At 35.7% G+C, this 144,179-nt stretch overlaps 3 protein-coding genes and 3 long non-coding RNA genes across 8 annotated transcripts; 3 read left to right on the top strand and 3 right to left on the bottom strand.

Annotated features, from left to right (window-relative positions):
* Positions 1-32,394: 32,394 nt before the first annotated feature.
* LOC113040303 (uncharacterized) lies at positions 32,395-34,997 on the top strand. Its single transcript, XM_026198646.1, has 5 exons — positions 32,395-32,477; positions 33,598-34,002; positions 34,392-34,463; positions 34,752-34,856; positions 34,948-34,997. The coding sequence occupies exons 1-5, from the start codon at positions 32,432-32,434 to the stop codon at positions 34,995-34,997; spliced, it is 678 nt and encodes a 225-aa protein (XP_026054431.1). The 5' UTR covers positions 32,395-32,431.
* Positions 34,998-62,695: 27,698 nt separating this feature from the next.
* LOC113040299 (uncharacterized) lies at positions 62,696-106,009 on the top strand. 3 transcript variants are annotated; one of them, XM_026198642.1, is made up of 9 exons: positions 62,696-62,796; positions 64,260-64,649; positions 65,121-65,229; positions 66,713-66,893; positions 85,693-85,819; positions 104,135-104,530; positions 105,233-105,346; positions 105,438-105,483; positions 105,690-106,009. In XM_026198642.1, exons 4-8 carry the CDS (start codon positions 66,714-66,716, stop codon positions 105,467-105,469), a joined length of 849 nt encoding a protein of 282 aa, XP_026054427.1. In that variant the 5' UTR covers positions 62,696-62,796; positions 64,260-64,649; positions 65,121-65,229; position 66,713; the 3' UTR covers positions 105,470-105,483; positions 105,690-106,009. The 3 variants fall into 3 exon arrangements, with proteins under 3 accessions (XP_026054427.1, XP_026054428.1, XP_026054426.1); XM_026198643.1 differs by lacking the exon at positions 66,713-66,893 and having other exon boundaries at positions 62,697-62,796; XM_026198641.1 differs by lacking the exons at positions 62,696-62,796; positions 64,260-64,649; positions 65,121-65,229 and having other exon boundaries at positions 66,406-66,893.
* LOC113040300 (uncharacterized) lies at positions 89,112-91,896 on the bottom strand. The gene is made up of 2 exons (XM_026198644.1): positions 90,839-91,896; positions 89,112-90,742 (listed from the first exon to the last, which is right to left on the bottom strand). Exons 1-2 carry the CDS (start codon positions 91,582-91,584, stop codon positions 90,715-90,717), a joined length of 774 nt encoding a protein of 257 aa, XP_026054429.1. The 5' UTR covers positions 91,585-91,896; the 3' UTR covers positions 89,112-90,714.
* LOC113040302 (uncharacterized) lies at positions 95,284-100,675 on the bottom strand. Its single transcript, XR_003275178.1, has 3 exons — positions 98,719-100,675; positions 97,853-97,885; positions 95,284-96,332 (listed from the first exon to the last, which is right to left on the bottom strand). It is a non-coding gene; the product is annotated as an uncharacterized LOC113040302 (long non-coding RNA).
* Positions 106,010-120,844: 14,835 nt separating the features above from the next.
* Positions 120,845-123,645, bottom strand: LOC113040714 (uncharacterized). The gene is made up of 2 exons (XR_003275294.1): positions 123,421-123,645; positions 120,845-121,357 (listed from the first exon to the last, which is right to left on the bottom strand). It is a non-coding gene; the product is annotated as an uncharacterized LOC113040714 (long non-coding RNA).
* A 9,221-nt stretch (positions 123,646-132,866) lies between these two features.
* LOC113040298 (uncharacterized) lies at positions 132,867-133,660 on the top strand. The gene is made up of 3 exons (XR_003275177.1): positions 132,867-133,077; positions 133,227-133,273; positions 133,482-133,660. It is a non-coding gene; the product is annotated as an uncharacterized LOC113040298 (long non-coding RNA).
* The last annotated feature ends 10,519 nt before the right edge of the window (positions 133,661-144,179 follow it).

Below are 144,179 nucleotides of genomic sequence, written 5' to 3'. Positions count from 1 at the left end.
AGGCTATAGCTAGTGTTGCGTGTGATTCATCCACCAATAATATCTGAGCACCACCCACTCATTACACATGAACATGCTTATCTTGTATTCATTGGTTATAGATAATCAGTTCGATATTATTTTTGCAACAATGAATTCCAAATATTTAATTGTTTATTTAATATTTTGCTCTTGAAAGTGTAAAATGGTTTTAGGAGGTTAAAATGTTTTATGATGCCATCAGCAGAACACACTCACACAAACCACAAGTTTGAATAGCTTTTTTTTTTCTTCTTCTTTTCACCCATCAGATCAAACCACAGCTCTGTATGCTGCCGGTTTCACTTTGACTCGCATATAAGAGAAGTAGGCTAGTTATTATTAGATAGGCCTATGTCACTAATGGAGATTCTTGATTTGTGTATCTTGTTTGGTATAGCCAGGAATCCTCAGGAGATACTTTATGAAATATCAATTATCCACCCAAGGAAAAAATAAATGAGGGCAATGAGATTGTATTTGTAGCTCTCGATCTTCATGAAAACTTTAAAACGGGCACTCAATTCATCCATTTTGGATTATTGTAAGAGGTAGGTTTGGGGTTGGTGTAGACGTCAATAAAACACAATCTAATAGATAGAAGATTACATAGAGCCTTGTGATGCATCCGTTCATCATCACTCTATCGGCGCGACAAAGTTGTTCGTCATTTCCGTTAAAGTGCCATGACTAGTGGGACAATGGGTGAAATATAGCCAGTATTGGCTAAATCTGGCACATCCTAAATTTTTATGTATTATTATTGTGCATTGTCCCTGAGTAAAGTAAAGTAAAATAAAATAAATAAAGTGACGCATTCTCATGCCTTTTGATTTGAAAAACAACAAATTAATTTACATCTTTAAATTGTACCTCAAATGGATAAGGCCTACAAAAAAACATGGATTTAATTACAAAATAATTGATTATGAAACAAATACACATGACATCTACATAACATTACTGGGTGTTATATTAGACAGCAACTTGTCTTAAGAAAATCATATTTCCCATATTACAAAAACAGCATTCTTCCATCTTAGAAACATTGCCAAGCTACGAAACATGTTACCTGTTTCTGATGCAGAAAAGCTAGTTCATGCATTCATGACCTCTAGACTGGACAGATGAGCTAAACACATGAGACAAACATGACTAGATCAGGAAACATAGTTCCCACACCTTGATTAACTTCAAATTCAATGAACTTTCAAGGACTTTCCAAGTCCAATACCCTCAAATTCAAGGACTTGATGTGGGGACACATTTCAAGTGAGAGTGAGGTTACATCGTGTTATCTTGTAAGATACATTGTTACAGTTTTCATGTCTCAAACTGTGATGGCCGAACCTGTGGCCACACATTGATAAGGGTAACATCAACGCATTCATTCATGATACATACATTCATTCACATACTGATAGTTCTTTTCCCGCATTCATTCACGATACATATACAGTATTGTTCAAAATAATAGCAGTACAATGTGACTAACCAGAATAATCAAGGTTTTTAGTATATTTTTTATTGCTACGTGGCAAACAAGTTACCAGTAGGTTCAGTAGATTGTCAGAAAACAAACAAGACCCAGCATTCATGATATGCACGCTCTTAAGGCTGTGCAATGGGCAATTAGTTGAAAGGGGTGTGTTCAAAAAAATAGCAAACTCAAAACTATTTTGTACAAACATTTTTTTTTTCTGGGATTTAGCAATCCTGTGAATCACTAAACTAATATTTAGTTGTATGACCACAGTTTTTTAAAACTGCTTGACATCTGTGTGGCATGGAGTCAACCAACTTGTGGCACCTCTCAGCTGTTATTCCACTCCATGATTCTTTAACAACATTCCACAATTCATTCACATTTCTTGGTTTTGCTTCAGAAACAGCATTTTTGATATCACCCCACAAGTTCTCAATTGGATTAAGGTCTGGAGATTGGGCTGGCCACTCCATAACATTAATTTTGTTGGTTTGGAACCAAGACTTTGCCCGTTTACTAGTGTGTTTTGGGTCATTGTCTTGTTGAAACAACCATTTCAAGGGCATGTCCTCTTCAGCATAGGGCAACATGACCTCTTCAAGTATTTTAACATATGCAAACTGATCCATGATCCCTGGTATGCGATAAATAGGCCCAACACCATAGTAGGAGAAACATGCCCATATCATGATGCTTGCACCTCCATGCTTCACTGTCTTCACTGTGTACTGTGGCTTGAATTCAGAGTTTGGGGGTCGTCTCACAAACTGCCTGTGGCCCTTGGACCCAAAAAGAACAATTTTACTCTCATCAGTCCACAAAATGTTCCTCCATTTCTCTTTAGGCCAGTTGATGTGTTCTTTGGAAAATTGTAACCTCTTCTGCACATGCCTTTTTTTTAACAGAGGGACTTTGCGGGGGATTCTTGAAAATAGATTAGCTTCACACAGACGTCTTCTAACTGTCACAGTACTTACAGGTAACTCCAGACTGTCTTTGATCATCCTGGAGGTGATCATTGGCTGAGCCTTTGCCATTCTGGTTATTCTTCCATTTTGATGGTTGTCTTCCGTTTTCTTCCATGTCTCTCTGGTTTTGCTCTCCATTTTAAGGCATTGGAGATCATTTTAGCTGAACAGCCTATCATTTTTTGCACCTCTTTATAGGTTTTCCCCTCTCTAATCAACTTTTTAATCAAAGTACGCTGTTCTTCTGAACAATGTCTTGAACGACCCATTTTCCTCAGCTTTCAAATGCATGTTCAACAAGTGTTGGCTTCATCCTTAAATAGGGGCCACCTGATTCACACCTGTTTCTTCACAAAATTGATGACCTCAGTGATTGAATGCCACACTGCTATTTTTTGAACACACCCCTTTCAACTAATTCAACTAATTGCCCAATTGCACAGCCTTAAGAGCGTGCATATCATGAATGCTGGGTCTCATTTGTTTTCTGAGAATCTACTGAACCTACTGGTAACTTGTTTGCCACGTAGCAATAAAAAAATATACGAAAAACCTTGATTATTCTGGTTAGTCACATTGTACTGCTATTATTTTGAACAATACTGTATTCATTTACATACTGATAGTTATTTTCTTCCTTTTTATTATTCATTTATATTTGAATTTATAGTATAGGATTTAAGGTTTATGTATAAGAAAATCACTACACAGACTTTGTTTGACAAATTGCAAAGCTTTATTTATACATGTTAGTACTTCGTTCGTTGGTTTGGAGTGCACACTTACTGGCTTGCGTTGTACTATTTCTGTTTCCTTATCTTTGTTTCTATTTGAGTTTAAGTTACCGTGGCATGGAGGTTGGATGAATGGCGTTGACTCAGGTGTGCGTCTTTCCGTCATCGCGGTCTTGACTGACAAAAGGCTGAGGCGCGTGCGGCAGTCAATATTTATGGTCTGAGCATTCCACTGGACGATACCAACTAGATGCTATGTCATGGGGGGGTGAAGAAATGAAGTTATATTTCTGATTGGTTCCAATTTATTTTTATTATTAATATTTGTTGTTTTGTATTATTAGATTGTTTTGTTTGTTACTCTATTTACTTTGATTAGATAACTTGTAACTAATTTGTTGATTTATAAAGGGTTGATTGTATGTTTTTCCCCTGTCTTGTTTAAGTGAGCTCACCGTCTGTGATAAATACCTGTTTGTTGTCTCATTTAGGGGGTTAGTTTTGTTTTGTTCAGTTCTTCTTAAGTTTCGTTATATTGAATTAAAACTTGTTTTGTTTACTCTATTAAAGTCTAGCTAGATTATTTGTTAGAACAAGTTGATTTATTTTGTAACTGAGACCTTTTTCTTATTTTTGGGTAAAATAAAACCCTTCTTTGTTGGCAATCCTGTGTCCTCGTGCCTTACTACTTGGCGATATCCGACACAAACACAACTATGTAAAAAAAGCTTTTTTTTTTTTTTTTTGCATTTATTTTTGGCCATGACATAGAACTGATATTCTATTTGTTGTATTTCTGTTTTGCATAAAAATGAAGAATATTCGGTACATCCTATACTGTATTCTAAAATGATCTGATATTAACTTTTGCATGGATTTTATTGTAAAGAGCTTAGGCTCATGCAACCAGAAGTCTTAAGATATATGAACATGCTTTTAAGTTATTCTTACCTCATGGGTTTACATTATCTTAACAAGCAAAGCAATTCAACATTAACCTTTTCAGTGGTGACTTTAAAATATTCTAGCGGTCCCCCGAGAGTGAGTTTTTTTCAGGCGACCGTTATTTTAGAACGTTTCCCTTGCTGTTTCCATGGCGACGCGTCAGGCTTGTCACGTGACACACCGCAGCCACGAAAACACTGCATGACAGAGGGATCACTTTTATTTCGTTTTTCCTTTTTTAAAATATTCACAAATTTGCATACCAGGTCATGGACAATCTGATATTCCGATTCACAAATATGTGTAAATGAGTGTGTTTGGTCCTTTAAAAACCTTTCTAAATGATCTTGATCGTGATCTGTAATCATAGACAGTAAAAGAAATGGACACAGCGACCCCATTGGATTCAACGGAGACAAGTGAAGTCAATTAGAAGCACGCACTTCCTGGGGGTTGAGCGTACTGCACAGACTCAAACTGAGCTTGATGACGTAGATGTGACGTGAGCAACCTGTCTGACAATTGTAAGTCTTCCAATCGCTGTGCCAAGAGAAATCTGAATCACCCACCGAATCTTGCAGAGACAGCGAGCGTCAACAAGAGCAAATTTTGGTAAGTATTCTGATTAATTATTTTGTCATTTTGCATAGTATTTATTTATTTTAAAATTTAACGCCAGTACGCCATATTAAGTTAATGCATAATATTAAGAAGTTATGATATTCAAGAACTTGTGATAAGTATTCTGATTAATTATTTTTGTCATTTTGCATAGTATTTATTTATTTAAAAATGTAATGCCAGTATGCCATATTAAAGGAACACTCCGACTTTTTGGGATTTTAGCTTATTCACAGTATCCCCCAGAGTTAGATAAGTCCATACATACCTTTTTCATTTCTGTGCGTTCTCTAAGTGTTATTTGACGCACCCACCGCTAGCCTAGCTTAGCACAAAGACTGGATGTAAATGGATAATGGTAGCATAGTAATCCCAATAAGTGACAAAATAATGCAAACATTTTCCTATTTACATGTTGTGATCTGTATAGTCACAGCGTGTACAAATAACAAGGCTATATGAGACAGAGACCATTTTTAATCGTATAAATACTGGGAACTATATTCTCACTAGGCGTAGGAGCACAGCTAACGTTACTTGGGCGGAGTGGCTACTTGGGCGGAGTGATTAGCGCAGCACACGAGACGCCCTGTTGATATTTCCGTGAACAAAACAAATGTGACTAACTAGCTAGACGTGACTCGTGATCATGGCTGACTTTGAGGAATTGTCAGACTCAGAGTAATTTTACTGTGTATCAAACCAAGATCCAGAACCATATAGTTTTGAGCCAGAATACACAGACGAGGAGTTACAAAGTGCCGTAGAACACTCATCTCATCCTGATTAATAATTATCACAGAAAATGTATAAAAAATTATTACAGGAATTGATATATTTGAAATGCAATTTATTACAGCTGACCAAATACATTCAACAGCATATAATACAGTAATGTTAGATAATTGCATTACAATAGCCAAGAATATGGGGAAAGTAATAGCACAAGGCAAATAGTTTATGAACCCACAGACAGTAACGTTAGCCTACTATTTCACAAACATTTTCTCAAAAAAGAAAACTGCCCATCCCCCTCCAATTCATTAGCAAGTTGAATGTATTAGTCCTGAGAGTTACATTTAGCGCCGCTCATTTGTTATTGAGCGATACAGTGTGTTCATGACAACACAATAATAACAATAAAGGGGATACACTATTCATGTAATAGTGTCACTACTAAGGTTATATTACATTAGCATGGCACTGTTACAGTATGGCTTATGTTAGTCATCTCAAAACATAACGGAACACTTACCGCAGCAACAGGTGATCCAATTTGTCCTGTCTTTATTGGGATGGCTGTATCCTTTATCACACGTTTCATGGTCCATGTGGCAACTTGCATTTTTTCAAAATAGTCGTCTACAGTAAAATGTTCAGAGCAAACGAAATACTTCGTGATGGTGTTTACAGGTGTGTTTGGAACTATACCCAGAACAAGTAGCCATCGATTCATCAGGTCAGCGTTTTTGGTTGGAATTCTATGAAACATCATAGTATTACCTGGTATCCCCTGTTTATTGTCGCAGCTCTTTACAATACAGCGAACACCCATGATTGTACACTATAAATTTACTATCTAGTATCACTCCGCCCAAGTAGCCACTCCGCCCAAGTAACTTTAACTGTGCTCCTACGCCTAGTGAGAATATAGTTCCCAGTATTTATACGATTAAAAATGGTCTCTGTCTCATATAGCCTTGTTATTTGTACACGCTGTGACTATACAGATCACAACATGTAAATAGGAAAATGTTTGCATTATTTTGTCACTTATTGGGATTACTATGCTACCATTATCCATTTACATCCAGTCTTTGTGCTAAGCTAGGCTAGCGGTGGGTGCGTCAAATAACACTTAGAGAACGCACAGAAATGAAAAAGGTATGTATGGACTTATCTAACTCTGGGGGATACTGTGAATAAGCTAAAGTGCCAAAAAGTCGGAGTGTTCCTTTAAGTTAATGCATAATATTAAAAAGTTATGTAAAATGATATTCAACTTGTTATATGAATTCATAAGTTACCCAATAGGTACATGTGAAAAGTGAGTGAGTGAAAAGTGATGGGACATTCAGCCAAGTATGGTGACCCATACTCAGAATTCGTGCTCTACATTTAACCCATCCGAAGAGCACACACACAGAGCAGTGAACACACACAGACACACTGTGAGCACACACCCGGAGCAGTGAACACACACACACACACACAGAGCAGTGAACACACTGTGAACACACACCCGGAGCAGTGGGCAGCCATTTATGCTGCGGCGCCCGGGGAGCAGTTGGGGGTTCGATGCCTTGCTTAAGCACACCTAAGTCATGGTATTGAAGGTGGAGAGAGAACTGTACATGCACTCCCCCCACCCACAATTCCTGCCGGCCCGAGACTCGAACTCACAACCCTTTGATTAGGAGTCCGACTCTCTAACCATTAGGCCACGACTTCCCAAGGAGATATGTAAGTTATGGAGCCTAAGATATGTAAGGAGATAAACAGATAACTAGGCACAGGCTAAGTAGAATTTACGTTAAATGAGTCATATTTATTTAACCGGCCAGGGAGCGCATATTTTAAATATTATTTAAGCACGATTAAATTAGGCATTGGTAAAGATGAGGTGAAAAATGGCGTTAACTGTTATATACATCGCAAGAGAAATGGACGAATCAGTCATATAAAAAACTTATATAGTAAATCGCTTGGACAAAAACGTCTGCTTTGGCCTGTTAAATAACATATAGATAATAGATTGACAATAACGAAAGTCACCAATAACATCTATAACTAATGGTTGCCCTTTTCATTTTTCTTTCCTCAACTTCAAAAACTTGTTTTAGAACTTTAACTGCACTACTTTTCATGGACAGTATAAGCTGTTACACCATGGATAACAGCACAATCTTCCAAAATTATTAAAAGGCACAGATGCACACATATGCATAAACACAAATTTACATTTTTTTTTCCATCTATCTTCTTAGTTTCCTACTATCTAAATCAAACCGAATAATAACCCATTCAAAACAGACTTAGGCAGTGTTGTGTGTAACGCGTTACTAAGTAACGCTTACAGTAACGTAACTACTTTTTCGGGTAAAAAGTAGTGTAACACGCTACTGCTGAAAATTTGGTAACGAAACGTAGTTAATTTTTCAATTCGGCGCAACGTTACTTTTCCCATGGTTAGATTTGACAGCGACACTGCCATCTGCGCGCTTGCGCAATAGTTACAAGGTCCACACTTTACGTGACCGAGGCTGGTAGCAGAGTGCAAAGCAATCATGGCAAGTGAGAAGCAGCCAACGCTAACTTTTGAGGGATGGAGGTATTCCCACTACTTCAAACTCGTTGAAACTAAGGGGAGGAATGTGAGTGTAAGGTCCTGGCGAGAAATTTTTGTCCACTGCCGTTAACTCAACTGCCAACTTCACCAAGCATTTGAAAGGAAAACATGCTAACATGAAGCTTGTCGCTCAAGATCTTGGCGGGGGAAATGATGATATGTCGAGTCCAACGCCAAATAAGCAGCTAAAACTTCATTTTCACCACCAGGAGGTAACTAAACAAGAGTTGGACAAACTTGTTGCCTCGTTCATCGTCGATGAAATGTTATCCATCAATACTGTCGAATCTCCCACTTTCAGCAAGATACTTAGTAAAATACCTACAACAGGAGACAGGCGCCCATGGTCAGATCGTAAAACTTTCACGGGCTATCTGGACGAATGTTATCTAAAAATGGAGACTGAATTAAAGAAAACGTTTGAGAGTTTGCAGTATGTTTCAACCACTGCGGATATATGGAGTAGCCATAACCGAAGCTTTCTGGGAATCACTGTGCATTGGATCAATCCGCGCAACTTGAATCGCGAGAAAGCTGCCATCGCATGCAAAAGAATAAAGGGCAGGCATACATATGATGTCATAGGCTTTGAAATGGAACAGATTCACTCAGCGTTTGGCCTTTCACATAGGATCACCGCCACCGTTACAGACAACGGGTCGAATTTTGTTAAAGCTTTTAAGATGTATGCTCCCCCTTAGCCTGACGAGGAGGAGGATGAAGAGCAAGATGAGCAAAGTGTAGTTTTCACAGATGTGGAAGAGTTGCTTGGAACCACAGAAGGACAGTTTTCTCTTCCCCCGCATTTTAGGTGTGCTTCGCATACGCTCAATTTGATCTCGTGCAATGACATCGACAAATGGCTGTCATCCAACAAAACTGACTCAAAATCTGTGTACAGAAGTGCAACGGCGAAGTGTGCTGCTCTTTGGACAAAGGCAAGCCGTTCTACCGTGGCCTCTGAGATTGTCGATGAAATCTGTGGGAAAAAAATTATCGTGCCTACATCCACAAGGTGGAATTCCTTCCACGATGCCTTGTCACGTATCAGTGACATCCCGGCCCAAGATTTGAATACGCTTTGTACTAGATTGGACATCAGAGGCCCGACAGAGCGCGAACATCTATTCCTTAAGGAATACTGCAGTGTTTTGAAACCGATGACAGTAGCACTGAATATCTTGCAAGGCGAAGAGAACTGCTACTATGGTAGTCTTCTACCAACCCTGGAGACCCTGATGTCAAGGACGCTCGCACTCCAAAATGGACTTTCAAGGATGACAGCTGACCTACCGGGTGTAATTGTACAGGTAAGCCAATTCTTAATAGCCTATCTGAAAGTTAGCTACAGGCCTACGTGTTGTATCCTAGTCATTTAAGATTTAGTTTCGTATTTATGTGTAAATAAAATAAATAAAAAATGTATTTCATGTATGTTGATTATATGAAAAGTGTAAAGCATGAGTAAGATCATAATTTTGCGCAATATATTGGGAGACAAATGGAGTGGGCAGACATGATTTTGACCACTTTATTAAGTTTGTTTTTGTAGAAAGCCTTTCTTTAAAATGAATTTAGTTTTGTATTAATTGTATCTTAATTTTAATCGATGTTTTCGTTCGATCAACCAATTACCTGAATTTAATAAATAAGAAAGTAAATATAGCATGCAATATAATCATCATGGTGTGAACTGAAGTCTCCGATAAACTCAGATAAGCTACTTGCCTCACAGACCTGAGAAATATATAGAAAGCTTGAAATGTGTACTTTTAAACAAAATATATAATTTTTTCTCAATCTCTTTTTTTTCTCCTACTCCTTTTTTTTTTTTTTTTTTTTTTTTTTTTTTTTTACCTTGATAGAGTGAGTCGTATGTCTGAAAACTATGCTTATGTCTTCTATATCATTTTGTCCTAGGCTATCAAGACGCGATTCGCACTGGTGTTGGAGAGCAGGGAAGCTTTATTGGCTGCCTTGACGTTGCCGAAATTTAAAGTTCGGTGGATAAGTGGAGCGGAGCGGGGATAAGTGGAGCGGAGCGGAGAGAAGCGGCGCGTGCGCTGCTCATAGCGGAGTGTCGCACTCTACCCCATGATGCAGAGCCGGCTGAGAATAAAAACAGAGAAGTTGCTGCACACAGCAGCGCCAATGAAAAGGAATTTTTTTCTTTTGGTGAGGAGGAGGAAGACGCAATGGCCTTTAGTGCGGAATCAGAGGTACTTGAGTACATGAGATCAGGCTCAGAGTTAGAAGTTCTCAACCGTTTCCCCCGAGTGAAAGCTGTGTTTATGAAATACAACACTGCCACACCTTCCAGTGCACCGGTGGAAAGGCTGTTCAGTCTGGGAGGCCTTGTGCTTACCCCAGAAGAAACAGACTTTCAGATAAACGTTTTGAAAGACTGCTCCTGATGAGGTATAATCACCCATTTTGTGCTGATGTGGAATAGGTTGCCTGCCACCCATGCTATAGACAACTCAAGCCTATGCCTAATATCCTCTTTTCTATCTGCCCATCATACTGTGAAGTAGGGCCAGCATATTCAGTTAACATAGCCTTTTTAATTCTGAGGCTAGTCATGCTATAAGTTGTGCTTGATTTTATTTTGGCTAAAATGTCTCCAAAGTCAAGCAACATAAAAGTAACGTAAAAGTAACGAGTAACATAAAAAGTTACTTTCCAAAGGGGGTAACTAAGTAAAGTAACGGATTACTTTTTTAAAAAGTAACGAGTAACAAGCAAACACTACTTTTTAAAAGTAACTTCCCCAACACTGGACTTAGGATATAAGTCAAGGAATGGTCAGTATACAATATACTATCCCCTCGAGTCATTTTCGTATCCATTCAATATATTCATTTTAAATAGTCTTAAAATTGCTCATTGTTCTACATGATTTCATCTCTTCACGTAAAACATTTGACCATATAATATTCCAATGTATAAAGAATTGTGAGCTAGGTGTTAAATCATGTATCATGGTCAAAAACAAAAACACTTGAACAGAAACGGTTTTCTTTATTTCACATAAGGTTATGTAGGATAGGACATGTTGTAGATGGCTTCCGACCAGGAAGAAAGGGATCACATTCATCTTCAAGCGTATCCTATATTTGTAAATAAATAAAGGAATAACGTTAACCGTGATTGACATTTAGATGTTTTTTTTTTTTTCTTCTATTGCATGTATAATTTCATGATAATTTCACCATCCCCCGTTAATATAGATACCCTGTTACCCTTACTTCATTATTTAATGAAGTAGATAAATTATTTAAAGGTCGGTATATAAATGTTACTTCATATGTAGTGAATACTTCATACTTGCCACATACCGAATTATTTCCAATTCCTCAAAACGTTGTTGAACAATTTTGTCCCTTTGCTTTTGTGGACTCTCTATGGGCTTCTCCCTTGACTTCATGCCTCCACGTCCCCCCGATAGACTCATAGACAGTAAAAGATTGCCTGCGAGCTTCTCCTCTTGTCCATACGGTAATTTCTCTACTGTGCGACAGAGAGTCGCAGGTCCGCTAATCAATGGCGGCACCCGGGGAAGCGTCAATAAAATATGACCCTGCCCCCCTGTCTGTAATGTGAGATGGGCGCCGCAGTCCAGAGAGTCCTGTCAGTCAGATTTAAAGCACGTGAATTCATCAGTTTCTCTCCATATACAAGTAATAAGTGGCCGGTGAACTGGGTGGAGAATAGAGTGAGTTTTATAGTTACTTACACGATGTGTATCTGATATGAATAAAACACAACTGCAAATTAAATTTGAATGGATTGTTATTGTTGCTTCCATAAACATATGTGTGTATTTTTCAAACTCTAAATGTATTGTTTTACTAGTATTTATGTGTATTTAAATGTCTGAAACCTAAAATATGCATTATGTGGTTAAGAACACTGCATAGTTGTGATAATATGACAACAGCAGTGTACGTCTGTCTCTGGCTCAGAGCCAGCCAACGCGCGAAAACGCAGTTTGAATTTGGCAGTTATGCGACGTCACCGAATGTTCTAAATCCCATCTGTGCGACCATACTCCCAGGGGCACGGAAATAAGAATACCATATGTGGGACCGTACCGCTCAAAAGGTCAATTTCACAGTGTGTCTATGAATTGTGAGGTACCATCATAGTAATTTTGTGCATGCATGAACATCATGTAGGGTGACCATATTTTAGTTTTCCAAAAAGAGGTCAGTGGGTGCCGACGGGGCGGGGGGCTGGGGTGTTGTTGGTTGGTTGTTGGTTAAGGTAGTGCCCATAGTAGTGCAATGACCATATCCCAAATATCAAAACTGAAAATGTCATTTCCATCCTTAAAATACATATTTTACAGTTACTGTTATGCATATTGATCATAAACACAGCTAAAAAGCTTCCTACCAGTGGCCCTCCTTCACAAAACTTAACATCTAGCACAGTTTTATCATAGGCAGAAAGCAAAATGTTTCAATACAAGCATTTGAGTCAAATGTAATTTAAGAAACATTTGAAACCTTTAACCCACGGGAAAAACCAACTCATTAATAGTTTAAAAGTAGCCATGGGGGAAAAAATGCAGACTTGGCAACCCTGCATTCAACACGAGCTGCAGGAGTCAGATTTGACTGATCATGGGTTGAGGAGAGAAAGATGGCTGAGACCACGCCGAAGGATTTGCTGTTGAAACAGATCCTGAGCTTATTGACAAATATCTGATCTTATTTTACACAGAGTGTGCATGATCACGTAAACAGAAGTGAAAGTGAACAGCGAGCGCTCATTCAAAAGACATTTAAATAGCCTACTCTGCGTATTGATAGATGCGCCCTGATGCTCGGAAATTCTGCAATATTAGAATGTTTGTGCGAGCCGGTTGGACTGGACACAAGGGAGAGGGCAATAATGGTCAGGAATTCAGTGGGAGCAGGATTAAGAAAACAGTGCCTTCCAGCACTCTAATAAAAAAAACAAAAACGCACACAATCATTGTTGACTGCAGAAAGTAAAAGCTGAATCCCTAACATTTTGGTTGATTCAGAAATCATCTGGCCAGAAGGCATTTTTTTTTAATCCAAAAAGAGGACATGTCCAGAAAAAAAAAAAAAAAAAAAAAAGGAAACGCCATAGCAACTGTTACAAACTTTCAAAGTTCCAGGGGTTGGAACGCAACATTTAGTTATATTGCGGTGATGGTGCAGATTGTAGAAAGAACCAGACACAAATATGTGTTTGGCCCCAATTAAATGTTTTAATTTCCAAAAGCCGAAGCCACCAAACAGTGTGTGAATTATGTACAATGCATATATTAGAAAACAAGGAAAATTAAGATACATTAAGTAAAGGGGAAACGGGGAACGAGAGCGGCGCCCAAATCAAAAAAATTAAAAAAAACAAAAATAGGTACTAAACTAAGTTCTTAAAACCCTCTAACCTAACTAACCAAAACAAAAGGTAGAACACAAACCCAAAATCTTCAGAGTATGTGACACCTCAACTAAACTACACTAACTACCAAACCAAAACACAAAGAGGGCGCTCACCACTTACCTAACACCTGTTAGCTGAGGACAATATGAATCCTAGATCACAAGATACGCCCCTACATACAAAGACCATGCCCTTAATGATGATTGACAGCCACTTCCTCCATTCAGCAGATACCCGAGAGCAAAGCTGACAGACTAGAGAACCGAATGGTAAAGACGGAAGAGAGAGGAAAAAAAAAAAAAACACAAAAACACGCAGCACATAACAGCAACGTACAACACAAAGTACCTCACGTGGAAAACACTTAACTTAACGCGTAAATGCGCAAAACTAATATAAATCAAGCAAGCTATATGCATAGGCCACAAAGTGTTGCCAAAATAACACATTAGCAGACCAGAGGGAATATTATGGAACTTTTTTTTTTTTCAGAAAACTTCTTGCACAAAATAAATTCAAACACTTTTATGGAGCTGTGTCAATGTATGTTTATTTTCAAAAACTTTCCAGGGCCTTGAAAAAAGTTTTTCAGATTCACAAACTTTCAAGCTTTTTAAGGACCCGTGGGAACCCTGAAAAAGTGTTTATTGCAGCATCAGTCAGTCAATGAGTTTCTTATATGACAGCAATCTCACTTCTCTCTCCGCATTTATAAAAGATTATTATACATGGACAAGTAACAAAGAAGAAACTGATGCTTAATTGAAATTTAGTTATTTTATCACTCAATTATCTAAATAAACGTAAAATAATTACCTTTAATTTACAGGTAAATAAAAAGGTGAAACCAGTATTTAACTCACCATAGACAGTGAGACTGAATCTCTTTCTCACACTGTTGCTCTGTAGTTGATAGAGTCCAGTGTGTTCAGTTCTGATGTCTGTGATGATCAGAGATCCAGTTTGATAATCCAGCTTCAGTCTGTCTCGGAATCTCTCATCAAGAACATCATCATATACAGTGATTCTGTCGGTCATTACATTGATTTTAACTATTGAAATGTTTTCAGCTCCAAACCTCCACAGAATCAGATCATCATCCATCATGTCAGTAAAACCAGAGTCTAGAGTGCCTGAATCTCCCTCCGTCACTGACACTGACTCCACTGTAACCGTATCAGCAAACACACCTGAAGAACAGAGACACAGATTTGATGTTTTACTTAAATACTCCACACAGAACAAAACTGCAGCTCAGTTCAATCTTTAAAGCCCTTGATTTCTAAACATACACCCTGCTTATTCATGTGAAACATGCCAAGATATACTCAAAAAATTACAGAAGCGCGTGCAGCATCCGTCATCAGTCCATCAATCAGTCAGATCAATCAGTAATCATTTCAATGTCATTGTTTATAAGGTGACAAAGTCATGAATTATTTTTCTTATTGTACCAGCCCTATGTTTCACAATAATTTGTCTTGGAATTATTGTAAAATTTTGTTTAGGAAATTCTCTGGCTGATGAAAAATGACTCAATACAGCATATTCCAGGGGCCAGTTTGTGGCGGGGCCCCTCTCTGACCACTATAGTGGACAAAGTTTTGCTACATTTTGATTGGATCTTGTTGGACTAACATAAGCAAACTGTCCAACACCATCAGATAAAAATGAAAGAACAACAGCCAGACACCTCTTAAGAAGACATTGGGTACAAAGCCCGATAAGGACAGGAATTCCTATTGGTCATAATGTTGGTGGTTTTGCCCTTCACCCACCAACAGACTGATTCCTCAGGTTTTGTCCTGTGACTGTCATAAAAATTCCTTAGGACCTCTGGATGCAGCAGCAATGGGTGAAATAAAGAGGGATCATCGAAGTTCCATCCAAATCCATTCATAACTATGTTCTCAAACCTTTCATGCAAAATAGGGTTCTTCACCTTATTTCTTTCAGAGTAGCAACAGTTTATCTATCCAGATAACATTGCTCTGACATTGCAACACCCAACATAATCACTTGCATTTTATGCATCTAATGCACTTTATTCCCATTTCATTTAAGGTATTCATTAGTAGTTATTGATTACTCTTGTCCATCTTTTGTAAATAAAATCTATTTATTAACTTGCTTGTGTTGATGATACAGAAAAAGTTTCTACAAGTTAGAGATCCCACCAATCTTTCTTATGTGATGTACTCTTAACCAACCACACCTTAAGTGACACATGATCCAAATATCATACGTCATTGGTGACGCGAGTACCCATTACTACACTATTTCGGCTCCCTAGGTTGGCGAAAGCAAAAATCACTACACTGCCCTATAGTGTCGTGTGTGATTCATCCACCAATCATATTTGAACACCTCTCACTCACTACACATGCACACACTTCTGCTTGCATTGTTTATATATATATATATATATATATATATATATTATTTTCTATATTATTTTGCAACAATAAATTTCAAATATGTTATTGTTTAATAAATATTTTGCTCTTGAAAGTGTAAAATGGTTTTAGGAGGTTTACTAAGGTGTGTTTTCTCTTGGTGACATCAGCAGATCACACACACACACACACTCAAACCACATGTCTGAATATAAGCTGCCCCAGAAACAAAACCAAAACAATCAGCAGTCAATTCTCAGCCCCACACACAAACTGGACCTCAAACCAACCACACCCACCGCTGAAACTCCCATCTTCTCCTTCTGTCCCTTCACTGAGGCAGAAATATCAAAACTTCTCCTCTTCAGCCAACCTACAAAATGCCCTCTAGACCCAATCTCCTCACACCTCCTCCAAGCAATTTCTCCTACACTTTTACCAGCACTCACACACACATTATCAACACATCTCTCCACACAGGCACATTCCCCACTGCATTCAAGCAGGCTCAGGTAACCCCACTGCTCAAAAAACCTACATGAAACACTTCAGTTACAGATAGCTACAGACCTGTCTCTCTCCTTCCATTCATAACGAAAACCCTCAAAAGAGTTGTTTTCAACCAGATATCATTGTTTCTTTCATAGAACAACAAACTGGACGCTAACCAGTCAGGTTTCAGGAGTGGCCATTCAACTGAGACTGCGCTACTGTCAGTCACGGAAGCCCTGCGGATTGCAAAAGCTGATGCCAAATCATCAGTTCTTATTCTGCTGGATCTTTCTGCTGCTTTTGACACTGTCAATCATCAGATACTCCTGTCTGCCCTCTCATCATTGGGCATCACAGGGATTCCACTTCGCTGGTTTGAATCCTATTTCACAGGTAGGTCTTTCAGGGTTGCTTGGGGAGGGGAGTTATCCAAAGCACATCAACTTGTCACTGGGGTTCCTCAGGGATCAGTTCTTGGACCCCTCCTCTTCTCCATATACACAACATCACTGGGTACCATCATACAGGCACATGGCTTCTCCTACCATTGCTATGCTGAAGACACACAGCTCTATCTTTCATTTCAAGAAGATGATCCAACGGTAGCTGCACGGATCTCAGACTGCTTGGTGGACATCTTGGCATGGATGAAAGAATATCACCTACAGCCCAACCAGGCAAAGACTGAGCTTCTTGTCTTCCCTGCCACTCCAAATCTACAGCATGATTTCACCATCCAGTTAGGTTCTTATACAATTACCCCATCAACTTCGGTCAGAAATTTTGGTGTAACCTTTGATGACCAGCTGACCTTCAAAGACCACATTGCAAAGAATCCTCAATCTTGCAAGTTTGCATTGCCAAACATCAGAAAGATCAGGCCCTTTCTAACAGAGCATGCTGCACAACTTCCTGTCCAGGCCCTTGTCAATTCTAGGCTGCAATACTACTGCAATGCTCTTCTTGGCTGGAATTCCATCAAGCACAATCAAATCCCCTAGAAATGATTCAGAATGCAGCTGCACAACTGGTCTTCAATGAGCCCAAAAGAGCACATGTTACACCTCTCTTTATCTCCTTGCACTGGCTACCGGTTGCAGCTCGCATCAAGTTCAAGACATTGATGCTTGCATATAAAACAGCCACAGGCTCAACACCCGCCTACTTCCACTCACTATTACAAATCTACATCCCCTCCAGATGTCAGAAGTACAGCCCCACCAGTGAGCGATGCCTCGTGGTACAATCAAAGAGAGGCACAAAATCACTTTCCAGAACATTCTTGTTCACCATTCCCATCCATTGCACACGTACAAGCTCTTCTTGCATGTATTGGTTGTAGTTCTTCCATCTAATTCACACACTGTTCGTAGTAGCAGATCCGATGTTCCATATCACTATGACATTTTTTTTTGAAGAAGGCAGAAGCTGTTTGTCCAGCAAACAGATCAAACCACAACTCCGTAAAGATGTTAGTAGGAGTTTCACTTTGACTCACAAGCTGAGCTGTACAAGCGTCACATGCATTCAGGTGAATAACATTCATGTACGGTCTGTGGTTCTTCTGTGCTTTGTTATATTATACATCTTTGTATAACTAAAGATTCATTCAAATGGTCTGAATTTCCTTTAAAATGTGCGGCTCATGAATTTATCAAAAAAGTATGACCTGCAAATGCAGCATGCAGCTTCAGTGAGAAAGACAAAGTATGTTCACAACAGATGTGAAAACAAGCCTGAATGTATCAAACTAGATCTCAACCAACACACCCAAACCTGTTCAATACCCACTGCCGCTAAACCACATTCTGTTTAAACAGAACCATTGAAAACCACAGCTCATGGTTTTGTTTTTCTAGCGCAGAGAATGAACATGATTCAGTGAATGCAATAGCTGTGTTGAAGTGAAACTTCTGTGGTTAAACCTGAAGAGTAGAAAACCTGTGTATTATTGGATGCCAGAAGCACGTGTCAGTTGTTTGTTGGTAAAGAGTGTCTTTTATGTCCTCTCCTGTTGATACAAACCTCACAATCTGACTTCATTTTCATGAAAACAGCTTTTCAGACTTGACATGACACTAATACTTCCTGTTCTGGTGTGTGTATGAAGAGTTCAGATGCAAAAGCCTCTAAATGCCATTTGATATTTTCATCTAAAATTAGGAATTTTTTCAGGCTCCTATATTTATGTTCAGTTATTTCACTTTAATAGCCTGGAAAAGGACCTGCACATTGCCATTAAAGTAAAATGACTCAACCTAAGCATAGGAGCTTGATAAAAATCCTAATTTTAGATGAAAATTTCAGATGGCATTTAGAGGTTTTTGCATCTGAACTCTTCGTATATATACACATAAAGGGACGCTGCCTCAAAACAAAGACTTCCTCAGAAATAATAAAAGAAAAGACGCCAATCATTTTCATTTCGCCTGTGTTATGTAATATTGTCTGTCACTTCATAGCGAGTCTTAATAAGTGCTATATATTGTGATGACAGCTAGTGTGCTCACTGATGGAGATGATCCACATGCACGCTGGATTAATAACACACTTCAGAGATTTTCATTATAATATTATAATGTTGCAGTCCTCAGTGACAACGGTTTATGCTGCACTTCTGGTCAGCTTGTGTTTGTGGCCACTAAGTAAGTTACAAATGTTTTTATACAGTTTTAGTTCATGCTTTGTTTTTATACTGAGTAATGTGCTGGATTTGCATCTGTTATTACCAGATAAAAGATGTGGACTCCAGGGGCCTGTACCATGAAGCTAGATTAGCTGGCTAGCCAGGTAAATTTCAGGTTAGTTTGCACCTATCCTGGGTTTTAGGTACCACGTAAATGGCTTGGCTTTTAGCGGCATCCATTGCCATAGTAACTTACACTCCACGGCTAACCTGCTCCGGGGCAGGTTATGTTCTGAGTTAGAGATCTCAAACTGAAGTTGGACCAATCAGATGTGAGAGAAGTGACACATGTCTGACACAAAGTCACTCCCCTAGATTCTCTTGCTCCAAATTAAAGGTCACTAATGCTATAAAAATAAAAATAAAAAAGTCTGGCTTTAATGATAATTACGGAGTCATTTTATGATTTATATGATTATTGTGATTCATATTATTATTATTATTATTATTATTATTATTATTATTTATCTTTTACACACAAGCAATTTTAGTTTAACAGTTATTATAAATCTTTTATTTTAAATAAATATGAATGTATACATATCATGTAATATAAATAAGCTGTAGTATCAAAAGATTGCACTGTTTAAAAAAATAAAAAATCTGACCTTACATGTTCGAGCCTCTATCACTATATACAGGTCCTTCTCAAAAAAATAGCATATTGTGAAAAAGTTCATTATTTTCCATAATGTAATGATAAAATTTAACTTTCATATATTTTAGATTCATTGCACACCAACTGAAATATTTCAGGTCTTTTATTGTTTTAATACTGATGATTTTGGCATACAGCTCATGAAAACCCAAAATTCCTATCTCAAAAAATTAGCATATTTCATCCGACCAATAAAAGAAAAGTGTTTTTAATACAAAAAAAGTCAACCTTCAAATAATTATGTTCAGTTATGCACTCAATACTTGGTCGGGAATCCTTTTGCAGAAATGACTTCTTCAATGCGGCGTGGCATGGAGGCAATCAGCCTGTGGCACTGCTGAGGTGTTATGGAGGGCCCAGGATGCTTTGATAGCGGCCTTAAGCTCATCCAGAGTGTTGGGTCTTGAGTCTCTCAACTTTCTCTTCACAATATCCCACAGATTCTCTATGGGGTTCAGGTCAGGAGAGTTGGCAGGCCAATTGAGCACAGTAATACCATGGTCAGTAAACCATTTACCAGTGGTTTTGGCACTGTGAGCAGGTGCCAGGTCGTGCTGAAAAACGTAATCTTCATCTCCATAAAGCTTTTCAGCAGATGGAAGCATGAAGTGCTCCAAAATCTCCTGATAGCTAGCTGCATTGACCCTGCCCTTGATAAAACACAGTGGACCAACACCAGCAGCTGACATGGCACCCCAGACCATCACTGACTGTGGGTACTTGACACTGGACTTCAGGCATTTTGGCATTTCCTTCTCCCCAGTCTTCCTCCAGACTCTGGCACCTTGATTTCAGAATGAGATGCAAAATTTGCTTTCATCCGAAAAAAGTACTTTGGACCAATGAGCAACAGTCCAGTGCTGCTTCTCTGTAGCCCAGGTCAGGCGCTTCTGCCGCTGTTTCTGGTTCAAAAGCACACGCCTGTGCACGGTGGCTCTGGATGTTTCTACTCCAGACTCAATCTACTGCTTCTGCAGGTCCCCCAAGGTCTGGAATCGGTCCTTCTCCACAATCTTCCTCAGGGTCCGGTCACCTCTTCTCGTTGTGAAGCGTTTTTTGCCACACTTTTTCCTTCCCACAGACTTCCCAGTGAGGTGCCTTGATACAGCACTCTGGGAACAGCCTACTCGTTCAGAAATTTCTCTCTGTGTCTTACCCTCTCGCTTGAGGGTGTCAATGATGGCCTTCTGGACAGCAGTCAGGTCGGCAGTCTTACCCATGATTGCGGTTTTGAGTAATGAACCAGGCTGGGAGTTTTTAAAAGCCTCAGGAATCTTTTGCAGGTGTTTAGAGTTATTAGTTGATTCAGATGATTAGGTTAATAGCTCGTTTAGAGAACCTTTTCATGATATGCTAATTTTTTGAGATAGGAATTTTGGGTTTTCATGAGCTGTATGCCAAAATCATCAGTATTAAAACAATAAAAGACCTGAAATATTTCAGTTGGTGTGCAATGAATCTAAAATATATGAAAGTCTAATTTGTATCATTACATTATGGAAAATAATAAACTTTTTCACAATATGCTAATTTTTTGAGAAGGACCTGTATTTTCAAATGTATAAACTAACTTAAAAGGTTTCACTTGTGACTGCACTGATAGAGCAAGACAATTTATTTTATTTGTCCTCCTTCATGTTTCATATGGCGTTTAAATTTGTCATATTCTTTAATCTCTTAACCTTTAGCAAAACATTTAACCTTTAGTTTTGAATCTCGCTGGGTCTCTCGCGAGAAGTAAATCAAACTTGATTATCGCAAGCCGTTTTAGCATTTAAAACTTGGTTTGACTATCCATAAATATAATTTCGGATAGTCACAATTATAATTTGGATAGTCATAATTATAATTCAACTAGTCACAATGACAATTAGAGATATCTGCAATTATAATTGCACTAGTAAGAAATCGGATTAGAGACATCTTTAAATATGATTTGACAAGTCAAAACTCCTTTACTTTTTATGTACTTCTCAGAAATATACTTAAAATGACATTTAAGTATACTTGATTTATACTTACAAAAAGTCAAAATATATTTGAACTATACTTGTGCTCCTAGAATCCGTGTTTTCATTGTTATATGGTAGAGGGCGCTAGGTCATCTGACAAGAAACAGAATCAAAACTGTAACCTTATGGAATAAAATGTCGACCGATGAAGAGGTAATAATTACAGTCAAGCAAGTATACTTAAAAATATACTTGAACTTTACTTAAGTATACTTAATAAAATAAACTTGAAGTATACTACTTTTTGTTAAGGGTATCTGTAATTACTTTATAGATATCGTCATAGACACGTCATACATCCGCAAATGTAATTAGAGATATCTCTAATTCAGTTTCAGCTAGTCACTATTATAGTTTAAGATATCTGAATTGTAATTGCTCCTAGTCGAAATGCTCCTGTGTGACGTCAGAATAAATTTACTCAGCTCCTCCCCAGCTACTCTGCTAACTGCTAACAACATAATAAAAGTCTGCTTTAGTTGTCACGGAGAGAAAAGCTACTGGATGAAGTGCTTCGTCGTTTATTAAATAAATCTGGATGCAGCCTTGTGTGGTAAAAGGTCTCCAGCGTGCATGTATGTATAGCGCTGCGTTTTAATTGAATCATGTTTCAAAACAGACCAAATGCAGTGTAATGTTCAATAAAGTCAGAAAATCACAAACTGCTCGTCTAAATTTATTTATTATATATTTAGACAATAAAAAAAATGTTTATTTATTTATTTAATTATTCATGTATTTATTTAAAGAAAGATAGGCCTACCTTAAAAAAAATGAAGGTAGGCCTAATTTGCAGATTTTATCTTACCATTCATCCTGGCTTTTTTTTTCTCAGAATTGTGATAGCTATATAGACAATGCGAGATTATATATATATATATATATATATATAGCTATATAGACAATGCGAGATTTATATATATATATATATATATATATATATATAACTGAGATAAAAAGTAGCTATATCTTTATTAATTTATTAATTTCTTTATTTAGTGGCTGAAACGAGCTTCCATAAATAGCCCACAAGATGGGAGTATTGTATTTTATTATAGCAAGAGATCCATGATGATGATATTCTGCTGTGTTCAGTGATGAGCGCCAATGCATTATTTTAGGCAGCGGCTATTTGCACTAGTGTAAATAGCATATTTTCTTAGCGATAGATGCTATTAACACTAAGTGCAAATAGCAGTATTTTTTTTAACGATGTGCCATTTACACTAAGTGCAAATAGCTATAGATTATATTTACACTATGTTAAAATAGCAAGATTTTCTGCTATTTATACTACTTATTTCAAATAGTGGCAATTATCCGCACGTCAGTATTGTAGTACATTGTAAAACAGTATGCAATAATAACTTGGTGAGTGTAAATGATCATTTTAATTAAAATTTTTAAATGGATGCCACCTTACTGGGACAAAGCCCTCCCTACACCTACCCTAACCCTACCAAATATTTATTTTCAACTTCTTATTTATTTCCTTAATTTTTATTGAAAATAAATGCCTTTCCGATACGATATGAGATTTGAAAAAGGAGGAAAAATGTTTTTCCAAAAATTCTTGCCGGGACGTGTCCCGTATGAACAGCGCATATGGCCACCCTAGTTAGAAAGGTCCACTGAACAACATCTCATGGAGCACGTTTAGTCCAACGCAGCAATAACGTTGTAATATGGTTGATAATTCCTTTGTTTACGTTTCAGTTCTTTAGGGACAGTATTGTTTGTGTCCTTTAAGGAATAACTCACACTCAGAAACTGCGTCTTGGTAGTAAAAAAATGGCATGGTTTTGTAGTGTACAGTGTCACAAACAGAATGAGACGATCCACCAAAAAAAAAGTGAAAGATAGGCGAAAGATTGTTTATTTGAATTCTGGCCCTCTCTCGTGACGCGCTCTGACTCAACTGTCATCTGATGGAGGCGGAACTTAGCGATCGCCTTTTTCTTAATTTTTTTATTTTTCAACATTTTTAATATATGTGTGAGTGTGTTTTATGTTGAATGTGCCTGTATCTGCATGATTACCGTCTGTTTGAGCGCAGATCGGCTCGCTATTGTGCACTGTAAAACCCGACAAGTAAACTTAACTCAAACCGTTTGAGTAAACAGATTGCCTTGATTTAAACCCTGTAAGTTTTAAAACTTTGCATTCAAGTAATTAAGTGATTAACTAAGTGCTGATTGAGAATTAGTGATGAACAGCTGCTGTTAACAAACAGAATCACTGAAGAAAAGAGAAACACAAGAACTACTACAACTGACTTCAGACACAGCCTTAGATGAAATCAACTGAAATAAAATACATGAAATCTCTCAAGATCTGATTAAACAACCCACAAACAGCATCACCAGCTCCACTTATTAATAACCAGACTGACTTTATTTCTGTCAGACGTCTACAGAAGATCTTATTGAGAATGAACTAAGGTTTAGATGTTGATTTATTGTTTCATTTGAAGTAACCATGTTAGAGATCAGTGTTTGCTAACTTTGCTTTAATTGGGCTCTTGATTTCCATTTAGTCTTTTCTCTGGCTGTTATAACTGTGTGTTTCTGAAACATATTTGTTATAACTCAAAAGCCCAGAAGAAATGCCATCAGGTGATAACCTGTACCTAGGTGTAGGTTGTTATACTTTATATTGGTGATGATAATCATCAATTATTGAACTGGACAGAGTCTAATCTCTGATGAAATAAGTGTTGTGTAATTTGATTGATTATAGTAAAAGTGATTCGAAAGCCAGTGGTTCTGTAGTAAGCAGTTAATACAAAGACTTTCCAAACAGTGTGGTCTTCTATGGTGTCTGTTAGTCACACACAGACATCAATAATCAGAATATGAATCTCAACAATGGTGACCATAAAAAAAATAAAAAAAAAATGCTGCAGAGCATGCTGGGTGCCATGAATGAGTTTTGTGCTACAATAGTACCCAGCATGCATTGCAGCATGTTTTTTTGTCACCATTGTTGATGTTCATATTCTGATTATTGATGTCTGTGTGTGACGAGCTACTGGCATAGAAGAAAAATGTATGTGTACAAAATGTTTATGAAGTCATTTTTATATTAACTGATTATCACAGAATCACTGGCTCTTAGTGTCATTTTTATTAGGTCCACTTCTACTAATTACACAACATCTACTTCATCAGAGATTAGACTCCGTACAGATCAATAATTGTGAATAATAATAAATAATTATCATCACCTATATAAAGTATAACAGCCTACACCTAGGTACAGGTTAACACCTGATGGCTTTTCTTCTGGGCTTTTGGATTACAACAAATGTGTTTTAGAAACACACGGTTATAACAGCCAGAGAAAAGTCTAAAACAGGAATCAAGGGTCAAGAGCCCAACTAAAGCAAACACTGATCTCTAACATGGTTACTTCAAATGAAACAATAAATCAACATCTAAACCTTAGTTCATTCTCAATAAGATCTTCTGTAGACTTCTGACAGAAATAAAGTCAGTCTGGTTATTAACAAGTGGAGCTGCTGATGCTGTTTGTGGGGTTGTTTAATCAGATCTTGAGAGATTTCATGTATTTTATTTCAGTTGATTTCATCTAAGTCTGTGTCTGAAGTCAGTTGTAGTAGTTCTTGTGTTTCTCTTTTCTTCAGTGATTCTGTTTGTTAACAGCAGCTGTTCATCACTAATCCTTCTTTCAATGAACTCAACTGAATTAAGTTCAGAGTACTCATAACTGTTAGTTTTTTCAACTTAAATGGTTTAAGGCAATCGGTTTCCTCAAATGGTTTGAGTTAACATAACTTAAGGATATCTGTTTACTCAAACCGTTTGAGTTAAGTTTACTTGTCAGGTTTTACAGTCAAGGCAATCTGTTTACTCAAACGATTTGAGTTAAGTTAACTTGTCGGGTTTTACAGTGTGTAATCACAGCTATCAATGTGAACGCCATCTATATGAATAGAGTGCGATTTATTGACTTTATGGCGCATTTATATGATTACCATCTCTATAACTGGCCATCAGCACGTCAACACGTGATAATTGACTATATGACCAGAAATCATTGTAAATGCTGCATTTCTAGCAATCTCAGGATGTTCTGTAATTGGCTTACAAAGTTAAATATTTTTCATATTTCTTATTTATTTTTCTTACTCAAATTTTTCTTATTGTATCTTTCTAGTGCTCAAATAAATCACTTATATGATGTCTAAGTTTCTGTCTATTGTTTTATAATTGAAAAAAAAACTATGCAGTGGTATGTTTAATGACTAAAATAGTTTGTAGAATACGTCAATACAGTTGGTAAATATATTTTATATTTGGGGGGGGGGGGGGTTGCAGGAATCTCATTTTTCATGGTATGGTTTTCATGGTATGTTCTTCAGATTTGAAATAGAAACTCATGAGACATTTGACTTTCAACCCATTACTTTTCTAGATTGCAGGACTGATTTAATGTATTTTTATAGCTATCAAATAAATAAAAAAATCAGTGTGGAAAAAAAAAAATTCAAGGCACTTCAGTGTCTATAACTTTTAATATTTTTGAGCATTATCAACTCTGGTTGATAAAAAGTAAAGCCCAAAGGGTCTTTTTCCAAAGACACCAAAATTATGTTTGTAACACACTGAAGTAAGGAACTGTTACAATTTTAAGTTAGGTAGAGCACTTTCAACTGTGAGTCCCATAATGGGGGGTGCTGGCTAAGAGGTTAAGATATTATAAAAATTAACATCATAATTTTCTGTAAATCTGCTTTGAAACAATTGCTATTGTTAAAAGTGCTATAGAAATCACTTTACTTGAATTGACAGATATTTTATCACATACTGTTTTATCTGAGATAGTCGTGTATCTGTTAGATTCAGGATTTCATAGTAAAGTGGTCAGTTAATGCTAAAGTTAGACGGAGTTTCATATGAAATGGAAAAAGTCCTTCAACCACACGCTAATGACGCCTTAGCACTGTCTGTGTTAAAAGTCAACCGCAAACATTCAGCAATGTTCAAACACAACTGTTTCCAGCAAATCTACACAGACGTAAATCAGATGCAAAAATGTTTCTTGTTTCGGGGATTTGTTAAAAAGAATTTAAAAAACACATTCTTTAAGAGGCTATAAGAGTCAAACACGAAAATGTTTCAGTGTTTCACAAGATTAAAATCATTTGTTAAAAGTATTTTATATTCTTTAAGAGAGAATTTCATTAATCCACCACTGAATTACACTTACAATCCTAAAACTCAATGTACAAGTTTTCAAGCGCTGAGATGAAACGACAGACTCTGAGGTAGTCACAAGAGCACAAAATTATCTGTATCTGAATCTAAACAGTATCTGAAACTGAAGATTTTAACTATGATGACATCAGCTGACAGGAAATACTTCATCAGAGGCTCATTTTGAGCACTGGAAGCATGAACTAATGGACGGGGGCGGCAGTGGCTCAGTGGTTCATGTAGGTTGTCTACAAACCGGAAGGTTGGTGGTTCGATCCCCGGCTCCACCTGACCAAGTGTCGAGGTGTCCTTGAGCAAGACACCTAACCCCAGCTGCTCCCGATGAGCTGGATGGCGCCTTGTATGGCAGACACCGCCGTCGGTGTGTGAATGAGTGAGTGGATGGGTGAATGTGAGGCAAATTGTAAAGCGCTTTGGATGGCCATGTGGTCTGTTGAAAGCGCTATATAAATGCAGTCCATTTACCATTTACCATTTACCATATGATAAGAACAAATCCATGTTTGATATTAATATAGCATAACAAGAAATGTATAAGCAGTTTTTTGAGGGGTGGTCATTTCTTCAGACTGGGAACAAGATTCAAGATTCAAGATTTTTATTCGTCACATTCACAATTATATAGAGCATATATAACCAGCAGTGCACTGTGAGTCAGGTCCGCTCCATGGACAGTGTAATTATTAAAGAATACAACACAGATGAAAATATACATAAATATAGCTATGAAAGAATGGAATAAAAGTAAACAATAAAATATAAGAATAATATATATATATATATATATATATATATATATATATATGTATATGTATACTGTACGTAGAATTAAATATAGAATGGAAAATAATGTGGAACACCAGAAGTGTAAAAAGTCTGGGGAAAATATCTGCAAAAAGTCCAAAAATTGTCAAATTCTTTTAAAAGGAAGTTGTTATTTACTGTGTGAGCAAAGTCAGTAAGTTTTAGTCTAATGTGATAACATGAATTAGCATTTTAAAGAAAAACTAAATATTCTCGGTTCAATATGACCGCACCACAATACAAGGGCTAATTATTATTTATTATAACATTTATTACTTTTACAAATGTAATAGCCATTAATACATTTAACACGTACCTTCTTTGTCTGTTTTTCTACATTTCCTGCAAATACAAACTATCACGACTGGTGCAACAATCAGCAGAGATCAGTACTTTAGATGTTGAGTCTGGAACTATACAGATAGACACTTATTGTGATCTATTGATAAGTGAACACAGTTAGTAATATTTTTCTCCTTTGTTTGAATTAATTAAAAAAGTTTTTAGTTCATTCCAATCTCTACTGTGGCTTACAGTAAAAATCAAATTGGACTTCATTTTCTTCATTTCAGGCTTAAACGCAGCGGAGTGACATTCTGTAGTATGCATATAGATATGTAAAGTACATCAAATTCATCCAAATGACAGAGATTTTTATGTAGAGTAAAAAAAAGAAGGAGAAACATAGCTCAACAATTGTCAAAAATGACATTTATAAGCATAAAAATGCTGAACATGTCTTAAAGATGTACTGAAACAGTGGCCACATTTAAATCTAGACTCAAAACACATCTGTTTAGCTGTGCATTTACTGAGTACTGTGCTACGTCTGAATGATTGCAATGTATTTTTATGTATCCTCGTTTTATTATTATTATTATTATTATTATTATGAACTTTTAATTGATTTTAAATCATTTTTTTATCATTTCAAAATTGTATTCCTTGCTTTTGTTGCTTTTTATAATTATTTCATTTTAATTTATGTAAAACACTTTGAATTACCATTGTGTATGAACTGTGCTATATAAATAAATTTGCCTTGCCTTTTATCATTGTAACCAGCTACAGTCATTTAAATCAACTAAACACATTTTAATCAAATCAATATACACATCAGTGCAGCTGTACCAGAACATGGCTGACAGAGTTTGCTGATGTTCAGATGTGTGGTCTGGTTTGTGATGGGATTGTTGATCACACAGCTGTAGCTGTTTTTCTCCTGATATTCCACCTCCAGAGGTAGAGAGAGACTGATGCTGAGATCAGACACACTGATGCTGGACAATAAACTGTTTCCTTTGTACCAGGAGAGAGTCACATGACCCACATTCACCACTGAACACAACAATGAACAATTCTGCTGTGATGATGATGATGATGATGAAGATGATGATGATGAACAGTCTCTGGTAATATTAGGAACAGACAGACGAGCTGAGAAAGATTAGAAACAAACATAATCACTATGTGTTAAGTGAGAGTTCGTGATGTCATTCAGTGAAAACAAAATATTTAGGATGCATTTACTTTTAAAACTATTGCAAATAAAAGACAAATATTTATCTCACCATAGACAGTCAGATTAAAACTTTTGCTAACATTTCTGATAATCTGTAGTTGATATTCTCCAGTGTGTTCAGTTCTGGTGTTTGTGATGATCAGAGATCCAGTTTGATGATCCAGCTTCAATCTGTCTCTGAATCTTTCATCAAGAACATCATCATATACAGTGACGCTGCCGGCCATTACACTGATTTCAGCTACTGAAGTGTTTTCAGATCCAAACCTCCACAGAATCACATCATCATCCATCATTTCAGTAAAACCAGAGTCTAGAGTGACTGAATCTCCCTCCAGCACTGACACTGACTCCAATGCATTAACACCAAATGTACCTGAAGAGTTTGATCAAAGATGAAAAGGTAAACAATTTTATCATCTTATTAAAAGTTTTTAAATTATTATTCAAAAGTGAAAAATCTATAAATAAATAAATAGATTTCATGGGATATTCACATGAAACTATTTTTATGGATTTGGTGAGCTCATGTGAACAGACTGACTGAATTTGTCCTTAATTTGATCTCCTGCGATCCAATAGTTTGTACAATAGTTTTCCTGTTCATTTTCAGAATGTCTTTTACTCCGATATAATGAATGCAAATCAATCTTATTACTCTATATAAAAACCAAAGCATGACCTAAATCAGCTGAAACATTAAATAATAATAAAAAAAAACATACATTTGTAACTTACCATCCAATTGCCACAAACACAAGCAGAACAAAATGACAACATGAACCATTTTCTCTGAGCACTCTTAATATTATCATGAAACTCTATGAAGACAGCTCAGACTTGACAGAAGTGTGATGTAAGTGTGTGTGTGTGTGTGTGGATCCTCCCCCAACAGGATTCGACCACCCTTCACTGACCACACACTGGGTTTCACTTAAATTACAACTAATATATGGCATTTATTCAGATTTACTATACAGTGGCAGAAAACAATCTCTACAGGCAGATGTTAAATGATTATTGCAGTTTGTTATTTCAATCTTTTATATGTTTTTTTTTTTTTGTGGCAATGTCTCTGTGTGTAAATTATATATTATATAGTAAGAATAACTGGTTCCTGTAACTCTCAATAGACTGTTTCTCATGCATCAGTAAAGGTGTTTTTTTTTTTTTTTTGTAAAAAGGAAGTCAAATCGTAAAGTTCATATTAAAAAAGGAAATGAAAACACTCTTTACCCACCTAACCTACTACTGACCCACACGCATAAACTCGCATCCAGTAAAACACAGCGGGTTTCCATCCATCAGCTCACATTACATTTCTTTGAAGATAAACGTGACCACAGAATGTTTCACTTTGACACATCAACTACGCGCATTAGGTGGATCGCGTTCATTCTCTTCGCTAGAAGAAGGAAGAAAGAAAGAAAGAAAGAAAGAAAGAAAGAAAGAAAGAAAGTAATAAATATAATGTGGTTTAAAAAAAAAATCCTCCTCTGTATTGTACAACCATAGCCGGGGCTGAAAATGTTCTTCACCTTCAAGGCTATTTTTGTTTTCAGTTTAAAACGAAACGAAAGTAAACTTGTCCATAGATTACATGATCTTCTGAGAAATGAGCCTCGAAACGAAAATGAAATTGCGCTACATTATCTATGGATTTAGCCTCTGCTTCATAAGTAACATCACTAATAATTGATCTACAGGTTTAGGCTGGCGCTGGTCTCACTGAAAAACCAGCTGATGAGTGCTCAAACGTTAAAAGCTGCAAACAATTGCACAAGCTAAAACCTAAAGCAGGTGTAAGACAGTTTTCAGCAGGGATAACAAAATTGCATTGTAGCTAGATATTTTACTTGCTTATTGTTATGAGTTGCCTAATAGAAAACAAATGTAATCAATACACGATACTAGAGGTGGGCAGATCGATACTAATATCGATAATATCGATACCAACGTTGGTATCGGTATTGATCGATACCAACGGGAAAATATCGATACTTAAGTTTTAGTTTCTCTCGTTTTGCGACCTGGCCGTGTTTATCAAAATGCTGCTGCTGTCACAGAGCAGAGCAAGCTCTTAAGAGTGCTGCTCGTGCTCGACACTGCTCTCCGCCCCCTCTCTTGTGTTGTACCGTCACGTGACTCACCACTAGCGCTACCACCAGCAGTCAGGCGCGCGCACCGCTCAGCCGCGCATTTCTAACAGCAGTCAGTCAGAGGCGGAGAGAAAGAGGAGCGTTGTATGGCTGTATTTTCAGGCCGATCTACCCTTTTTGTGTTAGCTGTGAAAGTGATACTAATTTCTATATTTAAACTTCGCCTAGATGTGCACCAGACTTAATTATTTTTATTATTTTATCAATAGCTGATTCTCCAAGAGCAGTGGATATTACAAGGCGCCTATCAGAAATGATTGTGAAGGAACTGCAGCGTCTTTCCATTGTGGAAGATGTCGGCTTCAGAAATTTTGTATAAGGAGAATTTGTTTTATATTGTGTAGTAAAACGTTGTGACTTTAAGAAAAAAATCCTGAAAAGAAGTGCACTAAAGAGGAGACATTTTTTTATTAACATGCTACTTGAAAAGAGAATTTGTTTTTACATTTTTTATATTTGTGAAGTAATCATTTTGTTACTTTGTTTATTTAAATAAATCAGAAGTAACCAAAAGTTGTTTCTGAACAAAAGCTTTTGTAGTACTGATTAATAACCCAAAATTCAAATCACAAAAACAAATTAAAAGTCATGAAAATTCATTTAGATTTAGGTTGAAGACGCATCCACCTTAATTATTAAAAAGTATCGGTATTGGTATCGGTATCGGCGATACTGGCCCTGTATTTACTTGGTATCGGATCGATACCAAATCTAGCGGTATCGCACACCTCTACACGATACACACCCTCCCCTCTCCTCTCACATATCTACAATAATAGCACAGCTAAGTTACTATCGCTTTCTTTATAGCCTACTGCAACGGCGGAACCAGCATGTGATAGCGTCCCATGTATTTATTTCTCTTTTCGTGTTATTACCGATTTAACTGATTAATCAGGGGAACAGAAGCTACAAACATGGGAGGCTACCTTGTGCTCACTTTGTTTGTTTTTCTTGTTGATGGTAAGTCATTTGACTTTATAGTTTGAACATTTGCACTGACAATGCATATGCAATACAACTGTTGCATTCATGTAAAAACTCTGCATGAATCGAAAATTGCATTGTGATATTTGCTTTGGATAAATGTCTCTGGCAATCTCTCTCTCCCTCTCTACACTGTATATAGGCTAGTAGAAAATCTAAATTTAAATAAACTTAAGCGAGGGTAGCGTATCCGAGCGGTCTAAAGGAGAAGAACCCGACTGCAAGTACATTAACTTGACTCACTGTCTGATTAATTGAATCACGAGATGTTAGTTGCTGCAAGTTTAATCTTCTAGACCAGTCGAATTCACAAATAAATCATTGGGACATTCTAAAGCGCTTAATGTGAAAGTACGTGGCTTTATGCATTAAAACGGTGTTTTAAAAAGACCAAACTCAGTAAACAAATTATTATTAAAGCATTCTACTCAGAGACAAGAAGATATGATGACAGAATACGAACGCAACACGTTTAATTACGCGTTAAGCATTTTCCTCCCATAACCTGCTTGTCTGTAAATAGAATGCTTTATTAAAAATGTTTTGTGTTTGGAGACACCCAGACAGCAAGCAGTTTTTGGCCCAGATCCGGCCCACATCTGGCCAACATGGATTTCACACAGGCCAGATGTGGGCTGGATCTGGGCCGAAACTGCTTGCTGTCTGGGGAGCGGAATGTTGCTGCTCGGATCGTATTCGAATTCTGAGTATGGGTCACCATACTTGGCTGTATTCACTGTCAGTTTCACTGTCACTTTCAACTTAACTCACCAATTGAGTGTACACTCTAAACATAAGAGTCAAACAGAAAACGAAAGTTTTGCTCTGATATTCAAAGAAATGATTCCAGCTTCAGTTTCACTTCACTAATATGACCTTCAATGGTTGACTAAACAGATGATAAAGTGTTCAAGTAGTTAATGTATTAAATGTTTATCTGCGATTATCCTACCTCACATTTTCTTTTCCCCATGAAAAATGTAGAACAGTGAATCCCATCTTCTGTGATTGTATTCACCGAATTCATCTTTTGCCATTTAAACGACAAACAATTAAAGTTAAGAAAGTCAAAAATATTGTTTGTCACTGTCTCCAGGTCTGGTTGCTGACACATCTGGATTGAACTTGCTGTCAGTGATGGAGGGACACAATGTGACTCTAAGCACAGGAGTTACCAAACAACAACGTGACAAGATGCTGTGGTATTTCAACAATACTCTGATAGCTCTGATCAATGGAGATCCCAGTAAGAGTTGTCTGTATTATGGTGAAGGAGGGATATTCAGAGACAGACTGAAGGTGGACTATGAGACTGGATCTCTGATCATCACAGATATCACATCTCAACACGCTGGACGTTATGAAGCAAATTTCATCCAAAGCAAGAGCACGGGAACCAGCCAAAGCTTGAATCGAAACAGCAAGTGTGACGGCACAAAAATCACCAGAAAAATGAGCAACATCGGCGAAGCCATCAAAACTTTAAGTGTTTCTGTCACTGGTGAGTATAATTCGGTGGTTATTCAGTTATTCAGGGATCCATTCAATCACATGCTGCATTTTATAACAATTACTGTTAAACTCAGCAATTCTTTGAATGTGGATGTTTAGATGGTATTAGAAATATTATAATTTGGTCCTCTAAGACTCTTTATCAGAAATAAAATTAGAATTGATCACGTTGACTAATGATGTTCCTTATTCCACAATAACAGCTGATATTAGAAACAGGACACTGTAGGTGGTTTGTTCCTTGTTTGGAAAGGTTTTCCTGCAGCTACAAATAAATATAAATGGTTTTATAAAAAATAACGGATTAAAAAGTGATACTAAATAAAAATAATTGTGTTTTTTATTGTTTATTCATTATCATTCCCTTGTGTTTTTCAGCCTCTCTCTCTGGTACTGACAAACCCAACAAAGTATCATACAATGAGGACAAGGAACAAGAGCATGAGAGCAGTATGTTTTCTCCTCCCTTCCTTCTTTATTTATTTACAGTGTTCATTTATTTTTAACTGACTGTAAACTAAAAATATGTTATTTTAAATGTATAAATCAAAAGATTTAGCAATATATATATATATAAAGGTATTTCATAAGCAATAATTTCAAAAATTTTAACAGAGGAATTAGTCTTTCAGATCTCTATAGGATCTTTGAGAGGCTCCATAAAAAGAATATATCCAGTGAATACTGTACAACAGACTGTCAGATTCACTCACACTAATGTCTCTTTTCTAAATTCAGGTGTGTCTTTAGGTCTTATAGCTGGAATATGTGTTGGTGTGTTGCTGCTAGCTACAGCTGCTGTTCTTGGTGTGATTTACTATCATTGCAGGAGATCTAGCAAGGGCAAGTATCACCTACAGATAAGATTTTGACAGGAAAACCATCTTTATTAAGTAAAATTAGTGTTTAATTGTCTGTGCATTTTTTTTAACAGAAAACATTGAGAAAAACAAGTTTGAGCAGCTGCTGAAAGTCCCATTGTGAGGTAAGATACTGCGTTATTGTACATTGAAAAAAAAATTGCAAACAATTTATTTTAGCTATATTTAAATGAACAAATTTAGTTCATTAACTTTTAACATTAGTTTTATTTAAATGTAGCTAAAGGTATTTGGATTAATAAAGGCCTTTCCGAAGTGAAGCGATGCATTTTTTGTAAGAAAAATATCCATATTTACAACTTTTATAAACGTTAATCTCTAACTTCTGCTAACTGTCGTACACGCGTTCACTAGAGAGTAGAGGTCTTCACAGTGCACCCGAGACCCGTCGACCCCGGACCCGACCCGAGACCCGTACGGGTTCGGGTCTATATTTTAAATCATCAGCCGGGTCCGGGTCGGGTCCGAATCTATTACCTCGGGTCCCGGGTCTGTTTAACATTGTGTGTAATACCCGTGCGATCGCCGATCGGAGTCATCGGACTCGGAGAACATCCGGCCGTGATCAAAGACTGCTTGTGTTTTTTGTAACTTGCAACTTGTAAAATTAGGAAAAGAAAAGAGTGAGCCAAAAAAAGTGATCTCTCTCTCTCTCTCTCTCTCTCGCTCGCAGACTCAAGAGTTAATACAAGTGCACGCACGGTAATGCTTGCAGACTTGACACACTCATGTTTAATATATTTCAAATCAGCAACACAATCTGAGGTGAACTGTCACATGAATGTTTTCTATTACGCTCAAATTGCGTTAAGGCATTTTAGGTTGATAAAGCTAGCACGCATGTGCAGTCATGTTTCTATGGCAAGCAGTGAGGGACACCTCGACCGCAAAACCGCGTTTTACATTTTCTCCCATTTTTATATTATTATAAATGAACCGTTTAATCTTAAAGTTTTAGTGGTTCAGATTCAGACTCGATGCTGAGCAGAGAGCACAGACAGAGATCAGATGATAATAAATAAATAACGTCAGTGGCCATGGCATTGCACGAGCGATCGTTATTATAGTTCAAAAGGCAAACAGTCTAAGTTATTATGCGAATTTAACTCGAGTCAGAATGTACATGTGCACAGTAGCATTTGTCATCCGTCACCGTGACATCAAGCGGACTTTTGAAGCTGAAATAATGAGTGGATTCAGCTTGGACTTGGAATAACGAGAGGAATAACATGAATAACTTTCTTGAAGGAGGATTGTAATGCATCACAGGCAGTCAGGTACAAGGAAGAGAGAACACGGCTCTTTAAATTAGGTGAGACAAAAAGCTGTATTCTTCGCAACAGGTTTATTGACTTGTAATAGCAATTTAAGGTGGAATATGTCAACGTCGGGTCCAGGCGGGTCTGTGTCTTCCCGGCGGGTTCGGGTCCAGATTTCAAGTAATATACGGTCCGGGTCGGGTCCGGGTAGGCATTTCTCGGATCTACACGGGTCCGGGTCCAGCTTTTGAAATAATAGACGGGTCCGGGTCGGTTCGGTGTAGTACATTACGGGTCTCTGTCGGGTTCGGGCAAGAATTTTTGGACCCGTGAAGACCTCTACTAGAGAGTAGCATCATCAGATGATGTAGGCCAGGGGTCGGCAACCTACAGCACCTGTGCCAACAGTGGCACACAGAGGGATCATCGCTGGCATGCGAGCAATAGGGAAAACTGCATACTGATGTACATTTTGGGGTAATAACTTCTCTTAGTCACACAGCCTGATAGGATCTAATAATACTATTATAGTATGAGAATTAACTTGCGCTAAACTACAGATGTGCGTGAAAACGCTGCACATACTAGACGCTTCAGATCAAAGCCTCAGCAGTCTAACATCTCGTCAATGTCAAAATGACTGAGATGGCCAATCAAATCATAGTAGGCGGGGTTTACTGTTCACAGAAGCAAAGCGCGAAGCGTCTGTTTAACGTTAAATTTGGCACGTCATGCCGAAAAGGTTGCCAACCCCTGATGTAGGCATAGTGTAAACTCCTTTGAGAATATGCTAGTCTCTCGAGGAACAAGTTTTGTTTACAGCAAAGGAAAAGAGTAGTATGAAGCTGCAGACTCGGAGCCTGCTGCATCTACAGTCCCGCACCCATAGTCCTGCATTCTCAGACCCCTTGCAACCCGATCTCACGGCAATTCGTACATATTTTAGGAGGTGGCTAATTTTACGAGTTTCACAATTCATATGAATTTGTAGGAATGACCTAAACCTAACCCCGCCCCTAAACCTAACCGACACAAGGGTTTAGACAAATCATATAACACCGTACGAGTGAGGTTGTACAAATTATCGATCTCGAAAAATGAGGGCACTGAGAATGCGGGACTCTGGGTGCCGGACTGTAGATGCAGCAGGCTCAGGCTCCGAGTCTGCAGCTTCATAATATTGAAGGAAAACCAGAGTCCTCTTGGCTTATACTTAAATCCTCCGACATTTTTCTTTCCAAATCTTCATTTTGTACTACTAATTCGTGACTGGTGTTTTGTTTTGCTTTCTCCTCTGCGCTTCCACGTTTGTCACTCGCGTATTCGTCATTGTGTTTGCCCACATCCTACGTCATCCGGTGGACACCACTTTCTCGTGAACGTGCGCATGACAGGTAGCGGAAGCTAAAGATAAAGGTTTAATAAGTTGTAAATATGGATATTTTTCTTACAAAAATGCATTGTGCTGCTTCAGAGGGCCTTTATTAACCCCTCTCGGAGCTGTGTGGACTTCTTTTATAATGGATTGGTTCAGTTCTTTATTCTGGGCTACCATCCACTCCCATTATAAAGCTTGGAAGAGCCAGGATGTTTTTAAATATAACTTGTATTTGTCTGAAAGAAAAATGTCATATACACCTGGCTTGAGGATGAGTAAATCATGGGGTAATTTTCATTTTTGGGTGAACTATTCCTTTAATATAAAGTAAATTATGTATCCATGTTGCCATTTCATGTCATCAAAATAATGCTGACCCCTATTACAGTCCAACATATGTATAAAACAATGTGGATTTTTTAAAATAATGCAAGTCTTTCATGGGTTTTCTACTACATCTTTCAGTAAGACACATCATGTATATTATATTAAGGCATACAAGCCTTAATACCCGGAGTTCCCTTTAAACGGAATCCTGTTAAATTGATGACAGATGTGATGATTTTTAAAAATAAATAAATAAATAAACTGTAAACATTGATTTGTTGTTTTCTTACAGAACGACAAAGGTCGAGTGATTTGACAAGATTGAAACAGGAACTGGGCCCCCTCAGATTTTTGAGACGAATGGATTTCAATTATAGGGATGCACCAGTACCAGTTTTCCAGAACCAATCTGATTCCAATACCAAATTTATAAACACCTTGACATATTCAGATATAAGTAGAACAATTTAGTGGGGAAGAAAAGTTAACCAAATCTTGTAATATGTTCATTAAAAATACAAATGACTATTTATATTCTTATAAAACTATGAAAAATTACTGAAAAATATTATACTATAAATTAGAAGATCTTTGTTTAAGATATGCTTTTTAATAGGATAGATAAGTTAGATAAGATAAAGGCATAGCCTACAGCCAATTATATAATGTTTTAATATTATAAATATTATTTATATATAGATGATTATATTTTACAGTAAAATCTTGATTAAAGGCTAAAAAGACCCATATTTATTTTGTATGTTATATCAGTCATGGCTGAGTATTTCTTTGCTTAATCTCTGTAAGAAATGTTTTTCTATCATTTATTATTCCATGTAATCATTATCTTGTTTTTGATTTCCACAAAGCATTATGTTTAATTTTCCTTTTTTCACTTAAAAAAAAAACAAAAAATAAAACACGTTTTTTTTTTTTTTTTTTTTTTGCATTTATCGGACGCTAAGAAAAGGCGCGCCAAGCTGTTTCTTTCTTCTTCTTTTGTTCATTAGTTGTTTATATGCTTAGTGCATTTCGACACCTAATTGATGGCTGTGCAGTCATTTTTATTTTTTTCCATTTAATCTTTAATCTTTGAGAATGTGAATTATGTTGTTTGTTTTATTCTAATTATATATTAAGTCATATCAGATATGAATTTTGATTTAGAATTTAGACATTATAGAAAGTGCCGATCCATGTGTGAGTTAATATAAAATGTAATAAATAAAATAAAAATATATAAGTTAAACATTACCTTGTCATAGTGTTTTATAATTTATACAGATAACTCTTATATATGCCAATAAAATAAATAATCATATTAGAATAATATATTACCTTATCTATTAGCCTACTTATATTAATGCTTCCTCATTAACATCAATGAGATATATATATATATATATATAAATAATAGGCTATATTACATATTGTAATATTATATAATGTTGTGTACTATCTGAAGGCTCGCTGAAGTGAACTAACCCTGGAACAGAAGCTGCTCCAGAGCAGGTTAAGTTCAAAGAGTGAGTTGCTATGACTACTAACATACCCTGAAAGTTACCTCCATTTTTGGAACCGAAAGTTGAGGTTATCCGCTTATTTACTCTTAAACATACCCGGGTACAGGGCCGCGGGAAGTAATTTTGAACAGGGGGTGCTGTGAATTTTTTTATTTATTTTTTTTTGGACAAAAAACCTATGAGCCTATAGGCCCATTTAAAATACATTTAAAAAATAAATACATTGAGATTTACTACTTTATTGTCATATACACTTCAGTGCACAGGGTCTGAAACACACAGACATCAGTTCTCAGATATGCGCAATGCCTTATTAATCTGAAGCAGAAGCAGAATCAGAAATAATAGTTTAATAATCGAAAGAAAACGAAATAATTACTTTCATTACAATTTCAGATAGCCTATACATACATGCAACTTATTTAGAGACAACAAATAATATTACAACAAAATATAATATTAATCAAACTTCACAATAATGCTAAAACAATGCAATCGATTTGGTCAGCTGGCTTAATTGAGTCACTGCACGTTTATGTCACACGCAACTCTATTAACTCCAAAATCTTTTTACGCACACCACAAGGAAATAATCTCTGACTATTTAAGCAATTTGTTTATTGAACCGTTCTCCACATCCATTACGCAAAAAACACACGCACAGTATAAAGCTTTCTGTCTCCATCTCCATCCTTTTTACACAAACCACAAGGAAATAATCTCCAACTATTTTAAACGTTATTTAACAGTTCTCCACAACCATTACGCAAAGAACACACGAACGAAATAATACTCTCCATCCCCACCACCTTCCAAAAATACTATAGTATATTACTTACAATTGCTTGGCTAGTCAAAGCGGATCCCACACTCGTTGCCAAAAAAATAAATGTTACAAGCGCGGCAGCACAATGCTCTTACCTGAGCTTCATGCAGGCGGGGTGCCCTGGTTACAGGTGTACAATTGTCGAGGTGCGCTGTATTAAATAAAGATGAATGTATTCTGCATGGAACGAGCGGGAAACCTCGTTACTCGGCGACCAAACCTGCCAGCCTGACGTTGACAACATAACTTCCGAACCCGTGTTGATTAGGCCTCAAAATATGAAATTAAAATCCAAAATATACGTAATAGACTGCGTGTGTCAAAATCATTTTCTAAAATATTCATAAGGAATTTATAAATTGTGCAAAACAGTTTAATAGGCCCACATTTTTTTTTATCTCCCTCTCGTCACTAGGGGGTGCTGCAGCACCCCCAGCACCCCCACTTCCCGCGGCCATGCCCGGGTATGTCACATAACCTGCTTTCTGGAATACCCCCCTGGTGGTGGAGGTAGTCACTGTAATGCCTACTGAAATGGAAATGTTTTTTTTTCTTTGTACTTTATTTGTATCTATTTACAAATAATCTAACTGTAACACTGTTTCTGAAATACTTTGTGATTATTAGGAAAATGGACAAATCTAAATAGACTGTGTAAATGTTGTTTAAATGCTATTAAAATTATCTGTCTTTTATTTGCATCTCTGTACTATGTATTAGCCAACTATGAAACAGAGCACAAAGTTGCTTCTTGGAGCTACAATTATATTCATTTCTCCGCAGAGAAACATATATTAAGCTATTCTGTATAAGCGGACCACAAACCCATCATTAACAAAATTTACATGGATATATTCCACATGAAGTACTACACTCCCCATAATCCTGTCTGTGAATAAACTCTGTTTAAATGCTGTAAAAAATTCACGTGTAGACCAAATAAGAGCTGTAAAAATCTCCCTCCTGATTATATGGGGATATAAGGGATGATATCACCCCAAAATTAAAATTGTGTTATTAAACACTTACCCCATGTCGTTCCAAACCCGTAAAAGCTTTGTTCATCTTCGGAACACGATGTAAGATTTTTTGGATGAAAACCGGAGGGCTTGAGAGTGTCTCATAGACTGCCAAGTAAGTAACACTGTCAAGGTCCAGAAAAGCATGAAAAGCATCGTCAGAATAGTCCATCTGCCTCCAGTGATTGAACCGTAATCTTATGAAGCGACGAGAATACTTTTTGTACACGAAGAAAACAAAAACAACGACTTTATTCAACAATCCATCTCGTGTCTCTTCAAAACACCGCAGCGCCATTTTTGGCAAATCTGAGCTGTATGCAGATGGCGTAGGAGTCGAGCGACAAGGATGCATTGTTTACGTGTATTGGTATTTACGCTTTTGAATGAAAGCAGTGCAACAGCGCAGCGCGGCTGACACAGAGGAGCGTACACCTCCTGCGATTTGTCAAAATGGTGCTACGCTGATTTGGAGAGACAAAGAGGAGAGGAATTGTTGAATAAATATTGAGGTATCAGTATCTTACTCGAGAGGTTGAAAATCTGAATGTGATAACTTGTGAGCTCTTTTTGCGGTATTGCATATGGTAGCATATGCTACCCATATGCTTCCATACTTGTTCACTTGTGGAGATGTAAGAGATCAGAGCAGGGGGCGGGGCTTTGGTACGAATGAAGACATTTTATTGGTCGATGCCCGACCAATGAACAAATTTGTTTTATGCATATGTATCAGTTATTTGTAAAACACTGCAAACAATTTTCACTGAATATCCTTAGCTTTTACAGGATTTTAAGACACTACATTAATTTTTTTTTTCATTCAGGTATTATTTGGTAGACAAATAATGCAACACTGTCTGTGAGACAGTCTGTGATACTCACTGTTTTCATCCAAATAAATTGAGTTCTGAAGATGAACAAAGTTGTATGGGTTTGGAACGACACGGAGGTAAGTGATTCATGACAAAATGTGCATTTTGTGGGGGAGTATCCCTTTAATCTACATATGAGAACATAATAATTGTATGTCTATAATGGTGAGTTAAAAAGTTTTGGGTAAAATTATTGTAAGTGTCCTTTTGGTCTTTGCTTTAAATTGTTATGTACATATATGTCCTGTAGGGGTCACTCTTGGTTTATTGTTAACAAAATATGAGAGGGAAACCTTCTTTCAGGTAACAGGTGTTGCTGTAGGAAAAGTGCACACAGTTTTTGACCGCTTCACCGCTAGACTGTTTGTACCACGCTATGCATGTTGTTGTTGAGGTGAAGGACTGGTGGATTTATTGACTGTTTGTTTGCCTGAATGTAAATGAAGACCAGTAACGGTAAAATAAACGTGCAACGAGCATTTTAACATCTTGTGTGGCCATTCCAGTTAATAGTAATCCAAGAGTGCACGTCTATTTACAAGCACCCCTTCCAGCATCCCTCAGCTGCTTAAAGTATTAAATTTGGCCACTTACAATTACCATTACCATTCATCCTGGATTTATAGTTTATTGCTTTTATAACACCGCTAAAACAGTGCATCAAGAAAATACTGCAAAACAACAAAGCACACATTATGAAAATAAGAAAATCATGTATTGACAGAAATAAATGGCAGTATAGAGAATGAAGGGAAATATTTTAAAAAATATTAATCGTTTAAGCCATTAGGTAGCCTCAATGTACAGCATATTGAATAGTATAAAGCAACGACAAACCCTTTTTATGATCAAAAAAAGGAAAGCATTGTTTCAACATTATAGTCAACTATAACTTTAGACCATGTTAACTTTATTCTTCTTTCCTAAAATTTCATGGTTTATTTTTCCAAATAAAATAAATGTTTTTATAAGCTTGACAATTCTATCTGCAACCACACATTAAACCTTTAGTTGTTTTCTTTGATAACTGTATTTGAATTTAAACCATTGCATATATTGTCATCTTTACAGGTCTGTTTCTTGTCCCCTCCTCCCATCAGATGTCAAACCATTAAAGCAACAGAATGAGCTTGTGCGTGTGTGCAGTGAGAAGATATATGCTTGCGCTCATCCGAAGCTTGCAAATATTAAGCTCTCTCTGAAGTATTGTGATTAAATGGACAAATTCACACAAAATTATGTCAAAATGCCCGTCTTGGTAAGTAATCTATAGCTAGGATGGCCATAGGTGAGTGTGATTTTACAAAGTACAACATGTTCCTAGACATCCTTGTTGATGCAGAGCATTGCATCTGTTTCTGAAGAGAATGCACCACCAATCTACATAAATGGACTTATGCTCACCCGAATCATTCTTGATCCAGCCTCATCTAGAAGTGAGTAAAATGTTTTGTAATGAATCTTTGCAAATCGCCTTTACTAATGTGCTAATTAGCAAGTTTCAAGATGAATGCGGATAAAGTAAACAGTCCCCCAGAGAGCTGCTCGGAAGAGAGGGGCGGGGTCAGCAGAGCTCATTAACATTTCAAGGAAAATGCCACAAAAATGGCTTGATCTGAAAAGAGCTGTTTTTGACAGGGAAAAAAAATATATAGATATTTTTTATACTACAACTGAAAAATGTTAACCGACTTGTTACAGACTTTTCATTAAGACCCTAAATAATCATATCATCTTGTGGAAAATGGGCATCCTATGGCATACTATGTTATTTTAAATATAAGAATGTTGTATTGTTTTTTAAATTAAGTTTAAATTATCTAATTAAAATTATAATTTCTTTACCGTTCCTGATATTATTCACTGTTTTATCAGTGACTAAAATGTGATGTTCTATTGCTCTTCTATGGTAATATATGATGGGCTGGCCAGCCAGTGTTCCTTGATGTTGGGATAGACTCCATGCGTCCTTTGACCCTATAGAATAAGCCAAATGTATAATGAATGGATGGAATATTATTGAGAATCTTATTGACCCAACCTTATTTTCTGTTTTGAACACTAGTTGGCGCTCTATTTCAAGTGAATTCAATGGTCTCATGGCGCCACAGGCTGTTTGTATCTGTAAACATCAAGAAAATGTTGAAGTGAGTGTATATCCACTAGACACTAACATTATAGGTTTTTGTAAGTGCTGGAAATCTGTTAGTATAGTTCATGTGAAACAGCCTATATTTAATTACGAAGAGTGTTTTTTTTTTCACTATATTTGTTCGTACAGGCGCCATGTAACAGTTTCATTATAATATATTTTCTAAAAAAACTATAGCCTATATGAATATATGAATAAAGATCAATGTATTGGCTTATTATTAGAAAAGTATTAAGCCTGATTAAGACAGCAGTCAGTTTAATTAATTAAATATTTATTTTTATATAGCCTGGCATTCAACCCAGACAATATTTTGTCATGTCATAATATTTTTTTCCTCCACAATACTGTGGTTTCTATTCCATAAAATCAAAAAGCATTATTCTGGCTCCGCCCCTGATCTGACCACTCGTTACAACCAAGGTATGCCGAATATCATATCTGAATGCACAACACGTCGAACCCCGAAGCAAACATATTATGGTATTTTTATGCTTTATTAGAGTTAAAATCATACATATAGCACCTTTACAGATAAAAATGTCTGAGTTTTAGAGATGATTCTTTTTTATAATTATTTGATTTATATAATTATTATACCCTTAATCCATTCCACAAGATAACTTAGTTCAATAGTAATTATTAAGATTTTATTTAAAATTAATATGAACATATAGATAATATGCAATATAAATAAGTTTTACAATCAATAGCTTCCCTCTTTCATGGATAGATAATTTCATCGTCAATGTGTTTAAATCTTCATATTGTTTAATACTCATGAGAAGTGAAACACAGTTTCAAGGCATGTGATTGGCTGTTCATTACTGATGTCACACTTTCATGTGCATATTCTCCATTAACTCAGGATCAAGCCTGAGTTTACAGAGAAAGTTGATGATCAGCTTCATGGTACCAACAAAGCCGGCTCAGACTGGTTTGGTTTTGTCAACTCAAAACTAATCCTGTAACCCTGAGTTTGTTCAGCCACCATCATGGTACAGGCCCAAGGGGTCCGTTTCAGAAAGGAGGTTAAGTGAAAACTCTTGTTAACCCTGAAATGAGGGAAACTGGGTTTTCTGTTTCAAAACAGGAGTTGTGTCAATCCCAAGAAAGCAGGGTAAGTCAAGCCGAAAGAGAGGTAAATTATACTCAGAGTCAGTTACCATGGTAATTTACTCTGTGACCCTAACCTGGACAGGAGCAGGTTTTCTTCAGTAAACCCAGTTACGTTGTCTCCTCCCCCTTTTTAAAGCATAAGCGATGTTTAAATTCCTCATTCATTCATGCACGCTGCAAAATGCTTTTCTTACTACGTTTTTTTTTTTTTCTCTTTTTCTTATTTCAAGTATAAATATCTAAAAATTCTTAAATCAAGTTGGATTTTCTATATAAGAAAATGTTATAGGATATTTAGTCTTGTTTGCTAGTAGGATCTCAATTAAGTGATATCATCAGGTGTTAACCTGTACCTAGGTGTGGATTGTTATACTTTATATTAGTGATGATAATCATGAATTATTGAACTGTACGGTGTCTAATCTCTGATGCAATAGGTGTTGTGTTATAAGTAAAATTATCTGCCAGTGTGGTAATAAAAATAATCTTAATGCAAATGGAAAACAAGATTATTCGGAGTGTCTATTACTAAGTGCAAATTTACAGTAGCTCCGCCCTCCTATGTCACACATTGGCTTTGGAAATGGCTTGGCGCTTACTTGAATAATGCAATGATACCTATGAAAAACTACAACACACACACACACACACACACACAGCAGTTCGAATGCTGATTGATATCTTACAAAGCTGCGATTTTATATAGTTTATTGTCTTGACCATGGTGATCATATGTAGACCTGTTAGCAAAAAATAAAACAATATATATGTATGTATGTATGTATATATATATATATATATATATATATATATATATATATATATATATATATAAACAGAGCATCGTACAGCTCAATGTTCAGTGGCAGCTGTCACAGCTGAACAGTGCTCTGTTTGACCAGTCCGAGTCCTTCAGATGCAGCCTTTGATATAGTTGGCAAAATATGTTAATATTCTGACAGAATGTTGATACTTTCATTTTCAAAATAATCAGAGGTGGACTGTAAGGAAGTATATTCGTTTTTTTCACACAGACAGCAACACTACAAATATGGTATTTTACAATATGATGCCTTGTTGTAGATGACACTACCCAACAGTATATTTAGAAGGCAACTTTAAATTTAATAACCTTGAACATATTCAGAATTAAAATGCAACATACACATCAGTGCAGCAGTAATATTCATGCAAAACCATCCTAACTATTTTTTTTTCATAACAGTATTGTATACCTTTACTTTTACTCTCAATACCTTAAGAGCAAGATAATACTTTTACTTACAGGATAGTTCAGCCAGAAATTAAAATTCTGTAATCATTTACTCACCCTCAAGTTGTTCCAGGTTTGTAGTTTTTCCCCAATATGGTATTGGTAGTTACTAAAAGTAGTTTACTAAGGTACCTCAATATTTCTTCTACTAATTGCTATGTAATAGCTCTAAACTGTTCCTCTTTTCCTTCCTTCCCTAAATCAGAGCAGACTCCTGTACTGCAAGATCTTCTAAGAAGAGAACATAAACACGGATGGGTGCCACAATCCAGACCCTGGTGTTTCTCTTCTGTCTGCTAGTAGTTCATCATACAGAGTGGTCTCCAGAGTGTTTGACATGTCCCTCGTTCCACTGTCCACCGCATTGTCCTCAGAGTCACTGAGGAGGTGCTGGCTATACACCAAGAGATTGACCTCCTGAAGACCCCAGAACACATGGAGGCAGGGCTGAGGTCAAAACTGTTGTTATTTTTCTGATGTTAAACCTAAGCTATGTTATGAAAAGTACTTTCAGTAATGTATAGAACAATTTGTTTTAATGTGTAAAAAAAAATTATATATATTCACAGGAAACAGAAAAAAACATACAGAAGAAAGTTTTGGGAAAAAATTATAAGCTGCATTAAAAAAAAATGTAGCTAAATAATTACTAGAAATGAGGTTGTTTCAGTGACAATGTGACACTGAAGAACTGTAATGTAACCATTTCCCCACTGCATTCTCTTGCCTAATAGAGCATGGCTAATAAATCATGTATTTTGTTAAGCATTCTCTCAAGAAGAGAAAACAGTCTCTCCATTCTCTTCCTGCTCTCCTGTGACACGTTTTAAATGCGTGCACTCTTTCCGGGCGAGAGCAGCGTATATCTGAGCGCGCGCAAGCCGTTTTAGCATTTAAAACTTTGGTTTGACTATCCATAAATATAATTTAAGATAGAAACAATTGTATTTTGACAAGTCATAATTATAATTTGACTAGTCACAATGACAATAAGAGATATCTGCGATTATAATTGCACTAGTAACTCCAATTTAAGATATCTGTAATTACTTTATAAATATCTTCAATAGACGCGTCAAACATCCGCAAATGTAATTAGAGATATCTCTAATTCAGTTTCGGCTAATCACTATTATAGTTTAAGATATCTGAATTGTAATTGTGCCTAGTGGAAATGCTGTTGTGTGACATCAGAATCAATTTACTCAAATTTACTGTTGCAAAATAGACCAAATGCAGTGTAATGTTCAATAAAGGCAGAAAATCACAAACTGCTCGTCTGAATTTATTTATTATATATTTAGACAGTAAAACACATTGTTTTTTATTTATTTTTTAAAGAAAGGTAGGCCTTTGTTGCAACTGCTGACATGAGGCTTATGTATGGAATTAGAAATGTGTCTTTATTACATGCGAGAAAATAAAAGATCTGAGAGAAAAAAAAAAGTTTGAGAGAAAAAGTTATCACACTGATAGCAAAAAAACATTTCATGAGAGAAAAAAAATGTCAAATGCCATATGCAGTATCTGGCCAGACTGGGAATTTAACCCTCATCTAAAGTGGAAAGTTGCATCAGAAGCCTGATGATTATTTTGCTACACCACCTCAGACCCCAAACCCTTGTATTGTTTGGTTTGGGAGGCATAGCTAGAATGGTCTGGCCACACAAGACTTTTAACTCTTTCGCCTCTATTGACGAGTAATCTCGTCAATTATGTGTAAATATTTACCTGATAAAGACGCTTTTCGGACTAGTTTAAATGGTAAGCTGTAATAAATTTTAAGTGGATAAAAGTAACCGCTTTTATCAACTAGATGGCGCTCTAAAATCAAACAATACAAGGGTTGTTTTGTTTCCCAGTCTGGCCAGATACTGCATATGGCAGTAGCACACAGTGGAAAGGCATATTAGGCAGCCACTCCTGAGGGTGGTTAGTATAATTTTGGCATAAGGCTATCTGGACTGAATGTTTAAATTATTTGTGTAGACTTTGTATAATCGTCGTCAGTGTAACCATTGCCTAGAACATTTTATATTTTCCCACGCCAAAACCAGTCCAGATTATGTCATCTGGACAGGTTTCTCAATGGTACTATAACTAATAAGTTAATTAAAAACCATAGATTTAGTGTTCTTATAATAACAATTAGTGTTCTAAATCTATGGTGTCTAATTAACTAATTGGTTCTAGAACCAACAAAATGTCTGATGGCAGGTCTGTGTCTGTCAGACGTCTACCCGGCCATTTCATACTGGACGGAGCTGCGCTCAGTCTGACTTCCTGTGGGCCTGGAGGAATTGGCCGTTTCACACTGGCTGCCCTGTCGCTGTTCTTGTGGAGGGATTACTGACGAAATCAGGGCGAGTAGCTGCCGTGCCCTCTCCTGTGTCTCAGCTGAATTTAACTGGAAAGGGATTTTAGTTTAGATGTACAAACATATTTAAAATAACTATCTTGCTCCAATATACTTAACTAAAAATAATTTTCAATGGCTTACCTGTGGTTGGTTTTCCATGCTGGGATTTAAAAGAAAAAATAATTACCATGACAGTACAGGCACAAACATATTTGTGGGTTGCTAATGTAAGAGTTAGTCCTAGACCTGCAATTTACCTTGTCAGCTCTAGACCTCGGCTAGATGGTAAAAAATATTTAGAATAAGCCCCGTGTAGTTAAGTTTGTGAGCTATACATGCAGTGTAGCTAAACATGTAGTGCAACAACCATACAAAGACTATTTTAAACAAAACTAGGTGGGACACTTTCAAACGGTATATCAATCACTGTCTAACGTTAGCTAGTTGTAGGGTTGCCACCTTCGATGCATACTAACGTTAGTTGAAAGTTGTACGGGAGGTTGTATGAACAAGCAGTTACTCTTCAGGTGCTTTGAGGCTAGCAAGTGCAAAGGTAGAAACTAGCTCACTACTCACTAAATAAGGCGTGAAACTATCTAAATCAAAACATTAATTCGGTGTTGATTTAAACATAGTATAAAGCAGGTGAGTTTGCAAGTTTACCTAGCATGATGGCTGGTTAGCTTTACTAGCGATTAGCAAGCAGATAATATAATACACATTCATTCATGAATATGAGTGCTATTTTTTTCATGTTTAATCTTCAGTGATACTGAACTTGCTCAGCCAGCTGTGTGTCATCATCTTACCCAAACATCTTCTTCTTCTTCTTTGGGTCTTAACGGCAGCTTGCAGCCTTGACATTGCATTACTGCCATCTTCTGGTTCTAGTTATTTCCCATATACTTTAGTCATCATATTCTTGCAAGTAGTCCTGATTTAGTCAGAAAACGAATCAAGTATTTCACTCCTTGTTCACTCCTACTGCAGTCCATTATACTCGTTACTCCACGTCCTGTTAGTCCTATTTTTCCCATGTCTTTTATCATATCTACCCTCTGTAATCCATATTTTGAACAATTAATAAGCACATGTTCTACAGTCTCTGGTATTTGGCACTGATCACAAAACCCAGTAGGATGTTTCCCCATTATATGAAGAGTGCTATTTAATTTATTATGCCCTATTCTTAATCTGGTTACAATAGTCTCTTCTCTTCTGTTTCCTACCTTATTTCCCACAGTACCAACTCTTTTTTTTTAATGGAGTATAAATGTCTTCCTTTTTGTTCTTGATCCCACCTTTGTTGCCATTCTTTAATAATTTTTTTCCCACACTATACTCTTTCCTTCTGATCTTGAAAGGCTGATAACTGCTTCTATACTCTCTTTTTGAAGTGCTTTCTTAGCTATTTTGTCTACCTTTTCATTTTCTACAATACCCATATGTGCTGGTACCCACATAAATATAACATCATCTCCCTTATTTTTAATTCTTAAATAAGCAGACATAATATCATAAAAAATCTCCTGATGATTCTTTGCCATACCGGTCTTGAGGCTCTGCAATACAGAGACAGAGTCGCTGCAAATTACAGTTCTGTTTGACTTCGTGTATTCTATCCATTCTAATGCCATCAAAATGGCAAACATCTCAACAGCATATACACTTAAGTGATCTGATGTTCTTTTGCTCATCTCATTCTTCTGGCTTGGAATTACAATTACAGCACCTGTAACGCCTGTTATCGGGTCTTTAGATCCATCTGTAAAAACTTGCTTAAAATTTACGTATTTTTGGTTCACATGTCTATAAAATTCACTCACCAAATCAACTTGATTATTTACTATTTTGGCCTGTAATACCTCCAAATCCACTTTTGGAGTATCATACTTCCACATAGGGATACTGGGCCATACCACAGTTTTACAAAACTCCTTTCCATATACTCCCAGATCACGTGCAGCATCATCTCCTGTCCAACCAAAACTAAATTTGTTCCCCTTTCCCCTTTCCCAATTGTCTTGCAACACTCTTTTGGTTGGGTGGCTATCTATTTGTCCCCTCAAACTAATCCAGTAATTTACCATCAGCTGCTTCCGTCTTAAGCTCAAAGGCATTTCACCTGCCTCTACCTGCAATGAGCACACTGGTGATGTTCTCATGGCTCCGAGACATATTCTCAATGCCTGTGCCTGAATATGGTCCAGCCTCGCTAATACTGACTTTGCTGCTGATCCAAATGCCTGACTCCCATAATCCAACCTAGATCTTATTAATGAAATATATATATATATTTTAATGACTTAAAATCTGCTCCCCACTCCACTCCTGTAAGACACCTCATAATGTTTATTACTTTTTTACATTTATCTTCTACTTGTTTAATGTGTGATCTCCATGTTATTCGTGAATCAAACCACACCCCCTAAAAACGAAAACTCTCAACTCTTTCCAGATTATTCCTATATAATTTCAGTTCAATAGCTTTATTTTTCTTTCTAGAGAAAACCATCACTTTTGATTTTTCAGCAGAAAATTTAAAACCCCATTCCATTCCCCACATTTCAACCTGATGTATTCCTTCCTGTATTTTCTTAACTACATATTCCACATTTTTCCCACGTTTCCAAATCGCCCCATCATCTGCAAACAATGATCTATTCATGCCATTAGATACTTTATTAAATATATCATTTATCATAACAGAGAAAAGTGTAGGACTTATAACACTCCCTTGTGGTGTTCCATTTTCTACTTTATGCTTACTTGAAATATCTGTTCCTATTTTAACTTGAATTGATCTTCCTTTTAAAAAGTCTAAAATCCAATTAAAAACTTTACCTCTTACTCCCATTTTGTGTAGTTTAATCATTAATCCCTCTCTCCATAACATATCGTACGCCTTCTCAACGTCAAAAAATACTGCTACCACAGATTCTTTATTTATTTGAGCTTTTCTTACATCGTCCTCTAAACACAACACTGCATCCATTGTGCCCCTTCCTCTTCTAAACCCACTTTGAAATTCTGTTATCAAACCTTTTTTTTCTAAAAAATACATTAATCTCTCATTTACCATTCTTTCCATTAATTTGCAAATATGTGATGTTAATGCTATAGGTCTATAGTTTGATGGCTTACTAGCATCTTTTCCTGGCTTCCTTATTGGGATAATTACTGCTTCTTTCCAACTTTCAGGAATTCTCCCTTCTTCCCATATTTTATTAAATAACATTAGCAATTTTTCTTTACTTTTTGTACTTAAATGTTTTAACATGATATAGCTTATTTCATCTTTTCTCGGTGCAGTTTGTCTAGTTTTAGCTAACGCTCTTTCTACTTCTCCCATTTTAAAAGGATTATTTATATCATCCTCAGAGACTTCTTTCTTTTTTAAAGCTTCCATATTATTAGACTTGGTGCTCTCTCTACCTTTCTTTCCCTCCACCGATAAATTGTTTGAGCTGTGTATACTAACAAATGTATCTACCAACATCTCTGCTTTGTCTTTGTTATTAACAGCATCTTTATCCCCATCACTTAGCACAGGATAGTTCCATTCCCTTACATCCCCACTCATCCTTTTAATCATCCCCCAAACTTCTCCTATCTGAGTAGTACTTCCAATTAAACTACAAAACTCCCTCCAATTTGTCCGCTTTGCTTGCCTAATTGTTCTTCTTGCAATTGCCTGTGCTTGTTTATACTGTATCATGTGCTGGAAATTATGAGTTCTTTTTAATAACTTGAAAGCTTTATTTCTGTTTTTTACTGCTGTTTTACAATTATCGTTCCACCATGGAATAACTCTATATCTATATAGTTATCAACTTGACTTAAATATTTTTCACTATCTACTTGAAACTTTTCCCAGTCAGCTTTTCCAAATACCCAATTTCCTCCTCTTCCATCTATTTTTTCCACTATAGAGATATTGATTTTACATATAACTGGATAGTGATCACTCCCTATTGTCCCATCTTTGTATACTCTCCAATCACAAATTGATGCCAAATTATTTGATACAAAAGTAAGATCAAGTACAGATTCCTCTCCTGTCCTAATATCAATCCTTGTCGTATGACCATTGCTTAGACACACCAATTCTCTTTCTTCCAATAACTCTTCTAATACTAAACCATTACTATCCGTTTTTCCACATCCCCACAATGTGCTGTGTGCATTAAAATCCCCACACCGTATAACACTGTTCTTATCGTGTCCCCCTATATCTATAAGTTTGTTCAATTCAAGCTTTTTACATGGATTATAGTCATTTCTGATTGATAATTTTGATTTCCCTCCCCAAACCTCTATTCCCACATATTCTTGTTCATTCCCGAAGCTTATAACTCTATAAGGAATTCCCTGTTTAACAAATGTAACACACCCTCCACCTCCACCCTCTCTCCTGTCTTGTCTAATTGCTATATATCCACTTAAAACAAAATCCAAATTAGGCTTTAGCCAAGTTTCTTGAACATACTACTTCTGGTTTTTCCTCTCTAGTGCCTATAAATTGCATAAAATCTTGTCCGTTTGCAATTAGACTTTGTGCATTCCATTGAAGGATTAACATAATTAATATTATCAACCCACACATGTTAGATCTTGACTTGACTGCACATTAAGCTCATCTCTTACTTCTTCCCACTTTAATCCTACTAACTCCAAATGATGTACTGCCGCTTTAACTATGATTTGAATCCTTTCTGTTTTAGATTTGATCTCAGATGTTGCATTTATTACTCCTGCTATAAAAGTAACTAACTTCTTCTTTTCTTCCCAAATCCTCCTCCATTCTTTATTCGTACCTCCATTTTTCCTTTTATCATCTACAACATCATTAGCTTCCTTATCCTGCTTTTCCCCCTCACTTCTCTTGACAGCATCAGCATAAGAAATGTTTTCCTTCAATTTAATCTGTTGTACCTTCACCTCCTGCTTCATTACTTCACATCCCCAAAAGGCAACACTATGATTGCCTCCACAATTGCAGCACTTTGGTTTAACACCTTCTCCACATTTTCCATAATCGTGATCTCCTCCACATCTAGCACATCTTCTTTGCTTTTTACATCCCCTTGCCACATGACCAAATTCCTGGCAGTTATAACATCTCATAGGCTTTGTTATGAATTCTCTTATGTTATATTTAATATAACCAAAGTATACCTCTTTAGGGAGGTCCTTGCAGTCAAATTCAATCAAGACAGATTCCGTTTCCTTTTTGTCAATTCCTCTTGTCATTCTTTTAGCAGTTTTAACTGATCCATTTCTCATCCTCAAATTCTCCACTAACTCCTTTATGTTCACCATAAGAGGAACTCCTGTCATTATTCCTTTACAACTCAGTTTTTTCCCCTCCAACTCTTACCACTTTTGCTACTTTAACTTTCCCCACACTGCTCATTTTCTTTGCCTTCTCTATCTGCTTTCCAGAGCTACATCCAATAAGCAAGTTTCCATCTCCCAGTACCTTTGCATATTTTACTTCTCCTATTTGTGCTTTAATGATTTTAGGGAGTTTTAACGGGTCAGTTTTCTTTACTCCCCCTTCTCCCTCAAAACGTACTACTACATTGAACATTTCTGTTCTCAAATCATTTACCTCAACTTCTCTTCCTTCACTTTCCGTTCCACCAAAACTATCGGAATCATTTTTCTTTCTTTTATGTCTAGCCAATTTCTTAACTCTGGATCCCTTTACCACATCCTCCCATTCACTTTCCCCTTCTTGATCTCTAAATTCCATGCTATTGTTTTCATCTCCTGATTCCCTTTCTGTCATTCTGAAAAAGTTTGAAATTATTTAGTCGATCGGAAGTAGAGAAGGAGCACCGCTACCGGACCTATACAGGCCGTCGGCCCGGTACTCCCACACTCCTCTTCACTACCGACCTACCGTTACAGAGTCCTCAGTCCAATGTCCAACGAGTAATCCAATAAATCAGTTCAAAATATTCCTCTGATACAGTCAAACTCTATTCCAATTTCGTTCCTGATGCGCGTGTCCGCCCCGGAAGTCGATCTCACGTCACCCTTACCCAAACATCGGAGTGTCCGTGCTCAACTTAACAGGCAGAGGCGGCCTCTATGCAGGTGAACCGAACAATGGTGTAATGATTCAGTTCGACTCCCAAGACAAGACGATGCTCACCCGACTGGCCAATAGGAACGTGGCCCCGCCCATGACACAATTCTCACAGTGAAAGCAAAATCCTGACACGAGAGCAAGAAATTGCATCAAGAGCAAAGAAAAGCGTTTCGAGAGAACGTTTTTTTTTTTTTTTTGAGAAAATATTTTCACACTGATAGCAAAAAATATATATTTGAGAGTTTTTATCAAAGTATTTTGAGAGAGATTTTTTTCTCAGAAATAATTTTTAAAATTTCAAATGTATATTTTTTATGTTCTATGAGAAAATACTTTCTCTCAAAACTTTTTTTAGTCTCAAATATTATTATTTTTTGCTATTGGCATGAAAACTTTCTCTCAAATATTCTTTTTTCTCTCATGAAATGTTTTTTTTTGATATCAGTGTGATAACTTTTTCTCTCAAACTTTTTTTTTCTCTCAGATCTTTTATTTTCTCGCATGTAGGCTAATAAAGACAGATTTCTAACTCCATACTTATGCATGTGTGTGTTTGTAAATAAAGGCTAACAAAATTTAATCAACAGCACACGTCTCAACATTACGATATAAAACAGGACAAAAGCCTATTTAAGTTCTCTCTGTATAGCCTACCACTTTTACACATGCTGCAGATACATTTTTATTTCCATACTTTTGAATTACTTCTGTATAAAACAGTTTAAAATCACCAAAAGGCACAGGACCTTTATTATACAACTCTAAGACAAAATGAGAAGCACCTGGCTGCAGCCTGCAGATCGAGGCGGGGCTGCTTCTGGGGCGGGGCTGCACGTGTCGACCCGCCCCATACCTACTCTGATTGATTCGATCGTCTTTCATAGACATACATGATAGGCAGGGGCGGATTTAGACATTTTGGGGCCCAAGGCAAACACAGACATGGGGCCCTCTACATCTCTTGTTTCCCTCCTTTTGTCAATCCTTATTTTAAAAAAAAGCCCTACTTGTTACTTCTCTTCAGCAGTCTTCACACAGCAATGATGTATAGACATCTGGAGTTGTATCTGTAAGAAAAAAAGAAGAAAAATAAAAAGGATAAATTCTATCCTTGCTCTGAACAGGGCCTCTCTGCACTATTAAGCAGCGTTCTTTGTCAGTGAGATGTTTTGGCCAGAGTGCTTGGTCATCTTCAAGTTCAAGTGTAACAAATTGGTCAGAATAGCCGTGTTTCCACTACCGAGCTAGGACCGGGCGTGCTAGTGCGTGCCAGGGCCAGTCGCGTTTCCACTGTCACTTCCGGGGCTTGATCGTGCCTCGCCGGGGCTTCCTAGGGGCCAACGGCCAGGGTTTTTTGGCCCGACGAAAACCTTGGGCCAAAGCGGGCCAGCTGGGGCTAGAGGAGGGGTTATGAACAAAGGCGGAGTTTCTCTGTGTCTAGAGAGCGTCAGCGCGGATCATTTCAGAAAGATAACAGCTTAAACACCAGCATTAAAGACGTTTTAAAATAAGTTGAGCTCAAAACTCACTCTTAGGTAGCAGCAAGTGTTTGAAATAACTTGATCCGATGTGGATTATAATCACTAAACAAGGCAGAAATATTTATAAGCGATGTAAAAGACTATGTACGCAAAACATTAACGTTACACAGTAAACATGTTAAATATTACCGCTTGGAGAAATCAGACGTCAGCTTCTTATTCTCTATCACAATTGTGTATTTATTAAGTAACATTTTATCTGTCGTCTCTTTTCAAGAGTTTAGCTCCACGTTGCATATCATCAAAATATAATAATGATTTTTGTTCGGGAGCTTTTATAAAAATAGCGAGTCTGCGCCGAGGATCATTTCAGAAAGATAACAGCTTTAACACCAGCATTAAACACTTTTTTTAAAAATAAGTTGAGCTCAAAATAGGGATGTCAAATTTCGATTATTTCCATGATCGATCGTCGTTTAAATTAACGATCAATTAATCGATTAATCGTTAACCATAATACTGCAAAATGCGTCTATTGCAGGCACACAGTCAGCGGTATGACAGGATGTGCAAAAGCCACACACACACACACAAAACGCTTTCTCACTTGAATTAAAGAGGTTTTAGTCTGAATAAAATGCTAGTAGCAGGATTATAAAATGAATAGATGCGATTATGATCATTTGATAAAATGAAGAGAGCGCGCCATACTTTTGAGGTCATTTTACTTTGTTGACAGTTTCCAATCCCGCACGGAGAACGCTGAACGCGCATCTTTAAATGGTTTTGTGGTGCTCGTTGTTGTATTTTAAAGCACAATTGCAATGTTTTCAACTGACATTATTGTATAAAATTATCCGAAATGTGGAGCGCGTGTGACTGCGCTGCACATTAAGTGAACTACATCGGCGCTGCTGCACCAAAACACACTGTTGCTCACATTAATTTGATCCTGCTGGATTCTGTCCTAGAAAATGTCAGATTTTTAAAAATCCGGCATACAGCGCATTAGATCGTGACAGTGCATGCGTGCAGACGAGGATGATGAGCGAGCGCGGCTTTGGCTAGATTTATTTGGAGGTTATTGCTCATGTCTCATTCGGCACAAATCGAAATGTTTCCATATTCGCAATGTATTTGAATGTTAAACTATTATTTATAATGTAAACTAGGCTTGTACTTAACACGCATTCGCATATAGACGGAAAAGATGATCCTCTTCATATGAGCAAAAACGTCCTTGGCATAACAGCAGAGTGGACCGGTATACTACGGTCTATTTAAACTGACCAGTGTAACCTTTTAATGTTTAGTTGACATTTAATTTTGATAATGAACAGACTGCGATGTAAGTTTGAATTGCTAGAATATACGTGTGCAGCAGGCTCCGGGGCGATCGAAACAGCTTAGTTCTGGTTTGCCGGTTGGTCACGAATTTCCACAAATTCAGTATATTTAGGCATTGTTTCTTTTCCTAAATCTTCATAGTCGAACCCTCTAATTTCCCAGGTTTATTTTATTATCTTTCGCTTTTAATAACTGTTTTCGCATCTCTTACTGTGGTAAACATGCACTGTAAAACCCGACAAGTTAACTTAACTCAAACCGTTTGAGTAAACAGATTGCCTTGATTTAAACCATGTAAGTTTTAAAACTTTGCATTCAAGTAATTAAGTGATTAACTAAGTGCTGATTGAGAATTAGTGATGAACAGCTGCTGTTAACAAACAGAATCACTGAAGAAAAGAGAAACACAAGAACTACTACAACTGACTTCAGACACAGACTTAGATGAAATCAACTGAAATAAAATACATGAAATCTCTCAAGATCTGATTAAACAACCCCACAAACAGCATCAGCAGCTCCACTTATTAATAACCAGACTGACTTTATTTCTGTCAGACGTCTACAGAAGATATTATTGAGGATGAACTAAGGTTTAGATGTTGATTTATTGTTTCATTTGAAGTAACCATGTTAGAGATCACTGTTTGCTTTAGTTGGGCTCCTGACCCTTGACTTCTGTCTTAGTCTTTTCTCTGGCTGTTATAACTGTGTGTTTCTAAAACATATTTGTTATAATCCAAAAGTCCAGAAGAAATGCCATCAGGTGTTAACCTGTAGAGTAAAATCACGTCATCAATAATCAGAATATGAACCTCAACAATGATGACCATAAAAGAAAAAAAAAAAAATGCTGCAGAGCATGCTGGGCGCCATGGATGAGTTTTGTACTACAATAGTACCCAGCATGCATTGCAGCATGTTTTTTTGTCACCATTGTTGAGGTTCATATTCTGATTATTGATGTCTGTGTGTGACGAGCTACTGGCATAGAAGACAAAAGTCTGTGTACAAAATGTTTATGAAATCATTTTTATATTAACTGATTATCACAGAATCACTGGCTCTTAGTGTCATTTTTATTAGGTCCACTTCTACTAATTACACATTCGTTTAATCAGAGATTAGACTCTGTATAGATTAATGTTTGTGAATAATAATGAAAAATTATCATCACCAATATAAAGTATAACAACCTACATGTAGGCACAGGTGAATACTTGATGGCATTTCTTCTGGGCTTTTGAGTTACAACAAATGTGTTTTAGAAACACACGGTTATAACAGCCAGAGAAAAGACTAAGACAGAAATCAAGGGCAAGAGCCCAACTAAAGCAGACACTGATCTCTAACATGGTTACTTCAAATGAAACAATAAATCAACATCTAAACCTTAGTTCATTCTCAATAAGATCTTCTGTAGACGTCTGACAGAAATAAAGTCAGTCTGGTTATTAATAAGTGGAGCTGGTGATGCTGTTTGTGGGTTGTTTAATCAGATCTTGAGAGATTTCATGTATTTTATTTCAGTTGATTTCATCTAAGGCTGTGTCTGAAGTCAGTTGTAGTAGTTCTTGTGTTTCTCTTTTCTTCAGTGATTCTGTTTGTTAACAGCAGCTGTTCATCACTAATTCTCAATCAGCTCTTAGTTAATCACTTAATTACTTAAATGCAAAGTTTTAAAACTTACAGGGTTTAAATCAAGGCAATCTGTTTACTCAAACGGTTTTAGTTAAGTTTACTTGTCGAGTTTTACAGTGCTATTTCTTTTGTCTGTTTTCTTAATTGCAGAATATTTATCACGTGCATCCAGTCCTTCATGCTGTCTTTGCTGTAAACTGGTTAAAAGGCCAGAAGTGAGAGACTTATTTACCCTCATTTGATAAAACTGTTTTGAAAAAAAAAATTACATTTAGAAATTTCTAGAATCTCTGTTTAGGTTTTTTATTAGTGTAAAAACCTTTCCAAATTCCCTTGGCCAAGGAGTTTTTGGGGGTTAGTTAACAGGTTTTATTTGTAACTGCAGTCTGTTAGTCATGTTTTGATAATGAGATCAAGAAGCTGTCATATCTATGCACAGAACTGCTAATGTTGGAGTTGTAATGTGTTTAATATACCATTGAACATGGATGTTTACTATTGCTTATGCTGTTTAAACTATTTTAAAATGATCTTAAGCATCGTAGGTTTCTGTGTGCTGGCTATTTCTTGCATTATTTGTTCCTAATAAAAGACTCTTAACTACACATTGTATTATTGTGACATTATAACAGTAAAATTAAATTAAATTAAAATTAAATACCAGCAATGCATAAAACAAGTAAAATGTATTTAAAAGAACAACAGATTTTACTTAATTATATCAGATTTGTAAGTGAAATTTTCACTTTTTTCACAAAATCTTGAAGTGTTCCTGTAGCTCAAGTGGTAGAGCATTGCTTTAACAAGGCCAGGGTTGGGGGTTTGATTCACCAGGAATACATGATAGGTGAAAATTGTTAGCCTGAATGCACTGTAAGTTGCTTTGGTTAAAAGTGTCTGCTAAATGCATCAATTTAATTTAATTTAAATTTACTGAATATAATTTAACAGGTCTAGTTACATGTACTTATTCACTGACAGGGAAATTGTGTCAAACACTATGTGATCAATCAAATCAAACAGTCAGTCAAAATCAATCAATTTGAACAGCTTAAACCAGCTAAAACCAGCCTGGCCAGCTTAAACCAGCCTGACCAGCTTAAACCAGCTAAAACCAGCCTGACCAGCTAAGACCAGCCATCCGAACCAGCTAAAACGAGCTAAGACCAGCCTAACCAGCCTAAACCAGCTAAAACCTGCCTGACCAGCTAAGACCAGCCTGACCAGCTTAAACCAGCTAAAACCAGCTAAAACCAGCCTGACCAGCTAAGACCAGCCATCCGAACCAGCTAAAACGAGCTAAGACCAGCCTAACCAGCCTAAACCAGCTAAAACCTGCCTGACCAGCTAAGACCAGCCTGACCAGCTTAAACCAGCTAAAACCAGCCTGACCAGCTAAGACCAGCCATCCGAACCAGCTAAAACGAGCTAAGACCAGCCTAACCAGCCTAAACCAGCTAAAACCTGCCTGACCAGCTAAGACCAGCCTGACCAGCTTAAACCAGCTAAAACCAGCTAAAACCAGCCTGACCAGCTAAGACCAGCCATCCGAACCAGCTAAAACGAGCTAAGACCAGCCTAACCAGCCTAAACCAGCTAAAACCTGCCTGACCAGCTAAGACCAGCCTGACCAGCTTAAACCAGCTAAAACCAGCTAAAACCAGCCTGACCAGCTAAGACCAGCCATCCGAACCAGCTAAAACGAGCTAAGACCAGCCTAACCAGCCTAAACCAGCTAAATCCTGCCTGACCAGCTAAGACCAGCCTGACCAGCCTAAACCAGCTAAAACCTGCCTGACCAGCTAAGACCAGCCTGACCAGCCTAAACCAGCTAAATCCTGCCTGACCAGCTAAGACCAGCCTGACCAGCCTAAACCAGCTAAAACCTGCCTGACCAGCTAAGACCAGCCTGACCAGCCTAAACCAGCTAAATCCTGCCTGACCAGCTAAGACCAGCCTGACCAGCCTAAACCAGCTAAAACCTGCCTGACCAGCTAAGACCAGCCTGACCAGCCTAAACCAGCTAAAACCTGCCTGACCAGCTAAGACCAGCCATCCTGACCAGCTAAAACCAGCTAAGACCAGCCTAACCAGCCTAAACCAGCTAAAACCTGCCTGACCAGCTAAGACCAGCCTGACCAGCTAAGACCAGCTAAAAAAGTGGTCAAAACCCCTCTTAAACCAGCATGAGAAACCAGCTATGACCAGGCTGGGCGACCAGCTAAAACCAGCTTGACCACCTTAAGCTTGTTTTAGTTGTTTTTTTTCAGCAGGGTACATTTTATCATGCAATATTGTATTTATCTTGTTTATCATGGGTCACATAATAAGCTGCCAGATCTTAGCCTGATTTGGGCCACATATCCCCTGACTGATCTGGGCCACACTCCTGCCATCAACAATCGGCCCTCATGTTGTTTGCTGGATCCCCGCCGTGCCGTCATTGCCACACATGGCCCAGCTCTGGCTGAAAGGGTACATGCCATTGCCGACAGGAGGCCAGCAGTGCCAGCTTGAGGCCACATGTGGGCCAAGTCCGTTTGTTATGTGGGTAGTGAACGTTGATTCTGATCGACGACCTATACTGACCAAAAATCGACGTTGAATCAATGTCTGCTTGCTATCTGGGTCCTGTATAACCTGTAATTTAAACATTAGTGATGATTTTATTTCAATGTAAGTTGTTCTGTGTGGAGTAACAGGGCAGAACAAAGACTAAACGTTTCACCCACAAACTACTGACAGATACACTAATGGCTGTCCAATACAATCAGACAACTTTTTCTGTTCACATCTGTGAATAACTGAATAATCTGGTTTATTAAAGACTCTGGTTGGAGCTGAAATGGTGGACCTCGAGATCTACAGCATCTTTACTTGGCTTCAGATCATGCTGATTATATGTGATGATATATTTTCATTTTCATTTGACTGGAATGCAGTGTTGTACTTTTACTTCAATTCGACAAAATAAATAACAGCTCTTGTAATTTCTTCTGTGTAAATAAGTTACTTTCGTGCTTTATTTTTATTATCTGACTTAACAAACCTTAATAACTATTCTGATTGTACAAAGTGAATTCGTGGTTTGACACCGCCCCTCCCCCCGCTGTGACATGAAATGAAAGTAATTTCTAGAAGCGAAAGATATCCCCGAAGACATCAGCAGTTACAATGATGAGAAGCGAGATCGTAATCATTCTGTTCGCTTTTCTCGTTGAAGGTAAGACATTCATTTGTGTCTGTATTTTCAATCCTTTACATTTCCTCGATGAATATGACACGTTTTTAACTCTTTTAAACACCTTTATTTTATTCAGCACTGTTTTAAACATCAGTATAATATATAAATAAAACGATTTTGCTCATTAGCCTATAGAAATCCTCTTTATATATCGTGGATGATTATTGTTTGTTCTTCCTGTGTTGGACTGTTGGAATGGAGGACGATAGTGACGCAGTTTCTTTAAAACGCTTGTGATCGATTAACCTTAGCTTCAGTGTTACTGTAACACTCTGTAGATTGGGACAGTTTAGAGCTGCGGTACTGTTTTCTTAAGCCCGCACCCGCTGAATGTTTGACCAGACCCGACCGCACCTACTCTTCTCTGGGCATTTTACAGGAAACATTTCCTTGTAAACAGATGTAATTGTCATATTGATACACTATGTCCATTTTGTGGTCTACATAAAGTTTTTTCATATTTACAATCTGGTAAACAAGAAAGCTGTTAAGTGTATTAATGTATGTAAACATTTCCGTATTTTTATGTAATTTATTTATTTTATTTTCTCTCTATTTCATTGTAGTTTTGTATCTACTGTAAAAGGTTGAATTTGAGTGATAAAAAAAGGCCTAAACCTGTCATTTCTTAATCAGTGTTCAAATGAAACATGTAATGTTAGTCCAGTGAATGTGGTATAATTAATTGTGAATTTGTCATTCGCCTGATCAAATGCACCATGAATATAAATAAAAATGGACTGCCTTAAAATAATTTTGTGGTCTACACTAATGTCGCCTATTGCTTTATCAGAATAATTATATACACATAAATACATCATAAATATATTATTTTAATACAATCACTATGGGGAAAACCAATTATATTTATTTATATTATTTATTTATTTATATGCACTGGTCAATTTCTAAATTTAGGCTAATTTGCTTCTATGCCTTGTCTTGTTATTAAACCTATACAGCAATACTTTATTTATATTTTAATTACAGTGTATATATTTAGAGGCTGTTTTCTCAAAATGAGTATTTTTTTAACATAAATAGTGATTGAGTATTAATTAGAATAATAATCTACTAATGCTAATAATATATACTAATAATAATGTACTCATTTACATATTCAAACATAACAACAAATTTAACGTGTGTGTGTGTGTATGTATGCTTTACATTTTTACAAATGAGGTTGTCCCCAAAAGAAGGTTTTAGGATTTGTCAGATTTCCTTAAAATATTGTTAATATTATTATTTGTGGGTCCTTCTGTCTTCTGTTGTTTATGCTTTATTATATATTATGCGTATTATTATATTATATTTGTATATATTTGGTCCACACAATATAGGTGCAAGATGACTGCACACACACACACACACACACACACACACACACACATACACACACACACACACACACACTAGTAACTGCTGATTTGTGTTTGCAGGTATGTTTGGTGTTACACATGCAGTGAAGTCCGTATCAGAAATGGAGGGAGATTCAGTCACTCTAAACACTGGTATAATCAAAAAAGAGCATGACAAGTTGCTGTGGTATTTTGAAGACACTCGCATCGCTCTGATCAATGGAGATCCCAACACGAGCTGTTTATATGATGGAGAAGACGGGAGATTCAGAGACAGACTGAAGGTGGACTATGAGACTGGATCTCTGATCATCACAAACATCACAACTCAACACGCTGGACGTTATGAAGCAGAGATCATCAGAAGTGAGAGTTCGGCAAAAGACAAAACTTGAACAGAAGCCCCAAGTGTAACAGCACAAAAATCACCAAAAAAGCCTCAACTAAAATCTTTCAGTCTGACTGTCAGTGGTAAGTCATTTAATGTCATTTCCCCTGTAATAATTACATTTTCATTTTAGTCTGTTTGAACTGTGGTCTTAAGATCTGTTTAGTATCTACATACTGCACCTATTTTACTGCACAAACTTGCAGAGTAAAAAGAAGTTTTCATTCTGTTTTCATATAATTTTTTTTTAATTATTATTAATTTATATTTTTCAAATCAGTTACTTAGAGGCACATCTGACGTCTTCTGGAAGATGTTTCATCTCATCATGTTTTAAATGAACTAGATGTTATGAACTGGTTGGATCTTTTGTGATCTGAGAGCTCTATTTGTTTTTAAACCATCAATAATATGAAATAATCTCTGTATGTTAATAGATACGTTTTTGACATCTACACATTGGCCCTGTAAAGGTGTCCAGAGAATATATATACAGTGAATATGGCATAAACACACTGTCAGATTTCCTCACACTAATGATGGTCTGTCTCCAGCTGTTTCAGGTTCAGGTCTGTCTCCAGCTGCTGTAGCAGGAATTGTTGGCTGCAGCTGTAGCTGCTGTAGCTCTTGTGATTTACTTTTGCCGCAGAAGATCCAGAAATGGTAAGCATCTTCTACAGATACTGTAGTTAGAGGAAAACCTTTTCATTTTTCAAAATTAGTGTTTAATTGTGTGTGATGATTTTTCAAAAAGAAGAAAAACAAACAAGTGCTAGAACCAGTGTCTAAGGATGAGGTAAGATACAGTAGTGTGTCTTTAGATCAGTGCTTTATTTCTCCTGCACTGACAAAATCATCTCAATAAGAAACATTTAAAACCATTTCTCTGACTGATGACAGATGTGCTGATTTTCAGTTTCTGTGGCTGTAAATGGCATTGTTCATTTCTCTCTCTTTACTTTCAGTCAATCTTTCTTATAGACATAGAAACATGAAAAAATCTCATGATCACTGAGGCTCGCAACAGCTTGGGCAAAAATAGATCTTATAAAACTACATAGTAGGAAAATGAGATTGTGATTTGAGCTAAAACATTTCAGTGCTTTGCAGGCCTCTCATTAATGATAAGCGTTACCTGTTATGAAAATGTAAAACATTTGTTACTGGACACATAGCCACTATTAACTTTGTGATGCTCACAGTCATATAGTCTTTCTTGTTGTTCTGTTCATTTGTAATTTTATCATTTGTGATGCAATCTAGGAAAACCCAACACATAGTGAAATTTTACTTAACCAAATGAAAGCTGTGTTCAAGCCCTTTCCTAACTGTATTTTGTCCATAGCTTGAACGTAACAAAAGTTATAGCCATCTGAAGTTGGCTGATTATTATGATTTTCCGGAATGGAATTTTGGCTTTCACTTTCACTTCTACTTAACGATCATCTGTCAGGAGCGATACTGCATTATTACACAAACAAACTAACATATCCCTGAAGAGGACAGTTTTCTTTTGTTTATCATGATGAACATAGTCTCTGAACTTCTGATCAGCTCTTGTATGTTTAGACAGCACGAATAGTGATGGCTACCTTGTAGTTAGAAGAGCGAGCACCTGTTCATATTACAGACTGTCATCAGACTCCTCTTTAGTAACATCATCACCTGATCCTTCATCTCTGGATGTGAAATAGTCCATTATAACATATATATATATAATGCTGTTTATACTATTATAAATTGTATGTGTTTCATAATAAGAATGGGTTAGTGAACTCCACTAATTTTTGTTCCTCTATTATTGTTCGAAAGTTAAAATAATATAACATATAAAAGTCTTGGAACTATACAGGAAATACAGGACATCAACGTTATGAAATACAACAAGAAGTAGGAGTAGTGAGAATAACTAAACGAAGCACCAAAGAGGAACATATTTTAACAAGATGAAGGGTTGGGCATACTATGCTGAATAAAACCTTAAAAGTAATAAATAAACATCAGTAGAACATGTTATTTGTGTTTGTCAAAAGTATACTACTGAACGAAATATATATATATATATATATGCTTTGGAAAGCATTGATCATTTGATGAATCATTTATCGTGTGTATTTTTTTCTCTCTCGTTCTCCCTCACACACAGGATGCTGTCACTTGTTCTTTATTGGAGGAGTTCACCTGCATCCTTTTCTACTAAGTTGGCAGTTTATCTAATGCCAAATACACTTATCCGACGATCAATCATTTCTCATATTTACTTTCTCTCGCCGTCACAGCACACAGACAAGATGTACAAGGAGTTCACCTGCATCCTTTTTGATTGGGTCAGTGTACAGTTTATTCAACACCACTTTTTTGAAGTACAGTATTTAATGTGTCAACTCTCACTGATGCTTGCTTACACATTACATGGCTTTAGTAGTTTTAAAGAGTAGCAGTTGGTATACATATTCAGGGCAGGGGAGCGCAAGGACAGGTGGTGTTTGTGATCTTATGTGGTGGTGGGCCGGTCTGGGCCAAAATGCCAGGGCCGATATTTGGTCCCAGTCCATCCTTGAATAGACCTGTCTTAGTATATAATGATAGACTAGTAATATCAGACAGTGGAAAAGCGGAGGTGCTTGCAGAAATGTTTGCTAAAGTGCAAAGTAATTCAAATTTATCAGAAGAAATGAGGAGGTACAGGGAGCAGATCATGAGTAGAAAACCCTCAGTTATTGAAAGGAAGAAGGTAATGAAATGGTAATGAGCATAAAACGCACCAAAAACGGAACACCTCAAGGAAGTATTAGTAGTCAAATTCTGTTTAATGTAGTGTTTCCCTCTCTCCCCCCTCCCCCATTGTCTTTTGTGTTATTATTTTCCAACTTCCCAACCATTATGCGCTCCACACTCCTATCCAGTAGGTGGTGGGAATGCACCATTCAAGTTGTTCTGCAAAACACCATTAAGAACCAGAAAAGGAAACAGGAAGTTGGAAACCTTTTTTTATTTTTATTTTTTATTGACATTTATTGAACCTTAACAAAAAAAGGCATTCGAAGTTTCAGATTTACAATCAAACCTGAGCGTACATACAAATATTACAACACAATATACATATTCACATCAGCAGGCAAGAAAAGTTGAAGCCTAGGTGAAAATAAAACTAAAAGAAAAAGAAAAAATTTAAATAAAATACAAATAAAATTAAATGAACAAATAAATATATAAAGTAGGGGAGTAGGACAATATTCAATTTATAAAATCAAAGTCTTCCAATAAGGAGTACAAATACACTGCTTTAGGACTTTACATCCTTCTCACGGTCTCCAAATATATTTTAAACTCCTCCTTAAAAACCACTAATTTTGGAGGGATTTTGAAAAATTTACATTTGTGTATATAAAATTTCAGCAAAAGCAACACATTATTAATAACATAGGATACCTTTTTATCCTTTATTAATAGCCCAAATTTAATAAATTCCCACGACAGTATCAACCTTACAGGTATTCTTTGTTGCATCCATCTCAATGCATCATTCCAAAATTTGTTTACCAAACTGCATTGAAAAAACAAGTGTTCAACCGTTTCTATCTCTACCTTACATATTTGACATAAATTTGAATCCCCAACATTAAATCTCGTTCTTAAAAATTCTTTTGTTGGATATATATGATTCAGAATTTTAAAGTGCACCTCTTTACATTTAGGATTAACAGGAAATGAAAGAAAATTGGTCCTAATTTTACACACTTCTTTCTTCTCATAATGACGAAAAATGTAATTTCTTAATACCGGTCCTGGGAAACATTGATGTATTAAACAGTCTCTTAAGAATTTGTTTGAACATTTTCTGTCAACAAAGCTTACATTTTCTATAATAAGTTCTTGTACTTTAGGTATTATCCTTGAATGTTTCAGATGTTCACTTTCTAATTTAAGCATCTGTAATGGAATATTCTTGATAATTTTTTCATACATTTTAGAGGAGCAACTTATATTGTATTTACCACAAAAAGCAACATGGCTTAGTATATTTCCCACATTATCCACTAAATGTGTTAGTGACCATATGCCCTTCTGCCACCACTCATCAATAAACAAAGATTTTCTGTTCACAGTTATACATCTGTTGTTCCAGATTGACATATTATGAGGGCTAAAATTATGCTTGAAAATCAATTTCCAGTATAATAATACTTGTTGATGGAAAGCAGAAAGTTTTACAGAGAGTTTCGAAAGTTCAAAGTCACATTGCAGCAGAAAACTTATGCCACCACATTTATTAAATACGATAGTAGGAATCTCAAACCAGAAAGAGGACTTATCATTAATGAAAGCCTGCAACCATCTAAGTTTAATGACCCCATTCATAATATCAAAGTCAATCGTTTTAAGACCTCCTTTTTCATAATCTTTAATCATGTCACTTTTACGTATATTATGACTTTTCATTTTCCATATAAAATCAAAGTTTAATTTGTTAACTGCCTTTATCCTTTTTGCAGAAACTGATAAAGAGAAACATGGATAGATGAATCTAGAAAGATTCTCTACTTTTGTCAATAAAATTCTTCCAAAAATTGTTATGTCTCTCTGCAGCCAAGTATTCATTATTAATTTACAATTATCCAAAGTTTTATCAAAATTTAAATGTTCTAAACTATCCATCCTCTTAGATAATCAGATACCTAAATATTTGACTTCATTTTTCACTGGGATATTGTATAATGTTACATTAGGATGATCATGAATGGCCAATAACTCACATTTTGACATATTTAGCTTTAAACCTGAAGCTTCTGAAAAAAACTTAATTAACTGAAGTGCTAGGGGTATTTGCTGTTCATTTCTTAAAAAAAGAGTAGTGTCATCAGCAAATTGACTGACAATAAAATTATTACCTTCAAAATCAATGCCTAATATGGTTCCCATTTTGAGTAAAATAGACAACATTTCTGCTACCATAATAAATAATAAAGGAGAACATCCACAACCTTGCCTGATGCCTCTTCTAACCTCAAATCTTGGACATGTACCTTGAGTAAGAGCTACAGAACTGTTTATGTCTTTATAAAGCATTCCAACAATACTAATAAATTTAGGACCAAAACCAAAGTGTTTAAGAGTTTGAAAAATAAAAGAATGCTCCACCATGTCAAAGGCCTTATAGAAATCCAGAAATAAAATTAAACCATCCTCTTCAATTAAATGACCATATTCAACCAAATCAAAAACTAACCTGATATTATTATGAATTGACCTATCCTTTAAGAATCCTGATTGGGTCACACTGATAATTTGTGATATTCCTGTTTTTAATCTGGAAGCCAGTGCTTTAGTAAACAGTTTGTAATCAGTATTAAGTAGTGTTATGGGGCGTAAATTATCTAATATCCTTTTATCTTTTCCTGGCTTTGGTATTACAATTATAAGCCCTTGTTTCATAGTTGGCAATAATTCAATATTATTTATACACTCTTGTAAGGCTTCAAATAAAAGATATTTTAGGTCATCCCAAAAAAAATTATAAAAATCTGTGGTTAACCCATCAGGACCCGGTGATTTACCAGGTTTACTCTGTTTAATCGCCGCATCAAGCTCTTGTAAGGTTAGGTCTGAATCGCATAGTTCTTTAAATACACTATCAATAGATGGTATATTATTTTTTATCATCTGAAAAAAAGAGTTTGAATTAACAGAGGAAAAAGAAGAGGAATACAAATTGGAGTAAAATTTAAATACCTCTTTTACTATCAAGTTGTGATTTAATTGTTCTACTTGGTTCACAATTAAACTACTGATCGAATTTTTTTCTTGTCGTCTTTTCTCCAAATTAATGAAGTATGAGCTATTTTTTCCCCCTCTTCCAGCCACTTAGCTCTGGATCTCACATATGCCCCTTTTGCCTTTTTAATATAGAATTCATCTAGAATGGAATGAAGCTTAATAAGTTTTTCTTTATCTTCATCTGACATGTTAGGTTGACAACAGCATTTATTAATATCTTGTATTAACTGGAATTCTTTTTTATGTTTCTTTTTCATCAGATTTTTGCTAAAGGTCATTGAATATTCTCTTAATTTATGTTTTAAATACTCCCATTTAATACCACTTGGCATCTTTTTTACTTTAAATTCAGCAATTATTTTTTTAATATATGTACAAAAATCAGGATGATTCAACAAATCTGCATTAAATTTCCAATAGCCTCTAGTATTACAAGGTTTATTTCTTTGTTCTAAGATTAAGTTGATCACACAATGATCTGTTAAGGGGGCACCTGAAATATTACACTTAGTCGCATTCCTTGAAAGAGATTCAGATCCGAGCCAATAATCAATTCTTGACTTTGAAGTGGCATTCGGTTTGAACCACGAAAAGTGTCTGGCAGTGGGGTTTAAGTTTCTCCAAATATCAATTAATCCATTGGATAAGCAGAAATTTTGAATAATACTGTTAGCATGAGAAATATCAAATTAGACGGTTGTCTATCCATGTATTCATCTGGTGACATGTTAAAATCGCCACCGATTAAAATATAATCTGTAGGGTAACTAGTTTTTAGGTCACTTATGTGACGAGTCCCTCGTTACTTCCACTAAGACCGGTCAGTGGGTGTGGTTGGAAGGCTCGTCAACAGAATTGTGTACACCTGTTCCTTCCCTATATAGTGTCAGCTCTGTTTGGTGTGGAGTGTGAACTCCCGGTTGTTTGGTTTTGCTTTGGCTATTTTGAGGTTATGATTAGTTTAACTCGGTTCTGTTGGATGCTTGGAGCATTCGTTTGTTTGAAGGAATCGTGTTTGGGTTTGTTGATTTCTTATTTTATGTTCTTTATTTATATTAATAAATATCTTCGTTGTAACATACCAACCTGACTATGTCCTCCTTCCCATTTGTCACGGCTTTGAGCCGGTCGTGACAAATGTGGGGGCTCGTCCTTAAATTTAAGTGATTTGTTTGGTAAAAATATTACTCAGTTTTATTGATTTGATGATTGATTTGTTAAATTAATATTTCTGTTTGCTCTTTTGGTAATGTTTAATATTTGGTTCTACAAATTCTGGAGGATATAGTGGTTGGTTGGTTTGTTTTTGTTGCTCTGCGGGAGTTCAGGTTTGGTAAGTATTGGCTACTCTTTGTATATATTTAGATGGGAAGTTTATTATTGGATTTGCTTTTCCCTGGTTAGGCTTAGCGGGGTATCCTTAACGGGATACTCTGATCTTTTTTATTTTAGTTTATTTTTTTTGTACGGTGAAAGCAGTCAGAGCAGTTGTCTCGGGAACACATCTGTGTTTTGTGGTAGTGACTCGTTAATCGGTTGCTATTGCAAACACTGGTTTATGGTGTATAAGAACCCACTGCAAGTAACTGTATGAAGATTAGGGATGAGTTTATGTAGTTTTGAAGTTTAGTTAGAGGGAATTGCTTATCCAAATTCTAGCCCTCAAATATGTTTGGAAAAATTAAGTAGCCAATTTGTTGTTTGACCATGGCCTCAAAAATTGGGGAGTTTATTAGTGCTCCATCTGAAAGTTTGTTGAATAATTTAACTAAGGATCAATTGGTGGAACTTGCAGGTCACTATGAAATTAACTTGGTAAGCCAAGATAAACGTTTAAAAGATAACATTAAATTATTGATAAAAACGAAGAAGGTGCTTCAGATTTTGTTGATGCGTCTACAATGTCTCATTTAACGTTTGAGCAACAAAAACAACTCTTGTTAATTCAGAATGAGATGAAAGGGAAGATGTTAGAAGCTCAAAATCGCGTGGAGATGTCTAAAATTCAATTACAACAACAGCAACTTGATCTTGAACGTTTTCGTTTAGATCTGATAAGAGAAGGAAAACTTGGGGTAATGGGAGGTGTAGACCGTGACTCGACTTCGTGTAAATTTGATGTAGTGACTAATATGAGATTGATCCCTAGGTTTGACGAGAAAGATGTCGAACGCTTCTTTTTGTTGTTTGAGCGCGTGGCAGATGCAAGAAAGTGGCCTGATGAGGAACGTACACTTATGTTGCAGTCTGTTTTTACAGGCAAAGCTCAAGAAGCGTATGCATCTCTTAGTGTAGAAGATGCTAATGATTATTTGACCGTTAAGAATGCAGTGTTGAGGGCATATGAATTGGTTCCAGAGGCCTACAGGCAAAAATTTAGGTCCTGGAAAAAAGAAGATAGCCAAACGCATGTTGAGTTTGTACATTTCACTCACTGGTGTACAGCTTCTGACGTGAAGACGTTAGGTGATTTGAAGGACTTGATGTTGCTTGAACAGTTTAAAAACTCTGTTTCACAAAGAGTAGCAACATATTAGTGAGAAAAGCCGACACTGTATATGAGGCAGCCATTATGGCTGATGATTTTTTTTTTTCTGATTCATAAAACCTCTTTTGGAGAAAGTGTAAAGAAAGAATCTTATGATCCTAGCAGGTCTTCTAAAATTGTGCGTGCTTCATCTGATCGACTACGTAGTTTCTCTGTTGGAGAGAAAGACCGTGAAAACCAGCGTAATTATTGCCGTGCGTTTAATCACTGGAAGAATGAGTGTCCGTCTTTAAAAGCAAAAGATGTTGCTAAAGCTTTCTGAAGATGGCATTGATCACCCAGTTGGATTCTTTTTTTTAGAAAGTTTAGTGCTTACCAACTTATTCTGTGATTGAGAAGGAAGCACTGGCTCTCATTTGGGCTTTGCAACGCTTTGAAGTTATGTGGGTTCATCTGTGGGACCTCATGGTTTTTACTTATCATAACCCATTAGTTTTTCTTCATTCATTACAGAACCCTAACCAAAGGTTAATGAAGTGGTGTTTGTTTTACAGGGATACCTGTTGGATATTCGCCATATTAAAGGCACAGAGAACAAAACTGCTGATGCTTTATCGCGTATTCATATAGTCTAATATTATAGGATTTGTCCTATTTCCTTGTCTCCATTCTTTTCTTAAATTGCTTCCTAGGCGCCAGGTTGCTGGAAGGAGTTGGAGAGTTAAGACTGCTGGAGTTTTGCGATCTGGATTGAATCTTATTTTATTTTTTTGGACCGAAGCTTTGTGGAGTTATGATTTGTGTAAACTACTTTGTTCCTTTTTTTTAGGGGGGGTGTGTGACGAGTCCCTCGTTACTTCCACTAAGACCGGTCAGTGGGTGTGGTTGGAAGGCTCGTCAACAGAATTGTGTACACCTGTTCCTTCCCTATATAGTGTCAGCTCTGTTTGGTGTGGAGTGTGAACTCCCGGTTGTTTGGTTTTGCTTTGGCTATTTTGAGGTTATGATTAGTTTAACTCGGTTCTGTTGGATGCTTGGAGCATTCGTTTGTTTGAAGGAATCGTGTTTGGGTTTGTTGATTTCTTATTTTATGTTCTTTATTTATATTAATAAATATCTTCGTTGTAATACCAACCTGACTATGTCCTCCTTCCCATTTGTCACGGCTTTGAGCCGGTCGTGACACTTATGACATTTGTTATTGTCTCCAACAGGCCTTTATTCTGGGTTTGAACATTATACCCATACACATTAACTAAAATGAAAAATATTTCGTCTAAGTATAGGACCACTGCAAGCCAATGGCCATTAACATCAGCCCTGTGTGTAATAATCTTGCCTGGGCATTTATTCATGCATATAGCGACCCCTGCAGACCGATTTGAACCATGACTAAATAACATAACATCCCCCCACTGCTTTTTCCGAAAGGTAACATCTGCCAACTCTGAATGTGTTTCTTGTAGAAAAAAACAATGTGATTTTTGACTTTTGCAAAATAAGAAAATTGCCTTTCTCTTAACTGAGTCCTTTAAACCCCTACAATTTAAAGAAGAAAATGAGATATCAGATTTTAACACGAACATGAACAATTAAACAGATAAAACGAAAAATTGAATACAAAAATGTAAAATTTAAATCCAAATAAAGATGTAAACAACGTTTAGCGTTTGTGGAATAGAAAAAACCGAATCCCATTCCTTTATCACCCCACCTCACCTCATATCAAAGAGAAGCAGTCAATACCCTTTTTAAGTGATACTTTTACCCTCTATATACCCAAATGGACCTCTAAACCCAGCCGCCTTGCCTTCCTTTCTGGCTTGTGCGATTCTTGGCCATAATTCACTTCTCAACAGTCTACCCAGCTAACACAGTTACGTTGTGACGACGTAACTGGACCAGACCATATTCGTTGCAGCGACATCCCAAATAACGTTCCAGCGACGTAACTTTGTGATTCCCATATCCGTCGTGGCGACGTTATAGTGGAACGTCGCTGGAACGTGATGAGTATGTCCTGACGACCAAACTGGCACGTTATGAGGACGTGACATTACAGGATCATATTGGTAATTTATATTTTCACCTCATCATTACCTTGAAATACATAAAGAACTAATAAACTCAATCCATCTCTGGTGCAAAAATAAACCTTATGAAATCTAATTATAGGGGATTCATAGTTAATACATTAATTACATACATGCAATGCAAACAAATACAAAAACATTACATTCTAATATAAAATAGACAAAAACGCACTGCATTCATTCACAAATCAATATTTATTCAGCACTACTTTGTACAAATACGAAGCCAAAACATTTTGAACATCGCACCTGTTCTTTAACCATGCAAAGTGTTACTAAGTTATGAGCACAGAAAAGTAAACACATCAATTCATAGATTACACAATATAAACAATAGAACATTTTTGTCTTAAAGATGGGGAGATGGTTAATGACGTTATTAGTGAAAATTAAAAATAATTATCAGTAAACTTATTGATACAACATAATTTAGTGCAACAAAAAATACATGATAAATAGATATGAAACAATTCAGCAGATACTGCACCGAGATACTGCACAAAGTAAAACTGTGAGCGTCATATATGAGGCTCCTGGTATAAATGTCTGGTGGTGATGTGCTTTAATTACATGGCATGCAGGAAAACATTTAGGCTAATTCATGCGCACGATTTTATATTTCATTCCCTCGATTTGCTAAAACGTGTACACTATTTATACATCAAGAGAACGAATTAGTAAATTGTGCATACGATTTAGCAAATCAATGAAATGTAAAAGTAATCGTGCACGTTTTAGTACATCGAGGGAACAAATTAGTAAATCATGGACATGATTTCTTTCTTTTTCTTGCATGTCATGATCAGGGCTCTGTGCTCACTATCAGAGGATAAAACTAAACAATATAACAATTACCAAAGAACCATCATTTTTGAGCTTCTCAGAAGAAAAACATTCATAAAGCGTAAAGATATGAAAAATGAACAATATAGAGATTTCTAGCATCTCTCCTGTATTATTTGTTTTTAAGAAAATGAGCATATCGACTTTCTCGGAAGAATCTGTGATCTGTGATTACTGACTGTGGAGAAGACTCTTTCAGACAGTGCTGAGGAGGCAGAGTTAGGTGCTGGACAGCTGATAGAGAAGAGGAAGAGGGTGTTTCTTACCCCAGCAGCAGAAGACAGGCTCTTCTGAGGGAAGGACAGGAGGCTTGCAGTGTTTTGCTGTAGAACAAGGCTTCTTCTCAGCACCTGATCTTCTTCAGAAAAGAGTTCCTCTAGTGTAGAGTCAGACACTCAGACTTCTTGCAAACTGGAATCTTTTAATAACATTTAGCATATTATTGTAGTCATGTTCATTGTTTTTATTATAACACATGGCAAGCTTATAGAAAATTGTTAAACGTGTTCTTCCTCCTCTTCTTCATCCTGAGCCTGCACTGTCAACATCCTTCTCTGAGCTGAAAGGGAGGTTCATCTTGTTAATGTTGCTCATGTATGTTCACAACCAGTCAAAAATCTGGAATCTTTTCTTTATGGTTTTCAAGAGAAGTCTCTTCTGCTCACCAAGGCTAGATTAATTTGATTAAAAAAAAAATGTAAATTGTAAAAAAAAAAAAAAAAAAAAAAAAAAAAGAAAACCGAAAGAAAGAAAGAAATAACGGTTTTCATACTCTTTTTTTTTTTTTATATACTTAAACATATTTATTGAAATAATTATGAGGCAAAGCTGAATTTTTCAGTAACTTTACTCCAGTCTTCAGTGTCACATGATCTTTTTCATATACTGATTTGCTGATCGGGAAACATTGCTGATTATCACAAATCAGTGCATTTACATGCACCCAATCGCATTATTCCCGCTAAGATCAAAGTGTACATCTGCTCATGACATACATGATGTAAATCACATCTGCAGTTAGCTTACTACGGTTGTTAGTTCCACTGAACTCTATTGGTAAAGAAGGAACTTGTGACCAAAGTTGGTTTTAGGGAAACGCACCCCATATTAGAAATGATGGGGAAGAAAACTTAGCATTTCTGGAAAGTTGAATTTTTTCTTCATTATTATTTTATAAAACACAAAGTTCAAAACATTGAAAAAAAGGTAATCTTTTGTAAAATTACAAAAGTCTTCTCTACCACTGGTTTTCAATTTTATGCATTCTTGCTATTAGCCAACCCCCCCCCCCCCCCCTAAAAATAATAAATAAATAAAATAAATAATAAATAAATGTAACTGTAGTGTAGACAAAATGTTTGGGCAGCACAACTGTTCAGTCATTCCCAGACCTCCTTGTTTTTAATCTGTCCCTCAAATCTACAGAAACAAACATCATTTTATAGACTATTTGGATAAGTCACGAATTGCAATAGTTATATAACTATAATCACAATGCTAAATTATATATATATATATATATATATATATATAATTATAAATATATATTGAATCGGCACAAGTATCGGGATAGTATTGAATTGGCAGATTAGCGTATCATCCCAGCCCTAGTTACTACAGTCAAAACAATGAAACTCTCTTCAAGAGTGCACAATAACTGATATTTAAAACTGTTAAAAGAAAAGGCTCAAAATATTGCACACATATAATACACAACAATATCTCTTCCCTTGGTGTTTTGAACATTTCTATGAGTAATGCTACACGCTGTGACTCTGTGTTGCTTCAAGTGCATCATTCTGCGCATTGGTTGTGTTTATGATAGATGATAGATTGATAGATGATAGATTCTTGTTCTGTCCCATCTACCACATGTTGCTGCCTTCATTACTGTGCTATAAATTTAAAAGAAATGTATTTTACACACACATACATTATACACACACACACATATATATATAGACGGTTTCAACGGCAACAACATAAACAAACGTTACTGCGCATGCGCGCTTTTGTGGACCTAACCTAACCGGTAGACTTCCAAATAGAATCAATAACAACAGCCAAGTCCCTCTGGAGTAGATATTTTTTTGATAACAAACAAAATATGTTTGCTGCGTGGATCAGGCGGACTTAATGAAAATGCAAATTCATCCTTTGCCAGCAGGAGATGTTTTAAAGCATAGACATAAAGTGCGAGAAATAGAGGTTTCCCCAGTAACAGCTGTAAACGAAGCAGAGCTGGTACGCTCACACGCTGCTTTATCAGGCATATAACATGCAAGTCTTTCTTCAGAAATACAGCGATATAAAAACACCTGTGCCTCATTTTGATATTTAAACATATAAATGTTAGGAATTATTAAACGTGCAGTACGTAACGTTACTCATGTTTATTCAACAAAGCCTTTTTGAAAATCGATCAGTTTTAAAATTGTGGCGAGTCTCCAAAAATAAATAAATGTATGGGAAACATCCCGCAGCACAATCAGTTTGAGACCAAAGGTTTGGACACACCTTCTCATTCAAAGAGTTTTCTTTATTTTCATTACTATGAAAATTGTAGATTCACACTGAAGGCATCAAAACTATGAATTAACACATGTGGAATTATATATGGAATTATATACATAACAAAAAAGTGTGAAACAACTGAAAATATGTCATATTGTAGGTTCTTCAAAGTAGCCACCTTTTGCTTTGATGACTGCTTTGCACACTCTTGGCGTTCTCTTGATGAGCTTCAAGAGGTAGTCACCTGAAATGGTCTTCAACAGTCTTGAAGGAGTTCCCCGAGAGATGCTTAGCACTTGTTGGCCATTTTGCTTTCTGTCTGCGGTCCAGCTCACCCCTAAACCATCTCGACTGGGTTCAGGTCCGGTGACTGTGGAGGCCAGGTCATCTGGCGCAGCACCCCATTACTCTCCTTCTTGGTCAAATAGCCCTTGATGCCTTCAGTGTGACTCTACAATTTTCATAGTCATGAAAATAAAGAAAACTCTTTGAATGAGAAGGTGTGTCCAAACTTTTGGTCTTTACTGTAAAATATATATTTTACAGTTTTATATATATATATATATATATATATATATATATATACACACACACACACACACACACTTTTGCACTTCCTGTCATACCAGTGACTGGGTGTTACTGCAATAGACTTTGCAGCATTAAGGTTAACGATTAATCGATTATTTGATCATTAATTTAAACGACGATCGATCATGGAAATGATTGAAAATTGACATCCCTACACAGAAGTATAGAAAATTCTACATTGATTTAAATTTTTTGCAAAAAACGACACCGATATCAGATCAGAATTAGTGTCTCTTCTCATAGTGACAGCCAATCACATTAGTTTTCTGGTATTGCATGCACTCGATTGGCTTGCGTCTGCGCTTGGGTATTTGCATAAGATGTTCTGACTGGAGGACGGCTGCATTGGCGCTTGAGAAGTCTTCAACTTCTATTTAGAATTAATTTCTAGAATTAATTTCACCATGCTTGACGTCACTTCATTTAAAAGTAAACGAGAGGCGTTGACGCCCCGTGTGATGGGGCGTTATATGTCTGGATACCGCTGCACAAATCTTTCAACAACGAGAAATGTAGTTCCAGCACGGCCTTACATCCAGGACAGCAGAATGGTCAGGATGACCTGAAACACATAACCAACTGAAATCAATTTAAAAGTATTTAGTCTTGCCTGAGTGATGCTGAAACAACCAGGTTTAGTTTTTCACCCAGGAGAAACTGCTTCCTGTGGAACAGTCTCCATGAAGAATGATCTCTTGATCCTGGATCCTTGCTGCCATCCACGCAGAGATGATTTGGAGGATATGTGGTTGTGTCTAAAGGGTAATGAATCAATGTTACAACAATACTGATAGCAGCACTATTGATCCTGTAACTTATGTAAATGTTTTCAGTACTGAACAAGTCAGGAACCAAATTAGTACCAGTTCTTGAAGCCCATCTCTACTTGTAATAGTTGTCTTGTTGCTGCTGCCCAGACTGTCTCTTCCCCTGATGATAAATATATGTGCTCATTTTAAAGCAATAAATAATACATTTAAATTACTAGGTGGTAACAAATATATTTCCTTATAAGGAACTCACTGAATCATGGACTCAACTGGTGGTTGTCAGGCCCTAAGAAAGTGAACAATTTGTTTACTTTTTGTGAAACGAAAGTATCAGATCAATTTGAGAATTAAACTAGCATTAAAAAGCATGCATGTGAAAAACACCATCAACACCAATAATGAACAGATGACAGAATTTACAAGCCTGCCACTTGAGGGAGAAAAGGGGAAATTATTAATCCCACATAACGTTACACTGAACATGATTTCGGCAGCCTCGGTCTAATTAACGTTAAACTTTATATTTAACGTTCTATCGGTTTATATTCAAGTTCACAGCATGGCTAGCATGAGCATCATCAAGCTCGAGCAGCAGGTATTCAAACAAACTAATTAACGTTACTACGGTTAAAAATTTAATGATTAGAAAGTTAATACTGTATAGTTTATAGTGATAAATTTCAAATAATTTAAAACAGGTAAGGTTATATTCGATTTTAACAGTTACCGTTACCTTAGACCACCTCTGAGACTGCTTTTGAGCTAATTAACCAAACAGAGCATTTATTTATTAAATTGAAAGAGAAAACCTACAAAAATACAAAACACTACTCCTCTTTGATGGCATTTAACGTTATATCAGTTAAAATCTATGAATAAAAGTAGATTTATAGGACTTACCTTTCCTCCGTGTCCGTCCGCTGGAAGTTGACCGTTACAAAATGACGGGCACGCGCACGTCGCGCACTTCACTCAGAAAGTGACGTGCGCTGCTAGTTTAAGGTTTAAATGTTAATTTGTCCCGTACTCTCTTTCATTAACAAACATTATCACCATTTGCTAAGTAATTTTTTTATTTTATTGTTCTTAAACTGATGGCATATATATATATATATATATATATATATATATATATATATATATATATATATATATATATATATAATTATTTTAACATGCTTGATTATTTTTTTTGTATATTTCCCAAAGAATATGCTGTTCAAATGGTATCTTAATAATAATAATAATAATAATACATCTAGTGCAATAATATTAAAAGTTATCTGAAGACCAGCTGACCACGTCGCTACAATGTCCCCAATGGGACTAACTAGCGACGTCTTTTGAGTACCTGCCCACGACGTTTCTGGGAAGTTAGCCAAGATTTAAAAAAATGGAACTTTACCACGACGTCCTCACAACGTTGCCATAAAGTAATGTCGCGCTGACCAAATGACGACTAACTGGCAACGTCCTCACAACGTTCTGTGTTTGCTGGGTATTTTCTTTCGTCAGGTCTTCGGCAAAACGGATGCCAGCTTCTTTGCACACTGCTGACGACTTGGTTCTCTTCCATACTTCGTCCCGCACCAATCTGCGGGGTAAAAAGAATGATCACCTCTCTCGAACGACCGGTCTCCTTTCTTCCCACCCGATGCACGACATCCACAGCCTCCTCCATATTAGAAGCAAACTCAGGCGTTATCTTGCCCAGAAGTTGAATCACATCCTCTCTTATGCGCTCGTTTGAGTTCTCCTTGAGACCTTTTATGCGAAGACACCATCTCCTCTTGTATCTTTCCTCTTCCAGCACACGAATTTTCAGATCATTATTGACTTCGGATAGATTTTCAATTTGTTTCTCCATCATTTTAATTTTGTCTTTGCATTCTCGTAACTCCTGCGCATTTGTTTGGACGGACTTAGCAACGCAATCATCGCACTGTGCTGCTTCCCAGCCGGCATTTCAACGTTGATTCAACGTTGAAACAACGTCAGGTACCATGGTTGAATCAACGTTGAAAAACCTTTCGATTTTGCAAATTGGATCAACGTTGAAATCACGACGTTGATTCACCGTTGAAATCGTGACGTTGATGTACGGTTGAAATCACAACGCTGATTCACTGTTGAACTCCCGACGTTGAATCCACGTTGAAAAACCTTTCGATTTTGCAAATTGGATCAACGTTGAAATCACGACGTGGATTCACCGTTGAAATCGCGACGCTGTTTCACCGTCTTACCTGCATTATGGGTGAATTAGGGTCGTGCTGCAGCCCTGGGATGAAAGCTGAATGAGGTGTTGATTTTGAAAAGTTAATCAGCGTTGATAACACGACGTTGTGTCCCCGTCGTACCTTGCACCGTGTGTAAATACACCTAGATCCTAGTTGGCATTTAGATCAACAATGTACATACAAGGCTAAAAATCTAATGACTGGCAGCAATGGCTTTACAAACAACTTCAATAAACTACCACATGCTCAAAATTGTCAAACAGCAGTTACATTTTGGAAACAGATGAAGATAATGCCACACTTTATTATGCAGAGTATGCATGGAGGTAATGCTAAAAACAGGTAGTAGAACAATCCAAGTACAATAATATTTAAAGGTTTTTGTGAAATAATTTGGCACATAAATGCATATTTTTTGCAGCACTTACAAGAAAAACCCTTGTACCTTTATGACTGAAACCAGTGGATCTTTTATTTTGGTGGAAAACTACAGTTTCTGTCAAAAACATGTTTTAGTAATGTGTCTCATTACAAGAGTTGTGTACATTTGTGCAGTGAAAATGTGTTAAACAGTTCGAGAAGGGAACCTTCCACCAGTTGATTTCTAATGGGAACCCCCTGGACTTTGTCTTCTTTACCGTGGGGAATGCAGAATGAGATTTCTACCGCAGGGCACTCTAAAATGTTAGAACCAGCAGCCTTAGTGTATATAGTGTGGTTGTGCTTCGGGTGATCCTTGAAAGTGTCCCAGCGCTAGGTCCTTTCTGACGCCGTCCCCTCCACTCTCTCCCACTTCTGCACTTTCTGTACCGTCCTGTATAAACATTTACATTTAGTCATTTAACAGACGATTTTATCCAAAGCGACTTACAAATAAGAACAACAGAAGCAGTCAGGTGTACAAGCGAACAACAACAGTATACAAGTGCCATGACAAGTCTCAGTTAGTCTAGTACAGAACGCATAGCCAGGTTTTTTATATATATATATATATATATATATATATATATATATATATATATATAAAAAAAAGACAAGAAAAGAAGGAAAAGTGCTAGCATTAGTTGGTTAAGTTCTGGTGAAAAAGATGAGTCTTAAGATGTTTCTTGAAGATGAGTAAACACTCAGTTCGGATTGAGATTGGGAGGTGATTCCAGCAGCTGGACACAGTCCAGGAAAAGGTCCGTGAGAGTGATTTTGAACCTCTTTGGGATGGCACCACAAGGCGTCGTTCACTTGCAGAGTGCAAACTTCTGGAGGGCACATAAGATTTAACCAGTGAGTTTAGGTATGTTCACAATGTTTGACAATAACTTTGATATTGTGAAATATATTTAAATGAAAACTGAATGCAAAATAAATCACACAATATTTTCACTTTACAGTTCAGTAACAGTGAGGTTGGAAACAAAGTGGACAACACTATTCATTAAACACTTATTTAATGTATTCAGATGAAAATGTACAATATTAACACATTATTCACAAGCAGTGTTTTCAGAGCCCCCAGTTACACTGTTTTAATCAGAACACTAACATTACAGTGTAGTAAAACAAGTCAAATCAAATTCAGTACATTTTTATTAAACTAAGCACAACCAAAACCTATCACAAAAGGTCAAAGCATCTCTAGCAGAAGTGACAGTGCAATGTAGCAGAAGAACAATTTCTTACCAATGTTTAAAGAACAAGCTGGATCCTCGATGACTCTACAAGGGGAAAGAAGAAATGGTTTACTGAAAAGTTCTTAAAAAGCAGGATTTCATATTATACCATTTCTTTAAACCACTGGTTCTCAAACTTTTTATACCAAGTACCACTTCAGAAAATATTTGTTATTAAATATTAAGTTGCACCATAATGACCAACATTACATTTCAGCAGCGTAGTAGGCCAAACTATTCAGCTAAGTTACAGGTCTACAGTTAAAAAATTGAGGCAGTTTTATTCTAATAAGAATATTAATTGTTGTCAGACACTTTACCATGGTAAATACAGTTTGAACATTAACACTACAACTGTGCTTACATACACAGGTAAATGAAAAAAAAAGTTTAAATTAAAATGTAATTATGTAACAAAAGTTACAAAACTGTACTGTACTTTAACTGTAACATACTTAAATGTGCAAAAAAAAAAAAACTTACTCAAAGATTAAGTTAAAATATATTAACATTAATTAGTTTAATTTAGTGATTCACCTGCATAACAACTAGAGGGGGCCTGACACTTTGAGAACCATGGCTTTAAACAATCCTTTTTTTTTTTTTTTTTTTTTTCATTAATTCATTAAAATTATATTATTTAAATACCGACATTTGCACTTATATGTTGCAGAAAACACTTTGAAACTAATATAAGAATACAAACATATATAACACACCTAATGCATGGGATTCATATCAGGAAAATATGGGAAAATCTCTAAAAGACAGACATTAACACACAACTCACCAGCAACACATTAGGTGAGCATCTAACTTGATCATCTGTGATAAAGCAATGCAAAAATAGACACACAGGTATTTATTTATCTGCAGGTTACATGTCCTTTAAACTACCCATTTGTAAACTCTGGTAATACTTTACTATTTTCAAAAGATAGTAAAGATAAAGTTAGCGATTTTCTTACCTCATTTTGACAGGATGTTTTCAGGACCTCGCAGAACACCTGACCCTTCTTGTGTTCACAGTTTTTGTTCTCCATTGACATGTCACGACTCAAATTCGCTCGAAATAAATAAAAAATATACAGGCAAATATGACATAATTCGGGACCGACCGAGCAGTCAGTTATAACGAGCAGCAGCTCACAGTTAGCCGCCTCACTCACAGAAAGACGACAATAACGGTCATATTTTTAAATGTAGAAAAGCGCGAACCGATTCATTGTCCAGTTTCTTGAATGACAGCCAGATTAACCAATCACGATAGAAGTAATAAAATAAAACTACCAATGGGAGTTGTTTCAGTGTGATAAAGCAGCGAAATGTATAGTTTTATTGTTGTTAATGATGATAATATTTAACATTTTAGAATAGGTATCATGACTAAAATATTTTTAAATGCTATTAAAATAATAATTAATTTAAATAATTTAATATAAATAATTTAAAAGCTTGTTAACCTTTTTCTACCATTTAGCATTAAACATTTTTAACGTTGTTTTATTAAAACAACTGACCTTATTTCAACCATATTTCAACGTTGAAAGTTGGTCATGTGCTGGATGTTTTTCAACCATTCAGCTTTAAACGTTGAATCAACGTTGTTTCAACGTTGAAACCACAACTGACCTTATTTCAACCATATTTCAACATTGAAAGTTGGTCATGTGCTGGATGTTTTTCAACCATTCAGCTTTAAACGTTGAATCAACGTTGTTTCAACGTTGAAACCACAACTGACCTTATTTCAACCATATTTCAACGTTGAAGGTCGGTCATGTGCCGGCTGGGTTCATTTGCGTTAATTCTTCGTGCTGTAAATCTACCTTAGTTCCAAGGGCTTTAATTGCATCCAAAATAGCCGAATTGGGCACCTCGTTTTCCTCACACTCTGTTGGTTTTTTAGCCTTTTTTCCTTTTTGGGGTTTACTCGGTGTGGGTGGATCAGAATCAGTTCCTCTCTCCCTTTTGCTCGAACCTATTGCTATTTCCATTTCGTAACAATGATCTTCCATATCGGCACCACAACTTCGGTATGTGTATTAGCAGGTGGAGGTGGAAAAAAACTTATCAAGCTAAACTAACTTGGGAAATTTTGTGAGAGCACGAAACAACTTGACTACTCAATCCGCCATCTTGCAGCACCCCTTCCAGGAAGTTGGAAACCAGATAACAGCAGCGGTCAGCAGCGGTCACCGGTACGTCCCCGACATGGCACTTAAAATGATGGGAAGCTGTGTGCTCATCCTGTTTGTGTTTCTCGTTGAAGGTAAGAATCAATTTGTTTCTGTAAGCTATTTAACACTTTACTTTTTATGTGACAAAAAATTATGCATTTTCAACTCTGCCCATCAACTTTAAACTTAAAATCTTGCCTTTTATTCAGCGCTATTTTAGACATTAGTATAATACGTGAACACAATGATTTGCTTGTATAAATACACTTTATGGAAGTAATTGTTTTGTATCTTTAGTTTTCCTTTTCTGGAGTGTAGAAATGGTGAATGAAAGTGTCATCTAATCTTTAAAATGCTTGTGATCACGTATTTCTAAACCTGTAATTTCATAATGATCATTGTTTAAAATGTAACATGTATGTAAATGAATGTGGTATAATTGTTCATTTGACCAATGACCAATCAAAAAAGGGGAAACGGCACATTTCAAGTTTTTTTCTCTGAAGTTTGCATTGCCTGCAACTCAAGAAGTAGTAAAGATATTTGAATTAGTGATGTGTCGTTCTTGAACGATTCGTTCATTTTGAACGAATCTTTAATGTGACTCGGGAAGAACGAGTCGTCTCGGGGAGTGATTCGTTCAGTCGCGCATGCGCATTATTCTATGGGTTCTGTTCTAGTAGTAGTAATTCACCTGTCAGTCAATGCAGCATGAGCCGGAAAGAGAATTGATTAGTTCATAGTTCGGGTCTATCGGGTTTTTGACTCGTTCCTCAATCACGTGACAGCCCAATACGCTAATCCCAATGCAGCATGAGCCGGAAAGAGAATTGATTAGTTTTGTTGTTGTTTTTTTTTTTTTTTTTTTTTTTTTTTTCTCTTCAAAATTTTATTATGAACAATGCACAGGACAATAGGTACAGAGAACACTACAACTACTGTGCAACCTGCACAACAAAAAAAAAAGAAATGTACAGACCAGAGGATAATAACATATTAATTTATAGAAGGGGAAAATTAAAATATATTCAGTTCCTTCAGGAGATGAAATGTTCTTGTAGCCTTCATATTTTGCATGTTTTCTATTGTTTTGTAATATGTTTTAAAGTCCAGATGAAATACATTAAAGCTAGGTAGTGAATTAGACCATTTACATTTGTGAATATGGTATTTTCCGAAGATAATAAACAGTTGAATAACAAAAATTAAATTTTTGGACAAACCACATAAATAAAAGTATAACATGACATCAAAAATATTGATTCTGATGTTTACATTCAATTTTGTGATTATAAATTCTTCCAAATCAGACCAAAATTTTTTTGTGTACATACAGTGATAAAATAAATGAAAAATAGTCTCCCTATTTGATTGGCAAAAGACACAAGACTCTTCTATGTTTATTTTAAATCTTCTTAGCGTATCTTTAACAGGATAAATTTGATGTAAAATTTTAAATGAAACTTCTTTTATTTTATTATTAATACAATATTTATAAATAATAGTATTTGCCTTTTCCCAATTTAAATCACCCATGGTTGAAAACCAAAAAAACTTTGCAGCAGGTGGAACTGAACATGAAATTTGATTTCTAATATACTTATTGGTGTATGCTTTCTTTGTAATGTCTGTATCTCCAATAAAAATTCTATTAACTTCAGCACTAATATCTGTAAATGATATGTGTTTTAGTATTTGAAGTGAACCTGTAGGGACTGCATCAAATACAACTGCGTATTCTTTTGGTGTCACTGGGAAGTTAAAGTTTTGAAGAAATTCTGAATATGACATGAGTAAACCATCTTTGTTCAATAACTGTCCTACCAACAGAATTCCTCTATCAAACCATGGCTGAAAAAACAGAGACTTCTTTTTATAAAGAATTTCTTTATTATTCCAAATAAAGTATCTATGTGGACTAAAGTTGTGTTTATAGATCATTATCCAAGATAGAAGGGCTTGTTTGTGGAAGTCAGCTAATTTCAAGGGAATTTTATCAATAGAAAAATTACATTTCAGTAGAAAATTTATGCCACCAAGAGTATTAAACAGAAATGATGGAAAAGCGTTCCAGATGCTGTCAGGGCTTTTCAAAAATTCTATAATCCATTTAATTTTAAAAGTATTATTTATAGTATGAAAATCCAGCACTTCCAAACCACCTTGGTCTCTACATCCTGTGATAACATCTTTTTTTAGATAATGGGGTTTTTTCCTCCAGATATAATCATACAGTATTTTATCCAATTCTTTAATTGTATTTTTTGGGATATCCAGCGATAAGGCAACATATACAGAGCGTGATATACCTTCTGCCTTTGATAATAAGACCCTGCCAAATAGAGACAAGTCTCTCATTAACCATGAATTTAGTTTAGATTGTATTTTTTTAACAATTGGATCAAAATTTAATTTATGACGTTCCTCTTTATTTTTACAAATTACAATTCCAAGAAATGTCACTTTTTCATTAATTGGTATTCCATCAAAACTGGCCAGATTGCAATTTTTCAGGGGGAACAAAACTGATTTATTAATGTTCATTACCAATCCTGATACATCACTAAATTTTTTTATACTATTTACTGCAGTCCCAATTTGGTTTCGGTCACTTAAAAAGATGGCTGTGTCATCTGCAAGTTGGCATATTTTAAACTTTTTACCAACAGCATTAATTCCTGAAAAGGGAGACATTTTTATGTGTGTAGCCATTGTTTGAGCAACTAAGAGAAACAAAAATGGAGACACCGGGCAGCCTTGTCTAATACCACGTGATATACTAAATCTTTCTGATGTGCCTGTTTTCAGTTTAACAGAACTAGAACATCCATTATATAAGGTTTGAATTGCCTTATGAAAATATTTACCAAAACCAAAAAAGGAAATAGATTTTAATATAAAGTTATGCTCGATGGTGTCAAAAGCTTTAAAAAAGTCAATGAATAGTATGAAGCTATCATTCGGAAGGAGGTCACTGTAATCTATCATGTCTAAAATTAAACGTATGTTATTGCTTATGTGTCTTTTGGGCATAAAGCCAGATTGTTCTTCATCTATAATTTGATTCAGGCTATGTTTAAGTCTTTTTGCAAAAATTAAAGCAAATAACTTTGCATCATTGTTAAGTAAACTAATGGGTCTCCAGTTTTCAATGTGTAATTTATTCTTATTTGGTTTAGGAATTAAAGTAATCACGCCCTGTTTCATAGTCGGAGGAAGTTCACCTTTTTCAATGGCTTCTTCAAACACAGACAGCAGGAAAGGAGAGAGTTTATCATTAAATAGTTTATAAAATTCTCCCGTCAAGCCATCATTCCCGGGAGTTTTATTGTCTTTTAAAAGTTTAACACATTCCACCAGTTCAGGTAAGGAAATTCTTCCATCACAAATCTCTCTAAATTCTTCATTTATTTTCTTAGCATTTGTTGAGATGTTATTTAAAAAAGAATCTATGCCAGAACCTGTGGAAGCAGATGAGTATAAATCCTTATAAAAGCTAGAAACATGTTTTGAGATTAATTTATGATTATAGGTAATACTTCCATTGACTGACAAATTACTTATTGTATTATATTCAGCATTTCTCCTTTCTAATCCAAAAAAGTACTTTGTATTTTTCTCTCCTTTTTCAATCCATTTACATCTGGATCTCACAAAGGCACCTTTAGTTTTTTCTATGTATATATCGTCTAGTTTACTTTGTAATAAAATCAGATTTTCTTTCTCATGTTCATTAAGATTACCGTTAGATTTTATTTGTAAATTTAATATTGCTTTAATGACTTGTGATTCATTTTCTCTTTTTTGCTTTGCTAAATACTTCCCTTTTTTAATAGCCATCTTGCGAATTTCAAATTTTGTTAGTTCCCAATTTTGTCCATAGTTACCAGAATTACAGGCTTGTTTCCAAAATTTTTCAATGATCCTACTAATTTCTAGTTTAAAATCTAAGTTGTTAAGTAATGAGTTGTTAAGTTTCCAGTAACTGGAAGTATTATTCTGAGAAAAACAATTGCTCAAGTAAATTTTAATAAGTATAAGTTTATGGTCAGTTAATATGGCTGGTTCTATCATCACATCTTTGACCTTATCTTCAAGGTCATTGGAAATGAGCCAAAAATCTATGCGTGACTGCAAAGACAGACTTCTATTGCTCCAAGTATACATTCTCTGTGATTTGTTCCTTTCACACCAAATATCCATAAGTCCTAGACGCAAACATGTATTTCTAAGTTCACAATTTATGTTTGCAGGTTTTGGAGGCCATCTATCCAAGTTATCATCAAAAACTGTATTAAAATCACCTCCCCATAAGACCTTAGCTTCTGAAAATTTTAAATTAAGTTGACAAATTCTTGCCTCCACATTTTTAAAGAGAGTCTGATTTCTAATTTTGTCATTGGTGGCATAAATATTAACCATTATAAATTGTTTCTGTTCCAATTCACATACTAAAATAATTAATCTTCCTGAAACGTCTTTTTCACTATGTAGAATTTGCCCCTTAAAGTTTCCTTTTAAAATAGCCACGCCTGCTGATCGATTATCTCCATTCGAAAACCATATTTCACTCCCCCATTGGTTCTTCCAAAAAGATTCATCTGCTGCACATGCATGAGTTTCTTGAGTAAAATAAAAGTCTGCATTTTTAGCTCTGCAGTACAAAGTAAATCTACAAGTACAAGTAAATCTCTTAAACCTCTGGCATTGACAGAACAAACATAAAGAGACATCCAGAAAAAAAAGACAAAAGTACTTGTTTAACTTAAGTGTTTTCTATAGGTTTCTTGCATAACTAAATTGAACTTTTGCATAAACCATCCTATTTTCACATTTGGGTTAAATAGACATATTACACTCTGGAATTATTTATCAAACTCTAAAGTCCCCGTAAAGATTTTCTTTATCACGACAAAAGATAAAGCTGAAAAACTTTATAAACAAAATGTAAACATTTTCAAAACGAACTACCTGTTATAGACTACATCTAAGTTGGACGTATTTCTCTGCCATCGATGAACGCTCTTGCCCCGCTGAAATAAGCGGCTTTGCCTTCTTTTCTGGCTTGGTCCACCGCGGGCCACAATCGACTCCTTGCTTCCTTGTCTGCGGCTGTGAGATCCTCCTTGAAGTGTAAGCCTCGAGTTTGCAGAAAGGGACTCTGCCTGGCGTGTTTCCAAATGAGATCCCTCGCCGTTCTTGAAATAAATCTGATGATGATCGGCCGTGGATTCCCCCGCTGATCCTCCGCGGCTCTGAGTCGGCCGAGTCGGTGTACGATGTCCACCGCCGCCGTCACTTCGTTCCTCTGCTCCTCTGGGACCACAGCTCTGCAGATCTCCTTCACTCTCTCCTTCACCTTTTCCGAGGAGTTTTCAGCCACCCCATGAAGTCGCAGGCACCACCTACGGCTGTATCGTTCCTGGTCGTTCATCCGCTGTTCCAGTTCTGCAGCTTTTTTCTTCATTTCCATATTTTCTTTTTTCAGACTTTCATTTTCATTTTTCAGACCCATAACATCAGAATGAATCGAGTTTAAACTTTCGCAGATGCTCTCAATTTCTTTGGAGTTGTTCTTTATCATTATTTCCAGGTGGTCAGCTCGGTTATTGATTTTTTCTGAAAGAATCTGAATAATGTTGTTCTGGACTTCCATTAAGCTTGGCTCTGAAGCCGCGGCTGGGTCGACATTTTTTGTTTTTTTCGGTGCAGGGGTCTTACTTGGTGTACTAGGAGAAGATTCACATCTTCCTCCAACTTTACAGGCGTATGAATGAGTTTCCTCAATTTTTCGCTTTTCTTTAGTGTGGTCCACTTCCATCCCTTCCAGCGCAGACATCTGCTTTTTGACCGACATTTTGCTAGCAGACCTTTTGCAAGCTAATTTTTCAGAATTGTTCGACGACAGCGATAAAGTTCTGTTTTGTATGTTCAAATCGTCTTTCTATGTTATTGTAACGAATCCATAAATTATTCAATTTATAATTGGGGGAAAATATGCACTACATACATAATTTTTGCAAGAAAACACGTTGCCGTACCTCCACTCAAGAAAAACGCCTTATCACTACGCCATCTTGGCGCCACTCCCCAGAATTGATTAGTTCATAGTTCGAGTATATCGGGTTTTTGACTCGTTCCTCAATCACGTGACAGCCCAATACGTTAAACCCAATGCAATATGAGCCGGAAAGAGAATTGATTAGTTCATCTCATGAGTCTTCGGGTCGAGTCGTTCCTTAATCACGTGACAGACCCATACGCTAAAACCATAGACACTGACAGTAAAAGAATGCAGATAATTGAATAGTTCATCTTTCGGTTCTTCGGGTTTTTCGTTCTTTTGTACTGTGATGTGACAACATTGGCTAGAGTAATTAGTTAATTTACAACTTTCCTTACAAAATGGGTGCGTAGTACTTATTTATTATTAGTATTATTTACTCTTACAGTAACGTGATGCATTTCTGGTTTCAAATTGTTGTTTTTAATTTCTGTCATGGTGGTACTTTTCCATAACACTGAATGTGGAAATAAAGAGTTGGTTATGCTTAAAATGTTGATCTTTTTTTTCTGTCTGTTTGTTTGTTTTTGTTTAGTTGTGCAGTTATTAAATCAGATTGTCTGTGTAAACCATACTTTTGTAACATATGACACTTTATAAACATTAAAAACACTGTACATACTTTTGAATAGTTGTTTATTGTTTATTACAGAAAAGCTTTGTAACAAAGAGGACAACTATTCCAAAATAAATTAAAATAATAAAAATGTAAATAATTAAAAATGAAATTAAAATTAAAAGATAATAAAGCCACAGGGTCTAATAACCTTAACAAATGAACTTTAAAAGTACAATATAAAAAAAGAAAAACTAAATATTGCACAACAAGCTATTCCCAAAATAATTTTAAGCCATTTGAATAAAAAATAAATGAAAATTAAGAGATACTAAAGCTACGGAGCCTTATAACAGTAACAAATTACCTTTTAAAATCACAACAACAAAAATATTGCACAACAAGCTAGTCTTTTTCTAAATAAATAAAAATAAATAAGCTTTAAAATAAATAACACACTGTGGCTATATTTTTAGGACTTGCTTCAAGGCATGTTTACATTATTAAAAAAAAAAAACAAGCTCCCTGACCTTGGATGGGCTGAGTCTGTGAGTTCTTCTATCTGAGATAATCTGCCCAGTTTTAGAAAAAAAAAATTCAGATGGCACGGATGTGGCCACAATGCAAAGTCTTGTCTTTGTGACTTCAGAAAGGCTTGTGTATACTGGTGAACATCTCCTCCACCAGGCCAGAGGGTCTGATGTGCGGGGTAAGAGTGGCTCTGCAAGGTTGGCCATCATAGCATCTGAGGTCTTAGAAGAGGTAGCAGAAGGCCTCAAACTTGCTACCCTCTCGTCAAAGTCTTCCCAAAACATGGCCCCTGCACTGGCAGTGAACCAGGATCTGAAACTCCTCACTCTGAGCTGGGTTAAAACTGTTAAAACTGTTAAAGCTGAAGTTATCATAACCTTAATGTCTTAAACTAACATTAATAATTCAAATTCAAAATGTTATTTGCTTTTAATGTATGTCATTATGTCCTTTTTTGAGAAATCTTCTTATACATATATTACACCAATATGTCAAGTCTGCCTAGGAGAAGCAATTATTATACCAGCAAACTCAAAATTGGAGTAAAAATGAACAAACTAGTCTATAAATACTTTTTATTGTAAGCTTGGATTATTATATTATTATATAGCCTAGTGTTTATAGACAGTCAAGAAGACAAATTAATCAATTTTATTTATAACAGGGTTTTATTTATTTATAAAATAATAACAAACCACAGATCCTCAACAAACAGTAACAAAAACACAGTGACAGAAATGTCAGAAATAGCGTATGGGGCTGTCACGTGATTAAGGAACGAGTCAAACTCGACCCGAAAGACTCGTGAGATGAACTAATCAATTCTCTTTCCGGCTTGAGACCGCGTTAGTTTTGCGTATGGGGCTGTCACGTGATTAAGGAATGACTTAAACCCGAAGACTTCTTGTCAGATAAGAGGTGAGATGAGCTAATCACAGACTGAAGACCCAGGTAAAGAATGAGTATTTTTTTCTTTATCTCATAGCATTTTAGTTTTGTATTGTTTGTAGTGTGATCAACGTTTGCGTAAGTACTAGATGTGTTGGGGAGGTAGCACTTAATATTTTAATAACATTTTGCTAAAATGAACGAAATGAACGAAATGACTCGAAAAAAGATTTGTTCATTTTGCTGAACGAGACTCAAAAGTCAGAGTCGGTAAAATGATCCGAACTTCCCATCACTAATTTGAATGGCCTTAGCTATAGACAAATCCGGAAGTACCGAAACACGGAAGTAAAGCAGCGCCGCCATTACTGCGTGCCTTGCTGCTAAGGAAGTAGCAGAAGTAGCGTGTTGGTCCCGTAGGCAGCTGTAGCAGATTTTAGCTGTTCGAAAAGTTATTTTTTAGTTTTTTTTAGTACGTATGCTGTCCAGTGATGCCGAGAAGAGCGTGTTGTGTGGTTGGCTGAGTGAAAAGCATGAGAGCGTGTGAAAAGCGTAAATTGCGTGTGTCTCACATTTTATTGCATATGTATTAGTTGTTTGAAGAGTAAAAAAAATCCATGGGTCTTAATGCAATTACAATCGGCAAGTCGGTCGGACTAAAAGGGGAAAAAACAATTAATTGGGTCAGTCCTAAATTGCAGGGTCGGTCGCGTTATGGCATACAAGAATATTTTTAAGGATGGCCTAATAGTTATTTGAAACTCGTGATGCTTGTGAACATATTAACAACACAGCTAGTAATGACAGTGTTCGGTTTTATTGTTGTCATCAATTAATACACTTCTTAATTACATTACATATTTTTACATTATTACATTATGTTGTCAATGAGAATTACCTTTATCAGTAAGTTTTGGCCACTGCCTGACATCATCTACCCAATGTTCCCTTTCACCAGACATTTTCTTTAATGAGCAGGATCCCCTTTCATTGAAATGTCATTAGAGGGCACCGGCAAGTGTCACACCGTCACACTTCGCAGGCACGCAGTAATGGCGGCAGGCAAGACAGCGGTGCCCATAGAGCTCACGGCGGATTTGTGTATAGGTCTTAAAAACTTTCCAGATTACTTTTCTTTTAAAGATGAATGTCTGAAGAACATATAATGTTGAAATTAGAGATGCATCTCGTTTCTTTCTGTCAAGACAACTGCATTTAAAAATACTTGAGTGCCATTAATGTTATTTTTCTAAAGTTTGCATGCAAGTGCATTTAAAGTTCAAGCTTTAAATGTGTTTTTATTTATTTAAATTAATTTAGAATTCCCCCCAAATTCAAGATATGGAGGCAAAAAAAATAAATATGTATGACTGCCTATAATCAGATTTTTCTATATATATATATATATATATTAGGGTTGTGCCGATAGACGATAGAATCGTGTATCGATGATAGTCAGAGATATCGACGATAGCAGATGTCTCTGTCATAGTCAAGATGATATTAGGCTCATTCTCCAATTAATGTATTAAATGATAATAATAATAACTCGTATTATTGTTATTAGGCGGCCTATTATAATTCTGCTGTCAAACTGCCCAGTTATTTCACTTCATCACCGCATTTCACACACACACACGTGCGTGCGTGCAAAAGAGGATTAGAGCCTGTAGTCGCTGAAGTTGTAACGCTTTGACTCGGATAACTCGTTAAATCCATGAAATGAAAGAGATATAAAACGAGGAGTTGGTGTCCCACACATTTAATGGTTGGTACACGGCAACGCGCTCTTCTCAAACATGAGAGATTAACTCTTCCCAGCAAGCAATTTTGCGTCTAATAGACGTCTAGTAGCCGTCTAAACACAGCCGAGACGTCTAGGCTAAATCGAGGCTAATTTTGGGCTGTCAGTGAAAATCTAATAGACGTCTAAACATACCCCAAGAATAGACAGCTATTAAATGACTACATATATACGTCTAATAGACGTCTAAACATACCCCAAGAATAGACAATCAGACAGCTATTGAACGACTATGTTTATACGTCCAATAGACATCTAACCATAGCCCAAGAATAGACTAGTCATCAATTAGACCGCTAAATGACTACATACGTCTAATAGACAGGCAATATGGGTCTAGGCTAAAACAAGGCTGATTTTGGGCTGTCAGTGAAAATCTAATAGACGTCTAACCATAGCCCAAGAATAGACTAGTCATCCATTACACTACATATACATGTAATAGACAACAAAATGAGGCATAAGGATTCTTTCACTCAAATATATCAGGTTCTCATAAATGAAAATCCATCCAAACTAATTGAATATAAAGGGATTTATTTTGAACAATTATATAGACAACAACAACTTGGACAACATTCAAACATAAAAATGAACAAATAAAACATTGGAAAAATATGTAAAACAATTAATTTTTAAGAATTAACTGTTTACTTTAGATCCATAGACCCCCTGCCCTCCCTGGTGCTTGTTTGAAATGATTAGAAATAGCATTTTTTATTTCACATTCCGTAGCTGATGGAAAGCTGGTCATCACTGCGTCTGCCAAATGAGAAAAAGGAAAGAATTATTGCTCAAAAAAAACATTGACAATCCTTTTTAACTAATTAGTCAATCACTTTTGCTAGGATGATTTAATAGATAGAGTTAACAGAATATAGATTGAGACTATATAATTTATATCAATATAGACAATAATTTATATCAATATTATAATTAATATCAATAATTGAACATTTTTGCTCGTGTAATGGTGATGCAATACGGCGTGTAACGATACGCGTATTGAACAATTCTGTACAAGGCATATATATATATATATATATATAGGCTATATAGACACACACATATACATACATATCTGAAATTTTCTTCTCGAATGTTCATTTTTATCAAGCTCATATATGCAAGTTCTGTAATTTCACTTAAATGGCAATGAAAATGACCTATTAATTTTCAGCGAGAGCATTAACTCGATCTCTCAAGCGACGCCATTCTCTTAGATATTTGGGATCCATAACTTCTGAATATGGAAATAAAATTAAAATTATAATTGATTATGTAACACTGTTATCCCAAGACATGTCTGACTACTACCATAATGTGTTTTGAAACTGAAATACAGTATTTTTTTTAATTATCATTCTAATGAAGGTGAAAACAGATTTTATTTTCATTTCTACTTTAGTTCTTCCCTCAAGTTTAAAGGAATAGTTCACTTTGAAATTAAATTTTGGTATGTTTTAGCTTACCTTAAGGACGTCCAAGATGTAGGTGTCTTTGTTTCCGCAGTAGTTTCAATTTTTTAGGTCAAACTATTCTTGTCTGTCAGTCATATAATGCAGGTCTATGGTCATCACCTAAAAAGGCCATGCACAGAGAAGTCCAAATTAAACAATTCCCCATCGTAAGTACACATTGATGGACTAAGACACGAAACGAGCAGTCTGTGTGAGAAAATGAACAGTATTTATATCGTTTTTACCTCTTGTACACAGCCACGTCCAAGTGATATGAGGGCTCGCGTGCTTCCAGGTGTGTGATGCGTCCGCGTTCTGGCTTAATTTGCGCAAGCGCCGCACTTAGACTAAGCCAGCGCAGAATGTGCACACACCGAAGCACGCGCGCCCTCAGATCACTTCGACGTTGCTGTGTTATAAGAGGTAAAACGATATAAATACTGTTCGTTTTCTGACACAAACCGCTCGTTTCGTGTCTTAGGCTATCAGTGTGTATGGTGGGGAATTGTTTAATTTGGACTTCTCTGTGCATGCTCTTTCAGGTGGTGACCATATAGACCTGCATTATATGACTGACAGACAAGAACAGTTTGACCTAAAAATATAAAAATTGAAACTACTGCGGAAACAAAGACACCTACATCTTGGATGCCCATAAGGTAAGCTTAAACATATCAAAATTTAATTTCAAAGTGAACTATCATTATAAATCATTCTTTATCACTTACTCATATAACTCTAATAAACATAAAATACTTATAGGCGTAGTTCACTTAAAAAAAAATAAAAATAAAAAACAACAACATGTAATCATTTACTCACTTTCACTTGGTTCCAAACCTGTATGGCTTTCTTCTGTTGAACACACACAAAAAATATATATTTTGATGAATGTTGGTAACAAGACATTTAATGGTAGTCACTGACAAGTGTTCTGTATATTCAATTGCTGTACTTTGTTGACTGATTGCAGGATAATTTCCAATAAACAGTGTCTTTAAATCAAATAAAGTGGATTACATCACTCCAGTTCTGAGGTTTTTACACTGGCTATCTGTCTGTCAAAAAAATTCATATCCAAAAACTACAGTTGGTTATTAAATTAACATTTTAAGGCCAAAGTAAATTCCTAATCTTCTGATGCACTATGAACCATCCAGAGCAGACCTCTCAGGACATCTGGGACAGTAGCCAGCTACTTTTATATCTCCAAAGTCAAAACAAAACATGGAGAAGCAGCATTCAGATTTATATCTGAAACAAATTCACTGAAAACTGAATGTATGCTGCATATTTTAATTATTTACGAACAAGTTTAAAGACTTTATGTTTGCCACTACCTTTTATTAAATGGAGAGGATTTTTTTTTTAAATTTCTTTTCATGTTGCACTATGCTGCTGTTAAATTTTATGTAAAGTACTTACAGAATTTGCTTTAAATCAACTCTAATTTAAATACAAATAAATACTGGTATCTTTATAATAATAAAAAAAATAGTAATGATAAGTTTCATAGTTTCATGCTTACCACATTCATTGAATTTGCAATAACACGTGGAAGGTAACGTTAACTTTTTGGAGAAAAGTAGTACTCTGCAATGTTAATGTTAAAATGTCACGGTTTCTACACATTATAACAGCTAACTAATTTAAACAATAAACATATCAAAAATGACACGCATACTTACAAGATCGAAGTAGAAATGTGAAGGTTTTCACTCAGACTGTTGCTCACCCGTTGCTCTCCGACAGCTGCCTCGTGTAAAATAAAATGGCGGAAATGTTTATCGCGAGATTTGGCTTAAGTGATCTAGTCACGCAATGGCATTAGTTCCAGTAGACATGTCTCAGTAGTGTTTCAATTGTGCCATCTAGCGGTTGGGAAATGCAATTGCATTTGATTAGATATTTTTATCGTAGATTGTGTATGAATGTTTGACAGAAAATATATATTAAGCTGTGTAAGCGAAAACATTTCAAAGACTAATATTCTAGGTCGCTGGTCTAAATCTGAGCCCAGATTGCAATAATTTCGCCAGGTGGGCTAAAGCAGACCGCATTATAGCCCGTCCAATTCGGAGCTAAATCGTGATCTACCATGCCGTGAAATGACGTATTGAACCTTGATATCATACCAATGCGAACATGATTGAATATTAACCATTTGATGCACTGCCTGGCAAAAAAATACAATTAATCAGTTTTGACAAAAAGTGGTCTACAATAGCCGGGTCTGAATACGAGCTAAATCGTGGCTACGCACAGCCTACACATATAACATGTAAAATAAAGTAAACCAAACAACTTGTATTCACTGTAGACTCTGCGTACATGATGGAATATCATACATCTCACAAGTTATTTTGCAAAAAAAATACATTTATCCAGATTAAATGTTATTTGGGCTAAAAGTGGGTTACACATAGCCGGACTATATCTGGTCTATATTTAACCCAGACGTTGAAATGACGGCTATTGCTTGCTGGGAAATAAAGACAAAATAATAACAAGGCGGCAGTGGTTCTCGCGTAGTCCTTCTACGTCATCACCACATAGTGTGCATTATAAGTGAAGTGATAAGTCTCTTAAAGGGCACACTGCACTATAATGTGATGTATGCAAAATGCATAGTTTTGGCCGTTACAAAGTCTCCATCCACAAACAGATGTACATCGTCTGCAGATAGAAGGTATTTCATTGCACTTTAACAAGTAATCTGAACGGCCTATATATGTGCAATATTTTAAATGAGCCCTCACTAAATGAGTTTATGGCACAGTTATGTTAGAAAACGCATCTCATTCTTGTTTCTGTGGCGGTGCATTCGTCTCGTCGTGAGGCGCGCGCTCCGGAGCGCTGATGCATCAGTTCAATTTAACTTTACTCCAAATATATCAACTTACCTGTTTTGAATACTTTATATTTAACGTGTTCGTTTATGCCCAATATTAGTGTTAAACGGCTGGACTTTAAATTAAATCTACTATTGATTTTCACCGTTGAATGATTTTGCAGAACACTGATAACTTCCGTGTGCAGATTTGTCACAGGACGCGCAATATGACAGCTGCGTCCGTCTGTATATGAACTAGCTGTTTTAAATACAGTATTTTTATATTTAACATTAGTTTATCAGTATGTTTGAAAGTATTTCGATTATTGGAGATTCCACGGGCTCTTTCTCGCACACCTGTGTGGTTTAAAACACCAAATAGTTATGCTATGACAAGAACAAATAATCTCTCTCTTACTCCACCCATGCACAATAATATTGTGTATCGTCGATCTCACGGGCTGACGATATGACGATTTGAAAAATGACCCATATCGCCCAACACTAATGTATATCCAATCTATTATTTATATAATCTGATATAGTTAATCAATATCATACCCCACCTCCCCCAAATACAGTCCCTACTAGATTTCGCTGCTCTTTTTTTGTTTTTTTTACAGCCTAAAATGACTGATTTTTTTGGCTTTTCTCAATTTACAGTGATATGTGCAGCATTTTTTTTTTTTGCAGTGAAAATATACCACGGACCACATTCTTCTTACACTATTATGACTTTTCTGATTCGAGAACCACTGTATAGACTCCAGACTAACGTTTGACAACACCAGCACTAGTGCCATTAATTTCTGCAGAAGGTGAGACCAGCACCTGACAGTAAAGCACTCACCCTAATCACACATACATCTCAGAGATGTTTATTTAATGTCTGCATTTACATATGCAAGATATATTTTTAAGAGTGCTTGTTCATCTGCAGTATGTCTCTAAGATGTTTCGTGTCAGATGTCAAATAGACATTTATTAGAATGCATGTAAAACTGCTTCTGAGACGTTTATTAGAGTACACAGCAGATGATTCCCAGATCCTTACCAGATGTCTTACAGATGTAATAAATAATGATAAAATGTTCTTTTATTACGGTCATTCATTATTTCTAACTATAATTTAATACAAACCCGATTCCAAAAAAGGCGCTCCTAGCAAACTTACTCAAATCTTATGAAACAAACAGCAGATGGGTCTCTGTTTAGATCGGGGGTGAAAGATAGAAACATAAGGATGACCCAGATATACAGTATAGTGTATGTACGACCTGTAATTATTTATTCTGCAATCGGCGCTAAAACGTCACCTGTATGGAACATGGTTAGTCTACGTTAGCTAAAATAAAAAAGGGCTGGCAGCTAAATAGACACTCCGTTAAAGTAAACATGAGCCACACACCTGTGCTTGAGCACTCCTATGCAGCGCTCAATGATCAATCTCGTCCGTGAGTGCACATAGTTGTACAATACAGCCAAAAATACCGGGTATGCCGGAATGTCTTCGAAATTTGTCCTTAGTGCGTGTGGCCTCCTCCTGAGTGGGTAGACGAACATGTATTTGAGCCTGACTTTGAAGGGCCAGAGACACTCGTCGTATCGCCCGGCAGGCTGTACTTCTGCTTACATTTACCATATCAGCGAATGTATTTTGGAAAGATCCACTGACATAAAATCGAAGAGATATTAGCACCAGTGTTGGGGACAGCGCTCCGTTCCTGTCTGTTGTGTGCCGTAGCTGTGGTGATAACTCGTTGATTTATTCTAACAGTTCAACGCTGATGAAACGAAACCTGTCTCCATATAAATCTAGAGGATTGGCGCGGCCTCTCATTACTCTTTCATGCCTGAAAGCCTGTCTATCGTGTAGCCTGTTGTAAGGAGTGAAATTATTTCCTTATGAAATGAATTCTTTGTGAAGCCAGACTTTCAGGAACTCTTGCAATGCAAATGCAGATGCACCAAAACAATGGGCTTTGAACTCTTTGTGAAGCCAAACACTCAAGAACTCTCGCAATGATTTGATCAGATAGGAAGATCTAGAAGAAAGACCATTTACTCTTTGATCCCTTCACCCATCCTTTCCCCCTGGGTACATGGTCCAGGTCACTAAAAGTTGACAGAGAAATGCCAAGAACTCAAGCTACTATTCTCACATGAAACATTTATTATATCTTCAGTATTCATGATTGTAAACTTTTCATGTTTGGGATCATTTTAAAGGTCTTTGTGCGATTGGTAAATTGGTCTCAATTTCACAGTAGTCACTTGTATTATAAGAAAGATTGAAAACTTTTGTAGAATTGTGTTCTGCTGAGATGGGGGTGTGTCCCCCTTTAGGGGTCTGTGAGAATATTTATCTCCAGCCAGGTGTGACCCTGATGTGATCACAGAAACCTAAAGAACCAAAAGGTCTTTTGTTTTTACAACTGATTTGAAGATTTCTTTGTTGTCTGGTCTGAGTATTTAAGGGAAGTGACAAAACACTACTGTGCGATTCTGTAGCCAGAAAGCCCGTAGTGTGGAGTGTATTTCATATGCTCCATACTATGTATCTTCCTGAAGTCAGGTATACTATTATTTATTCAAAAATGGCGTAAGATTTAGTCCCAGACGTAGCACTACGGCTATGCAACGGGTATACATTCTACGCACAACTTAAAGTGCATTTTACATCCAGCCTCGTCTGATGACCGGGTGTACGTCCAGCTGGTGCAACCAGCCCCAGGTTTTTTTAGCCAACATAGAAATCCTGGACAGGACGTGTCCCTGAAAAATGGCACATCTGGCCTAATGTTAATGCTACTTCAGATGCAGATTCTGGGCCACCTCTGCACTGGAAAGACACATTTTGTTGATATTAATTTCATTTGATTTGTAACAGCCCTATAGTGTCTTACTATTTGAATTGAATATATGGATTGAATGTAAGCAGGCAACATGAAACATAATGCTTATGTTTAGGGATGCACCGAAATGAAAATTCTTGGCGGAGGCCGAAACCTAACAAAATTAAAACACTGGGCCAAATACTGAACATGGTTTTATGAGTTTTTTTCCCCCATGTATTTTGCCAGTTACGCTAACGTTCTAAAATAACGGTCACCTTAAAAACTCACTCTGGGGGGGACCGCTAGAATATTTTAAACTCACCACTGAAAAGGTTAAGAGTGTGTACCTGGTTTACGCTGGTTGCTGTTTGATAGCGTCATGTCATTTTTTCGGTACAGTTTATTCTGTCTTTTCTTTTATTTTGGCTGAACACGAAAGAGTCGAATCATTTCCGTTGCCAAACATTTGGTGCATCCCTACTAATGTTTACTTTTAAAAATGGCCTTATAAAGGTAAAAATGCCCATAAAGGAAAAAATGTAACATAATAAACATATTGTAAAAGTTAATTTCTGATACTCCTGCAAACTAACCACTGCATAGAATATGAAGAATATCAAAAGCTTTGACCACAGCAGTCCTAAACCTCCCAAAATACCAGCACAATAACACGCTCCGCAAAATATTGTCTTATTATTATCAACAGAGTTCCAGAAAATATCAAGTTATCATTTTTTTGTCATTATCACATACCCCTACAGTAGTGTTATATATGATCCATAGTTATACCGTCTTATCGTCAGCCTGTGAGATCGCCCATAAATGATATTATCATGTTTATTTATTGAATTATTTGGTCTCATAGCCAGAGAGTGAGCCAACTTCAGCATAAAGCTAAAAGCAGCCTACTGTCAGTGTGATCCACTAACTACAAACATCTTTTAGTCAGGTAACATATGCATGGATGTCATGTCATCACATTACATTTTTAATATGACTGAATTTGCATTTAACATGATAACAGTTTAATTAAAACATTTTAAGTTACTAATTATAATGCTTACATTTACTTCAAAAAGTAATTCAAACAGCAGCTACAGAAAACAAGCAAAAATGTACATTATCAAAAACATCACTGACTTCAGTCTTATGCAGGTTTAGGCACAAAAACACTCACATTATAATTAGTGAAATATTAATTAGATATTAATACTAGCCTGATAATAATAATCATCTTGATATCATCAAAGGCATCAGCCACAGCTGATATCTCTGACTATCAGCGATACACAATACTATCATCTGTCGGCACAACTCTACCCTGCAGTATAATAGATATTTATACATTTGGTCCCCACAATATATGTGTAAAGTACAGATTTTCACACACACACACACACACACACACTGGTAACTGTTCATTTGTGTCTGCAGGTGTGTTTGGTGATGAAGTGAAGTCAGTGAAGGAGGGAGATCGTGTCGCTCTAAACACTGGTGTTACCAAACAACAACTTGACATGATGCGGTGGTACTTTAATGATGTTCTCATAGCTCTGATCAATGGAGATCCCAGTACAAGCTGTTTATATGATGGAGAAGACGGGAGATTCAGAGACAGACTGAAGGTGGACTATCAGACTGGATCTCTGATCATCACAAACATCACAACTCAACACACTGGACGTTATGAAGCAGAGATCATCAGAAGTGAGAGTTCGGGAAAAAGACAAAACTTGAACAGAAGCCCCAAGTGTAACAGCACAAAAATCATCCCAAAAAGTAGCATCTTCGTTGGCAAAATCATTAAATCATTCTCTCTGACTGTCAATGGTGAGTCATTTAATGTAATTTTTCCCTGTAATAATTGAACGGTGATCTCCAGACCTCTTTATTGTCTTTTCCTGTATGTTAATGATTTGTTACAGTTTGATCATTTAAGACACTTTTTCTGAATCCTTAACAGTCTTAATTATAACTGATCACTCTGACTGGTTGAACAGCTGATATTATTAGTGTGAAACTGCAGCTGAAATGAACAGAACTGCTATAATAACTTATTCCTTCAATATCAATTTGTGTGTCCTTAAAAGCTGACAAAAATTAGGAAAAACTCAAAGATGTACCACAGGACCAAAACATTGACACAAGTGACACTTTTTTTTTTGTCAAATTATTACAAATCACACAAAGCATATTACGGTGTTATTATAAAATTATATTGTTCTGATTTGGATCTATGAGGAGTTACTTAGAGGCTCATCTGACGTCTTCTGGAAGATGTTTTCATCTCATCATGTTTTAAATGAACTAGATGTTATGAACTGGTTTGATCTTTTGTGATCTGAGAGCTCTATTTGTTTTTAAACCATCTATAATATGAAATAATCTCTGTATGTTAATAGATAAATATGTTTTTGACATCTACACACTGGCCCTGTAAAGGTGTCCAGAGAATATATATACAGTGAATATGACATAAACACACTGTCAGATTTCCTCACACTAATGATGGTCTGTCTTTATCTGTTCCAGGTTCAGGTTCAGGTCTGTCTCCAGCTGCTGTAGCAGGAATTGTTGTTTGTGTTCTACTGTTGGCTGCAGCTGTTGTTGGTGTGATGATCTATTTCAGCAGGAGATCCAGAAAAGGCAAGTATCACCTACAGATACTGTAGTGAGCCATTTTTTTTTCCCTTTGCAAAATTGGTGTTTAATTGTGTATAATGATTTTTCCAAACAGACAAGAAGAAAAACAAACAAGTGCTAGAATAGTGTCTAAGGATGAGGTAAGATACTGCAGTACTGTAGTGTGTTTTTAGATCAGTGCTTTATTTCACCTGCACTGACAAAATCATCTCCATATGAAACACATTTCAAACAGTTTAATTCACTGATTGATGACAGATGTGCTGATTTTCTAAGTTTCTGTGACTATAAATGGCATTGTTCATTTCTCTTTCTTCACCTTCTGTGAATCTTTCTTTTCTTACAGAAGCAGAATGAAGAAGGCCACTTTCATAGCAACCTGGGCTCTCTTCACACCTGAGCAGTGCCACAGACTGATCGACTCCATGCCACGACGCATTGCTGCAGTAATTCAGGCAAAAGAAGCCCCAACTAAGAATTAAGTGCTGTACATGCTCATACTTTTCATTTACATACTTTTCAGTTGGCCAAGATTTCTAAAAATTATTTCTTTGTATTAGTCTTAAGTTATACTTAGTTCTAATTTTCTGAGATACTGAATTTGGGATTTTCCTTAGTTGTAAGTTATAATCATCAAAATTAAAAGAAATAAACATTTGAAATACATCAGTCTGTGTGTAATGAATGAATATAATATACAAGTTTCACTTTATGAATGAAATTAATGAAATAAATCAACTTTTTGATGATATTCTAATTATATGACCAGCACCGGTATATTCTCGGTTCAATATGACCGCACCACAATACAAGGGCTAATTATTATTTATTATAACATTTATTACTTTTACAAATGTAATAGCCATTAATACATTTAACACGTACCTTCTTTGTCTGTTTTTCTACATTTCCTGCAAATACAAACTATCACGACTGCAGCAACAATCAGCAGAGATCCAGCAGCTTGGATTTAATTTTCTTCGTTTCAGGCTTAAACGCAGCGGAGTGACATTCTGTAGTATGCATATAAATATGTAAAGTACATACAATTCATCCAAATGACAGAGATTTTTATGTAGAGTAAAAAAAAGAAGGAGAAACATAGCTCAACAATTGTCAAAAATGTTATTTATAAGCATAAAATGCTGAACATGTCTTAAAGATGTGCTGAAACAGTGGCCACATTTAAATCTAGACTTAAAACACATCTGTTTAGCTGTGCACCGCGAGAGCTTTATTTTTTATTATTGCACAGAATTGCACAATCATACAAAACATAAAGTAACAATAACAATACAAAAAAAGAATGCTAGGGGGAGATGTAAACAAAATTATAGGAATACATTAAAAAGTGTACATGCTTGCAAAATTTGAATAGCTTTTTGTTTCTTCGAGGGTAATATAGATTCAATATAGTATTTCACCTCATTTTTAAATGCTATAAAACACGTTTTTTTACCTGAAAATTTACATGTATGTATATGAAATTTAGCCATTGAAATAAAAAAATTAATAAAATAAATACAGGTCTGTTTATCTTTAGAATTTACAGTAATGCCTAAAAGAACATCTTTCCACTCTAAAATGAAATCTCCATCAACATATCCAACAATAAAATCAAGTATATTCTTCCAGAAAAAAGACACAAAAGGGCAGTGCCAAAATAAATGAACAGCTGTTTCTGGTTTCTGCTTGCAAAAGCTACAGCTAACATCAATATCCTTTTTAAATTTAATTAAATAATGTTTAGCATGGTATATTCTGTGAAGAAGTTTAAAGGATACTTCTTTCACCTTATTTTTTAAAAGATATCAATTGGGCAGAAGCCAGACTTTTTTCCAGTCAACACCACTCACAAATTTACTCCAATATGCAGTTACATTTGATTTCGAGACAACATCCTTCTGGAAAAGGGCTCTTATTGAGCTATTATAATTATTAGAAGAGAAACATATTTTACCTATAGGGGAGTGATTTGGTGAAAGGCATGGAAGTTGCTCATAATTAACACTTTTGTGCTGTTTAAACAACATACATATTTTAGAAGAAAAAGCACCAAAAACAGTTGCAAATTCCTTTGGGGTTATGGGTATATTACATTTTTTTTTTATAAATTCCTCGTATGTAAAAAGAAGGCTTTCCGAATTAAATAGTTGATCTACCAAAACAATATTATTTTGAAACCAATTTTCTAAGAAAATAGACTTTTGTTCATATAATATGTCCTTATTATTCCAAATAATGTAATGGTGTGGTGAAAAGTTGTGTTTGAAAATCAAATTCCATGACAGAAAAGCTTGTCGATGAAATGCAGAAAGCATCACTGGTATTTTGTTGATGTCAAAGTTACAAACAAGAAAAAAATGTATGCCACCCAGATTGGATAAATGATGAAAGGGAATAATATTCCAAATAGAGGTTGGATATTTAACAAATTGTCTAATCCAGCTGACTTTAAATGTATTGTTTAGTGTAGTAAAGTCCAGAAAGTTGAGGCCACCATTATCACCATTATCATACGAGTTCATTAAAATAGTTCCTTATATAATGTATCCTATTTTTCCAAGCAAAATTAAAGAGCATCTTATCAATCTCCTTTGAAATTTTATCATCAACTTGAAGAGCCATTGCTGTATAAGTTAGCCGGGATATACCTTCTGCTTTGGAAATCAAAACTCTTCCTTTTAATGATAAATCTCTTAAAAGCCACTGATTTAATTTCCTTTGAGTATTTTGAATAACATGATTAAAATTTAATAAACTTTTGTTCTGTTGATTTCTGTTGACTTCTGTTTTGACTGGAATGTTACAATAAGATGCCACTGAACATTCTTTAACTGCCATAAGCTCACACTTCTTTACATTTAAATATACACCAGATGCTTTAGAAAACTCCTCTATTACATTAATTGCGACTGGGATTTGGTTTTCATTTCGGAGAAAAAGGGTGGTATCATCAGCTAATTGCGTTATAATAAGTTCTCTATCAATAATAGACATACCTTTAATTGGGCTGGTTTTAATATGATTTGCTAGGAGTTGACTAATTATCAAAAATAAATATGGAGAAACAGGGCAGCCCTGTCTAATCCCTCTAGACAAGTTAAATCTACTAGAAGTACCACCAAACAATTTAATTGAACTGTTAAAATTCTTATAAAGGGTTTTAATTGCATTAGTAAAGAAATTTCCAAAACCAAATTTTATAAGAGAATTAAAAATAAACTGATGCTCTACGGAGTCAAGAGCCTTACAAAAATCAAGAAAAAGAATAAAACCATTATCTATGTTAAATTCTGGATAATCCAAAATATCTAATACTAATCTTATATTGTTTGTAATATGCCTATTTCTCATGAATCCAGATTCTTTTGTAATTGAATCTAGCACAGATTTCAGTCTTTTAGCAAAGATCAGGGCAAATAGTTTATAATCATTGTTGAGTAAACTAATTGGACGCCAATTATCCAGAGAAAATAGATCCTTTTTTGGTTTGGGAATTAATGTGATTAACCCTTGAGTTAAGGTGGGAGGAAGACACTGATTATTAACACTTTCATTAAACATTTTTAGCAAAAAAGGGGCCAAATCATCTGCAAATAGCTTATAAAATTCTCCAGTCAAACCATCCGTGCCTGGAGATTTATTACTTTTTCAAATTATTAATTGCCTTTATCACTTCTTCAACAGAGATATGCATATCACAAAATACTCTTTCATTTTTGTCAATAGTTTTTACCTCTATAGAGTTTAAAAAAGCATCAGATATAGATGGAGAGTAATTAGAAGTATATATTTTCTTATAAAATTCAAACCAGTCATTAGAAATTAGTTTATGGTCTTTTGTAACAATCCCATTAACATTTAATTTACTTAAGTTATTATTAATATGGTGCCTCTCCAAATTAAAGAAGTATTGTGAATTTTGCTAGCCTTCCTCAAGCCAACGTCTCCTTGATCGAACAAACGCACCTTCACCTTTCCTTCTATAAAGTTCATCTAGTTTGATTTGCAGATCAGATAATATTTTTTCTTCATTTAATAAACTGTCTGGACATTTATTTGTTAATTTAGTAATTTCAACAATAATGGCGGTTTCTTCAGCTCTTTTATATTTTGCTAATTGGCTGCCAAATTTCCTTAAATATTTAGTGACCTCAAATTTCAGAAGTTCCCAATTTGAACAAAAAGAATTCTCCTTGTTAGCTTTACCCCAGAATTGGCATATCAATCTAGATACCTCTCTTTTTACTTCATCATACATTAACAATGTATTGTTGAGTTTCCAGTATGTCCCATTATTGAAACACCTTGTATTAGATAATTTAATATTAATACTTATAGCTTTATGGTCTGTTAATGGGGTAGAAGCAATATCAACTACCACATTATCTACATTAAAGTTCTCGGACACTAACCAAAAGTCAATTCTGGACTGACTGGACCCTGTTTTATTGCTCCAGGTAAATGACTTATTATGTGGAAATTTGGCTCTTCAAATATCTATGAGATTGAATTTATCCATTAAATTTCTAAGATTACTGTTATTTTTGTTAGATCGACCTGGTGGCCATTTATCAATTGTTCCATCAAATACGATAATAAAATCTCCTCCAACTAATACAGTGGCATTTGGATATTTAACCAACCAAAAAATATATTTTCTATGGATTCAAAAAGATAATTATTATCTTGATAGTTATTATACCCATATAAATTACCCAGGATTAATATATTATCAACATACTTAATTACATGGCAAATAAAATGCCCTGCAGCATCACATTGTGTTTGCAAAACATCTCCATTAAATCTGTTCTTTAAGGTAATCACTCCAGCCGAGTGTTCAGACCCGTGAGAAAACCATACGGAATTACCCCATTGTGAAGTCCAAAATTTGCTATCCTCTGTTGTAGAGTGTGCTTCTTGTACAAAACAAAAATCAGCCCTAAACTGTTTAGCAAATAGAAAAAGAGCTTTCCTTTTGACATTATTTCTTGGTCCCCTAGCATTAAACGAAACAAATGAAAGATGAGACAGACTAGTTAAGGAATATTAGACAATTGAACTGTGTGATCAATCTGTAAACGCTGAAATCAAAGTAGTATCAAGATCAGCACCTTAAGCAGTGCTAAATAAACATTAGGAAAATAATCTTAATCTCAAACTTCCCAACGGTAGATGATGAAACGTAACAACTCTCTTAAAACTCGAGAATATTATAAAAGTACAAAACAAACAGTATTTAGAATACTGTGAAACATTCCAGTAGGCAGGTCAAACCCTTCCAGTCCGACCCGGACTTGAGTGTAAACTAATGACCCTAGCTATTGGAGTTTATAGAAGAAAACATAGAGATCAACTTTCTTGAATATATCAAGAACCTTGAGAATATATTGAAGAACAGTCATTTGTCTGCTCCTCTCACCCTGTCACTTCAGTACCTTCAATAAATCCACGACCTCCGACAAAATAAGCAGATTTTCCTTCATCGCAGGCTTTTTTGATCAGAGGCCACAACTTCTGTCTACTGTCTCTATCCTCCTTTGTCTGATCCTCCTTAAACTGCATGCCTCGGTTCCGAAGAAACTCGCTGCTCTTAGCTGCTTTCCAAACTGCATCTCTGAGCCTTCTGGCAGTGAAGCGAATGATTGTTGCACGGGGCCTCGTCTCATTAACGCGATTGGTACCCAGTCGGTGAGCGACATCTATAGCATCTGGTAGTTTCACGGCTTCATGTGGAAGCAGCTTTTGGCACACACGGATAACCTCTTCTCACACATTCTCTTTGGTAGCCTCTGCCAGTCCATTGAGCCGCAGGTTCCAGCGCCTATCGTACTGCTCCAAATCCGTCACCCGACTCATGCACAGCCTGGTTGTCTGTTCACCCCTGTCAATCCGTTTCTCCATGTAAAACATTTTATATATCTTTTATCTCTGCACAGGCGGTTTGCACCATCAATTCCAACGCATCACTCCGTGTATTGATAAGATTAGCGAGCGTCAAGATTATTTCATCAGTATTAGAATTCCCTGTTTTCACGTTGGTAAAAGTTGGCTTTTTCGCAAGTGGAGGTTTAGTCGGAGTTACAGGGTATGGCGGAAATTCGTCTTCATCTTCTGCCATATGCTTGTCTCGAATCAAACCACTTTCGTAGCCATGGTCATTATTAGCAAGCACGTGTGAATCAGTTTTTCCTGAGTCACTGGTTCTCTTTTGTGCAGGTTTGGGCATGTTTCAAGTTGAAAAATATATCTTACAAATCAAAACGTACACAATTATGCTGATAGTTACGTTAATTACTTTCCTTAGAAAAGTTTGGTGCTGAGAGCTCGAAACATCTGACTATTCACGCCGCCATCTTGCCGGTGCTCTGAGAGCTTTCTAATATGTGCGCCACTGAGTGACGTCTATACTTCCCGGTCACAGAGCATCTGTCCATCAAAAGCTCACTATCCAATCAGAGTAGATCACTATTAAGCCCGCCCCCACGAGAGGTTTGTGTCAAAACACCAAACGAAAAACTGCAAAGCGTAAGCGAAATCTGTGGCAATGCATTCAAAATCCATGATTAACGAAAATGAATCTTTGAAAAACATCAACAAAGAAAGAAGCATATTTGAAGAGCCTGTTAAATTTGTGCGACTGAGTTCATTTTTTTTTTTCATTTTCATTGTGTTTTTTTTCTTTTGTAATGGCATATTTTTGATAGTTTCTGAAAAAGTTACGTTCAGTTTTATAAAGTTTCGTTCATTTTTTTGAAGCAAATATAATTACATAGAAAATTAGATTGTGTTTTGAGCTGAAATATTGAAAAGCTTTGCAGGTCTCTCATTAATGATTAAGAGCTCAGTGTTACCTGTCATGGGGAAAAACAGCTGTTACTAGAAACATATATATTATTAACTGTGTGATGCTTGTGTAACGGAGGCCAGCGAGTAGTGCTGTGCAGGTAAACTTCACTCCCCCATCTCAAGAGACGCACTAGCGACAGATGCTAGTGGCTGTAGCCATTTAGCCTCCTTGTTAGTGCGTCCGCCTCCCATGCCGGAAGACCCGGGTTCGAGTCCTGCTCGGATCGAGTGCGAGGAGTGTCAGAGAGGACCCGGGTGAGAGGGGTTACACTTGCTTTCATAATGTCTTGTTCATTTGTAATTTTTTTCATTTAAATGCCTGTAATTATTTGCCAAAGGAACATTTCAACTTTATTGTAAAAATGCACACACACACACACACACACACACACACACACACACACACACACACATATATATATATATATATATATATATGCATTACCTTTGTACTGGTGTGATTGATATTTGAGGTATTACTATTTTGGTGAAATCCTTATGGAAAAAATAGCAATAATTCTTCCAGAACCAAGGCTAACTTTTGCACTGAAACTGATATTGCACTTATATTGCACTTATATTGCATAATAAAAAACTTTTTAATAAACTGTATAATGCTGCAAATGTGTTTATATTCAGCCACCATTCAGATCTGATTCTGAATTCTGATTATAATTACAGTATATGTCTGTGCATGATTCGTAGATGTATATGTGCTTGTTAGGTAAATATTCAGTTTTCACTTTCAGTTCAGCTGACAAATACTAGATTTGTATTTCATGGTAGCTGCATACAAGTATAAAACAAAATGAAAACTACAACATGACATATTAAGAAGTTTATTCATATTAACAGTCTAATTAGGAATTGTAAAAAGAATAAAATGAAACATTAAAGAATATTGATCATTTGGGACACCAGATGGCCCTAATACACAAGATTTGGGTAATAAACCTTTTCCAGAGGAGTTCAGAGGAAAGCATTGATAAGCAAAGTTTCATTTTAACATCACTAAACAATTAAACCACACATATTTTCATCTTTACCATTAAAACTTCAACATATTTCAGAATTTTTGATATCTGTTCTGTTTTCTTCTTTTATCCTCTTGTAGATCTGATGTCATTGACCAGAAGAACAGCAGCAGCTGCAGAAGCCACGCCCATCAGAGCAGAGATGACCAATCGGATCACAGCTTCAGCTGTATCACAACACTGGATGTGAACTTCTGTAAATGAAATTGTCAATGAAATTAATTATTTCATTTTCATTTTTTGAAATTAAATATTAAGTCATTTTCAATAAGCTGACTGTAGTCGCTATAGATGAACTCAAAAACTGAACTTTTTACTGAAGTGTAAAAAGGAGAAAGTTATCTGCAGAATATATCCTGTTTAGAAATACATGAGTGAGTTTATTCAAGTTCATTCATCTTTTCTGGCATCTTGAGTTATCAATTTTAGTAAAATCAACTAACTAATTTGGTGAATAAAAGATGCTCTTATCAGCTCTGCTGTACCTGAACATGGTTGACAGAGTTTGCTGATGTCCAGATGTGTGGTCTGGTTTGTGATGGGATTGTTGATCACACAGCTGTAGCTGTTTTTCTCCTGATATTCCACCTCCAGAGGTAGAGAGAGACTGATGCTGAGATCAGACACACTGATGCTGGACAATAAACTGTTTCCTTTGTACCAGGAGAGAGTCACATGACCCACATTCACCACTGAACACAACAGTGAACAATTCTGCTGTGATGATGATGATGATGAAGATGATGAAGAACAGTCTCTGCAGATGACAGGAACAGGAAGACGAGCTGAACACATGAGACAAACTTGACTAGATCAGGAAGTGTTTATTGCAGCATCAGTCATCAATGAATTTCTTATGTGACAGTGATCTTCACTTCTCTCTCCACATTTATAAAAGATTATTACACATGTGTCACTGACACTGACTCCACTGTAACCGTATCAGCAAACACACCTGAAGAACAGAGACACATATTTGATGTTTTACTTAAATACTCAACACAAAACAAAACTGCAGCTCAGTTCAGTCTTTAAAGACCTTGATTTCTAAACATACACTCTGCTTACACGTGTAAAACAGCATTATATAAACAGCATTGTTTATATAAGGTAGTAACCAGGGGCGGAGCCAGAAGATGTAAACATTCGGGGCTTAGCCCAAACCTAGGGGGCTGCAGGGGTGTACTCCGCAGGGGAGATTTTTTCCCCCCCATTTATGTCAGCTAAATGCACTATTTTTCAGGCTGTTTGAGATAACAGAATGCCTAAAAATCTATACACTATCTGGGAAAATGATGGTTACTCAGAAAAAAAAAATATTCACCCAGTAGAGCCTACAAACTATTTTGTATTTAATTATTCTCCAGCTATATTTCTCAATTAATCTATCTTCTTATCCCACTAATGTGCCGAGAACAGTTGTAAAACATGCCCTGAAATAACTTAGCATTTGATACATTGGGATATATTGCTTTTGAATCTCTCTCTGGGCGGTGAGGTTTGCTGTTACGAGTTCCTTTTAAAAAAAATTGTTATGTCCATAATGTTAATTTCAGGCGGTTAGTCAGTGAGCTCGCTACGACGGCTGGTGAAATAAAAAGCCCACCAGCCCCTAATGACAACGACGCAGAAGATGATTTATATTCTTCTTCGTTAGTTTTTATCAGCAGTTGCCAAACAAGCGAAGTGATGCGTGATGCTTTACCGTCCGCCACAACGCACAGTAATAGAGCTTTTGTTTCTTTTTTTTGCCGCTCCAGTCTGAGAGGAAATGAAACAAAGTTGAAGTTATTTTAAAAAAGCTAAAAGATTCGGGGCTTTTGACAAAACATTCGGGGCTTAAGCCCCATTAGCCACCCCCCCCGCTCCGCCCCTGGTAGTAACGTCATGAATGATTTGAAATAAAAAAGATTCACTGTTATTGCACCTGCCCTTATGTTTCAAGACAAATTATTGTGACATTTTTTTATTTTGGAAAAATTCTCTGTGGATTAAAAATGACTCTGTTATATATCTGTAAATACAATCTTTTAAATTAAACTAAAGCAAGGAGTGATGTCTTGAATCGGGTCATCACCATCAGAACCATTATTTATATGTCTATGATCAGAACCATAGACATCATAAAAGTAGACGCCCTATTGGCCGCTGGGCGACGAGATTTGCGGCCGCCATCTTGAACCGGTCGTACTCCTAGTTTCGTTGCGTAGCAGCAGTTAAGATACCAGCACTGTGCAGCATTTTCCTGTTCTAATCGGCGGACCATCGCAAGTACGGCTCGGGATTACTTTTCACAAGTAAGATTTAACATTACTATTACTACTACTATTGTTATTTTTTTATTGTACGCACGTGATTTTAGGAAGTAATGTATATTAACCCTCTGATGGTCTTCGTTTCCTGTCCACACTCGTGTTTTTTGACAATAACATTTAATTTTGTAACAAGATATATATATATATATATATATATATATATATATATATATATATATATATATATATATATATATATATATATATATATATATTTTACAAATGTAATTTTACTCTGTTAATGTTTTTACTCAACATTTGTGCAGTTATTGGAGGATTTATGATATCTTCTAAATTTCTATAAATAAATAAATAAATATTTTTTTTAATAGGCTTTTTACAAAAAACAAAAAAAAACAGCATTTTATGTAAAATTCACTTTATAAAAGACACAGATCTCTAACTTTCATTCATGGGGATAACATGGATAATTTTAAATGATTTAAGGTAACATTTATACCCATTTTTTGGAAAATGAAGTTTAAAGGGGGGGTGAAATGCTCGTTTTCACTCAATATCCTGTTAATCTTGAGTACCTATAGAGTAGTACTGCATCCTTCATAACTCCAAAAAGTCTTTAGTTTTATTATATTCATAAGAGAAAGATACACTGAAAAAAGTAATAAGTAAATTTACTTAATTTTTATTTGGCAAGTTTTTGCACAAGCATTTTTCAAGTAAATTTAACACATTTGGAAATTAAGTAAATCTACTTAACTAAGTTAAGTAAAAAAAATAAAATAATAATAAGTACATTTTATTGAGTAAAATTGTATTAAATAATATTTAATTAATGCATTTAGCAGACACTTTTATCCAAAGCAACTTACAGTGCATTTAGGCTAACAATTTTCACCTATCATGTGTTCCCGGGGAATCGAACCCCCAAACTTACACTTGCTAATGCAATGTTCTACCACTGAGCTACAGGAACACTTCAAGATCTTGTGAAAAATAAGTGAAAATTTCACTTACTTACTTTTTATTTTGGAAAAGTTTTTACACTAACAAAAAACCCGAAACAGAGATAATTGACAATTATCATCACCAATATAAAGTATAACAACCAACACTTAGATATAGGTTAACACCTGATGGCATTTCTTCTGGGCTTTTGAGTTACAACAAATGTGTTTTAGAAACACACAGTTATAACAGCCAGAGAAAAAACTAAGACAGAAATCAAGGGTCAAGAGCCCAACTAAAGCAAACACTGATCTCTAACATGGTTACTTCAAATGAAACAATAAATCAACATCTAAACCTTAGTTCATTCTCAATAAGATCTTCTGTAGACGTCTGACAGAAATAAAGTCAGTCTGGTTATTAATAAGTGGAGCTGGTGATGCTGTTTGTGGGGTTGTTTAATCAGATCTTGAGAGATTTCATGTATTTTATTTCAGTTGATTTCATCTAAGGCTGTGTCTGAAGTCAGTTGTAGTAGTTCTTGTGTTTCTCTTTTCTTCAGTGATTCTGTTTGTTAACAGCAGCTGTTCATCACTAATTCTCAATCAGCACTTAGTTAATCACTTAATTACTTGAATGCAAAGTTTTAAAACTTACATGGTTTAAATCAAGGCAATCTATTTACTCAAACGGTTTGAGTAAATTTTAATTATCGGGTTTTACAGTGCTATTTCTTTTGTCTGTTTTCTTAATTGCAGAATATTTATCATGTGCATCCAGTCCTTCATGCTGTCTTTGCTGTAAACTGGTTTAAAGGGACAGAAGTGAGAGACTTATTTACCCTCATTTGATAAAACTGTTTTGAAAAAAATATATTTTACATTTAGAAATTTCTAGAATCTCTGTTTCGGGTTTTTTGTTAGTGTAAAAACTTTTCCAAAATAAAAAAGTAAGTAAGTGAAATTTTCACTTATTTTTCACAACATCTTGAAGTGTTCCTGTAGCTCAGTGGTAGAACATTGCATTAGCAAGTGCAAGGTTGTGGGGTTCGATTCCCCGGGAACACATGGTGAAAATTGTTAGCCTGAATTCACTGTAAGTTGCCTTGGATAAAAGTGTCTGCTAAATGCATTAATTTAATATTATTTAATACAATTTTACTCAATAAAATTTACTTATTATTATTTTATTTTTTTACTTAACTTAGTTAAGTAGATTTACTTAATTTCCAAATGTGTTAAATTTACTTGAAAAATGCTTGTGCAAAAACTTGCCAAATAAAAATTAAGTAAATTTACTTATTACTTTTTTCAGTGTAGTCTGTACCGATTTTTTCCGGAAAAACATGAGCGTCTGTAGGCGTGACGTGTGGGCGGAGCTAAAGAATCACGAGAGCCAGTAGGCTTTTGCTTTGAGAGCGTTTGGAAGCTGTGACATTACCTGAGGACAAAACCAACCAAAACAAACCATTGCTAACAGTCAGATTCAGCGTATATTTATGATCCAGAGGCTGAAATTTAACAAGAGCAGCAGCAACAACAACGTCTCTATGTGGTATGTACTGAAACTGTATATATTTGCTTAGCGGTTTTGGAAAATGATTAAGTTCCACTTTGTCGTTTTTTTTTTTTTAAGGTGTACATGTGGAAAGTGCAGTTTGATAACAACATCGCATGTTGTTTACTTGATGTGCTTACGCGCTGATAGCTAAGTAAACAACACAGAGATATTTGAAGCAGTTTTACTCATGCAGTTTGATGACAACATCGCATGTTGTTTACTTGATGTGCTTACACGCCGACAGCTAAGTAAACAACACAGAGATATTTGAAGCCGTTTCACTCACCGCCTGCGGTTCCAACACACGATTGTGACCCTTTTTCGTTGGGACTGTATTATCCTTAAGAAATAAACGATGTGCAAATCCGTCGTCAAACTGGGCCTTGTTTGTAAAACAAGCATCTTCGAAATACAGGGGAACAAACACAAACACTTACACAACTCCGTTGATGCTCTGAAAAAATAAACTCCATCCACTGGTCCCTTAATGCTGTTTTTCTTTTGGTAATCTGTGCAGGGTTGTCTTGCCCTGGCAACCAAAAACACACTTCTTTTGTGACATTTCGCGACGCTCTTGCTCTGATCAGTGATTGTCTGTGCTCTCAGTGCTCTGCTCCACGGGAGCGTGCACTCTTCCGGCAGACGCGCCCTTAGCACCCATATAAGGAAATTCCGCTCCATCTAACGTCACACAGAGCCATACTCGAAAAAAACTTTCCGAAACTTGTGACAAACCGGAAGGAGTATTTTTGGAACAGAAATACTCCTTCAATCATACAACTTAATTTTTGAAACTTTGTCCATGTTTAGCATGGGAATCTAACTCTTTAACAGTGTAAAAAACTCAGTATGCATGAAATAGCATTTCACCCCCCCCTTTAAAAAAAAACAAAAAAACTTTAACCACTAGATGGCTATAGAGCTTCACTATATGCTATTTGCTATTTGACTACCTGAAAGATATCTTTCACAAGTTGGATTCAGTTGGATTAATATCTAAATATTATAAAATCACAATTATAACAAAAATAAAATATTTTTTGTCAAATTTTAGTATTTATTTTACTGAAAAAATCCCAGATTTTCAATGTTACATTACAATGCATTGCAGGCAGTAAGCATGATGTGTGTGTGTGTGTGTGAGAGAGAGAGAGAACCAGAGAGAGTGTATGTCAAATTATAATAAATTGTTTCTTCAACTTATTAAAATATCTTATTTTACTGCAACTATCTGTTTCTGCTTCTTTATCATATTTATAGTGTGTGATTTATAAATATCCTACCTCACATATTTAGATTTTGGGCGTCTGGTCACTTATATATTATATCAGAATATAATATGTCACTTTAAGCCTATTATGAATAGGGAATGTGAAGGTACGTCACGCAGTGTTGCATTATGGGACGTGGGCGCCATGTTTAGAGGCACGATCTCTGTTTACGTTTTCGCCAACCATTGCTATGACATTTAATTGTGGGTGTGTTTGGCTAAAACAAGGTAAAATTGAAGAACGGAAGAAATGGAGAATTTGAAAGAAAAAGAGAAGGGACCCTATCGGGAGAAACTAAATGCCACTGCCAAAAAAAAAAACGTTATTTAGACAAACTGTCCGAGATAAACAAGATAGATCCATATGATTTAGCAGCCCAAGACTGGATTACGGATCCAGACGCACTACCTCCGCTCACATATATGGTTTTAGGATTGAGTGCGTACACTTTGCAGGAGTTTAAGAGCTATAAATCCCTTCAAGCCCATGAACAGTTTTGCAGCGGCTGGGTACAAGACCTCCTCATTCACAGGCCGCCTAACTGCAAGAGCACAGTCGTACTGGCAAAGGTAAGATGGCACTTCTTCTGTCGGAGTTTTATGGCAGTTGGCAAACCAGCTAAAATAAATATGCTATTCACTGACAATGTTTTAATACCTAAGTATCTTAATGATTCTGTAAAACTGATTCTTTCTCTGTTGTATTTTGTGCAATGAATCAACACGTTCATAAGAAGGCACTTGTGTTTTTGGCCAAGTTATTAAAACAAACAAAATGCTAAATATTCAGCTGAAGTTATGTTATTTTAAAGAGTCATAAGCAGTGGGTTTGAGCAGTTGCATTTAAAAAAATATTGGTTATAATTGTCAAAATTGTCTAAAAACCCAGTTTTATTTTGCTTGTGGTGGGCAGATTTATTTTTGTAATACGTGATTATGTTGATTAGAAATGAATGAATACATAATGTACAATCAATAATTTACATTAGATTATTTTTACATTGAAATACATAATTTACATTTACAAATTAGTTTGACAGTGTAAGCATAAAAGCAAGATAATTTAAGTGGTTCTGCTTTTATTAATCACAAATTAACTACATTTAATTTGTATTAATCAAATAATAAATGTATCTGTCATTGATTAACATTTCTGTCTTTATGTACAGGTGATGCACTCCCAGCACCTTAGTGAAGTTCCTCTGAAGGCTTGGGTTATTATCAACACCAATGGTGAAGTTTCCTCAGCCCACTGTACGTGTATGCCTGGAGTTGCAGAGACATGCACCCATGTTGAAGAATGTCAGTAACCAAACAGTTACCTGGAACCACTGACTTCCATAGGTTTTTTTTTTTCCTGCTATGGAAGTCAGTGGTTCCAGGTAACTGTTTGGGTACTGACATTCTTCAAAATATCTTCCTTTGTGTTCAGCAGAAGAAAGAAATTCATACAGGTTTGAAACAACTTGAGGGTGAATAAATGATGACAGAATTTTCATTTTAAAGTGAACTATCCCTTTAAAGGGTCTCTGTGGATACAATCAGTACAGAAACAGATTGGTCACTTAATGTATTTATTAAGCAGTTATATAAAAACTTGAGTCAGAAACATTTTAAAAAGGCATGTAAAAATATGTACAGAATATCAAAGCAAATTGTTCATTGAAAAAATAAATAATTTTTGATTCATGCAATGTGGCCTGTCTTTATCATCTGCTAACATAAACCACAAATTCAACATCATTCATCAGCTATCCTACAAATCATCAAGGAATATACAATACACAACACCTCTTGCTTTGTACAACTTTTAACAAACGTTTTTACAAACCAGTTGATTTAGCAATCACTGCACAACACTTGGACACATGTTTGTAAGAGCACAGCAGACTGTGACAACTTTCTTCTTGTTCCTTCTCCTCTCCTGGCCTCTTGCTAATTACCTGATGTTTGAGGTATTTTCTTAACTGACGTGCAAACCTCTCTTTGTTCATCCCTTTCACTTCATTGTGGCCCAGAAGCAAAGATGGTGCCCAGTCAGGATGAGTATCCAGCATTTCAAATGCTGGTTGTCCTGTAAATACAGCAATTTTGTAGGTTATAGATAATTATGGACATCTTCATATACTTTCAACACACATACACACACACACACACACACATATATATATATATATATATATATATATATATATATATATATATTAGGGCTGCACGATTAATCGCATGCGATTGTCATGCGTGTCTCATCAGTAAAGATGGTTCTGTGATTAGCAGTAAATGTCCATCAGCTGCTTTCAAATGGAGCCGCACCTAATATACAGAGCCGCAGATCGTTGACAAGCTACGCAATATCGCGTTCATAACCGCATGCGATTAATCTGCGATTATGAACGTGATATTGCACTGCTTGTCAGTGAATTACGGCTTCCCATCACACTAGATGTGGACTGACATTGCTCAGAAGTCAGATGTTGGTTGAAAGTGAAAACCCAACCTCTGTTTGGTGTCAAACTCTAGCGTAAATACTCCAAAAACATGACAATCTACACTTATTATAAACAAGATTTATTTCTGTCATAAATGTAAAAAAGTTCTTATTGAGATTAACAGAGATGTTGATGGTTTATTGAAAATTATAGTTTAGTTTGATGTCACCATTATGCTGATCAGTACTTAGGAAGTATGAGTCTTTTCAGTGTTAGCGTTCATTTAGCTGCTGTAATTATACCTGTTACAGCAAAAATATTGAGAAAAAGATGTCATTCGATAATGTTGGTTACTGGCTGATATTAAAGATGTCTTAATGTAACAATCTGATCAACTGATTTTAACAGGAGTCTGTTCTACGGTATTAATTTAATATTAGTGATTATAGCAGATGTGTTGCAATACACAGGGTCCTGACAATTTATGTTATTTTATTTTTATCTGATCTTTTTAAACTACATTGTTTTAGAATCACTTCAAACCTTAGGATGCTTAGACATACAGAGACCTTAAGAATTAGTGTAAGAATCTCAACAATGGTGACATGCTTCATGCCGCAATGCATTCTGGGTGCTACGGATGAGTTTTGCATGATGTACCCAGAATACATTGCAGCATAAAGCATGTCACCATTGTTGAGATTCATACACTGAATCTTGATGTTTGTGTGACAAATTTTTTTGAATCTTTGAAATTATCTGTTTTAAATTCAACTGGGTGTCAGGCTGTTGACCATTGAATCACTTTAATAAATAATACTTAACTAACACCACACAGTAGCTTGGGTGAAAACAAGTAATCAGACATATCAATCATCAGCAAGCAAACAGCACCATTGAACCACATATTTGTTTGCTGTTTTAGCCACAATAAAGATGACAGCAGCTAAAAAACAACACCGACAAGTCAAGTGTCAAATTGCAGAACTAAAGCCAACACTTACCAGCATTATGGTGACATCAAACCAAGCTATTACTTTTAAACAGACACATCCACATCTAAACATCCACTTAAATCTTAATTAGAATGTTATGGAATAATGTTCTAATAATGTTATTGATAAAGATTTGTAGAATGTTTTTAGAGAACGTTATCCTATATTTTGAGAGAACGTTCTGGGAACAAAAATAAAACTACCCGCTAAAAACATTGTTAGAACAATCCATGGGAATGTTCTTAAAACATTTTAGAACAAAGAAAATTCTAGCTGGGAAGTGCCGCTCCATTTGAAACCAGGTGGTGGACATTTACTGCTAATCACAGAACCGGCTTTACTGACAAAGACACGCATGACAATCGCATGCGATTAATCGTGCAGCCCTAATATATATATATATATATATATATACACACACACACACATACATAATTATGTTAGTAGAAACTGGACCAGAAGATAAACAAAAACTAACAATTTTAAAGTGATCTTAATAAAACTATTGACAGTGTGTGACATATACATATATATATATATATATATATAATCAACTTCTTAGATATTGTGATTGTTGTTGCAAATGGAACATTATCTGTTGATCGCCACAAATTATGCATTGCTCTGGAAGTCAACACACACCGACATTTAAGACAATAAGAACAAAATGAAAATATTCTATTTAGGTCAAAGTTAGAGACCACAGAACTCACCTGACTGAAAATGCAGCGAACACACTCTCGCTGATGCAGGGATGTTTTGGAAAGTATTTTTTTTTTCTCCTGATTGCGGCAACCCACGCGATCCGGCGTCTTTTCGTCAGCTCCTCCACCTGCTTCCCTTGTTGTTTTTTCCAGGAAGGAAAGCTGAAAAAACGTATTCCGTTGTTCAGTTTCCTCCCTGAACGATCGTGTGACCTGCTATGGCAGTTTTTGATCGAGCAGTAAGATTCCCCTCAACACTTGAACAAATGGTAGCTAGCGAGTTTTCTTAGCTTGTTTTTTTAACAGTGGCTGGAGAAAATCTGAATATATCTGCTTTATCTGAATATTTAAGGTCACTCACTGTCCGGGGCCGCGATAATTATTTGAAAAAGTTAACTTTAACGGACGGAACCAGATTGGTCGACCCGTACACAATCACTCATTGGATGGACGATCTGACAGGATTACCTCCGATTGAGTGGATTGAGAAACCGAGCGTGTATAGTAAAGAGAAATGATGAGGGCGTATAAATCCTTAGATTAAATAAAGAGTGACATTACAGTAAAATTATTATTAAGATGTAAATATTTTCTAGAAATAAAAATTCTGAAGACTGCAAATTAATTATAAACTTTCTGTATTTATTCTTTCTTACCATGTTCTTAAATTCCGGTCACAATTAATCACAACAATGTATATAAAATGTTCTCTGTCGATTCTGGCAACCAACAACACAACAAGACGACATTTTAAGCTCCTTGAGTAGCCGACCCTGTGTTGGTTTGTATTAGCCGCCTCCAGTTTTCCATTTGTTTTGCCTCCAGCTAGCGCCGTGACGTACCTGTGACGTCCGCGCAAAAGGGGTCTATTGGAAAGCTCTCAGAGCACCGGCAAGATGGCGGCGTGAATAGTCAGATGTTTCGAGCTCTCAGCACCAAACTTTTCTAAGGAAAGTAATTAACGTAACTATCAGCATAATTGTGTACGTTTTGATTTGTAAGATATATTTTTCAACTTGAAACATGCCCAAACCTGCACAAAAGAGAACCAGTGACTCAGGAAAAACTGATTCACACGTGCTTGCTAATAACGACCATGGCTACGAAAGTGGTTTGATTCGAGACAAGCATATGGCAGAAGATGAAGACGAATTTCCGCCATACCCTGTAACTCCGACTAAACCTCCACTTGCGAAAAAGCCAACTTTTACCAACGTGAAAACAGGGAATTCTAATACTGATGAAATAATCTTGACGCTCGCTAATCTTATCAATACACGGAGTGATGCGTTGGAATTGATGGTGCAAACCGCCTGTGCAGAGATAAAAGATATATAAAATGTTTTACATGGAGAAACGGATTGACAGGGGTGAACAGACAACCAGGCTGTGCATGAGTCGGGTGACGGATTTGGAGCAGTACGATAGGCGCTGGAACCTGCGGCTCAATGGACTGGCAGAGGCTACCAAAGAGAATGTGTGAGAAGAGGTTATCCGTGTGTGCCAAAAGCTGCTTCCACATGAAGCCGTGAAACTACCAGATGCTATAGATGTCGCTCACCGACTGGGTACCAATCGCGTTAATGAGACGAGGCCCCGTGCAACAATCATTCGCTTCACTGCCAGAAGGCTCAGAGATGCAGTTTGGAAAGCAGCTAAGAGCAGCGAGTTTCTTCGGAACCGAGGCATGCAGTTTAAGGAGGATCAGACAAAGGAGGATAGAGACAGTAGACAGAAGTTGTGGCCTCTGATCAAAAAAGCCTGCGATGAAGGAAAATCTGCTTATTTTGTCGGAGGTCGTGGATTTATTGAAGGTACTGAAGTGACAGGGTGAGAGGAGCAGACAAATGACTGTTCTTCAATATATTCTCAAGGTTCTTGATATATTCAAGAAAGTTGATCTCTATGTTTTCTTCTATAAACTCCAATAGCTAGGGTCATTAGTTTACACTCAAGTCCGGGTCGGACTGGAAGGGTTTGACCTGCCTACTGGAATGTTTCACAGTATTCTAAATACTGTTTGTTTTGTACTTTTATAATATTCTCGAGTTTTAAGAGAGTTGTTACGTTTCATCATCTACCGTTGGGAAGTTTGAGATTAAGATTATTTTCCTAATGTTTATTTAGCACTGCTAAAGGTGCTGATCTTGATACTACTTTGATTTCAGCGTTTACAGATTGATCACACAGTTCAATTGTCTAATATTCCTTAACTAGTCTGTCTCATCTTTCATTTGTTTCGTTTAATGCTAGGGGACCAAGAAATAATGTCAAAAGGAAAGCTCTTTTTCTATTTGCTAAACAGTTTAGGGCTGATTTTTGTTTTGTACAAGAAGCACACTCTACAACAGAGGATAGCAAATTTTGGACTTCACAATGGGGTAATTCCGTATGGTTTTCTCACGGGTCTGAACACTCGGCTGGAGTGATTACCTTAAAGAACAGATTTAATGGAGATGTTTTGCAAACACAATGTGATGCTGCAGGGCATTTTATTTGCCATGTAATTAAGTATGTTGATAATTTATTAATCCTGGGTAATTTATATGGGTATAATAACTATCAAGATAATAATTATCTTTTTGAATCCATAGAAAATATATTTTTTGGTTGGTTAAATATCCAAATGCCACTGTATTAGTTGGAGGAGATTTTAATATCGTATTTGATGGAACAATTGATAAATGGCCACCAGGTCGATCTAACAAAAATAACAGTAATCTTAGAAATTTAATGGATAAATTCAATCTCATAGATATTTGAAGAGCCAAATTTCCACATAATAAGTCATTTACCTGGAGCAATAAAACAGGGTCCAGTCAGTCCAGAATTGACTTTTGGTTAGTGTCCGAGAACTTTAATATAGATAATTTGGTAGTTGATATTGCTTCTACCCCATTAACAGACCATAAAGCTATAAGTATTAATATTAAATTATCTAATACAAGGTGTTTCAATAATGGGACATACTGGAAACTCAACAATACATTGTTAATGTATGATGAAGTAAAAAGAGAGGTATCTAGATTGATATGCCAATTCTGGGGTAAAGCTAACAAGGAGAATTCTTTTTGTTCAAATTGGGAACTTCTGAAATTTGAGGTCACTAAATATTTAAGGAAATTTGGCAGCCAATTAGCAAAATATAAAAGAGCTGAAGAAACCGCCATTATTGTTGAAATTACTAAATTAACAAATAAATGTCCAGACAGTTTATTAAATGAAGAAAAAATATTATCTGATCTGCAAATCAAACTAGATGAACTTTATAGAAGGAAAGGTGAAGGTGCGTTTGTTCGATCAAGGAGACGTTGGCTTGAGGAAGGCGAGCAAAATTCACAATACTTCTTTAATTTGGAGAGGCACCATATTAATAATAACTTAAGTAAATTAAATGTTAATGGGATTGTTACAAAAGACCATAAACTAATTTCTAATGACTGGTTTGAATTTTATAAGAAAATATATACTTCTAATTACTCTCCATCTATATCTGATGCTTTTTTAAACTCTATAGAGGTAAAAACTATTGACAAAAATGAAAGAGTATTTTGTGATATGCATATCTCTGTTGAAGAAGTGATAAAGGCAATTAATAATCTGAAAAAGTAATAAATCTCCAGGCACGGATGGTTTGACTGGAGAATTTTATAAGCTATTTGCAGATGATTTGGCCCCTTTTTTGCTAAAAATGTTTAATGAAAGTGTTAATAATCAGTGTCTTCCTCCCACCTTAACTCAAGGGTTAATCACATTAATTCCCAAACCAAAAAAGGATCTATTTTCTCTGGATAATTGGCGTCCAATTAGTTTACTCAACAATGATTATAAACTATTTGCCCTGATCTTTGCTAAAAGACTGAAATCTGTGCTAGATTCAATTACAAAAGAATCTGGATTCATGAGAAATAGGCATATTACAAACAATATAAGATTAGTATTAGATATTTTGGATTATCCAGAATTTAACATAGATAATGGTTTTATTCTTTTTCTTGATTTTTGTAAGGCTCTTGACTCCGTAGAGCATCAGTTTATTTTTAATTCTCTTATAAAATTTGGTTTTGGAAATTTCTTTACTAATGCAATTAAAACCCTTTATAAGAATTTTAACAGTTCAATTAAATTGTTTGGTGGTACTTCTAGTAGATTTAACTTGTCTAGAGGGATTAGACAGGGCTGCCCTGTTTCTCCATATTTATTTTTGATAATTAGTCAACTCCTAGCAAATCATATTAAAACCAGCCCAATTAAAGGTATGTCTATTATTGATAGAGAACTTATTATAACGCAATTAGCTGATGATACCACCCTTTTTCTCCGAAATGAAAACCAAATCCCAGTCGCAATTAATGTAATAGAGGAGTTTTCTAAAGCATCTGGTGTATATTTAAATGTAAAGAAGTGTGAGCTTATGGCAGTTAAAGAATGTTCAGTGGCATCTTATTGTAACATTCCAGTCAAAACAGAAGTCAACAGAAATCAACAGAACAAAAGTTTATTAAATTTTAATCATGTTATTCAAAATACTCAAAGGAAATTAAATCAGTGGCTTTTAAGAGATTTATCATTAAAAGGAAGAGTTTTGATTTCCAAAGCAGAAGGTATATCCCGGCTAACTTATACAGCAATGGCTCTTCAAGTTGATGATAAAATTTCAAAGGAGATTGATAAGATGCTCTTTAATTTTGCTTGGAAAAATAGGATACATTATATAAGGAAATATTTTAATGAACTCGTATGATAATGGTGATAATGGTGGCCTCAACTTTCTGGACTTTACTACACTAAACAATACATTTAAAGTCAGCTGGATTAGACAATTTGTTAAATATCCAACCTCTATTTGGAATATTATTCCCTTTCATCATTTATCCAATCTGGGTGGCATACATTTTTTTCTTGTTTGTAACTTTGACATCAACAAAATACCAGTGATGCTTTCTGCATTTCATCGACAAGCTTTTCTGTCATGGAATTTGATTTTCAAACACAACTTTTCACCACACCATTACATTATTTGGAATAATAAGGACATATTATATGAACAAAAGTCTATTTTCTTAGAAAATTGGTTTCAAAATAATATTGTTTTGGTAGATCAACTATTTAATTCGGAAAGCCTTCTTTTTACATACGAGGAATTTATTAAAAAAAAATGTAATATACCCATAACCCCAAAGGAATTTGCAACTGTTTTTGGTGCTTTTTCTTCTAAAATATGTATGTTGTTTAAACAGCACAAAAGTGTTAATTATGAGCAACTTCAATGCCTTTCACCAAATCACTCCCCTATAGGTAAAATATGTTTCTCTTCTAATAATTATAATAGCTCAATAAGAGCCCTTTTCCAGAAGGATGTTGTCTCGAAATCAAATGTAACTGCATATTGGAGTAAATTTGTGAGTGGTGTTGACTGGAAAAAAGTCTGGCTTCTGCCCAATTGATATCTTTTAAAAAATAAGGTGAAAGAAGTATCCTTTAAACTTCTTCACAGAATATACCATGCTAAACATTATTTAATTAAATTTAAAAAGGATATTGATGTTAGCTGTAGCTTTTGCAAGCAGAAACCAGAAACAGCTGTTCATTTATTTTGGCACTGCCCTTTTGTGTCTTTTTTCTGGAAGAATATACTTGATTTTATTGTTGGATATGTTGATGGAGATTTCATTTTAGAGTGGAAAGATGTTCTTTTAGGCATTACTGTAAATTCTAAAGATAAACAGACCTGTATTTATTTTATTAATTTTTTTATTTCAATGGCTAAATTTCATATACATACATGTAAATTTTCAGGTAAAAAAACGTGTTTTATAGCATTTAAAAATGAGGTGAAATACTATATTGAATCTATATTACCCTCGAAGAAACAAAAAGCTATTCAAATTTTGCAAGCATGTACACTTTTTAATGTATTCCTATAATTTTGTTTACATCTCCCCCTAGCATTCTTTTTTTGTATTGTTATTGTTACTTTATGTTTTGTATGATTGTGCAATTCTGTGCAATAATAAAAAATAAAGCTCTCGCGGTGCACAGCTAAACAGATGTGTTTTAAGTCTAGATTTAAATGTGGCCACTGTTTCAGCACATCTTTAAGACATGTTCAGCATTTTATGCTTATAAATAACATTTTTGACAATTGTTGAGCTATGTTTCTCCTTCTTTTTACTACATACTACAGAATGTCACTCCGCTGCGTTTAAGCCTGAAACGAAGAAAATTAAATCCAATTTGATTTTTACTGATGTGTTTACTGAAAACTTTTTTAATTAATTTAAACAAAGCAGAAAAATATTACTAACTGTGATGTTCACTTATCAATAGATCACAATAATGAGTGTCTATCTGTATAGTTCCAGACTCAACATCTATGATCACTGCTGCTGGATCTCTGCTGATTGTTGCTGCAGTCGTGATAGTTTGTATTTGCAGGAAATGTAGAAAAACAGACAAAGAAGGTACGTGTTAAATGTATTAATGGCTATTACATTTGTAAAAGTAATAAATGTTATAATAAATAATAATTAGCCCTTGTATTGTGGTGCGGTCATATTGAACCGAGAATATACCGGTGCTGGTCATATAATTAGAATATCATCAAAAAGTTGATTTATTTCATTAATTTCATTCATAAAGTGAAACTTGTATATTATATTCATTCATTACACACAGACTGATGTATTTCAAATGTTTATTTCTTTTAATTTTGATGATTATAACTTACAACTAAGGAAAATCCCAAATTCAGTATCTCAGAAATTTAGAACTAAGTATAACTTAAGACTAATACAAAGAAAGGATTTTTAGAAATCTTGGCCAACTGAAAAGTATGAACATGAAAAGTATGAGCATGTACAGCACTTAATTCTTAGTTGGGGCTTCTTTTGCCTGAATTACTGCAGCAATGCGTCGTGGCATGGAGTCGATCAGTCTGTGGCACTGCTCAGGTGTGAAGAGAGCCCAGGTTGCTCTGAAAGTGGCCTTCAGCTCTTCTGCATTCTTGGGTCTGGCATATCACATCTTCCTCTTCACAGTACCCCATAGATTTTCTATTAAGGTTAAGGTCAGGCGAGCTTGCTGGCCAATTAAGAACAGGGATACCATGGTCCTTAAACCAGGCACTGGTAGCTTTGGTCCTGTGTGCAGGTGCCAAGTCCTGTTGGAAATGAAATCTGCATCTCAATAAAGTTGCTCAGCAGCAGGAAGCATGAAGTGCTCTAAAACTTCCTTGTATACGGCTGTCTTGACCTTGGACCTCAGAAAACACAGTGGACCAACACCAGCAGATGACATGGCACCCCAAACCAACACTGACTGTGGAAACTTTACACTGGACCTCAAGCAACATGGATTGTGTGCCTCTCCTCTCTTCCTCCAGACTCTGGGACCCTGATATCCAAAGGAAATCCAAAATTTACTTTCATCAGAGCACATAACTTTGGACCTCAGCAGTAGTCCAGTCCTTTTTGAAGTGAGACGCTTCTGACGCTGTCTGTTGTTCAAGAGTGGCTTGACACAAGGAATGCGACAGCTGAAACCCAACACAGTCAAATATACAAATTTTAACACTACAAATTCAGTCTCAGTGTAAACGGAATGCCAAAACAGAGAGAAAAAGATGTGTTTTCAAATGAAAACGTATTAGTGTGGATATGGCCTAAGTTAATCTATAGAACATTGGTGGCAATAAACAATAAAATAGCTGCATGTGTTAATTATAAAGATTTGGTTTATTTATGTTACTTATGCGCAACACTTTTATTCCCAGGTGTATTTAATGAAGTGGTTACAGTGTCCATAATGGAGGGAGATACAGTCACTCTAAACACTGATATAATCAAAAAAGAGCATGACAAGTTGCTGTGGTATTTTGAAGACACTCGCATCGCTCTGGTCAATGGACATCCCAACACGAGCTGTTTATATGATGGAGAAGACGGGAGATTCAGAGACAGACTGAAGGTGGACTATGAGACTGGATCTCTGATCATCACAAACATCACAACTCAACACACTGGACGTTATGAAGCAGAGATCATCAGAAGTGAGAGTTCAGGAAAAAGACAAAGTTTAAACAGAAACCGCAAGTGTGATAGCACAAAAATCACCAAAAAAAAACAAAAAAAAACAATCAGCATCAGTCATGATGATACCATAAAATCTTTCAATGTGATTGTCATTGGTGACTTACTCAATGTAATTTACCCTTAAATGTTTTTCTTCATCATCATCTTCTTCTTTTTTTTTGGAATAAATCAATGTTAGATATTAAATATTAAATATAGAACCATGAAATTAAAATCATGATTCTTGCACGTCATCATTTTTTTTTTTCATTTTATGTTTGTTTTTTTTCATTTCACTCAAAAGTGACACAACATTCAGCCAAGTATGGTGACCAATACTCAGAATTCATGCTCTGCATTTAACCCATCCAAAATGCACACACACAGAGCTGTGAACACACACTGTGTGTCATGTGTAGGCTTTTGTGGCTGTGCTCTAATGAGCTTCAGCTGTGGCTGACCAGCCCATACTGAGGGTGCACATGTGTTTCCTCTCTGTTTCCAGGGCGATGCTGATGAGTGCTCAGGACGCATCACAATATATATATATATATATATATATATATATACATATATACTGTATATAATGTATATATATATTATTACTATTATTTATTTATTTATTTATTTATTTATTTTTCTGAGAAAATTTTATACACCTTTTATATACTTAACTGCAGACATGGACATGGTACAGTACAAATAGTTTGAGCATCCCTTATTTTCCTACAAAGAATCACAATTATTCCTTATTATCCTTTATGGGATCCCTAGTTATATTGTTAGGAAAAGTTTAAATTGTGTGAATTTTAACTACGTGGTCTGTAATTAATTACTTTTTAAATAAAATGAGCAAAACTTTTTGTGGCGAAAGAAGCATTGCAATAATATGATCTTGAGGCTTACTATGGAGTAATTTTAACATACACAACATGCAAACACCAATAAAACTATTAAAGTTATTAAAAACAATCAACATGCAGCAAGAAACACAAAAAGAAAGTTGGATGAACTAGTTTTTTTTTTCTGATTTAGTTTGTCGATACTGCATTTTGCTTTTGCAATACTGTTTTAGTAGTTTAGGTCATCCAAAGGCAGAGTGCAGTATCTGCATTTTAGTGGTCAAAGGTCACATCAATGGTCATGGTTTTTATCTATAAAAAATGTTATCCTAAAAAGGTCAAAAATATGTAAAAACTTTAAAGGCATTTTTCTCAATTTCAATGTTTGCGTGGTTACTGCAATTTGCCTTTGTAGGGCAGTATAGTTCACTGTAAATTATTTTGCAGTTTTTTAAACATTTGCATTTCATTTAAACACAAAATATGACATTTCATTTTTTTTTTTTTTTTACAGAAGCATAAGCCTTTTGGAAATGCAAAAGTGTCCATCGAGAGAATATATGCAGTGAATATGGTATATAAACACACTGTAATGTTTTCTTTCACTTAAGTCTGTGTGTCTTTAGCTGTTTCAGGTTCAGGTCTGTCTTCAGCGGCTGTAGCAGGAATTGTTGTTGGTGTTATTGTTGTTCTGCTGCTGCTGACTGTTGTAGCTGCTGTTATTAAATATCGCAGCAGGAGCTCCAGAAATAGTGAGTATCACATGAAGAAACTATAGTGAGAGAGAAACATAATGTGCTTTATGGCTCTCTGGAATACTTGACTCTGATTGGTCACACATTCCAGATATTCCCTGGTAATGACCTTCATCGTTTAATTGTTTATGTGTTTTTTTTCACAGCAGTCAAGGAGAAAAACTCCAATAAAGGATTACTGCAAAACAATGAGGTAAGACACGATACTGTAAACTGACTTTTCATCACATCTGTCTTTGATTTTTACCTGCACTGACAAAATCATTTTAAATTTCAAATAAAACTTTTTAACCGAATCTAATTCACTGATAGATGATGGAGGCGCTGATTGTGTCTGATTTGTGTTTGAGCGGTGTTCGTTTCTCTAACTTTATCTTCTGTGATTCATTGTTTTCTTACAGGAGGTCCTAAAAGTGTGATTATGAAACAAGAAAAAACTGCTTACCTGTAAAACATATTGCACTACTGTACCTTGATCAAACACTGATTGTAACACTGGACACACTAATTTTAAGGCAATAAGTGCACCTTTTTAGCTTTAAGAGTGTAACATCATAGTTGTGTTGTGTTTTGGTGTGGTTGAATTGGTTTTATCATTCATTTGTAAGCATGTAATTATTTTGCATACGTCCTACGTTTTTTAATTTTATCATTGTGGGGTATTTTTTAAGTAAGATATATTGTCTTCATTTAAATATTTTTGTAATATTTCCCATTGCTTTGGTTTTGGTATGACTATTTTGAATTTGTCTTGATGAAGTAGGGATGAAGTAACAATGAAGACTGGGCACTGAAATGTGTGCAGCTGAAAGTATTTATTCTACTACCTGTTAACTTTTACACTAGCTGTAATCTGATCTAGAGTACATTACATTTAGTCATTTAGAATATTTAGATCAGCAGATGAACATCACAAGAAGTTATTATAATAAGATGAAGGATGGATCCTTAATCCAACGAAGCTCAACAGAGCAGGTTAAGGTTCTGGAAGTGACTTTGAAACTTATTGTTTCTTTGTGCAATAAATAAATATTTGGATGAAACATATATTTTAGGTTTACTTTATGCACAGGACAATTTTAGGATTACCAGTCAACAATTAGCAAGTTTATGTATAGGTGACTATAATCAGATGGTTGCACCAAAACATTATGCAAACAAATGCAAACTTGTACTATCACTGTACTATAACTGTTACTTTCATTATACCGCAGAGGATGAAATTCTCTTTGACCAATAACTGTAATGTATTTATAATACTCAACATTCTGAAATTCCCATTAATTTCCTCTGTTGAGAAACTGATTAATGATTCTGTATAAACCACTGACATGTAAGCGGTGCAAAAACTTATTACAAATTACATGAAAATTAGAGTTTGTAATTTAATCTAGACTACTAATTTTAAGTAATGTATCCTGACTACTTCTAGATTAATTTTGAAATGACTCTTAAAAAGATTTTAAGCAAATATTCTTAGCTCAAAAGGGTTTTTCTGGCAAAAAAAAAAGTTTGGGAATCCCTGCATGACATCAAAACACAATATTTCACATTTAGAGATTTCCAGGTTTGAGAAAATGTTGTCTAGACATTTGTTCAGATGAATGATTAGTTAAGGTCAGTGGATGCAATAGTGTGAATAATATGTAAATGTAATCCATAAAAGTAATTGTAACCTGATTATGATAATTTTAAAAATGTTATATAATTACAAAGACAACTTTTTGGAATGTGATTATGTGATCTGGATTACATAATCACATGAAAAATCAATCAGATCAACATGTTTTGCATCACATGGTCATTGCTCTAATATATATATATATATATATATATATATATATATATATATATATATATATATATATATATATATATGAAGAGTTCAGACGCAAAAGCCTCTAAATGCCATCTGAAATTTTCATCTAAAATTAGGATTTTTATCAGGCTCCTATATTTATGTTCAGTTATTTCACTTTAATAGCCTGGAAAAGGACCTGCACATTGCCATTAAAGTAAAATGACTCATCCTAAGCATAGGAGCTTGATAAAAATCCTAATTTTAGATGAAAATTTCAGATGGCACTTAGAGGCTTTTGCATCTGAACTCTTCATATATATATATATATATATATATATATAAAAGTATTATTATTATTATTTTTTTTGTGTGTGAAATCTTTATGGAGAAAATGAATTGGACGAATTCTTCCAGAACATTTTTTTTCTGTCACTGTTTATGCTGAATTACTATATGCATTAAAATAAGAATTATGAATGTATGTCTGTAATAAAGAGATTGTTGTCCGCTTCAGATTTCCTGTGGTATGTTGTTGCTGCTGTTTTTTATTATTATTCACTTGTAGTTTTGTCTTTTTATTTAATTAAATATTAAATAAAAGTACAATTTATGTATCTATAAGTAATTAATTTAACTGAAATTCCCCTGTAAATTGGCTTAAATCAGTAAAAATAATATTTATACCATGTTAGTAATGTATTTATATTACTGTGAACATTTAATTTGAATCCACTACAATATATATATATATATATATATTTCTTAGTATACAGTACAAAGTGTTAAAGTGACACTGAAGCATTAAAAAAATAATAAAAAGTGATTAAGTGCCGATTCAGCATTAGTGAACACCATAACAAGCAGAAAAAAAGTGAAACAAAAATAGAGAAAGGGAAGAGGTGAGTAAAAACACAACTAACTGATGTCCAGCCATAGACTTGCATGAAATCAACTAAAATAAAAGAAGTCTTGACTTTTTACTCAACAATGCTGACAGATGGCCGCAATGTACACCATATACCCGCACTGGATAAAAAAAATCTTAAGAAGCATACATGTAAATCAAAATATTTATATCTGATCTTTTTTCCTTTCAATAGGTGCGTTCATGCCATATAGTAATTACGGTAATTATGACATACCAGCTTGTAAAAATGTCAAATTTACAATGAAAAAGAAAGAAAAAAAGAAAAGAAAGAAAATTACATAAAAACATGGAAATGTTTACATACATTAACACACTTAAAAGGGTTTGGTTTATCAGAATGTAAATATATTTTAGGCATTGCTTAACTTCTGATTTCAAAATGAGAAACAATGGTTTATAATCGCCGTACTTGCATTTATGTATACTAAACTTTGGCAGCAAAAGTAATAAATTAATCAAATAAAATTCCTTATGGAATGAGATGTTGTAAGTAAAAAATAAATAAATAAATAAATAATAAAACATTTTCAAATCAGAGCTGAAAGCTGGGCATGATACGATCTGTAACAAATGAGCAGAAATCGGAACACAAATTGGCTGACAAAGAACAATGCCAAAATAAATGAAATAACTGTCTGTATGTAGACCAAAAATGTAAATAATGTATTAATATGACAGTTAAATCTGTTTACAAGGAAATAGTTACTGGGGTAACATTTATAAATGAGTTTGAAATAAGTGTTTTTTACTTTATTTGTGATTAAATATTTCTGAGGTAATTTCCAGATTTTATGTCATATCAAACCATAAACCCAACTATTCCAGAAAGTTACAACAGGAGATCTAGAGACAACATCCCTTTGAAAAAGAGCCCAAACCTGTCAATTATTGTGTTTAACAGAAAAAGAAGAAAAACAAACTCGATCAACAGCAGTGTCAACAGAATCTAAAGACTGCAGAGAGGATTGGGGACACAAATTTTTAAGCATTTGTGAAAATTGTGAAAATTGGATAACGTTAACAGAAGTTTAGAAATGCTTACAAAACAAAAGAAAATGAAGACCTTCAACCTGTGAAAAAAATGCAGTGAGGAATAATGTTCCATATGTTTTTTTTTTTATTATTATTGTTTAATTCAGTTTACTTTATAAGTTTAAGAGTGGCAAAATCTAATTTGATCTGATTTATTAATTTCTGATTCAGCATGAGTGAACATCTGCTGTTAACATGAAGAATCACTGAAGAAAAGAGAAAGAAGAACAAAAAAGGGGAAGAAGAGAGTAAAAACAGTCTAATTTACTTTCAACCTACAAGAAATCTGCTGATATAAAAGAAGACTTAACTTTTTCTCAATAATGCTGACAAACAATATAAAACTTCATGCTGCAATGCATGCTGGTTCCACCAATCAAACTCATCCATTACTCTCAGTTATTTATTTATTTGTGTCTTTAATAGCTTGTTTTGTGATGTTCAGAGTTATCTGTTTATCTGAATGTCTTGATTGTCACGGTTGTTGAGATGAATACACTTATTCTTGATATGTGTGTGTGTGTGTGTTAAAGTAGTTCCTTTAGATATCTGAACACTGCTCGATCTCAAGCTGTAGAATCACAGAACTGCTAGAATCAATCATGTAACATTAACACATTATCCATATACAGTAAATGTGATCAGGTTAAGCAGAAGGATGATGCTGATGTTTTACTTGATGATCCTTTTGTGTTAAAACATGAACTCCTTTATAAGCAAACTAAGAAGGGGGATCTTCGGCTAGTTGTACCTAAAGCACAAAGAAGTGAGGTGTTGCAGTTAGGTCATTTAGGGTTCGCAAAGACATGTTTGAGAATCTCTAAAAGATTTTATTGGCCCAGAATGTACACAGACATTAAAAAATACTGCCAGGCATGCCCTGATTGCCAACTCACTGCTGGTCGGACTCCTGGCAATGCACCACTAATCCCTTTGCCTGTGATTGATGTACCTTTTGAGAGAATAGGAGTGGATGTTGTTGGACCAGTTGAGAGAAGCCAGACAGGGAACAGGTTTATTCTAGTAATCTCAGATTATGCCACAAGGTACCCTGAAGCATATCCCTTGAGAGACGTTACTGCTAAGCAAATAGCTTCAGCCTTGTTGAAATAGGCATACCAAAAGAGGTTCTGACAGACCAGGGCACTAACATTATGAGTCACACACTGCATCAAGTTTATCAGCTATTAGGCGTTAAAAGAGTACGAACAGCCCCATATCACCCTCAGACTGATGGCCTTGTTGAAAGGTTCAATCAGACTCTAAAGAATATGTTTAAGAAGTTTGTTTCAGACTCTGGCAAAGACTGGGATAAATGGCTGCCGTACCTCTTTTTCGCCTACCGTGAAGTACCCCAGGCTTCTACAGGATTCTCGCCGTTTAAACTGCTATACGCCCACCAAATAAGAGGTCCTCTAGATGTACTGAAAGAGAGCTGGGAGGCAACAGACAACCCAAAGAGAATGAACATCCTCACTTACGTGATGAGAATGAGGGAGAACCTTCAACAGAATACTGCCTTGGCACGAGAAAACCTGGGAAAGTCCCAAGTACAGCAGAAACACTGGTACGACAAGATGGCTAGATCACGAAGCTTCAAACCAGGTGAGGAAGTCCTATTGTTGCTTCCAACATCTGACAATAAGCTGTTAGCAAAGTGGCAAGGCCCGTACCAGATAAAGAAGAAGGTAGGTCCTGTGACCTATCAGATCGAAATTCCTTCAAGAAACCAGCCTCTTCAAATATTTCAAGTGAACATGCTGAAGAAATGGCATTCGCATCGAATTCCAGGCTGGACAGAAGAGAACAAGGACATGGCTATGCTGGTTAGAGCCATAGAGGGTGAAGAGGAAATAGAAGAACAGTATTTACCGTCCTGTCGCAGTGACAGCAAATTGAATTTACAGCACCTGACTGAAGTGCAGAGACATCAGCTATGGGAATGTATTCCTGATCAGCTGTTCATGGATACCCCTGGCAGAACAGACTTGTTCGACCATTCTATCATCCTCAAGGACCCTAAACCTGTCCATCAGTCTGTGTTTCGTGTGCCAGAGAAACTTTTATCTGTTATGAAAGAGGAATTACAGACCATGAAACAACTGGGAGTTATTGAACCATCGTCAAGTGAACCATCGTCATCGTTATTGAACCATCGTCATGAGCTGGTGGAGAGGCTGGGAAGGGCAAAATACCTAAGTACGCTGGATCTCTGCAAGGGATACTGGCAGGTGCCACTGGAACCAGCATGTAAGGAGACACTTCAGAACCCCCTTTGGCCACTACCAGTTCCGAGTCCTTCCTTTTGGTCTCCATGGGACCGCGGCCACATTTCAAAGGATGATGGATAAAATCCTCCATGGTACTGAGGACTATGCTGCGGCTTACCTTGATGACATCATAATATTCAGCCAAAGCTGGGAAGAGCATCTGGAGCACCTTAAGGAGGTGTTGAACCGCATTAAGGCTGCAGGACTAACCATCCGCCCTGATAAATGTGCCCTCGACAAACCAGAAACCCAATACCTGGGATTTGTACTGGGTCATGGTGTGATCTGACCTCAGGTGGGGAAGGTGGAGGCCGTAAAAGGAGCAGGACAGCCTGTGACAAAGAAGCAGGTTAGAGCGTTTCTTGGACTTGTTGGCTGGTATAGGAAATTTATTAAAAATTTCTCAGCCGGGGAATAAACCTAACAAACTTGACAAAAAAGAGCCAGCCCAACAATGTAGTATGGACTGAGGACTGCGAAAAAGCCTTTAAAGACTTAAAAAATGCACTATGTCAGGAACCAGTTCTTCAGAGTCCTGACTTTGGGAAACCGTTCACAGTACAGACTGATGCCTCACAACATGGCGTTGGTGCTGTATTCCTTCAAGAGGAAGAAGGTCTAGGGGTGCTCCGATCACGATCGGACGATCGTTATGCACATCTCGTCAGTAAAGCCGGTTTTCTAATCAGCAGTTATCAACATTTGGTCTTAATTTATATTATGGCCTAACGTTATATAACCTTTTCAGTGGTGAGTTTAAAATATTCCAGTGGTCCCCCCAGAGTGAGTTATTTTTAACTCGACCATTATTTTAGAACGTTCCCCTTACTGTTTCCATGGCGATGTGTCAGAATTGTCACATGACACACCACATCTACAATAACCCTGTATGACAGATGGATCGCTTTTATTTTGTTTGTTTTTTTATTTAAAATATTCAAAAACTTGCATATGATGTCATGAACAATCTGATATTCTGATTCACAAATATGTGTAAATGAGTGCGTTTTTGTCATTTAAAAACCTTTCTAAATGATCTTGATCGTGATCTGTCATGTGAGATGGGCGCCGCCATGTTTGTTCGCGCTGCAGTTCAGAGTCCTGTCGGTCGGATTTACAGCACGTGAATTCATCAGTTTCTCCCGAAATACAAGTAATAAGTGGCCGGTGAACTGGGTGAAGAATAGAGTGAACTTTATGGTTACCTATGTGTATCTGATATGAATAAAAAACATCTGCAAATTAAATTTGAATTGATTACTATTGTTGCTTCCATAGACAAATGCCTGTATTTTTCAAACTCTAAATGTATTGTTTTACTAGTACTTATGTGTATTAACTGTCATCATCCCACCTGTGGAACGCTTGGCACTCTTTTTTGTTGTTGTCCTTTTTCTCTATAAAATCTTTTAGTAATCATCATAAATTATATATCATTTGAAAGCCCAAGATTCATCCTGTGAAAACCATTTTGAAATCAGACATTGCGTTACCATGGAAATGGTACTTTAAAATCTTATGGCAGTCTCCTCCCCCTTAGTGGGCAGTGTCAAGTGTCATATTACAAAATGCATTATTTTAGAATCAAAACTTTTTTATAATCTTGGCAACAAACATATCATTGGAAAGGTCTGAGTCTAGGGATTCCATATTTGGTGGTTATTTTGAGATAGAAGTAAAATTGACAGAGAAATGTAGAGAAAAATTCATTAAGCAAAATTCAAAGTAGTTTTGATGGCTCCCAGTGGCTGTTTGTGGTATGACACCCTTAATAAACTCTCACAGGAACCTAATTTTTTTTTTTCATATCAACTTCAAATTTGGAATATAACTTATTTAGACACAAGGCTTTCTTCAAAGTGTATTCTTTAAAAAGAGATCAACCTTAGGTTTATATTCCAAATTATATTCTAAATTACAACAATTTAAGTTTGGATAGTGCACTTTAATGCCTATTTTAAAAAATGGGGGCTGACAGTTAAAGGGTTAAATGTCTGAAACCTAAAATATGCATTATGTGGTTAATAATACTGCATAGTTGTATTAATATGACAAGAGCAGTGTACGTCTGTCTCTGGCTCAGCGCCAGCCAATGCACGAAACCACAGTTTGAATTTGGCAGTTATGCGACGTCACCGAACGTTCTAAATCCCATCTGTGGGACCATACTCCCAGGGGCACGGAAATAAGAATCCCATATGTGGGACCATACGCCCAGGGGCCCTGGGGCATATATATATATATATATATATATATATATATATATATAGGGATTCCAAATTAAATGAAATATTAATGAGTACTCTACAATACATCTTTGCATGAAATCATCTGAAAATTTCCTAAATATTCCATAAATGTCATAAATTCACATAAATGTAAAACATTATTAGAAATTAATAGTCACAATATTTCTATCTGAATTTTTTTTCTTCAATGATACAAGCAGCAATCACATCATAAGCACATTTATCACACACCTCAGTTTTCTACTAATATAGATTATTAAACTAATCTTTCTAAAATCTTCCAAATTTACAGATATATGAAATATGGCCATTTACATTGACTATGTAGATTTTAAAATATGCTGCTAAAAGCTGTTTTATGTTTTCATTATGACACCCATTTAATTAAAATATAGTCACATGATTCATAGAGCTGTCATATTTTCAGTATGTAATATTCAGTTTTTGATAAAAAATAATAACAAATATCTTTACTTTTGTATTAGAGGGGTTGCTGCAGATAGTGTAAAAAAAATACAAAAAAATAACAAATGAAAGAGGAAATGAGAACATTGAAATATTGAAGAATATTTATCATTTTGGCCACTAGATGGAGAGCAAAGTTTTGTTTTGCCATCACTAACAGATGGAGCACACATATTTTGTATCTGATTATAACTCCAATATACGTTACAATATCTTAAATCTGTTCTGTTCTTCTTTTAACCTCTTGTAGCTCTGACGTCATTGATCAGAAGAACAGCAGCAGCTGCAGCAGCCACGCCCATCAGAGCAGTGACGACCAATCGCATCACAGCTTCAACTGTATCACAACAACTGACATGTGCTTCTGAAAATAAGAAATAAAAAGAAATGGGGTTTACATACCTCATCTCATTAGCAGTAAATTGTTGAAAAAGGAAAAAAAAAATGACAGTTTAATAATATGCAAAATTTCATATATTCATTTAAATCAGTGTAAATTTGATGCTAAAGAGGTTGAACTTGCCCATTATCAAAATATATTAGATGGGTTTTCAAACAAAAAGCTGAAGGAGCAATTGTTAAAGTTGGATGTAAGTAGGTTGGAAAAGCAAAAAAAATAAAATAAATAAAATCTGATTGGAAAGCTTATGATTTGAAAACAAGAAAATCATTGCTAATTTTTGTGCCAAATTTTATACTTACTTATTCACTTAAAATCCATTCACTTAAATTTAACAAACATGCATTTTTTTTTTATCATTTGTTTTTTCATCGCTATCTTCCATAAACACATTGATACTGATCAAACTTTTTGTGATGCTCCCATTACTTTAAAAGAAACTGATGGTCTGACGTAAGAATTACAAGAAGTAAAAATATAGCTACTTCCTTATTAAGTGTTTATAAATGAATCTTTTCATTCCATCAGGAATCAGTAGCTTTTTAACCCTTTGGGCCTCTGTTTAGAAGTCACACTCAGCTCTTTCATGGTGAAAAAAAGTGACTGAAAACTTGAAATGTAACTTTTTTTTTTTCCTGCAGGAAAATCAATGTAATAAATTTTTGTTCAATAATATTTTCTCATTGTAATTTAAAATTATTTTATGATATTATGCAATATTTATACAGTTTTAATAAGCTATTCTTTTCCATTAGAATTAATAAATATTTTGTTATTTAATTATATATTTATTAATTTTAAATAAATGCAATATTTCACATTTAAACATAATGAAATCTTCATTTTTTGAAGTGAGAATTGTGTCATCTGGTGGCATTAAAAAATAAAAACTTGTGTAATGTCTTCCTGTATAGCTCCCTATATACATATACACAGAGGCTTTTGGATTCCAAGTTTTTTTAGACATCATTTCTTAATTTTATTACCCTCAAGTTCTGATGTTGTGTCTTCTATCTTCTATCTTTTCTTACTTTTTTAAGTCTTTAAACAAATTTCTAATACTTCTTTGTTTTCAGTTGATATAGTGTGTATTGTTGTTAATTGTGTATTATGCACAAAACATTTTTATATGTCAACTCTAGAATCTTTTCTTGAATTAGTAAAAAAGTCTCAAAAATGTCCTTTTGTGCTCCACAAAACATAAAAAAAAAATAATCTAATTTTTCATAATTTCAGGCACCTTAAAATCAATAAATTAAATTAATTCAGTGAATACGTGCACAAGAGCAGCTGTACCAGAACATGGTTGACAGAGTTTGCTGATGTCCAGATGTGTGGTCTGGTTTGTGATGGGATTGTTGATCACACAGCTGTAGCTGTTTTTCTCCTGATATTCCACCTCCAGAGGTAGAGAGAGACTGATGCTGAGATCAGACACACTGATGCTGGACAATAAACTGTTTCCTTTGTACCAGGAGAGAGTCACATGACCCACATTCACCACTGAACACACCAGTGAACAATTCTGCTGTGATGAAGATGATGATGATGATGATGAACATTGTGAAGAGTTTCTGATGATGACAGGAACAGGAAGATGAGCTGAAAACATGAAAAAAAAAATAATAATAGATGATTATAAGTGTTTTTTTTTCAGCATCAGTCAGTCTCATAGCAGTGATCTTCACTCGTTTCTCTCTTTACATTTATAAAAGATTATTGTTTACATGTATGAACAAATATCAGACAGGAATATTATGCTTAATTAAAGTTATCTAGTAATTTTAATAATCAATAATCAAAATAATAGAAGTGTTAAGATACATCTAATAAGTTAATGAAACCAGTATTTAACTCACCGTAGACCGTGAGACTGAATCTCTTTCTCACAATGTTGATCTGTAGTTGATATTCTCCAGTGTGTTCAGTTCTGGTGTTTGTGATGATCAGAGAT

Source organism: Carassius auratus, chromosome 22 (assembly GCF_003368295.1).
Source record: "Carassius auratus strain Wakin chromosome 22, ASM336829v1, whole genome shotgun sequence".
Classification (NCBI taxonomy): domain Eukaryota; kingdom Metazoa; phylum Chordata; class Actinopteri; order Cypriniformes; family Cyprinidae; genus Carassius; species Carassius auratus.
The sequence above is the reverse complement of the archived record's forward strand: the minus strand, read 5'-3'. Positions and strand labels throughout refer to the sequence as shown.

What these genes read in the sequence shown, in the direction of transcription:
- LOC113040303 (XM_026198646.1), top strand. Translation starts at nt 32,432, where the DNA reads ATGGGAGGCTACCTTGTGCTCACTTTGTTTGTTTTTCTTGTTGATG. An exon ending in TTTAAGTGTTTCTGTCACTG is followed by an intron (nt 34,003 to 34,391) that starts GTGAGTATAATT and finishes TGTGTTTTTCAG; the next exon opens with CCTCTCTCTCTGGTACTGAC. An exon ending in TTGCAGGAGATCTAGCAAGG is followed by an intron (nt 34,857 to 34,947) that starts GCAAGTATCACC and finishes TTTTTTTAACAG; the next exon opens with AAAACATTGAGAAAAACAAG.
- LOC113040299 (XM_026198641.1), top strand. Translation starts at nt 66,660, where the DNA reads ATGAATCATTTATCGTGTGTATTTTTTTCTCTCTCGTTCTCCCTCACA. An exon ending in GTTTGTGTTTCTCGTTGAAG is followed by an intron (nt 85,820 to 104,134) that starts GTAAGAATCAAT and finishes TTGTGTCTGCAG; the next exon opens with GTGTGTTTGGTGATGAAGTG. An exon ending in CAGCAGGAGATCCAGAAAAG is followed by an intron (nt 105,347 to 105,437) that starts GCAAGTATCACC and finishes TTTTCCAAACAG; the next exon opens with ACAAGAAGAAAAACAAACAA.
- LOC113040300 (XM_026198644.1), bottom strand. Translation starts at nt 91,584, where the DNA reads ATGTCGGTCAAAAAGCAGATGTCTGCGCTGGAAGGGATGGAAGTGGAC. An exon ending in TTCAAGGAGGATCTCACAGC is followed by an intron (nt 90,743 to 90,838) that starts CGCAGACAAGGA and finishes AAGAGCGTTCAT; the next exon opens with CGATGGCAGAGAAATACGTC.